This window comes from Salmo trutta, chromosome 38 (assembly GCF_901001165.1).
Source record: "Salmo trutta chromosome 38, fSalTru1.1, whole genome shotgun sequence".
NCBI lineage: Eukaryota > Metazoa > Chordata > Actinopteri > Salmoniformes > Salmonidae > Salmo > Salmo trutta.
In genome coordinates, this window is record NC_042994.1 from 31,578,769 (window position 1) to 31,683,784 (window position 105,016).

The following is a 105,016-nucleotide window of genomic DNA, read 5'->3' on the forward strand; positions in this document are numbered from 1 at the left end:
TAGAAAAACAACACCATTGGATGTTCTAAGTCCACAACAATACTTAAACCACATCAGGAGACCACTTTTAAAGTCTGAGAAAAATCTAAGACATTTTCATTTTTGTATCGCCTTACTGCTGGGTATGAAGAGGGTGTCTGTACTGCTGGTGGACTGCAGGAAAACAACGGGGCTGAGTGGAACTGTGAGAGGAGGAGAAGAGAAGAAAGGATCAGATTTGACTCATCAAAGTGAGTGTTGTAGTTTAGTTTGAACAAATACAATAGATCTGCCCACTGGTATCTGTTACCAGGACAACCAGCAGAGTTCTGTTAGTTGACATGAAGATAGACTGGTGGATATGGATGTTATGAATATCATAACACTGAAAAAGGATTCTGCCAATGAAAAGAGAGAAGCCAATAGACCATATAAAACCTTGAAAGTTAGCTTTAGAGAGACATTTTCAGGATGATCTGATGCTAGGTGCATATTTTACAAAAACGTTCCCTAAAAACATTATGGATGTTACATTGCCTGTCCTAGTCAACCCCCTATCTTTACAAGACTCTTGAACAGGCAGACAAAACTCCAGACACTTCAATGTGGTCTGTATTGCTTCATTAACGTCTGATCTACAGAACTTGTTAAACATGCAAATGTACAGTTCTAGTCGGAAGTTTACATACACCTTAGACAAATATATTTAAACTCCGTTTTTCACACTTCCTGACATTTAATCCTTGTTAGAATTCCTTGTCTTAGGTCAGTTAGGATCACCACTTTATTTTAAGAATGTGAAATGTCAGAATAATAGTAGATAGGATGATTTATTTCAGCTTTTATTTCTTTCATCACATTCCCAGTGGGTCAGAAGTTTACATACACTCAGTTAGTATTTGGTAGCATTACCTTTAAATTGTTTAACTTGGCTTAAACGTTTTTGGTAGCCTTCCACAAGCTTCCCACAATAAGTTGGGTGAATGTTGGCCCTTTCCTCCTGACAGAGCTGGTGTAACTGAGTCAGGTTTGTAGGCCTCCTTGCTCGCACACGCTTTTTCAGTTCTACCCACAAATTTTCTATAGGATTGAGGTCAGGGCTTTGTGACGGCCACTCCAATACCTTGACTTTGTTGTCCTTAAGCGATTTTGCCAAAACTTTGGAAGTTTGCTTGGGGTTAAAGCTTTGACTTCCTGACTGATGTCTTGAGATGTTGTGTCAATATATCAACATAATTTTCCTACCTCATGATGCCATCTATTTTGTGAAGTGCACCAGTCCCTCTTGCAGCAAAGTACCCCCACAACATGATGCTGCCACCCCGTGCTTCATGGTTGGGATGGTGTTCTTCAGCTTGCAAGCATCCTCCTTTTTCCTCCAAACATACTGATGGTCATTATGGCCAAACAGTTCTATTTTTGTTTCATCAGACCACAGGACATTTCTCCAAAAAGTACGATCTTTGTCCCCATGTGCAGTTGCAAACCGTAGTCTGGCTTTTTTATGCCGTTTTTGGAGCAATGGCTTCTTCCTTGCTGAGCGGCCTTTCAGGTTATGTCGATATAGGACTTCTGGACTTTCTGTGGATATAGATACTTTTGTACCTGTTTCCTCCAGCATCTTCACAAGGTCCTTTGCTGTTGATCTGGGATTGATTTGCACTTTTCGCACCAAATTACGTTCATCTCTAGGAGACAGAACGTGTCTCCTTCCTGAGCAGTGTGACGGCTGCGTGGTGCCATGGTGTTTATACTTGCGTACTATTGTTTGTACAGATAAATGTGGTATCTTCAGGCGTTTGGAAATTGCTCCCAAGGATGAACCAGACTTGTGGAGGTCTACAATTCTTTTCTGAGGTCTTGGCTGATTTCTTTTGATTTTCCCATGATGTCAAGCAAAGAGGCACATAGTTTGAAGGTAGGCCTTGAAATACATCCACAGGTACACCTCCAAATGACTCAAATTATGTCAATTAGCCTATCAGAAGCTTCTAAAGCCATGACATCATTTTCTGGAATTTTCCAAGCTGTTTAAAGGAACAGTCAACTTAGTGTATGTAAACTTCTGACCCACTGGAATTGTGATACAGTGAATTATATGTGAAATAATCTGTCTGTAATCAATTGTTGGAAAAATGACTTGTGTCATGCACAAAGTAGATGTCCTAACCAACTTGCCAAAACTATAGTTTGTTAACAAGAAATTTGTGGAGTGGTTGAAAAATGAGTTTTAATGACTCCAACCAAAGTGTCTGTAAACTTCCGACTTCAACTGTACACTATTCGAAATGCTAATCCTTTGCACATGAACGCTCACTCATTCAGGAATAATTGCAATCAATATATATTTACGCCCATGTGTCATTGTGATCTGTTGGAATCCGGTCCGTCTGCTGGAGAGTTCATCTGAGTCTCTCTCTCTCTTTCTGTTTCCCTGAAGTTCAAATTCTTTCTTAGTTACCATTCAGAAATACTGTTTCGGCGGTTGTCGGTATTCGCATCCCAGGTTTACATCATTTCTAGCTGCAGACTAGTAATTATCTTATGCCCCCACAGACCCACTAATGCTCTTATTCTGTAGGGATCAATAGTCTCAGAGTTGAACCATTTCCAGCCATGTAGCCAATGCTCCACGTGGGATGGTTTTCTAGTTTTGGTACTCAAACCTGTGCCACCTCAGCTTACACGAGGTATGCGTTGTCTAAACTATTCGCAATCACAGCTCACGCTGTGGGTTTGCTCAGTCTGAAGAGGATTTATTTTAGGAGGGGCTTTTATTCGTAACAATAGGAAAGGCGGTTCCAGATCATGTCTGTGCTGGGGACAGGCCAATGACTTAGTTAAACTATAAAGGGAATACAATTCTCTCACATTAAAGGTTTAACATCACATTACATCATTTCACAAATAGTTTCATCTTTACACTGAACATAACTGTCCCTTAAGTGTCCACGGACCCTTCCCACACTCTCAAAGGTGGACATATAGTTTAATTTTCCCATTTTGGGGATTTAGGAGTTCGGCCACGTGAAATCCTTTGTTCACTCTGTGGTCTCTCTCTGCATGAAAAGGGGGAGAGAGTCTCCGCCAGGAATTTACGACCTGAGATAACAGAACCTGGGTGTAGGAGAGGGGGAAGCCACGATCTATACCCAGAAAGGGCCATGTCATGACAATATGGAGTATGTCAGTTTGAATAGAGTAGATCAGATTCCATGTGTTTAAATGGTCCTTTTTTAAACTCTGACTATGTGTGTGTTTATATGGGTGTCATTCCTCCAGCACTACAGATAATCAAGTGATATTTGGATGTGATGCATTTGTTCCATTGTTTGCATTTGCATTGTTGGCCCACTGATGATTTAATGACATGAAAATATTCAGACTCTGTAATGGAAAATGTTAGTTGTATGTGTGTCCACATAACTGAGTATGTGACTAACCTTGTGAAACTGACCTATTATAATCTCCTGTTCTTGGGAGTATCATCCTGTGTTGCAAACCAGCTGCACCTGTGTCCTTGTATGAATAAAGTCCCTCCCAGGAACAGGAAACTATAAAGATACGTGCTCATCACCCAATGCTTCAGGAATTCAGACTGTCTCCTCTGCGCTGTGTAACTCTGTTATTCTCTCTGAGCTCAGAAATAAAGAATCTTGGTTTGACTTGGACTCCAGTAGATCCTTATTTTATAATATCCACCACAACTCTCCCACGGATTGCTGTTTATCATTGTCTCAATGAAGAGTTCCTCGTTCCACTTTCCTGGGGGAATTTACAAGCCTCCCACTGATTGAATAAACGTTGTTTCCATCATTTCAACAAAACAAATCAATGTGATGATGATGATAGATCAATGTTGAAAACTGACTGGATTTGTAAAAATCCATCAACATCAGGTATTTGTATTTATTTTTCACCCAACTGGCAACCTAAATCCAATGACAGGTGATATTTTGTATTGATTTCATGTTGAATTCACTTTAGTTGAGGACTCAAAGAAATGTAAATAGAAACTAGATGTTGAACTGACGTCTGTGCCCAGTGGGCTGGTTTGAATAAACGGCAGGTGTTGGATCAATATCCACCTTAGTACATAAGTTTCTGTGCAATTTGCCACAGATTTTCATGTGAATATTCAAACATCTGCATAAAACAATACATGCATTTTCCCACCAGAAATGTTTCTATCAAACATACTTATTGCGGATAAAAGGCTTTGCGTGACAAATAAATTACTTTTGCTGTTAAATTCACATTTTCCGAATGGAAAAATACAAGTTAAATGGGTTTCCATCGCATTTCCAACTGTACTGAATGTCTCTTGTCCCGTGCACTGTTGCCAACATCTCACAGATACAGTGCGGGTAGTCTACCTACATGATGAGATTATTATGGATAAGAGAGATATTATTTTATTTGTCCATTGGCAACCAAGCATCATTCATCATGTCACCAGAATAAGACCCTCAAAATGTATTGGAAAGGAGCATCAAGCTCATCACCTCCACTTTCACCACCCTGTGAAGTTCCTAACTTATTTCATCTGTAGCCTAATAAACTGCATGGTTTCCCAAGTCGTAGTGGGAGGACCACACAACATATCGCGTGACTCCAAGTTAACTAAGATTTGATGGTTATTATATTAATATATGCGGATAAAGGAGTTTCCATATCCATTTCTCGCTCATGCATTTTTACTGACACAAAAGGATCCCACCATGTCAAACGAACTAACATAGTCTGTCGGCATTTCTAAAAGTGTTCAGACATATCCTGTTTCCATCAGCCTGGTCATTACTTTTGAAATGGTTGGATCAATATCCACCTTCATGATATGGATGAAGCCTGATTTGGAATGTCTGAGTCGTTCTATCTGATGTCATAATAACCCCTCTGATAATCAAGTGATATTTGGAATGTCTGAGTAGTTCTGATGTCATAATAACCCCTCTGATAATCAAGTGATATTTGGAATGTCTGAGTAGTTCTATCTGATGTCATAATAACCCCTCTGATAATCAAGTGATATTTGGAATGTCTGAGTAGTTCTATCTGATGTCATAATAACCCCTCTGATAATCAAGTGATATTTGGAATGTCTGAGTAGTTCTATATGATGTCATAATACATCCCTCTGATAATCAAGTGATATTTGGAATGTCTGAGTAGTTCTATCTGATGTCATAATAACCTCTCTGATAATCAAGTGATATTTGGAATGTCTGAGTAGTTCTATCTGATGTCATAATACACCTCTCTGATAATCAAGTGATATTTGGAATGTCTGAGTGGTTCTATCTGATGTCATAATACACCCCTCTGATAGTGATCCATTTGCTCCATTGTTTCCATTTCAGTTGGTTTCCCACTCTGATGATTTATATCTGACAGAGGGGCTTTAAAGGAATAGTATGATGACATATTAGTGGGGCTTGAAATAAATAGGATTATTAATTATAAACTCCTATAGTAACAATACACTGCAGCTTTGAAGTCAAGAAGAGAATGGGCTGATGGGTGGTGGTGCAACTCTATAGGTAAGGCTGTCCAATATGAATGTTCAATACACAGAATAGGTTGATCAGTAGCCAGTTAGCTAGCTGTTACAGTCCAATATGAATGTTCAATACACACAATAGGTTGATCAGTAGCCAGTTAGCTAGCTGCTACAGTCCAATATGAATGTTCAATACAGACAATAGGTTGACTGGGGAGATGATTTCCCAATAAGAGTCCTGCAATAAGAGCTAACATGCTAATATTTGTGTAAACTATATATATTTGTGTTCTGTGGTTGTCACTGAGGTGGCTGATATCCCACTCCATAGTTAAGGCTGAACAATGACTATAGGAAATCTACACCTCCTTGACATTTATTTCACATTTTGATCCATTTTGATCCCATGTTCAGCAATTTGTTTTGTTTTATTTCATAATTGGATAAGTCCCCCCCCCCACCCCAAGTTAATACTTGGTGGAAGCCATTAAAGTTGTGAATCATTTTCATAAAGATTCTACCAACTTTGCGCAAAATACATCCATAGTTTCTGTCAAAATTGTTCATTGATGGACAGCGATATTTAAACCTGATTTTCTCTGTTTCTTTCAGCAGATTTAAGTCAGGACTGAGAACAGACCACCTAGGAACACGCAACAAGTCGTGGAAAGCCATTCTGGTATGTCTTTTGCATAAACATTTGTGTAATTGTCCCTCAGAAAAATAAAACCCTATCCAAGGGTTCGGTTTTCAGAAGACTGAAATGGGTTTTAAGTTTTTTCCTGGGCTTTGCTCCTTTCATATTTCTTTTGATCCTGACAAACTCTGAGTCCTTTCCGGTGACAAGCATACCCATAACATGATCCTGCCACCACAATACTTATTGTGTGGTTAATGTGTGGTCTATCTCCAGGTCATCAGACTGTTAAATAGTCTTCACTAGCCAGCCTCCGCCCAGTACCCTGTCCTGAACTTTAGTCACTGTTACTAGCCGTCTACCACCCAGTACTCCACACTGTATTCTAGTCCAGGCTCATCCTATATAACTACTGCTGTACATACCTTTTCTATTCTCATAAGGTCCATAACGTCTGTACACACCATCATATACATTGTAAACAAACTGTATATATTTATATTCCAGACTCTGACATTGCTCGTTCTACTATTTCTATATTTCTAAATCCTTAAAAGAAATTGTGGAGATTTGCGTGTATTGTTTTGTATTGTTAGATATTACTGTACTGTTTCGCTACACCCGCGATAACATCAGAGAAATATGTGTATGAGACCAATTTGATTTGATCTGGTCAGAGGTTGTAACGGCCGTCGTCAGAAAGAGACCAAGGTGCAGCGGAGGATGTGTTCATCTTTAGGAATTTTAATAAATGAAAGAACACTACAAACAAAACACGAAAAAAAACAACAGCCAAACAGTCCTGTCAGGATTAACTCTACACAGAAAACAATCACCCACAAACTTAAAGGAAAAACAGTCTGCCTATGTATGACTCTCAATCAGCAACAACGATTTACGGCTGTTCCTGATTGAGAGCCACAGACGGCCAAATCAAAGAAACAAACCAACATAGAAAAATAAACATAGAATGCCCACCCATGTAACATCCTGGCCTAACCAAAATAGAGAACAAAACCCCCTCTCTATGGCCAGGGCGTTACAGAGGTGTGCAGACAACAGACGGTGGTAGAGGTGTTTGTGGTGGAGAGGACTGTGGACTCAGTGGAGGACATCCCAGCCACTTGGCAGTGTTGACACTGCTACTTCCTATCTGACTGGTAATAGGACTTCACTGCTACTGCCTACCTGACTGGTAATAGGACTTCACTGCTACTTCCTATCTGACTGGTAATAGGACTTCACTGCTACTTCCTATCTGACTGGTAATAGGACTTCACTGCTATTTCCTATCTGACTGGTAATAGGACTCACTGCTACTTCCTATCTGACTGGTAATAGGACTTCACTGCTACTTCCTATCTGACTGGTAATAGGACTTCACTGCTACTTCCTATCTGACTGGTAATAGGACTTCACTGCTATTTCCTATCTGACTGGTAATAGGACTCACTGCTACTTCCTACCTGACTGGTAATAGGACTTCACTGCTACTTCCTACCTGACTGGTAATAGGACTCACTGCTACTTCCTATCTGACTGGTAATAGGACTCACTGCTACTTCCTACCTGACCAGTAATATGACTTCACTGCTACTTCCTACCTGACCAGTAATATGACTTCACTGCCACTATCATGTATCCTACCATGACTATATTTATATATTTTTTTCTTTATTTAACTAGGCAAGTCAGTCAAGAACAAATTCTTATTTACAGTGATATCCTACCAAAAGGCAAAATGCCTTCTGCGGGGACGGGGCCTGGGATTAAAATAAATAAATACAATATAAAGGAAAAAACACACATTACAACAATAGAGACCTAAGACAACATAACTAGGTGGCAAAACATGACAACACAGCATGGTAGCAACACAACATGGTTGCAACACTATAAAGGTAGCAGCACAAAAACATGATATAAACATTATTGGGCACAACAGTCACAGCACAAAGATCAAGAAGGTAGAGACAGCTATATCCAACCCTACTCCATGTGTTACCACTATCATGTATCCTACCATGGCTATATCCAACCCAACTCCATGTGTTGCCACTATCATGTATCCTACCATGACTATATCAAACCCTACTCCATGTGTTGCCACTATCATGTATCCTACCATGGCTATATCCAACCCTACTCCATGTGTTACCACTATCATGTATCCTACCATGGCTATATCCAACCCTACTCCATGTGTTGCCACTATCATGTATCCTACCATGGCTATATCCAACCCTACTCCATGTGTTACCACTATCATTTATCCTACCATGGCTATATCCAACCCTACTCCATGTGTTGCCACTATCATGTATCCTACCATGGCTATATCCAACCCTACTCCATGTGTTGCCACTATCATGTATCCTACCATGGCTATATCCAACCCTACTCCATGTGTTACCACTATCATGTATCCTACCATGGCTATATCCAACCCTACTCCATGTGTTGCCACTATCATGTATCCTACCATGGCTATATCCAACCCTACTCCATGTGTTACCACTATCATGTATCCTACCATGGCTAAATCCAACCCTACTCCATGTGTTGCCACTATCATGTATCCTACCATGGCTATATCCAACCCTACTCCATGTGTTGCCACTATCATGTATCCTACCATGGCTATATCCAACCCTACTCCATGTGTTGCCACTATCATGTATCCTACCATTGCTATATCCAACCCTACTCCATGTGTTTCCACTATCATGTATCTTACCATGGCTATATCCAACCCTACTCCATGTGTTGCCACTATCATGTATCCTACCATGGCTATATCCAACCCTACTCCATGTGTTTCCACTATCATGTATCCTACCAGGACTATATCCAACCCTACTCCATGTGTTTCCACTATCATGTATCCTACCATGACTATATCCAACCCTACTCCATGTGTTGCCACTATCATGTATCCTACCATTACTATATCCAACCCTACTCCATGTGTTGCCACTATCATGTATCCTACCATTACTATATCCAACCCTACTCCATGTGTTGCCACTATCATGTATCCTACCATGGCTATATCCAACCCTACTCCATGTGTTGCCACTATCATGTATCCTACCATGGCTATATCCAACCCTACTCCATGTGTTGCCACTATCATGTATCCTACCATGGCTATATCCAACACTACTCCATGTGTTGCCACTATCATGTATCCTACCATGGCTATATCCAACCCTACTCCATGTGTTGACACTATCATGTATCCTACCATGACTATATCCAACCCTACTCCATGTGTTTCCACTATCATGTATCCTACCATGGCTATATCCAACCCTACTCCATGTGTTGCCACTATCATGTATCCTACCATGGCTATATCCAACCCTACTCCATGTGTTGCCACAATCATGTATCCTACCATGACTATATCCAACCCTACTCCATGTGTTGCCACTATCATGTATCCTACCATGGCTATATCCAACCCTACTCCATGTGTTTCCACTATCATGTATCTTACCATGGCTATATCCAACCCTACTCCATGTGTTGCCACTATCATGTATCCTACCATGGCTATATCCAACCCTACTCCATGTGTTGCCACTATCATGTATCCTACCATGACTATATCCAACCCTACTCCATGTGTTTCCACTATCATGTATCCCACCATGACTATATCCAACCCTACTCCATGTGTTGCCACTATCATGTATCCTACCATGGCTATATCCAACCCTACTCCATGTGTTGCCACTATCATGTATCCTACCATGGCTATATCCAACCCTACTCCATGTGTTGCAACTATCATGTATCCTACCATGACTATATCCAACCCTACTCCATGTGTTGCCACTATCATGTATCCTACCATGGCTATATCCAACCCTACTCCATGTGTTGCCACTATCATGTATCCTACCATGGCTATATCCAACCCTACTCCATGTGTTTCCACTATCATGTATCCTACCATGGCTATATCCAACCCTACTCCATGTGTTGCCACTATCATGTATCCCACCATGACTATATCCAACCCTACTCCATGTGTTTCCACTATCATGTATCCTACCATGGCTATATCCAACCCTACTCCATGTGTTTCCACTATCATGTATCCCACCATGGCTATATCCAACCCTACTCCATGTGTTGCCACTATCATGTATCCTACCATGGCTATATCCAACCCTACTCCATGTGTTGCCACTATCATGAATCCTACCATGGCTATATCCAACCCTACTCCATGTGTTACCACTATCATGTATCCTACCATGGCTATATCCAACCCAACTCCATGTGTTGCCACTATCATGTATCCTACCATGGCTATATCCAACCCTACTCCATGTGTTGCCACTATCATGTATCCTACCATGGCTATATCCAACCCTACTCCATGTGTTGCCACTATCATGTATCCTACCATGGCTATATCCAACCCTACTCCATGTGTTTCCACTATCATGTATCCTACCATGGCTATATCCAACCCTACTCCATGTGTTTCCACTATCATGTATCCCACCATGGCTATATCCAACCCTACTCCATGTGTTTCCACTATCATGTATCCCACCATGACTATATCCAACCCAACTCCATGTGTTGCCACTATCATGTATCCTACCATGACTATATCCAACCCTACTCCATGTGTTGCCACTATCATGTATCCCACCATGACTATATCCAACCCTACTCCATGTGTTGCCACTATCATGTATCCTACCATGGCTATATCCAACCCTACTCCATGTGTTTCCACTATCATGTATCCTACCATGGCTATATCCAACCCTACTCCATGTGTTGCCACTATCATGTATCCTACCATGGCTATATCCAACCCTACTCCATGTGTTGCCACTATCATGTATCCCACCACGACTATATCCAACCCTACTCCATGTGTTTCCACTATCATGTATCCTACCATGGCTATATCCAACCCTACTCCATGTGTTGCCACTATCATGTATCCCACCATGACTATATCCAACCCTACTCCATGTGTTGCCACTATCATGTATCCTACCATGACTATATCCAACCCTACTCCATGTGTTTCCACTATCATGTATCCTACCAGGACTATATCCAACCCTACTCCATGTGTTTCCACTATCATGTATCCTACCATGACTATATCCAACCCTACTCCATGTGTTGCCACTATCATGTATCCTACCATTACTATATCCAACCCTACTCCTTGTGATTCCACTGTCATGTATCCTACCATGGCTATATCCAACCCTACTCCATGTGTTGCCACTATCATGTATCCTACCATTACTATATCCAACCCTACTCCATGTGTTGCCACTATCATGTATCCTACCATTACTATATCCAACCCTACTCCATGTGTTGCCACTATCATGTATCCTACCATGGCTATATCCAACCCTACTCCATGTGTTGCCATTATCATGTATCCTACCATGGCTATATCCAACCCTACTCCATGTGTTTCCACTATCATGTATCCTACCATGGCTATATCCAACCCTACTCCATGTGTTGCCACTATCATGTATCCTACCATGGCTATATCCAACCCTACTCCATGTGTTGCCACTATCATGTATCCCACCATGACTATATCCAACCCTACTCCATGTGTTGCCACTATCATGTATCCTACCATGGCTATATCCAACCCTACTCCATGTGTTGCCACTATCATGTATCCTACCATGGCTATATCCAACCCTACTCCATGTGTTGCCACTATCATGTATCCTACCATGGCTATATCCAACCCTACTCCATGTGTTGCCACTATCATGTATCCTACCATGGCTATATCCAACCCTACTCCATGTGTTTCCACTATCATGTATCCTACCATGGCTATATCCAACCCTACTCCATGTGTTGCCACTATCATGTATCCCACCATGACTATATCCAACCCTACTCCATGTGTTGCCACTATCATGTATCCTACCATGACTATATCCAACCCTACTCCATGTGTTGCCACTATCATGTATCCTACCATTACTATATCCAACCCTACTCCTTGTGATTCCACTGTCATGTATCCTACCATGGCTATATCCAACCCTACTCCATGTGTTGCCACTATCATGTATCCTACCATTACTATATCCAACCCTACTCCATGTGTTGCCACTATCATGTATCCTACCATTACTATATCCAACCCTACTCCATGTGTTGCCACTATCATGTATCCTACCATGGCTATATCCAACCCTACTCCATGTGTTGCCATTATCATGTATCCTACCATGGCTATATCCAACCCTACTCCATGTGTTTCCACTATCATGTATCCTACCATGGCTATATCCAACCCTACTCCATGTGTTGCCACTATCATGTATCCTACCATGGCTATATCCAACCCTACTCCATGTGTTGCCACTATCATGTATCCCACCATGACTATATCCAACCCTACTCCATGTGTTGCCACTATCATGTATCCTACCATGGCTATATCCAACCCTACTCCATGTGTTGCCACTATCATGTATCCTACCATGGCTATATCCAACCCTACTCCATGTGTTGCCACTATCATGTATCCTACCATGGCTATATCCAACCCTACTCCATGTGTTGCCACTATCATGTATCCTACCATTACTATATCCAACCCTACTCCATGTGATTCCACTATCATGTATCCTACCATGGCTATATCCAACCCTACTCCATGTGTTGCCACTATCATGTATCCTACCATTACTATATCCAACCCTACTCCATGTGTTGCCACTATCATGTATCCTACCATTACTATATCCAACCCTACTCCATGTGTTGCCACTATCATGTATCCTACCATGGCTATATCCAACCCTACTCCATGTGTTGCCATTATCATGTATCCTACCATGGCTATATCCAACCCTACTCCATGTGTTGCCACTATCATGTATCCTACCATGGCTATATCCAACCCTACTCCATGTGTTGCCACTATGATGTATCCTACCATTGCTATATCCAACCCTACTCCATGTGTTTCCACTATCATGTATCTTACCATGGCTATATCCAACCCTACTCCATGTGTTGCCACTATCATGTATCCTACCATGGCTATATCCAACCCTACTCCATGTGTTTCCACTATCATGTATCCTACCAGGACTATATCCAACCCTACTCCATGTGTTTCCACTATCATGTATCCTACCATGACTATATCCAACCCTACTCCATGTGTTGCCACTATCATGTATCCTACCATTACTATATCCAACCCTACTCCATGTGTTTCCACTATCATGTATCCTACCATGGCTATATCCAACCCTACTCCATGTGTTGCCACTATCATGTATCCTACCATTACTATATCCAACCCTACTCCATGTGTTGCCACTATCATGTATCCTACCATTACTATATCCAACCCTACTCCATGTGTTGCCACTATCATGTATCCTACCATGGCTATATCCAACCCTACTCCATGTGTTGCCACTATCATGTATCCTACCATGGCTATATCCAACCCTACTCCATGTGTTGCCACTATCATGTATCCTACCATGGCTATATCCAACCCTACTCCATGTGTTGCCACTATCATGTATCCTACCATGGCTATATCCAACACTACTCCATGTGTTGCCACTATCATGTATCCTACCATGGCTATATCCAACCCTACTCCATGTGTTGACACTATCATGTATCCTACCATGACTATATCCAACCCTACTCCATGTGTTTCCACTATCATGTATCCTACCATGGCTATATCCAACCCTACTCCATGTGTTGCCACTATCATGTATCCTACCATGGCTATATCCAACCCTACTCCATGTGTTGCCACAATCATGTATCCTACCATGGCTATATCCAACCCTACTCCATGTGTTGCCACTATCATGTATCCTACCATGGCTATATCCAACCCTACTCCATGTGTTTCCACTATCATGTATCTTACCATGGCTATATCCAACCCTACTCCATGTGTTGCCACTATCATGTATCCTACCATGGCTATATCCAACCCTACTCCATGTGTTGCCACTATCATGTATCCTACCATGACTATATCCAACCCTACTCCATGTGTTTCCACTATCATGTATCCCACCATGACTATATCCAACCCTACTCCATGTGTTGCCACTATCATGTATCCTACCATGGCTATATCCAACCCTACTCCATGTGTTGCCACTATCATGTATCCTACCATGGCTATATCCAACCCTACTCCATGTGTTGCAACTATCATGTATCCTACCATGACTATATCCAACCCTACTCCATGTGTTGCCACTATCATGTATCCTACCATGGCTATATCCAACCCTACTCCATGTGTTGCCATTTTCATGTATCCTACCATGGCTATATCCAACCCTACTCCATGTGTTTCCACTATCATGTATCCTACCATGGCTATATCCAACCCTACTCCATGTGTTGCCACTATCATGTATCCCACCATGACTATATCCAACCCTACTCCATGTGTTTCCACTATCATGTATCCTACCATGGCTATATCCAACCCTACTCCATGTGTTTCCACTATCATGTATCCCACCATGGCTATATCCAACCCTACTCCATGTGTTGCCACTATCATGTATCCTACCATGGCTATATCCAACCCTACTCCATGTGTTGCCACTATCATGAATCCTACCATGGCTATATCCAACCCTACTCCATGTGTTACCACTATCATGTATCCTACCATGGCTATATCCAACCCAACTCCATGTGTTGCCACTATCATGTATCCTACCATGGCTATATCCAACCCTACTCCATGTGTTGCCACTATCATGTATCCTACCATGGCTATATCCAACCCTACTCCATGTGTTGCCACTTTCATGTATCCTACCATGGCTATATCCAACCCTACTCCATGTGTTTCCACTATCATGTATCCTACCATGGCTATATCCAACCCTACTCCATGTGTTTCCACTATCATGTATCCCACCATGGCTATATCCAACCCTACTCCATGTGTTTCCACTATCATGTATCCCACCATGACTATATCCAACCCAACTCCATGTGTTGCCACTATCATGTATCCTACCATGACTATATCCAACCCTACTCCATGTGTTGCCACTATCATGTATCCCACCATGACTATATCCAACCCTACTCCATGTGTTGCCACTATCATGTATCCTACCATGGCTATATCCAACCCTACTCCATGTGTTTCCACTATCATGTATCCTACCATGGCTATATCCAACCCTACTCCATGTGTTGCCACTATCATGTATCCTACCATGACTATATCCAACCCTACTCCATGTGTTTCCACTATCATGTATCCTACCAGGACTATATCCAACCCTACTCCATGTGTTTCCACTATCATGTATCCTACCAGGACTATATCCAACCCTACTCCATGTGTTTCCACTATCATGTATCCTACCATGACTATATCCAACCCTACTCCATGTGTTGCCACTATCATGTATCCTACCATTACTATATCCAACCCTACTCCTTGTGATTCCACTGTCATGTATCCTACCATGGCTATATCCAACCCTACTCCATGTGTTGCCACTATCATGTATCCTACCATTACTATATCCAACCCTACTCCATGTGTTGCCACTATCATGTATCCTACCATTACTATATCCAACCCTACTCCATGTGTTGCCACTATCATGTATCCTACCATGGCTATATCCAACCCTACTCCATGTGTTGCCATTATCATGTATCCTACCATGGCTATATCCAACCCTACTCCATGTGTTTCCACTATCATGTATCCTACCATGGCTATATCCAACCCTACTCCATGTGTTGCCACTATCATGTATCCTACCATGGCTATATCCAACCCTACTCCATGTGTTGCCACTATCATGTATCCCACCATGACTATATCCAACCCTACTCCATGTGTTGCCACTATCATGTATCCTACCATGGCTATATCCAACCCTACTCCATGTGTTGCCACTATCATGTATCCTACCATGGCTATATCCAACCCTACTCCATGTGTTGCCACTATCATGTATCCTACCATTACTATATCCAACCCTACTCCATGTGATTCCACTATCATGTATCCTACTTGGCTGAAGCTTTGATCCAGTGGAATAAGTATTGAGGAGCAGGGAGGTTAAAGGTCACTTCAGGATACAGCTGTTACTATAAACTATCCCTAAATAATACAGTAATGAGAGAAAATGTAAAGAATATTTAGGGCCCTATAACATCTCTATCTATATACAACATCTCTATCAAATCTTTTTGAATTTTCTGATTTCTCCCTGTTTTTCCCTCTCAAAATCACACTGTTAATAGGAAAAACAACAACATTAGATGTTCTGAGTCCACAACAATACTTAAACCACATCAGGAGACCACTTTTGAAGTCTGAGAAAAATCTAAGACATTTAGATTTTTTGGGTGTAGATAACGACGACTTGCAGGCTGTGGGTTCAGAATAACTATGACAAAAGTTAATCCAAATTATACCACCACCCAAAAGGACACTTTAGAGACAGGAAGGGTAAAGGGACATGTGTTCTACACAGGTAGAGCCCTATCTGTCCATGTAGCCTTTAACAAAGTGGGCACTGCTTCATGTGGCAACAGCAACACTCACCTAAATAGTCCATATGCCACTGGGTGAGAGAATATTCCATTATTTTTGGCCATCATTATGTGAGGTGTTATGTGTTGTTAGCGATGAGCCTTGGTCAATTTATCTCTGAATATGCCACCCTCTTCAATCTGTCACCTAATCCTGCCCAATGGGCAGGTCAGCCCTGGAGTATTGGCCAAGTATTGGCTGTAAGAAGGAAGAGAAAATATAACATCTGATTGTTTTTAAATGACTTCTTATGACATCGCTTTATTTTTGTTCCAATCTGTGTTGCCCACTCCAGTCAGCAGATGGCGATATGAGTATTTCAGGTGATGCTTCTTGCGTGACGTATAATCTAGTGGACGGAACTGGAGGCTTCTTCAACAGCGACAAAAGTCAACTGATTCAACCAACGCGGTGGTTTGCTAGTGAGCATAACACCGAAACATTGAAGCTCTTTAGTCCAATCTTGTGTTTATTAGTATTAAGTACATAACTCTGTTTACGTATCTACGAGTTCGTTTAAACGTAATTTGCTTCTTAAATGAGAAAATATGTTAAATTGATACTGTGCTAGGCTAATCGCCCAGGGGGCATGAGCTCACTAAACTAGACGGAGAAAGAAGCTCTGGTGAAAGGGGAGGAAGAAGCTTTCAGAATGAAAAAGGAGGAAGAGGAGGCTATCACATTGAAAGAAGAAGAAGAGGAGGATAGGAAAGAGGTTGTCAGGGTGGAAAAGGAGGAGGTAGAAGCTTTCAGAATCAAAAAGGAGGAAGATGACGTGACATTGAAAGAAGAGGAAGAACCTTTTGGAGTAAAAGAGGAAGAGGAGGCTATCTCAATAAAAGAGGAGGAAGACGTTTTGGGAGTGAAAAAGGAGGAGGAGACTGAAGTACCGATTACCATCAGTGAGTACTGTCTTAAAAACAGGGGCACAAACTATGTTGTTGTTGAACTAATGTGTGGTTTTAAAGGTGCATTCTACTGAAGTTCTACACTTGAATATGTTGTTCAGTACTGAAGGAATTAAGGGACAATCTGCCATTGGTACATGTTTTTGTGGGACTTCTCAATTAGATGTATTGAATTCTCCACGTGGTCTATATTAAAGTGCACTAAATCTAATATAACAGGCTTTTAAAATATAATATTGGAGCATAATTTATACTTAAAATATCAAAGGGACACAAAAGGCACCCATTCGGGAAGGACCCTTTTACGTTTGCATCATAAACAATATATATATATATATATATATATATATATATAAAGCATAATTAAGAGGCCAATTTAGGTCATTTTTAGACATATTAATGCCTCTTGTAAGACCCTATGATTGCAATAGGTCATAAGTTTATCATTTGTTTGATGTTCTCATTAACACAGGAGAGAGACATGACTATTGTGGATCCTCTGGGGAGCCTCAACAACATCCTGATGCTGACGAGTCAGAGAAGAGTCTCTCTAGATCAGAACACCAGATGGTACAGCTTGGTCTGGTCTAGCATACAGCTTGCTCCGTCTGGGTCTGGGCTGGGTTTCTGTAAAGCACTTTATGGCAACAGTGACATCAGCATCCATAATGATATGTGTCTGTGTCCCCTCTTTATGGTTACCAGGACAACGCTAGCCCTTCCTCCCTCCCGGAGTCCCTGTGTCGTGCCTCTCCCGGTAGTGCCTTACTGCTGGGTATGAAGAGGTTGTCTGTGCTGCTGGTGGACTGCAGGAAAACAACGGGGCTGAGTGGAACTGTGAGAGGAGGAGAAGAGAAGAAAGGATCAGATTTGACTCATCAAAGTAAGTGCTGTAGTTTAGTTTGAACAAATACAACAGATCTGCCCACTGGTATCTGTTACCAGGACAACCAGCAGAGTCCTGTTAGTTGACATGAAGATAGACTGGTGGATATGGATGTTATGAATATCTTAACACTGAAAAAGGATTCTGCCAATGAAAAGAGAGAAACCAATAGACCATATAAAACCTTGATGAAAGGTAGATTTAGAGAGAAAGTTTCAAGATGATCCAATGTAAGGTGAATGTTTTCCTGAAAACATTATGGATGTTACATTGCCTGTCCCAGTCAACCCCCCCCCCCCCCCCCCCCCCCCTTATCTTTACAAGACTAGAACAGGCAAGCAAAACTCCAGACACTTCAATGTGGTCTGTGTTGCTCCATTAACATCTGATCTACATAACTTGTTTAAAATGGAAAATATATATTTTTAAATCAAGCACCATAAGCCTTTTCTAAAAGCCATGAAAATTGATTGAATGAAAAACTTTTTTTTTTGGGGGGGACTCACAGAACATGTCTTAATTTTGAAATAACAAACTTTATTGATTTCATGTGTAACTGAAATCAATAAAGGGCTCAAACCAGTGATCCTCTGCTTCTCAACACACGTGACCGCCCTCCTTGATAAGTAACTCTATTCAGAGTTCTAGAGCCACACACTCACTATAGCACAATAAGTGGTGTGTATTTAACAGATGGTGAGATCAGAAACATCAGTCCCTTTGTTTGCTCTGTTTCAGAGCTACTCTGCCATTTAGGCTGCAACAACAATACAGTGGGGGAACACCCCCTGATCTGTTGTTTTATGAAGGGTCACCTACGCCCAGTACCCAAACAGCTAGTCCCATCTTGGGATTTTTCTCTTGTGCTTGAGGCTATTGCTGCTGTTGGAGCCACTGGAAAGAGTAGGAATTAGATTTATATTGTTTAAAACTGCTTTACTTTATCCATTACATCCGTATAATGAGTTCCACCCCCATACCTTCATGAGGCTCTATAGTAGCAAGGATCTGACACCTCCGGAGGGCTTGATGGCTCAATCCAACAGAGTTATGGCTACATCATAGGCATTGTTCAAAGGCATCTCTGTTCAAGAGATCTGTAATGCAGCATGTTGTGGTGATGTACCTTCATGAGGTTCTACTAACTGGACATCACTACACCTACGGTGAGTAGAGTGGGGACCTCTGAGGGATGATCCTGTCTAGACTTGGCATCAGAGAGTGTATATGAGCTCTATGGTAGTTGACTATATCCCCAAAGTGAGAGACTAATGAGCGGGATCGATTTGAAGGTGGAGGGTCCGTCATGGCTTGTTGTCATTGTAGGCATTCTCAACGCTGTGCGTTACAGGAAAGACATCCTCCTCCCTCATGTGGCACCCTGCCTGCAGGCTCATCTTGACATGACCCTCCAGCATGGCAATGCCACCAGCTATACTGCTCGTTCTGTGCGTGATTTCCTGCAAGACAGGAATGTTAGTGTTCTGCCATGGCCAACGAAGATCCCGCATCTCAATCCCATTGAGCAGGTCTGGGACCTGTTGGATTGGAGGGTGAGGGCTAGGGCCATTCCCCCCAGAAATGTCCGGGAACTTGCAGGTGCTTTGGTGGAAGAGTGGGGTAACATCTCACAGCAAGAACTGGCAAATCTGGTGCAGTCCATGAGGAGGAGATGCTCTGCAGTACTTAATGCAGCTGGTGGCCACACCAGATACTGACTTACTTTTGATTTTGACCCCCCCTTTGTTCAGGTACACATTATTCAATTTCTGTTAGTCACATGTCTGTGGAACTTGTTCAGTTTATGTATGTTGTTGAATCTTGTTATGTTCATACAAATATTTACACATGTTAAGTTTGCTGAAAATAAACGCAGTTGACAGAGAGAGGACATTTCTTTTTTTGCTGAGTTTAGATTGACGAGGGGGAAAAAACTATTTAATCAATTTTAGAATAATGCTGAAACGTAACAAAATTGGCAAAAGGTGAAGGGGTCTGAATACATAACGAATGCACTGTGTATGTGTGTGTGTACGGAACCAAAATATAAGCAACAATTTCAACGATTTACAGTTCATATAAGTCAGTCATTGTAAATAAATAAATTAGGCCCTAATCTTTGGACTTCACATGACTGTGCAGGGGCGCAGCCATTGGTGAGCCCTGGAGGGCATACGCCCACCCATTGCGGAGCCAGGCCCAGCCAATCAGAATTAGTTTTTCCCCACAAAAGGGCTTCATTACAAAGAGAAATACAACTCGGGTGTCTGGTCTCAGACGATGTGGAGGTCCTGGGCTGGCGTCGTTATATGTGGTCTGTGGTTGTAAGGCCAGTTGGATGTACTGCCAAATTCTCTAAAACGACGTTGGAGGCGGCTTCTGGTAGAGAATTGAACATTCAATTATCTGGTAACAGCTCTAGTGGATATTCCTGCAGTCAGCATGCCAATTGCACACTCCCTCAAAACTTGAGACATCTGTGGCATTGTGTTGTGTGACAAAATTGCACATTTTAGAGTGGCCTTTTATTCTCCCCAGCACAAGGTACACCTATGTAATGATCATGCTGTTTATCAGCTTGATATGCCACACCTGTCAGGTGGATGAATTATCTTGGCAAAGGAGAAATGTTCACTAACAGGGATGTAAACAAATTTGTGTACAACATTTTTGAGAAATAAGCTTTTGTGCTTATGGAATAATTCTTTTTTTTTTTTATTTCAGCTCATGAAACATGGGACCAACACTTTACATGTTGTGTTTTATATTGTTTAGCAACATCTACCCCAAAATTATTTTTACTAAACAATCATGACATTTGTGAACGTCTAAATAAAATAAATAGTCACAACGGGCGTTGTCGTGGAAACTGAGAGAGACTTTGTAATTTCTTCAAACAATCATCTTTATTTAATATTGATAAATTATTGCAATAATGAAGCTGTTGATACCACACTCTTGAGTGTGTTTCCGAGAGCTTAACCTTGAATGAAAAATAGAGCTCTTATAATGCTTAGTCAGGGCAAAGAATAAATGTTCACTAACAGGGATGTAACAAATTCTGCAATCTTTTTTTTCAGCTCATGAAACATCCAACACTTTACATGTTGCGTTTATATTTTTGTTTATTGTAGTAACTATCAGTTTTAGGAACATCAACCCAAAATATTTCACCTTATTTTGTACTTTACCCAAAATATGACATCAGCAAAAGTCAAAATGTTGAAAACCTGTGAACGTCTAAATAAGAAATTGGTCCATTTAAACAGCATGTGTGGAACCCTTTCAACAACGGGGAGATGTTACTGATGTGCTTTGTGTCTTAGACGTAAACATAAGTTTTGGATTTCCACTTGAAATTACTTCTTTACTTATTTTATGTTTAAGGAAGTGTGTATGTCGCATTCTGTATCATACAGCTATGAAAGTTATATATTTAGAACCACCTGCTGATAGGAATCCAGCGAAGTCTGTGTCTTCAGTGTCCTAGAACTGTTTAGTTTTTTGTGTTCTGACTTGTAAAACAGGATGAATAAGATAAGTCATGTAAACATATCAGTAATTACCAGGAAGCTCTACATTTGTTTTAAAATCTCACTAAGATTGTTAAAACTGGTCTCAGGTTATTGAGAGATCTGATTAGGATTTACCCTCGTAGCATGGTTGTTTTATCATGTGGAGGTTTCATTCGGGTCTCTATTTAAAAAAAAAAACACTTTCTTTGGCAGGAGAAAGACCAGACTCAGAGGAACCAGAGCCAGGGACGTCCAAACCAGCAAGACGACACAAGTGCTCCCACTGTGGAAAGGGTTTTAACCGGTTATGGAACATGAAACAACATGAGAAAATACATACAAGGGAGAAGCCTTACCACTGCTCCCAGTGTGGAAATAGTTTTACGATTTTAGGAAACCTGAAAGCTCATGAGAGAATACACACAGGGGAGAAGCCTTACCACTGCTCACAGTGTGGAAAGTGTTTCAACCAGACAGGGGAGCTGAAACAGCATGAGAGAATACACACAGGGGAGAAGCCTTACCACTGCTCCCAGTGTGGAAAGAGTTTTGCGATTTTAGGAAACCTGAACGCTCATGAGAGAATACACACAGGGGAGAAGCCTTACCACTGCTCCCAGTGTGGAAAGAGTTTCAACCAGACAAGGGACCTGAAACAGCACGAGAGAATACACACAGGGGAGAAGCCTTACCACTGCTCCCAGTGTGGAAAGAGTTTTGCGGTTTTAGGAACCCTGAAAGCTCATGAGAGAATACACACAGGGGAGAAGCCTTACCACTGCTCCCAGTGTGGAAAGAGTTTTACGGTTTTAGGAACCCTGAAAGCTCATGAGAGAATACACACAGGGGAGAAGCCTTACCACTGCTCCCAGTGTACAAAGTGTTTTAAACATTTAGGGGAACTGAAAAAACATGAGCGAATACACACAGGGGAGAAGCCTTACCACTGCTCCCAGTGTGGAAAGAGTTTTACGGTTTTAGGAACCCTGAAAGCTCATGAGAGAATACACACAGGGGAGAAGCCTTACCACTGCTCCCAGTGTACAAAGTGTTTTAACCATTTAGGGGAACTGAAAAAACATGAGCGAATACACACAGGGGAGAAGCCTTACCACTCCTCCCAGTGTGGAAAGAGTTTTAACCAGGAAAGCCAACTGAACCATCACGAGAAAATACACAGAGGTGAGAAGCCTTACCACTCCTCCCAGGGTGCAAAGCTTTTGCCCATTTAGGAAGCCTGAAAGAACACATGAGACTGCACACAGAGGAGAAGGTTTACAAAAGCTCAGACTGTGGGAAAACATATTACTCATAAGTCACTTCAACATCATTAGAGAATCCACACAGGAGAGAGGAATTACTTCTCTTAGCGTATGTATTGATATTTCACATCTCGTTGACTTAAAATTCATCAGAGAACATACACCGTGCTCCCGTTGTCTTATTGTTGACTGATAATGTGTTTACCTGTTTTTACCATATGAAATTGCTTCTTCCAATTATTGATAAACATGTACCTGTTAAGAAACTGACTGTTAGAACTGTTAAGGCTCCATGGATTGATGAGGAATTTAAAAACTGTATGTTTGAAAGAGATGGGGCAAAAGGAGTGGCTAATATGTCTGGCTGGCTTACGTACTGCAAATTGAGAAATGATGTCACCAAACTCAACAAAAATAATAAACTTTATTATGAATCCAAGATCAATGATATAAAGAATGATGGAGAAAAAACTTGTAAAAATACATAATGAAAGAAAAGCAGTGCAAGTATTGAATTTTGTAAAGTTAGTGTGGGAGAGGTGGAAGAATTGTTATCGATCAATAATGACAAACCTCCTGGCATTGACAACAGATGGAAAGCTACTGAGGACGGTAGCTGACTCTATAGCCACTCCTATCTGTCATATTTTTAATCTGAGCGTAGAGGAAAGTCTTTGTCTTCAGGCCTGGAGGGAAGCCGAAGTAATTCCGCTACCCAAGAGTGGTAAAGCGGCCTTTATTGGTTCTAACAGCAGACCTATAAGCTTGCTGCCAGCTCTTAGCCAACTGTTGGAAAAAAATTGTGTTTGACCAAATACAATGCTATTTCTCTGTAAACAAATTAACAACAGACTTTCAGCATGCTTATAGAGAAGGGCACTCAACATGTACTGCACTGACACAAATGACTGATGATTGGTTGAGAGAAATTGATAATAAGAAGATTGTGGGAGCTGTACTGTTAGATTTCAGTGCAGCCTTTGATATTATTGACCATAACCTGAGAAAACGTATGTGCTATGGCTTTTTAACCTCTGCCATATCGTGGATTCAGAGATATCTATCTACTAGAACTCAGAGGATTTTTAATGGAAGCTTCTCTGTCAAACATGTAAAGTACCGCAGGGCAGCTCTCTAGGCCCTCTACTCTTTTCTATTTTTACCAATGACCTGCCACTGGCATTAAACAAAGCATGTGTGTCCATGTATGCTGATGATTCAACCATATACGCATCAGCAACCACACCTAATGAAGTCACTGAAACCCTTAACAAAGAGTTGCAGTCTGTTTTGTAATGGGTGGCCAGTAATATACTGGTCCTGAACATCTCTAAAACTAAGAGCATTGTATTTGGTACAAATCATTCCTTAAGTTATAGACCTCCGCTGAATCTGGTAATGAATTGTGTGGCTGTTGAACAAGTTGAGGAGACTAAATTACTTGGCATTACCTTAGATTGTAAACTGTCATGGTCTAAACATATAGATTCAATGGTTGTAAAGATGGGGAGAGGTCTAGCCGCAATAAAGAGATGCTCTACTCTTTTGACACCACACTCCAATAGGAAAGTTCTGTAGGCTCTAGTTTTGTCTAATCTTGTTGTTGTCCAGTCGTGTGGTCCAGTGCTGCAAGGAAAGACCTAGTTAAGCTGCAGCTGGCCCAGAACAGAGCAGCACGTTTTGCTCTTAATTGTAATCAAAGGGCTTATATAAATACTATGCAAGCCAGTCTCTCTTGGCTAAGAGTTGACTGCATCACTTCTTTTTATAAGAAACATGAATGTGTTGAAAATCCCAAATTGTTTGTATAGTCTATAAGGGAATTCTGCCCTATGTGCACAGAAGAGACCAAAGGAAAACTTATTTGATCAGAGGCTAGTTTGTTTAATAAGGATTGCAATCCGGAGTATACACAAAAAACAGATAAAGCAACGCCTCACGGCACAGCCCCTCTCCCCTATTTGACCTAGGTAGTTTGTGTGTATGCATTGATATGTAGGCTACGTGTGCCTTTTACAAAATGTATGTAGTTCTATCCTTGAGCTGTTCTGGTCTATTAAATGTTCTGTATTATGTGTCATGTTTTGTGTGGACCCCAGGAAGAGTAGCTGCTGCTTTTGCAACAGCTAATGGGGATCCTAATAAAATACCAAACTGTTATTCTCTCTGAGCTCAGAAATAAAGAATCTTGGTTTTACTTGGACTCCAGCAGATCCTTATTTTATAATATCCACTACAACTCGCCCACGGATTGCTGTTCCATCATTGTCTCAATGAAGACTTCCTCATTCCACTTTCCTGGGGGCATTTACAAGCTTCCCACTGGTTGAATAAACGTTGTTTCAACGTCAAATTAAAAAACATCTATAACATCGATGAACCTTCACTATCTTCATCCCTAAACTAGCAACAATAACTATTGTAATTCTCAATAATCTTCCTGGCCATATGAAAGCCTAGCTAAATACAATGTTGGTGCCAGTTTTCATGTCTTTGGTTATGCAAACATTTGTTTATTTGATTATATTTCTCATTAAGATTAATGTTATTTTATTTCTATATGGGTCACGCCTTGCTTTGGTCATGTGTTCTCCTATGAGTCAATGATTTTAATTAGAATATAGCAATTATGCTCTCTCCTCAATCACTTACAGTGCCTTTGGAAAGTATTCAGACCCCTTGACTTTTTTCACATTTTGTTACGTTACAGCCTTATTCAAAAATTGATTAAATAAAACAATTTCCTCAGCAATCTACACATAATACCCCATAATGACAAAGCGGAAACAAGTTTTTTATAAATTTTTGCTCAGGTGCATCCTGTTTCCATTGATCATCCTTGAGATGTTTCTACAACTAGATTGGAGTCCACCTGTGGTAAATTCAATTGATTGGACATGATTTTGAAAGGCACAGACCTGTCTATATAAGGTCCCACAGTTGACAGTGCATGTCAGAGCAAAAACCTAGCCATGAGGTTGAAGGAATTGTCCGTAGAGCTCCGAGACAGGATTGTGTTGAGGCACAGATCTGGGGAAGGGTATCAAAACATTTCTGCAGCATTGAAGGCCCCCGATTTAGCCCCCTGCAGTAAAAGGTTGTTCATGGGGTAAAATTATCTGTTTAGGTCATTAGTAAAGGGCACATTGTTAAAGACTACAATTATCTTTTATTTTTTTGTGGTCTATATCCTCTCAATCATTTATTCCTTCATAAACAGAAAACGTATGTGTACCTAAACACAACATGTCTGCAAGGGCCCCTCTAGGTTCACAACCTCTTGACCATTAAATCTGGATAGCTGACAACTATTTTTAAAAGGGTAAAAGTGATCTGTTTAGGTCGTCAGTAAAGGAAGCATAGTTAAAGAGTACAATGGACCTTTCAAAGAGGAAGGTGTGAGACCTATGGGGCTTTTTTGGGTGGGGGGGTTGACTGAGACATCCCTCAGACACTCTTTTATGTAGGGTAAAATGTATCTGTTTAGGCCGTTAGTAAAACATGTGTTGAAAGACACCTGGGGGTCCAGGTTGTTAATTATTTTGTGGACATATAGTTCCCCTGTGTGCAAAGGTCCCCCTAGATTCACAACTTCTTCACCCTTAACATTCCCAGCCAAGGGGAGAGACAGAGGGAGAGAGATAGAGGGAGAGAAAGAGAGAGAGAGAGAAAGATATAATTCATTGAAAGTAAATTACATTTTCTTTCAAACCTTTTATTTTATTCAAAAACTTTAGTACAGACATTTAAACATACATATTACAATTATTAAAGTTGACTATGTAATATTAAATACTAAATTATGTCTCTAATGTGTTTTTTACTAAAGACCTTTATATAGATCATACACGTTATTATTACACGTAGCAACACCACATAACAACAACATGGTAGGGTCACAACATGGTAGGAACACGGTAGCAACACAACATGGTAGCAACAAAACATGGTAGAAACACAACATGGTAGAAACATAACATAACAACAACATGGCAGCAACACAACATGGTTGCAACACAACATGGTTGCAACACCACGTAGCAACACAACATGGTAGAAACACAACATAACAACAACATGGTAGCAACACAACATGGTAGCAACACAATATAACAACAACATGGTAGTAACATGACAACAACATGGTAGCAACACAACATAACAACAACATGGTAGCAACACTACATGACAACAACATGGTAGCAACACAACATGGCAGCAACACAACATGGTAGAAAAACCACATGACAACAACATGGCAGCAACACAACATGGCAGCAATACAACATGGCAGCAACACAACATGGTAGCAGCACAACATGGTACAAACATTATTGGGCACAGACAAGAGCACAAAGGCAAGAAGGTAGAGACAACAATACATCACACGAAGCAGCCACAACTGTCAGTAAGAGTGTCCATGATTGAGTCCTTGAATGAAGAGATGGAGATAACACTGTCCAGTTTGAGTGTTTTTTGCAGCTTGTTCCCGTCGCTAGCTGCAGAGAACTGAAAAGAGGAGCGACCCAGGGATGTGTGTGCTTTGGGGACCTTTAACAGAATGTGACTGGCAGAACGGGTGTTGCATGTGGAGGATGAGGGCTGCAGTAGATATCTTAGAAAGGGGGGAGTGAGGCCTAAGAGGGTTTTATAAATAAGCATTGAACCAGTGGGTCTTGCAACGGGTATACAGAGGAGTATAGAGTGCAGGGAGGAGCATTGGTGGCAAATCTGATGGCCGAATCGTAAAGAACATCTTGCCGCTCAATGTATCCTAGTATGACTATATCCAACCCTACTCCATGTGCTGCCACTATCATGTATCCTACTTGGCTGAAGCTTTGATCCAGTGGAAGAAGTATTGAGGAGCAGGGAGGTTAAAGGTCACTTCAGGATACAGCTGTTACTCTACACTATCCCTAGATAATCCAGTAATGAGAGAAAATGTAGAATATTTAGGGCTCTATAACATCTCTATCTAATCCGGGTTTTTTTCTTTTCTTTTACCTAATTCCATTTTCTCCGTTTAGTTTTTCCAGGTTTCTGATTTGTCCCTGTTTTTCTGGTTTTCGCTCTCTAAATCACACTGTTAATAGAAAAACAACACCATTGGATGTTCTAAGTCCACAACAATACTTAAACCACATCAGGAGACCACTTTTGAAGTCTGAGAAAAATCTAAGACATTTTCATTTTTGTAGCGCCTTACTGCTGGGTATGAAGAGGGTGTCTGTACTGCTGGTGGACTGCAGGAAAACAACGGGGCTGAGTGGAACTGTGAGAGGAGGAGAAGAGAAGAAAGGATCAGATTTGACACATCAAAGTAAGTGTTGTAGTTTGAACAAATAAAATAGATCTGCCCACTGGTATCTGTTACCAGGACAACCAGCAGAGTTCTGTTAGTTAACATGAAGATAGACTGGTGGACATGGATGTTATGAATATCATAACACTGAAAAAGGATTCTGCCAATGAAAAGAGAGAAGCCAATAGACCATATAAAACCTTGAAAGTTAGCTTTAGAGAGACATTTTCAGGATGATCTGATGCTAGGTGCATATTTTACAAAAACGTTACCTAAAAACATTATGGATGTTACATTGCCTGTCCCAGTCAACCCCCTATCTTTACAAGACTCTAGAAGAGGCAGACAAAACTCCAGACACTTCAATGTGGTCTGTATTGCTTCATTAACGTCTCATCTACAGAACTTGTTAAACATGCAAATGTACAGTTGTAGTTGGAAGTTACACCTTAGCCAAATACATTTAAACTCAGTTTTTCACAATTCCTGACATTTAATCCTAGTAAAAATTCCCTGTCTTAGTTAGGATCGCCACTTTATTGTCACGTTCGTCGTACTGATGAGACCAAAACGCAGCGGGAAAGTGTATACTCATCTTCTACTTTATTAGAAGGAAACTCAACACATAACAAAAATAACAAACATCGACCGAAACAGTCCTGCAAGGTGCAACAAACACCAAACAGTAAACAACTACCCACAAATCCCATGGACAAAACACACCTATTAAATAGGACCTTCAATTAGAGGCAAGGAGAAACAGCTGCCTCCAATTGAAGGTCAAACCAATAAACTAGACATAGAAATAGAAAACCTAGAACGAACATAGAAATACACTAACATAGAACATTAAACAAAAAAAAACGAAACACCCTAAACAAACGCCCCCTGCCACGCCCTGACCAAACTACAATAACAAACAACCCCTTTACTGGTCAGGACGTGACCTTTATTTTAAGAATGTGAAATGTCAGAACAATAGTAGAGTTATTTAGGCTTTTATTTCTTCCATCACATTCCCAGTGGGTCAGAAGTTTACATATACTCAATTAGTATTTGGTAGCATTGCCTTTAAATTGTTTAACTTGAGTCAAACATTTCGGGTAGCCTTCCACAAGCTTCCCACAATAAGTTGGGTGAATTTTGGCTCATTCCACCTGACAGAGCTGGTGTAACTGAGTCAGGTTTGTAGGCCTCCTTGCTCGCACACGCTTTTTCAGTTCTGCCCACAAATTTTCTAAAGGATTGAGGTCGGGGCTTTGTGATGGCTACTCCAATACCTTGACTTTGTTGTCCTTAAGCCATGTTTCCACAACTGTGGAAGTATGCTTGGCGTCATTGTCTATTTGGAAGATCCATTTGCGACCAAGCTTTAACTTCCTGACTGATGTCTTGAGATGTTGCTTTAATATATCCACATAATTTGCCTTCCTCATGATGCCATCTATTTTGTGAAGTGCACCAGTCCCTCCTGCAGCAAAACACCCCCAGAACATGATGCTGCCAGGATCTTTGTCCTCATGTGCAGTTGCAAACCAGAGTCTGGCTTTTTAATGGCGGTTTTGGAGCAGTGGTTTCTTCCTTGCTGAGTGGCCTTTCAGGTTATGTCGATATAGGACTCGTTTTACTGTGGATATAAATACTTTTGTACCGGTTTCCTCCAGCATCTTCACAAGGTCCTTTGCTGTTGTTATGGGATTGATTTCCACTTTTCGCACCAAAGTATGCTCATCTCTAGGTGACAGAACGCGTCTTCTTCCTGAGGGGAATGACGGCTGCGTGGTCCCATGGTGTTTATACTTGCGTACTATTATTTGTACAGATAAACGTGGTACCTTCAGGCATTTGGAAATTGCTCCCAAGGATGAACCAGATTTGTGATATACAAATTATTTTCTGATATCTTGGCTGATTTCTTCTGATTTTCCCATGATGTCAAGCAAAGAGGCACTGAGTTTGAAGGTAGGCCTTTGAAATACATCCATAGGTACACCTCCAATTGACTCAAATGATGTCAATTGGCCTATCAGAAGCTTATAAAGCCATAACATCATTTTCTGGAATTTTCCAAGCTGTTTAAAGCCACACTAAGTTGACTGTATGTAAACTCCTGACCCACTGGAATTGTGATACAGTGAATTATAAGTGAAATAAGACATTTGTGGAGTGGTTGAAAAACGAGTTTTAATGACTCCAACATAAGTGTATGTAAACTTCAGACTTCAACTGTATGTATATATTTTTTAACAAGCTGTGTAAGTCTTTTCTAAAAGCTGTGAAATTGATTAAATGAAGAAAAACATTTCTGAGACTTGGGCTCCGTCGACAAAATGTAGTCAATTTTCTACTTTAACAGGTCAAATAAACTCCAACATATAGATTTTAAAGAACATTGTTTCATTTGGAAATGACTAACCTTTTTTTGTTCATGTAACTGACGCCAGTGTGCTGCTTACAGTTTAGCTTCCTCCACTGTCCCCATACTTGGCTCAAACTAATGATCCTCTGCTTCTCAACATGCGTGACCGCTCTCCTTGACAATGAACCGATTGAGCTATACAAAAGGTACCAGTTGGATAGCTCCATCTGTGACATTTCAAGCTAGCTGTGGAGTGAGTTTACAGCATGTTCTTACCTCCGTTACACATGTTCAGGTTGACTTTCCCACGGAATCAACCATATACAGTACCAGTCAAAAGTTAGGACACAACTACTCATTCAAGGGTTTTTCTTTATTTTTACTATTTTCTACATTGTAGAATAATAATGAAGACATCAAAACTATGAAATAACACTTATGGAATCATAGAGTAACCAAAAAAGTGTTAAACAATATGCCACACCTGTCAGGTAAATGGATTATCTTGGCAAAGGAGAAATTTTAACTAACAGGGATATAAACAAATGTGTGCACCGAATTTGAGAGAAATAAGCTTTCATGCGTATGGAAAAAGAACTGGGATATTTCAGCTCATTAAACATTTGACCAACACTTTACATATTTATATTTTTAATAACATCTACCCAAAATATTTCACCTTCTTTTTTACTTTACCCAAAATATCATGACATTATTGATAGTCAAAATGTGTGAACATCTAAATAAAGAAATGCCATTGTGTCGACCCTATCGACAATGGGGAGATGTTACTGATGTGCTTTGTGTCTTTCTCCAATGTAATTTATTCATTTTTTAATTAGGTTTTAACCTCTCTAGGGGGTGTGGCACGGTGAAAATGCAGAGCGCCAAATTCAAATTAAATTACTATAAATATTTAACTTTCATGAAATCACAAGTGTAATACATCAAAATAAAGCTTAACTTGTTGTTAATCCAGCCGCCGTGTCAGATTTCAAAAAGGCTTTACGGCGAAAGCAAATCATGCGATTATCTGAGGACAGCACTCAGCACACAAAACATTATATACAGTTACCAGCCAAGTAGATTAGTCACAAAAGTCAGAAATAGCAATAAAATTAATCACTTACCTTTGATGATCTTCGTATGGTTGCACTCACAAGACTCCCAGTTACACAATAAATGTTTGTTTTGTTCGATAAAGTCCCTGTTTATATCCAAAAACCTCCATTTTGTTGGCGCGTTTTGTTCAGTAATCCAATGGCTCAAATGCGGTCACAACAGGCAGACGAAAATTTTAAATAGTATCCGTTAAGTTTGTAGAAACATGTCAAACGATGTTTATAATCAATCCTCAAGTTGTTCTTAGCCTAAATAATCGATAATATTTCAACCGGACAATAGCGTTGTCAATATAAAAGAAAAACAAGAAAAGCGCGCTCTCGGTCACGGGCAGAAAACAGCTCTGGGTTCATCCCACTATCCACTCACTCAAAGTTGTCATTCTCCCTCATTTTTCAGAAAAGCCTGAAACAATGTCTTAACTTCTCTGGGGTATGTGGGACGCTAGCGGAACACACTCCCAACAGCCAGTGAAATAGCAGGGCGGCAAATTCATATTCATATTTATATCCACAAACCCCATTTTACATTGGCGCGTGATGTTCAGAAAATGTTTTCCTCCCAAAACCTTCGGTGAATGAGCACATCAATTTACAGAAATACTCATCATAAATGTGGATAAAATAAAAATAAACAACTGTTATTTAAAGAATTACAGATAAACTTCTCCTTAATGCAACCGCTGTGTCAGATTTCAAAAAAACTTTACACCGAAAACACACTTTGCAGTAATCTGAGTACAGCGTTCAGAAACGAAACCAAACGCGCCATTTTGTGGAGTCAACAAATCTCAGAAATACTATTATAAATATTCCATTACCTTTGATGATCTTCATCAGAAGGCACTCCCAGGCATCCCAGGTCCACAATAAATGTTGTTTTGTTCGATAAAGTCCATAATTTGTGTCCAAAAACCTCCTTTTTGTTGGCGCGTTCGGTCGAGTACTCCAAATGCGCTGTGCTCGCGCATTAATTTCAGATGAAAAGTTTAAAAAAGTTATATTTACGTTCGTAGAAATATGTCAAATGATGTATAGCGTCAATCTTTAGGGTGTTTTTAACATAAATCTTCCATAATATTTCAACCGGACGATAACAATGACTTCATAAATGAAAAGGAACTCAGGTCCCTCTCTCGACCGTGCGCGTGACTGAACTCGTGCCTGATTTTGGGATAGTATACTCCAGGACCTGTTATTCTCTCTCTATAAACAGTAGACGCCTGAAACAACGTTCTAAAGACTGTTGACATCTAGTGGAAGCCGTAGGAAGTGCAACATGAACCCTAAGTCACTGTATGTTAGGTAGGGAACCACTTGAAAAACTACAAGCCTCAGATTTCCCAATTCTTGGTTGGATCTTTCTCAGGTTTTTGCCTGCCATATGAGTTCAGTTATACTCACAGACATCATTCAAACAGTTTTAGAAACTTTCTAGTGTTGTCTATCCAAATCTACTAATAATATGCATATCCTACCTTCTGGGCCTGAATAGTAGGAAGTTTACTACGGGCACGCTTTTCATCCGGATGTGAAAATACTGCCCCCTACCCTAGAGAGGTTAAGACTGATCACAACTAGTGGAAGCCATAGGGAATGGAATCTGGGTCCTATCCCTTTAAATGGTGGATAGGCTTTCATTGGAAAAACAGCCATTTCAAAATAATGGCACTTCCTGGATGGATTTTCCTCAGGTTTTCGCCTGCCATTTCAGTTCTGTTATACTCACAGACATTGTTTTAACGGTTTTAGAAACGTTGGAGTGTTTTCTATCCAAATATACGAATCTATTATATGCATATCCTTGCTTCTGGGCCTGAGTAGCAGGCAGTTTATTTTGGGCACGCTTTTCATCCGGAGGTGAAAATAGTGCCCCCTACCCTAGTGAGGTTAATAAGGAAGTGTGTAGTTCACATTCTGTATCATACAGCTATGAAGGTTATATATTTACAACCACCTGCTTGATAGGAATCCAGCGATATCTGTGTCTTGAGTGTCATAGGACTGTCTAGTGTTTTGTGTTCTGACTTATAAAAAAGAAGTAATGTAAACATATCAGTAATTACCAGGATGCTCTACAACATTTGTTTTAAAATCACACAAAGATTGTTTTAAATTATTAAACACTGTCTTTGGCAGGAGGAAAACCAAACTTGGAGGAACCAAAGACGTCCAAACCGGCAAGTCGACACCTCTGCTCCCAGATTGGAAAGAGTTTTACCAAGTTAGGAAGCCCGAAAAGACATGAGCGAATACACACAGGGGAGAAATCTTACTGCTGCTCCCAATGTGGAAAGAGTTTTAGTCACTTTGGAAACATGAAAGCTCATGAGCGAATACACACAGGGGAGAAGCCTTTTCATTGCTCCCAGTGTGGGAAGAGTTTTAAGTGGTTAGGGGCCCTGAAACGACATGAGAGAATACACACAGGGGAGAAGCCTTACCACTGCTCCCAGTGTGAAAAAGTTTTCGATGGAAAAGCTACTTGAAAACACACGCGAGAATACACACAGGGGAGAAGCCTTACCACTGCTCCCAGTGTGAAAAACGTTTTCAGCGGAAAAGCTACTTGAAAACACATGAGAGAAATACACAGGGGAGAAGCCTTACCACTGCTCCAAGTGTGGAAAGTGTTTTACCCATTTTGGAAGCCTGAAATAACACATGAGACTGCACACAGGAGAGAAGCCTTACAAATGCTCAGATTGTGGGAAGACATATTACTCATCACAGTCACTTAAAAGTCACGTGAGAATCCACACAGGAGAGAGTAATTACTTCTCCTTGTGTGAATATTGATATTTTACATCAAATTGACTTAAAATTCATCATAGAACATACACAGTGCTCCAATTGTCTTATATTGTTGACTGAGAATGTGTTTACCTGTTTGTACCATATGAAATTAAATGGTACAAAGTATACTCAAACATATATTTATGTTTTTATTAGAAAACATGAATTGAAGTTTGTCAGTTTGAATATAAAGTAAATCAGGTTCCATGTGTTTAAATGGTCCTTTTTTAAACTCTGACACTGTGTTTGTGTTTATCTGGGTGTCTCTCCTCCAGCACTACAGATAATCAAGTGATATTTGGATGTGATGCATTTGTTCCATTGTTTACATTTGCATTGTTGGCCCACTGATGATTTAATGAAATGAAAATGTTCACAGACTCTGTAATGGAAAATGTTAATTGTATGTGTCCACATAACTGATTATGTGACTAACCTTGTGAAACTATCCTATTATAATCTCCTGTTCTTGGGAGTATCATCCTGCGTTGCAAACCAGCTGCACCTGCGTCCTTGTATGAATAAAGCCCCTTCCAGGAACAGGAAACTATAAAGATATGTGCTCATCACTCAATGCTTCAGGAATTCAGACTGTCTACACTGCGCTGTTGTAGCGGCTGTCTTTGGAGAGCGTGGACCAAGGCGCAGCGTGGTTAGTGCTCATCATGAATTTATTAAAAGATCGAACACTTTAAACACAAAACGCAAGAAACCGACAGCCAAACAGTTCTGTCAGGTGCAAAACACTAAACAGAAAATATCTACCCACAAACCCCAAAGGAAAAACAGGCTGCCTATGTATGACTCCCAATCAGCAACAACGATCTACAGCTGTTCCTGATTGAGAGCCACACACGGCCAAACCAAAGAAACAAACCAACATAGAAAAATAAACATAGAACGCCCACCCATGTAACACCCTGGCCTAACCAAAATAGAGAACCAAAAACCCCTCTATGGCCAGGGCGTTGCAGCTGTTTAACTCTGTTATTCTCTCTGAGCTCAGAAATAAAGAATCTTGGTTTGACTTGGACTCCAGTAGATCCTTATTTTATAATATCCACCACAACTCTCCCACGGATTGCTGTTTATCATTGTCTCAATGAAGAGTTCCTCGTTCCACTTTCCTGGGGGAATTTACAAGCCTCCCACTGGTTGAATAATATCGTTGTTTCCACGTCATTTCAACAAAACAAATCCATGTGATGATGTTAGATCAATGTGAAAAATGGATTGGATTTGTAAAAAGCCATCAACTTAAGGTATTTTTATTTATTTATTACCGAACTTGCAACCGAAATCCAATGACAGGTGACATTTTGTGTTGAATTCACTTTAGTTGAGGACTCAAAGAAATGTAAATAGAATCTAGATGTTGAACTGACGTCTGTGCCCAGTGGGCTGGTTTGAATAAGCGGCAGGTGTTGGATCAATATCCACCTTAGTAGCTAAGTTTCCATGCAATTTGCGACCGATTTTCATGTGAATATTCTCAAATCTGCATAAAACAATACATGCATTTTCTCACCAGAAATGTTTCCATCAAACATACTTATTGTGGATAGAAGGCTTTGCGTGACAAATAAATAACTTTTGCTGTTAACATTCCCATGTATTTAATGAAAATTACAAGTTAAACGGGTTTCTATCGCATTTTCAACTCTACTGATGTTTTTTAAAACTTGTGTGAAATATAAAACGTCCTCTTGTCCCATGTACTGTAGCCAACAGCTCACAGATACAGTGCTGGTAGGCTACCTACATGATGAGATTATTATGGATAAGAGAGATATTATTTTATTTGTCAAATGGCAGCCAAACATCGATCATCATGTCACCAGAATAAGACCATCACAATGTATTGGAAAGGAGCATCAAGCTCATCACCACGTGCAGTTTCACCCCCCTGTGAAGTTCATAACTAATTTAACCTGTAGCCTAATACACAATAGGAAAAACACCAAGGGGGTGAATACTTTGGCAAGGCGCTGTATATGATGTCATAATACACCCCTCTGATAATCAAGTGATATTTGGAATGTCTGAGTAGTTCTATATGATGTCATAATACACCCCTCTGATAATCAAGTGATGTTTGGAATGTCTGAGTAGTTCTATATGATGTCATAATACACCCCTCTGATAATCAAGTGATATTTGGAATGTCTGAGTAGTTCTATATGATGTCATAATTCACACTTCTGATAATCAAGTGATATTTGGAATGTCTGAGTAGTTCTATATGATGTCATAATACACCCCTCTGATAATCAAGTGATGTTTTGAATGTCTGAGTAGTTCTATATGATGTCATAATACACCCCTCTGATAATCAAGTGATATTTGGAATGTCTGAGTAGTTCTATATGATGTCATAATTCACACTTCTGATAATCAAGTGATATTTGGAATGTCTGAGTAGTTCTATATGATGTCATAATACACCCCTCTGATAATCAAGTGATATTTGGAATGTCTGAGTAGTTCTATATGATGTCATAATACACCCCTCTGATAATCAAGTGATGTTTGGAATGTCTGAGTAGTTCTATGTGATGTCATAATACACCCCTCTGATAATCAAGTGATGTTTGGAATGTCTGAGTAGTTCTATATGATGTCATAATACACCCCTCTGATAATCAAGTGATATTTGGAATGTCTGAGTAGTTCTATATGATGTCATAATTCACACTTCTGATAATCAAGTGATATTTGGAATGTCTGAGTAGTTCTATATGATGTCATAATTCACACTTCTGATAATCAAGTGATATTTGGAATGTCTGAGTAGTTCTATATGATGTCATAATTCACACTTCTGATAATCAAGTGATATTTGGAATGTCTGAGTAGTTCTATATGATGTCATAGTACACTCCTCTGATAATCAAGTGATATTTGGAATGTCTGAGTAGTTCTATCTGATGTCATAATACACCCCTCTGATAATCAAGTGATATTTGGAATGTCTGAGTAGTTCTATCTGATGTCATAATACACCCCCTGATAGTGATCCATTTGTACCATTGTTTCCATTTCAGTTGGTTTCCCACTCTGATGATTTATATCTGACAGAGGGGCTTTAAAGGAATAGTATGATGACATATTAGTGGGGCTTGAAATAAATAGGATTATTAATCATAAACTCCTGTAGCAACAATACACTGCAGCTTTGACATCAAGAAGAGAATGGGCTGATGGGTGGTGGTGCTACTCTATAGGTAATGCTGTCCAATATGAATGTTCAATACACACAATAGGTTGATCAGTAGCCAGTCAGCTAGCTGCTACAGTCCAATATGAATGTTCAATACACACAATAGGTTGATCGGTTGTCTGTTAGCTAGCTGCTACAGTCCAATATAAATGTTCAATACACACAATAGGTTCACTGGCGAGGGGATTTCCCAATAAGAGTCCTGCAATAAAAGCTAAGATGCTAATATTTGTGTAAACTATATATATATTTGTGTTATGTGGTTGTCACTGAGGTGGCTGATATCCCACTCCATAGTTAAGGCTGAACAGTGACTATAGGAAGTCTACACCCCCTTGACGTTTTTTTCACATTTTGATCCCTTAACATTACATCTAAAAAGGGAATAAATTACATTTACATTTACATTTAAGTCATTTAGCAGACGCTCTTATCCAGAGCGACTTACAAATTGGTGCATTCACCTTATGATATCCAGTGGAACAACCACTTTACAATAGTGCATCTAAATCTTTTAGGGGGGGGGGGGGGGGTTAGAAGGATTACTTTATCCTATCCTAGGTATTCCTTAAAGAGGTGGGGTTTCAGGTGTCTCCGGAAGGTGGTGATTGACTCCGCTGTCCTGGCGTCGTGAGGGAGTTTGTTCCACCATTGGGGTGCCAGAGCAGCGAACCTTTTTGACTGGGCTGAGCGGGAACTGTACTTCCTCAGAGGTAGGGAGGCGAGCAGGCCAGAGGTGGATGAACGCAGTGCCCTTGTTTGGGTGTAGGGCCTGATCAGAGCCTGAAGGTACGGAGGTGCCGTTCCCCTCACAGCTCCGTAGGCAAGCACCATGGTCTTGTAGCAGATGCGAGCTTCAACTGGAAGCCAGTGGAGAGAGTGGAGGAGCGGGGTGACGTGAGAGAACTTGGGAAGGTTGAACACCAGACGGGCTGCGGCGTTCTGGATGAGTTGTAGGGGTTTAATGGCACAGGCAGGGAGCCCAGACAACAGCGAGTTGCAGTAATCCAGACGGGAGATGACAAGTGCCTGGATTAGGACCTGCGCCGCTTCCTGTGTGAGGCAGGGTCGTACTCTGCGAATGTTGTAGAGCATGAACCTACAGGATCGGGTCACCGCCTTGATGTTAGTGGAGAACGACAGGGTGTTGTCCAGGATCACGCCAAGGTTCTTAGCACTCTGGGAGGAGGACACAATGGAGTTGTCAACCGTGATGGCGAGATCATGGAACGGGCAGTCCTTCCCCGGGAGGAAGAGCAGCTCCGTCTTGCCGAGGTTCAGCTTGAGGTGGTGATCCGTCATCCACACTGATATGTCTGCCAGACATGCAGAGATGCGATTCGCCACCTGGTTATCAGAAGGGGGAAAGGAGAAGATTAATTGTGTGTCGTCTGCATAGCAATGATAGGAGAGACCATGTGAGGATATGACAGAGCCAAGTGACTTGGTGTATAGCGAGAATAGGAGAGGGCCTAGAACAGAGCCCTGGGGGACACCAATGGTGAGAGCACGTGGTGCGGAGACAGATTCTCGCCATGCCACCTGGTAGGAGCGACCTGTCAGGTAGGACGCAATCCAAGCGTGGGCCTCGCCGGAGATGCCCAACTCGGAGAGGGTGGAGAGGAGGATCTGATGGTTCACAGTATCAAAGGCAGCCGATAGGTCTAGAAGGATGAGAGCAGAGGAGAGAGAGTTAGCTTTAGCAGTGCGGAGCGGAGCGCCTCCGTGACACAGAGAAGAGCAGTCTCAGTTGAATGACTAGTCTTGAAACCTGACTGATTTGGATCAAGAAGGTCATTCTGAGAGAGATAGCAGGAGAGCTGGCCAAGGACGGCACGTTCAAGAGTTTTGGAGAGAAAAGAAAGAAGGGATACTGGTCTGTAGTTGTTGACATCGGAGGGATCGAGTGTAGGTTTTTTCAGAAGGGGTGCAACTCTCGCTCTCTTGAAGATGGAAGGGATGTAGCCAGCGGTCAAGGATGAGTTGATGAGCGAGGTGAGGTAAGGGAGAAGGTCTCCGGAAATGGTCTGGAGAAGAGAGGAGGGGATAGGGTCAAGCGGGCAGGTTGTTGGGCGGCCGGCCGTCACAAGACGCGAGATTTCATCTGGAGAGAGAGGGGAGAAAGAGGTCAAAGCACAGGGTAGGGCAGTGTGAGCAGGACCAGCGGTGTCGTTTGACTTAGCAAACGAGGATCGGATGTCGTCGACCTTCTTTTCAAAATGGTTGACGAAGTCATCTACAAAGAGGGAGGAGGGGGGGAGGGGGAGGAGGATTCAGGAGGGAGGAGAAGGTGGCAAAGAGCTTCCTAGGGTTAGAGGCAGATGCTTGGAATTTAGAGTGGTAGAAAGTGGCTTTAGCAGCAGAGACAGAAGAGGAAAATGTAGAGAGGAGGGAGTGAAAGGATGCCAGGTCCGCAGGGAGGCGAGTTTTCCTCCATTTCCGCTCGGCTGCCCGGAGCCCAGTTCTGTGAGCTCGCAATGAGTCGTCGAGCCACGGAGCAGGAGGGGAGGACCGAGCCGGCCTGGAGGATAGGGGACATAGAGAGTCAAAGGATGCAGAAAGGGAGGAGAGGAGGGTTAAGGAGGCAGAATCAGGAGATAGGTTGGAGAAGGTTTGAGCAGAGGGAAGAGATGATAGGATGGAAGAGGAGAGAGTAGCGGGGGAGAGAGAGCGAAGGTTGGGACGGCGCGATACCATCCGAGTAGATTTTATAGAACATGTTCAACAATTTGTTTTGTTTTATATTATAATTGGATAAGCCCCCCCCCCCCCCACTGAGCTGGGTTTTAACCTTTTACCTGGGCTTTGCTCGTTTCATATTTCTTTTGATCCTGACAAACTCCCCAGTCCCTACCGGTGACAAGCATACCCATAACATGATGCTGCCACCACAATACTTATTGTGTGGTTAATGTGTGGTCTATCTCCAGGTCATCAGACTGTTAAATAGTCACCAGTGGCCAGCCTCCTCCTAATACCCTGCCCTAAACTTTAGTCACTGTTATTAGCCGTCTACCACCCAGTACTCCACCCTGCATTCTTGTCCAGGCTCATCCTATATAACTACTGCTGTACACAGCTTTTCTATTCATATACGGTCCTTAACCTCAATACACACCATCAAATACATTGTAAACAAACTGTATATATTTATATTCCAGACTCTGACATTGCTCGTTCTACTATTTCTATTTTTCTAAATCCTTAAAATAAATTGTGGGGATTTGCATGTATTGTTTTGTATTGTTAGATATTACTGCACTGTTTCGCTACACCCGCGATAACATCAGAGAAATATGTGTATGCAGCCATCATCCAGTCTCTCAGAAGCCCATGTTGAGCCAGCAGTGTTCTCACTATGGAAGAAGGAGCAGGCAGCCATCATCCAGTCTCTCAGAAGCCCATGTTGAGCCAGCAGTGTTCTCACTATGGAAGAGGGAGCAGGCAGCCATCATCCAGTCTCTCAGAAACCCATGTTGAGCCAGCAGTGTTCTCACTATGGAAGAGGGAGCAAGCAGCCGTCATCCAGTCTCTCAGAAACCCATGTTGAGCCAGCAGTGTTCTCACTATGGAAGAGGGAGCAAGCAGCCGTCATGGCAGCTGATGACAGTTGTGACAGCCTTGGACACACAGCAAAGTTTGACACAGTCAGTGTTGTTGAGCAGAGAATCAACCAGATTGATTCACAGTCAGTGTTGTTGAGCAGAGAATCAACCAGAGAATCAACCAGATTGTCCGTGTCGAAGTTATTCAGGTGCATAATACATTTTATTTTTTATTTTCTGTTATTCAATTAGAAAATGTACTCTGAATGAGAACAAGCACATCTGTGAGCGTTATGCATTATAACATCGATTGACTTACTCATTACTCATCTCATATGTATATACTGCGTACTGTATCCTATATTATCTCTTCTACACTATCTATTGCATCAGCCGCTCTAACACTGCTCAACCATATATTTATATGTATATATTCTCATCCCATTCCTTTACTAGATTGTGTATATTAGGTTTTGTTGTGGAATTGTTAGATATTACCTGTTAGATACTGCTGCACTGTCGGATCTAGAAGCACAAGCATTTCGCTACACTCAAAATGACATCTGCTAACCATGTGTATGTGACCAATAACATTTGATTTGATTTGACTAATTGATGACGCTGACAGCTTTATAGTAAAAACAGGGCTGGAGTCAATTCCATTTCAATTCCAGTCAATTCAGGAAGTAAACCAAATTACAATTCCACATTTTCCTCATTGAAAACCATAGAAGAGAATTGGAATTTTCAGTTTACTTCCTGAATTTACTGGAATTTAAATGGAATTGACCCCAGCCCTGACTAAAACTGAATATTCCTTTTTGCCTGTCTCCAAACCACAGCATTTTTTACATCACAAACAGCCTGTTCCTGATATTCTGGTCTACATACACCAATGCTGAATGGCAGTGAGATGCCACCCTCCTTCTCACATCCAGCCTGTTCCTGATATTCTGGTCTACATACACCACCACAATCACTTACAGTGCATTCGGGAAGTATTCAGACCCCTTGACTTTTTCCACATGTTGTTACGTTACAGCCTTATTATAAAATGTATTAAATTGGGGGATTTCCTCATCAATCTACAGACAACACCCCATTATGACAAAGCAAAAACTGGATTTTAGACATTTTTGCTAATGTATAAAATGTATTCAGACCCTTTACTCAGTACTTTGTTGACGCACCTTTGGCAGCGATTACACCCTGGTCTTCTTGGGTATGACACTACAATCTTGGCACACCTGTATTTGGGGAGTTTCTCCCATTCTTCTCTACAGATCCTCTCAAGCTCTGTCAGGTTGGATGGGGAGCGTTGCTGCACAGCTATTTTCAGGTCTATTCAGAGTTGGTCGATCGGGGTCAAATACAGGCTCTGGCTGGGCCACTCAAGGACATTCAGAGACATGTCTCGAAGCCACTTCCACATTGTCTTGGCTGTGTGCTTAGTGTCGTTGTCCTGTTGGAAGGTGAACCTTTGCCCCAGTCTGAGGTCCAGAGTGCTCTTGAGCAGGTTTTCATCAATGATCTCTCTGTACTTTGCTCCGTTCATCTTTCCCTCGATCATGTCTCGAATGTCCCTGCCACTGAAAAACAACCCCACAGCATGATGCTGCCACCCATGCTCCACCACAGGGATGGTGCCAGGTTTCCTCCAGACCTGACGCTTGGCATTCAGGCCAAAGAGTTCAATCTTGGTTCCATCAGACCAGAGAATTTTGTTCCTCATGGTCTGAGAGTCCTTTAGGTGCCTTTTGGCAAACTTCAAGTTGGCTGTCATGTGCGTTTTACTGAGGAGTGGCTTCCGGCTGGCCACTCTACCATAAAGGCCTGATTGGTGGAGTGCTGCAGAGATGATTGTCCTGGAAGGTTATCCCATCTCCACAGAGGAACTCTGGAGCTCTGTCAGAGTGACCATCAGGTGCTTGTTCACCTCCCTGACCAAGGCCCTTCTCCCATGATTGTTCAGTTTGGCTGAGCGGCCAGCTCTAGGAAGAGTCTTGGTGGTTACAAACTTCTTCCTTTTAAGAATGAAGGAGGCCACTGTGTTCTTTGGGACCTTCAATGCTGCAGAAATGTTTTGGTACACTTCCCCAGATCTGTGCCGTGACACAATCCTCTCTCGAAAGGAATATATCACATCAAATATAAGCTACTTAAAGTTCACGAGAGAACACACATACTGCTCGTACACTTGTCTCATGTTTTTTTACTAAAATATAATTGTGCTTTAGGTCATTAAGCCTCATTAAATTAAACTGTATGAAGCTGTATGCTTTTTATTTCAACACCTGCTCCTAAGCTGTACCTCAGTACATTGACACTGTACCTCAGAACATTGACTCGATACCCCTTACCTCCTGTATATAGCCTCCACATTGACTCTGTACCGGTACCTCCTGTATATAGCCTCCACATTGACTCTGTACCTGTACCTTCTGTATATAGTCTCCACATTCACTCTGTACCAGTACCCCCTGTATATAGCCTCCACATTGACTCTGTACCGGTACCCCCTGTATATATCCTCCACATTGACTCTGTACTGGTACCCCCTGTATATAGCCTCCACATTGACTCTGTACTGGTACCTCCTGTATATAGCCTCCACATTGACTCTGTAGCCACGGTATAGTTTTTTTATTGTGTTATTGTGCTTTTTTTAACTCTTATTTTTCTTAACTACATTGTTGGTTAAGGGCTTGTCAGTAAGAATTTCACGGTAACACCTGTTGTAGCTTTGTAGCGTGGCTTCAAGGGAATAGTATAGTCACATCTAGATAAAAATGAACTGAGTAAATGTGTATTAACACACTACCTATTCATGGAAGTATTTATTCATAATCTACATATTAAGTTTATACGTCTGTGTACAGGAAAGTATTATTTGTAAGACGTAAGAGAAAATATATCAGCTTATTGTTAAATTATTATGACGTTCTTTCCAATACAAAAAGTGTAGTAACTATTGTTTCCAAACTACGTTACTCACTCCAGTCAGCAGATGACGATGTGAGTCTTTCAGGTGATGCTTCTTGCGTGACGTATAATTTACTGGACGGGACGATTCTTCAGGAACAACATCGCGGATACTCTTTCAACCACCTCGGTAGCTTGCTAGCCAACATAAAACTGAAAGATTTACGTTTTAGGCCATGTTAATGTACATTAGCTAACCGCAGTGTTTAAAACACATTTCAGTTGACGTTAACTTGAACCTGATTTGCTTGTTCAATTTGCAAATTTGTTAAAGACTGATACTGAGCCAAGCACTAGGCTAGTCGCTAATGCTAACTAGCTAGCTAGCTAACATACCTGACTATGAGCTCACTAAACTACTCATCCCCTGCTAAAGAAGAGGATGTCTGTTGGACGGAGAAAGAAGCTCTGGCCCTGAACATTGTCGTGAAAGACGAAGAGGAGGATATTACAGTGAAAGGAGAGAAAGAAGCTCTGGCGCTGAACATGGAAGAAGAAGAGGAGGATATTACAGTGAAAGGAGAGAAAGAACCTTTCAGAATGAAAAAGGAGGAAGAGGAGGTTGTTATAGGAAAAGAAGCGAAAGCATCCTCTTCCTCTCTAAACGGTTCTTTCTCAGTAAAGGTGAAGAAGGAAGACGTTTTGGGAGTGAAAGAGGAGGAGACAGAATATCAGATTACCACCAGTGAGTCTGTCTTAAACAGGGGTACAAACTATGCAGTTGTTGAACTAATGTGTGGTTTTAAAGGGGCATTCTACTGGAGTTATACACTTGAATATGTTGTTCAGTACTGTAGGAATTGTTAAAGGGTCAATCTGTCATTGGTACATATATTTTTGGGGTCTTTTAAATTACATTTAATTATATAATATAACAGGCTTTTAAAATTCAATATTGGAACATCATTTATACTTAAAATATCAAAGGGACACAAAAGGCACCCAATTCATTTAGACATATGAATGCCTCTTGGAAGACCCTATGACTGTAATAGACAGTAATAAGTTTACCATCTGTTTGATGTTCTCGTTCACACAGGAGAGAGACATGACTATTGTGGATCCTCTGGGGAGCCTCAACAACATCCTGATGCTGACGAGTCAGAGAAGAGTCTCTCCAGATCAGAACACCAGATGGTACAGCTTGGTCTGGTCTAGCATACAGCTTGCTCTATCGGGGTCTGGGCTGGGTTTCTGTAAAGCACTTTATGACAACAGTGACATCAGCATCCATAATGATATGTGTCTGTGTCCCCTCTTTATGGTTACCAGGACAACGCTAGCCCTTCCTCCCTCCTGGAGTCCCTGTGTCGTGCCTCTCCCGGTAGCACCTTACTGCTGGGTATGAAGAGGTTGTCTGTGCTGCTGGTGGACTGCAGGAAAACAACGGGGCTGAGTGGAACTGTGAGAGGAGGAGAAGAGAAGAAAGGATCAGATTTGACACATCAAAGTAAGTGTTGTAGTTTAGTTTGAACAAATAAAATAAATCTGCCCATTCTGTTCCCAATAAGGCAATCCCCGACTAATACAAATACAACTTTGCACACTCTTGGCATTCTCTCAACCAGCTTCACCTGGAATGCTTTTCCAACAGTCTTGAAGGAGTTCCCACATATGCTGAGCACGTTGGCTGCTTTACCGTCACTCTGTGGTCCAACTCATCCCAAACCATCTCAGTTGGGTCAACTGATGCAGCACTCCATCACTCTCCTTCTTGGTCAAATAGCACTTACACGGCCTGGTTGTGGTTGGGTCATTGTCCTGTTGAAAAACAAACAATAGTCCCACTAAGCGCAAACCAGATGGGATGGCGTATTGCTGCAGCATGCTGTGGTAGCGACGCTGGTTAAGTGTGCCTTGAATTCTAAATAAATCACAAACAGTGTCACCACCAAAGCACCATCACTCAATGCTTCACGGTGGGAACCACACATGCGGAGATCATCCGTTCACCTACTCTGCGTCTCACAGACATGTCGGTTGGATCCGAAAATCTCAAATTTGGACTCATCAGACCAAAGGACAAATTTCCAACGGTCCATTGCTCGTGTTTCTTGGCCCAAGCAAGTCTGTTCTTCTTATTGGTGTCCTTAACTTCTTTGGGCTATTTGGGACGCTAGCGTGCCACCCGTGGCGCACCCTATCAACAGCAGGTGCATTTCAAGAGCGGCAAATTTGAAACCAAATAAATGTCAAAATTCAAATTTCTCAAACATACAACTATCTTACACCCTTTGAAAGATAAACATCTCCTTAATCTAACCACGTTGTCCGATTTCAAAAAGGTTTTACGGCGAAAGCATAAAGTTAGGTTATGTTAGGAGAGTACATTGACAATAGCTGTGTGTAATGTATTGTCAATTCAAAGACAGGCGTCACCAAAACCATAAATTCAGCTAAAATTATGCACTAACCTTTTACAATCTCCATCAGATGACACTCCTAGGACATTATGTTAGACAATGCATGCATTTTTAGTTCTATCAAGTTCATATTTATATCCAAAAACAGCGTTTTACTATGGCGTTGATGTTCAGGAAATCGTTTCCCTCCAATAACCGGCAGTCAAGTCATCACAACAAAATAATTAATTAATATTAGAAAACATTGGTAAAATATTATATTGTCATTCAAAGAATTATAGATTTACATCTCTTGAATGCAATCGACTTGCCAGATTTAAAAATAACCTTACTGGGAAATCACACTTTGCAATAATCTGAGCACTGCGCCCAGAAAAATACGCTTTGCGATACAGACTAACCGCCATGTTGGAGAGATCTAAAATCGAAAATACTATGTAAATAATCCATTACCTTTTGATTCTCTTCATCAGATGTCACTTCCAGGAATCCCAGGTCCATAACGAATGTAGTTTTGTTCAAAAAAGCTCATCATTTATGTCCAAAAAGCTCCGTGTTGTTAGCACATGATCTAAGCCAGCCGCACTTCACTTCACGAACGGAAAAAATATATTTATGTTCGTTCAAACGTTGTATCGCATAAATCATTAGTGCCTTTTTTAACCAGAACATGAATAAAATTCAAGGCGGACGATTGGGTTCTCTTTTAAAACGTATTGGAACGAGAGTACCCAACATGAACTCGCACGCCAGGTGTCTAATCGGCCATCACCGTTCCAAGGCTCTTGTTCGGTCAGATCTCAGAGTAGAAGACTCAAAACACTTTGTAAAGGCTGGTGACATCTTGTGGAAGCAATAGGAAGTGCCAAAACATTCATCAGCCCCTTTGTTTTTCAATGGCATAGGCTTAAAGTCAATTCAACACATCAGGTATCCACTTCCTGTCAGAATCTGTCTCAGGGTTTTGCCTGCCAAATGAGTTCTGTTATACTCACAGAAACCATTCAAACAGTTTTAGAAACTTTAGGGTGTTTTCTATCCAAACCTGAACAATAATATGCATATTCTAGCTTCTGAGTTGGTGTAGGAGGCAGTTAAAAATGGGCACATATTTTTTCCAAAATTCTCAATGCTGCCCCCTAGCCCGTAGAGGTTAACTAGTGGTTTCTTTGCAGCAATTCGACCATGATGGCCTGATTCATGCAGTCTCCTCTGAACAGTTGATGGTGAGATGTGTCTCTTAATTGAAATCTGTGACGCAGTTATTTGGGCTGCAATTTCTGAGGCTGGTAACTCTAATGAACTTATCCTCTGCAGCAGAGGTAACTCTGGGTCTTCCTTTCCTGTGGCGGTCCTCATGAGAGCCAGTTTCATCATAGCTATTGATGTTTTTTGCGACTGTACTTAAAGAAACTTTCAAAGTTCTTGAAATGTTCTGGATTGACTGTCTTAAAGTAATGATGGACAGTTGTTTCTCTTTGCTTATTTGAGCTGTTCTTGCCATAATATGGACTTGGTCTTTTACCAAATAGGGCTATCTTCTGTATACTCCCCCTACCATGTCACAACACAACTGATTGTCTCAAACGCACTAAGAAGGAAAAACACAAATTAGTTTTTAACAAGGCACACCTGTTAATTGAAATGCTTTCCAGGTGACTACCTCATGAAGCTGGTTGAGAGATTTCCAAGAGTGTGCAAAGCTGTCATCAGGGCAAAGGGTGGCTACTTTGGAGAATCTCAAATATAAAATATTTTGATTTGTTAAACTTTTTTTTGTTTACTTCATGATTCCATATGTGTTATTTCGTAGTTTTGATGTCTTCACTATTATTCTACAATGTAGAAAATAGTAAAAATAAAGAAAAACCCTTGATTGAGAAGATGTGTCCAAACTTTTGACTGGTTCTGTATATTTATATATACTGAACAGATATAATCGCAACAATTTCAATGATTTACAGTTCATATTAGGAAATGAGTCAATGTAAATACATTTTAGGCCCTAATCTATGGACTTCACATGACTGGGCAGGGGCGCAGCCATTGGTGTGTCTGTGGGGTCGTAAGCCCACCCACTTGGGAGCCAGGCCCAACGAATCAGAATTAGTTTTCCCCACAAAAGGGCTTTGTTACAGAGATACATACTCCTCAGTTTCATCAGATGTCCGAGTGGCTGATCTCAGACGATGTGGAGGTCCTTGATCTGCGGTTGTGAGGCCCGTTGGACAGACTTCCAAATTCTCTAAAAAGATGTTGGAGGCAGCTGATGGTAGAGAAAGCAACATTCAGTTCTCTGGTAACAGCTCCAGTGGATATTCCTGCAGTCCCCAATCCATTTGCACACTCCCTCAAAACTTGAGACATCTGTGGCATTGCGTTGTGTGACAACTTTACATTTTAGAGTGGCTTTTTATTTTCCCCAGCACAAGCACCACCTGTGTAATGCTGTTTAATCAGCTTCTTGATATGCTACACCTGTCACGTGGATGGATTATCTTGGCAAAGCAATGTAAACAAATTTTCACATAATTGGAGAGTGGAGGTTTCATTCTGGTCTCTTTTTATATAAACACTGTCTTTGGCAGGAGGAAAATCAAACTTGGAGGAACCAAAGACCACACCAGCAAGACGACACCTCTGCTCCCAGATCAAGTTAGGGAGCCTGAAAAGACCTGAGGGGGGACACACAGGAGAGAAGCCGTACCATTGCGCCCAGTGTGGAAATAGTTTTAGCCGGTTAGGAAGCCTGAAAGCTCATGAGCGAATACACACAGGAGAGAAGCCATACCATTGCGGCCAGTGTGGAAAGAGTTTTAGCCTGTTGGGAAGCCTGAAAGCTCATGAGCGAATACACTCAGGAGAGAAGCCATACCATTGCAGCCAGTGTGGAAATAGTTTTAACCAGTTAGGAAACATGAAAAGACATGGGAGGATACACACAGGGGAGAAGCCATACCACTGCTCCCAGTGTGGAAAGAGTTTTACGGCATTAGTTAAGCTGGAAGCTCATGAGCGAATTCACACAGGGGAGAAGCCTTACTACTGCTCCCATTGTGGAAAGAGTTTTAACCATTTAGTTAACATGAAAAGACATGAGAGGATACACACAGGAGCGAAGCCTCACCATTGCTCCCAGTGTGGAAAGAGTTTTAAGCGGTTAGACACCCTCAAAGATCATTTGCGAATACACACAGGGGAGAAGCCTTTCCGTTGCGCCCAGTGTGGAAAGAGTTTTAGCCGGTCAGGAAGCCTGAAAGAGCATGAGCGAATTCACACAGGGGAGAAACCTTACCACTGATCCCAGCGTGCAATGCGTTTTACCCAATTAGGACGCCTGGAAGAAGACATGAGACCGCACACGGGGGAGAAGCCTTACAAATGTTCAGACTGGGGGGAAGTCATTTCACTCATCAGTCACTTAAAAAACATGTGAGAATCCACACAGGAGAGAATAATGACTTATCCTAGTGTGTAAACTTGTATTTCACATCACATTGACTTAATTACTTCTCCTTGTGGATAAATTGGTATTTCACATCACATTGACTTAAAATTAATCAGAGAACATACACAGTGCTCCCATTGTCTTGTATTGTTGACTGAGAATGTGTTTACTTGTTTATACCATATGACATTTAATTGTACCAAGTATACTCCAAAATATATTTGTATATTTGTATGTTTTTATTAGAAAATATGAATTGAATATTGTCATGTCTTTGGCATCATTAAAAGTGAAGACTTATTTTATCAAATCAATTCTCTGTAATTATTATTACATGATTAAACTAACCATGTGCATTTAATTGACTAGGATGTCGGGGCACCACGGAAAGTCTTCAGATTACAAAGTTATACTTTTCTGAATATAACTCTTCAGATATTTTAATATCTGATCAATTAGTCATATATTAATGAATTATTCTTTACCTCGCGTCAGTCTCATTCCAAACGTCGTAAATTGTTGGTTGTCTGCACGAACCCAGCCTTTTTTTATAAATCATCCGTACACCAATTGGCTTAATCATTTATTTACTAACTACATAATCACAGAAATGCGCAAACAAACAGTAGATACTGGTTACTAATGAATGATTGGGAAGATTCCCCACTGGGCTAAGCCGATATGATTGGTGGACAAAGGGAAGTGGGTGTGGTCTGAGAAAGAAACGGGAAAGACAAACGGGTTACACACAGTTGAAGTCGGAAGTTTACATACACATTAGCCAAATACATTTAAACTCAGTTTTTCACAATTCCTGACATTTAATCCTTGTAAAAATTCCCTGTCTTAGGTCAGTTAGGATCACCACTTTATTTTAAGAATGTGAAATGTCAGAATAATAGTAGAGAGAATTATTTATTTCAGCTTTTATTTCTTTCATCACATTCCCAGTGGGTCAGAAGTTTACATACACTCAATTAGTATTTGGTAGCATTGCCTTTAAATTGTTTAACTTGGGCCAAAGGTTTTGGGTAGCCTTCCACAAGCTTCCCACAATAAGTTGGGTGAATTTTGGCCCTTTCCTCCTGACAGAGCTGGTGTAACTGAGTCAGGTTTGTAGGCCTCCTTGCTCGCATACGCTTTTTCAGTTCAGCCCACACATTTTCTATAGGATTGAGGTCAGGGCTTTGTGACGGCCACTCCAATACCTTGACTTTGTTGTCCTTAAGCGATTTTGCCACAACTTTGGAAGTTTGCTTGGGGTCAATGTCCATTTGAAAGACCCACTTGTGATCAAGCTTTGACTTCCTGACTGATGTCTTGAGATGTTGCTTCAATATATCCACAGAATTTTCCTACCTCATGATGCCATCTATTTTGTGAAGTGCACCAGTCCCTCCTGCAGCAAAGCACCCCACAACATGATGCTGCCACCCCATGCTTCATGGTTGGGATGGTGTTCTTCAGCTTGCAAGCCTCCTCCTTTTTCCTCCAAACATACTGATGGTCATTATGGCCAAACCGTTCTATTTTAGTTTCATCAGACCACAGGACATTTCTCCAAAAAGTACGATCTTTGTCCCCCATGTGCAGTTGCAAACCGTAGTCTGGCTTTTTTATGGCGTTTTTGGAGCAATGGCTTCTTCCTTGCTGAGCGGCCTTTCAGGTTATGTTGATATAGGACTTGTTTTTCTGTGGATATAGATACTTTTGTACCTGTTTCCTCCAGCATCTTCACAAGGTCCTTTGCTGTTGTTCTGGGATTGATTTGCACTTTTCGCACCAAATGACGTTAATCTCTAGGAGACAGAACGTGTCTCCTTCCTGAGTAGTGTGATGGCTGCGTGGTGCCATAGTGTTTATACTTGCGTACTATTGTTTGTACAGATGAACGTGGTACCTTCAGGCGTTTGGAAATTGCTCCCAAGGATGAACCAGACTTGTGGAGGTCTACAATTTTTTTTCTAAGGTCTTGGCTGATTTCTTTTGATTTTCCCATGATGTCAAGCAAAGAGGCACATAGTTTGAAGGTAGGCCTTGAAATACATCCACAGGTACACCTCCAATTGACTCAAATTATGTCAGTTGGCCTATCAGAAGCTTCTAAAGCCATGACATCATTTTCTGGAATTTTCCAAGCTGTTTAAAGGAACAGTCAACTTAGTGTATGTAAACTTCTGACCCACTGGAATTGTGATACAGTGAATTATAAGTGAAATAATCAATTGTTGGAAAAATTACTTGTGTCATGCACAAAGTAGATGTCCTAACCATCTTGCCAAAACTATAGTTTGTTAACAAGAAATTTGTGGAGTGGTTGAAAAATGAGTTTTAATGACTCCAACCTAAGTGTCTGTAAACTTCCGACTTCAACTGTGTACTATTCGAAATGCTAATCCTTTGAGCATGAACGCTCACTCATTCAGGAATAATTGCAATCAATATATATTTACGCCCATGTGTCGTTGTGATCTGTTGGAATCCGGTCCGTCTGCTGGAGAGTTCATCCGAGTCTCTCTTTCTGTTTCCCTGAAGTTCAAATTCTTTCTTGGTTAGAATGGATACTTCAGATTACCATTCAGAAATTCTCTCATAGAATAGATGTTTCAGCGGTTGTCGGTATTCGCATCCCAGGTTTACATCATTTCTAGCTGCAGACTAGTAATTATCTTATGCCCCCACAGACCCACTAATGCTCTTATTCTGTAGGGATCAATAGTCTCAGAGTTTAACCATTTCCAGCCATGTAGCCAATGCTCCACGTGGGATGGTTTTCTAGTCTTGGTACTCAAACCTGTGCCACCTCAGCTTACACGAGGTATGCGTTGTCTAAACTATTCGCAATCACAGCTCACGCTGTGGGTTTGCTCAGTCTGAAGAGGATTTATTTTAGGAGGGGCTTTTATTCGTAACAATAGGAAAGGCGGTTCCAGATCATGTCTGTGCTGGGGACAGGCCAATGACTTAGTTAATCTATAAAGGGAATACAATTCTCTCACATTAAAGGTTTAACATCACATTACATCATTTCACAAATAGTTTCATCTTTACTCATTCATTTTATGCAAGAATTAGATGCAAACCCCATAATTGAGCAATGCACACATTCAGAGACATAGTTATGCGTGTTTCCTGTCCTCTCTGAGGTCACCAAATGAAACACACTGTCCCTTAAGTGTCCACGGACCCTTCCCACACTCTCAAAGGTGGACATATAGTTTAATTTTTCCATTTGGGGGATTTAGGAGTTCGGCCACGTGAAACCCTTTGTTCACTCTGTGGTCTCTCTCTGCATGAAAAGGGGGAGAGAGTCTCCGCCAGGAATTTACGACCTGAGATAACAGAACCTGGGTGTAGGAGAGGGGGAAGCCACGATCTATACCCAGAAAGGGCCACGTCATGACAATATGGAGTATGTCAGTTTGAATAGAGTAGATCAGATTCCATGTGTTTAAATGGTCATTTTTTAAACTCTGACTGTGTGTGTTTATATGGTTGTCATTCCTCCAGCACTAGAGATAATCAAGTGATATTTGGATGTGATGCATTTGTTCTATTGTTTACATTTGCATTGTTGGCCCACTGATGATTTAATGAAATGAAAATGTTCACAGACTCTGTAATGGAAAATGTTAGTTGTATGTGTCCACATAACTGATTATGTGACTAACCTTGTGAAACTATCCTATTATAATCTCCTGTTCCTGGGAGTATCATCCTGCGTTGCAAACCAATTTGCACATGTGTCCTTGTATGAATAAAGTCCCTCCCAGGAACAGGAAACTATAAAGATATGTGCTCATCACCCAATGCTACAGGAATTCAGACTGTCTACACTACGCTCTGTAACTCTGTTATTCTCTCTGAGCTCAGAAATAAAGAATCTTGGTTTGACTTGGACTCCAGCAGATCCTTATTTTATAATATCCACCACAACTCGCCCACGGATTGCTGTTTCATCATTGTCTCAATGAAGAGTTCCTCGTTCAACTTTCCTGGGGGCATTTACAAGCCTCCCACTGGTTGAATAAACATTATTTCCACATTTCAACAAAACAAATCCATACGATGATGTTAGATCAATTTTGAAAACTGATTGGATTTGTAAAAATCCATCAACATCAGGAATTTTTATTTATTTTTCACCCAACTGGCAACCTAAATCCAATGACAGGGGACATTTTGTGTTGATTTCATGTTGAATTGACTTTAGTTGACGACGACAAAGAAATGTAAATCGAAACTAGATGTTGAACTGACGTCTGTGCCCAGTGGGCTGGTTTGAATAAGCGGCAGGTGTTGGATCAATATCCACCTTAGTAGCTACGTTTCCCATGCAATTTGCGACAGATTTTCATGTGAATATTCAAACATCTGCATAAAACAATACATGCATTTTCCCACCAGAAATGTTTCTATCAAACATACTTATTGTGGATAAAAGGCTTTGCGTGACAAATAAATTACTTTTGCTGTTAAATTCACATTTTCCAAATCGAAAAATACAAGTTAAATGGGTTTCCATCACATTTTCAACTGTACTGAATGTCTCTTGGCACGTGCACTGTAGCCAGCAGCTCACATTACAGTGCGGGTAGTCTACCTACATGATGAGATTATTATGGATAAGAGAGATATTATTTTATTTGTCCATTGGCAACCAAGCATCATTCATCATGTCACCAGAATAAGACCCTCAAAATGTATTGGAAAGGAGCATCAAGCTCATCACCTCCACTTTCACCACCCTGTGAAGTTCCTAACTTATTTCATCTGTAGCCTAATAAACTGCATGGGTTCCCAAGTCGTAGTGGGAGGACCACACAACATATCATCGTGTCTCCAAGTTAACTAAGATGTGATGGTTATTATATAAATATATGCGGATAAAGGAGTTTCCATATCCATTTCTCGCTCATGCATTTTTACTGACACAAAAGGATCCCACCATGTCAAACGAACTAACATATAGTCTGTCGGCATTTATAGAAGTGTTCAGACATATCCTGTTTCCATCAGCCTGGTCATTACTTTTGAAATGGTTGGATCAATATTCACCTTCATGATATGGATGAAGCCTGATTTGGAATGTCTGAGTAGTTCTATATGATGTCATAATACACCCCTCTGATAATCAAGTGATATTTGGAATGTCTGAGTAGTTCTATATGATGTCATAACACACCCCTCTGATAATCAAGTGATATTTGGAATGTCTGAGTAGTTCTATATGATGTCATAATACACCCCTCTGATAATCAAGTGATATTTGGAATGTCTGAGTAGTTCTATCTGATGTCATAATACACCCCTCTGATAATCAATTGATATTTGGAATGTCTGAGTAGTTCTATCTGATGTCATAATAACCCCTCTGATAATCAAGTGATATTTGGAATGTCTGAGTAGTTCTATATGATGTCATAATAACCCCTCTGATAGTGATACATTTGCTACATTGTTTCCATGTCAGTTGGTTTCCCACTCTGATGATTTATATCTGACAGAGGGGCTTTAAAGGAATAGTATGGTGACATCTTAGTGGGGCTTGAAATAAATAGGATTGTTAATCATAAACTCCTATAGCAACAATACACTGCAGCTTTGACATCAAGAAGAGAATGGGCTGATGGGTGGTGGTGCTACTCTATAGGTAAGGCTGTCCAATATGAATGTTCAATACACACAATAGGTTGATCAGTAGCCAGTTAGCTAGCTGCTACAGTCCAATATGAATGTTCAATACACACAATAGGTTGATCAGTAGCCAGTTAGCTAGCTGCTACAGTTCAATATAAATGTTCAATACAGACAATAGGTTGACTGGGGAGATGATTTCCCAATAAGAGTCCTGCAATAAGAGCTAACATGCTAATATTTGTGTAAACTATATATATTTGTGTTCTGTTGTTGTCACTGAGGTGGCTGATATCCCACTCCATAGTTAAGGCTGAACAATGACTATAGGAATTCTACACCTCCTTGACATTTTTTTCACATTTTGATCCATTTTGATCCCATGTTCAGCAATTTGTTTTGTTTTATATCATAATTGGATAGCAACAATAACTATTGTCTATTGTTATTCTCAATGACCTTCCTGGCCATATGAAAGCCTAGCTAAATACAATGTTTTCATGTCTTTGATTATGCAAACATTTGTTTATTAGATTATATTTCTCATTAAGATGAATGTTGTTTTAATTCTATATGGGTCACGCCTTGCTTTGGTCATGTGTTCTCTTATGGGTCAATGATTTTAATTAGAATATAGCAATGATGGTTTCTCCACAATCACTTACAGTGCCTTTGGAAAGTATTCAGACCCCTTGACTTTTTCCACATTTTGTTACGTTACATCTTATTCTAAAATGGATTAAATTAAACAATTTCCTCAGCAATCTACACACAATAGCCCATAATGACAAAGCAATATGAAATCCATGATGGCGTAGCATTTCAGACGTCCATTACCCTCCTCTTGTCGTGTCCCGTGTATATATATATTTACATATTTTTTCTTCACTTATCTTTTTACATGTTTTATTCTAAAAAACTCAACCTCAAAGCCTCTCCTGCAACCCGCCTCACCAAGTTAAAAAAGAAAGAATTATTTACCTCATCTGAATTCCACAACAGAAGCTAGCCAGAGGTTAGCCATTCTCACTGGCTAACATTGAAGTTCAGCTAGCCACGGTTAGCTGTCCTCAGCTATCCATTAGCTCGAAAAGCTATCGCCAGTTTTTGTACAGCGCGACTCAGACCAGAGCATACCGGACCTATTCTCTCTTCTTTCCCCGATTTCTACCGCAGGCTCTGGACATTTACACCTGGATCTTGCAGCTAACTAGCTGCTACCTGAGTGACTATTGGCAACGTCGGTCACGGAATTAACACACATTATTACGGAGCTGGCCAGCTGAAGAGTTCCGTCAGCCACTCCTGGGCTATTCCTGAGCTAGCCAGCTGAAGTGTCTCCTGGGCTACAACTCACCTATCCTGACCCGTTTTACTGCCGATGCGGAGCCCCATCGGGTCTTCACAAACTGGACCACCGACGTTATCTGCCCGAGGGAGTTATCCAACTGGCCCCTCCGTCGCGACGTAACCTGATCGCCCATCTGCGGCCGGATAATCGTTAGCTGTCTTATCGGCTGCGATCTGAATAGGTCTATCGGACACCTTTCTTGGGCCACTATAACTAACTATTTTGCCAACTTGGACAGGTCCCCCCTTCCACACGGAACCCCACTAACCCACAGACGGAAACGCACGAGGTGGCTAAAAACAGACCTCCCTCCCATCTTCCACCAGCTTGCTACCTATGGCCCGGCTAGCTGTCTGAATCTCACTGGACCCTTTGATCACTCGGCTAAGCATGCCTCTACTTAATGTCAATATGCATTGTCCATTGCTGTTCTGGTTAGTGTTTATTGGCTTATTTCACTGTAGAGCCCCTAGCCCTGCTCATTATACCTTATCCAACCTCTCAGTTCCTCCACCCACACATGCTATGACATCTTCTGGTTTCAATGATGTTTCTAGAGACAATATCTCTCTCATAATCACTAAATGCCAAGGTTTACCTCCTCTGTACTCACATCCCACCATACCTTTGTCTGTACATTATACCTTGAAGCTATTTTTATCACCCCCAGAAACCTGCTCCTTTTTCTCTCTATTCTGGACGTCACAGACGACCAATTCTTATAGCTTTTAGCCGTACCCTCATACTTATTCTTCTCTGCTCCTCTGGGGATGTAGAGGTGAATCCAGGCCCTGCAGTGCCTGGCTCCACTCCTACTCCCCAGGCGCTCTCTTTTGATGACTTCTGTAACCGTAATAACCTTGGTTTCATGCATGTTAACATTAGAAGCCTCCTCCCTAAGTTTGTTTTATTCACTGCTTTAGCACACTCTGCCAACCCGGATGTCCTAGCTGTGTCTGAATCTTGGCTTAGGAAGTCCACCAAAAACTCTGAAATCTTCATCCCTAACTACAACGTTTTCAGACAAGATAGAACGACCAAAGGGGGCGGTGTTGCAATCTACTGCAGAGATAGCCTGCAGAGTTCTGTCCTGCTATCCAGGTCTGTACCCAAACAATTTGAACTTCTACTTTTAAAAATCCACCTCTCCAAAAACAAGTCTCTCACCGTTGCCGCCTGCTATAGACCCCCCCTCGGCCCCTAGCTGTGCTCTGGACACCATATGTAAACTGATTGCCCCCCATCTATCTTCAGAGCTCGTGCTACTAGGTGACCTAAACTGGGACATGCTTAACACCCCAGCCATCCTACAATCCAAGCTTGATGCCCTCAATCTCACACAAATTATTAATGAACCCACCAGGTACAACCCCAAAGCCGCAAACACTGGCACCCTCATAGATATCATCCTAACCAACGTGCCCTCTAAATACACCTCTGCTGTTTTCAACCAAGATCTCAGCGATCACTGCCTCATTGCCTGCACCCGTAATGGGTCAGCGGTCAAACGACCTCCACTCATCACTGTCAAACGCTCCCTGAAACATTTCAACGAGCAAGCCTTTCTAATCGACCTGGCCCTGGTATCCTGGAAGGATATTGACCTCATCCCGTCAGTAGAGGATGCCTGGTTATTTTTTTTAAATGCCTTCCTCTCCATCTTAAATAAGCATGCCCCTTTCAAGAAATTTAGAACCAGGAACAGATATAGCCCTTGGTTCTCCCCAGACCTGACTGCCCTTAACCAACACAAAAATATCCTGTGGCGTTCTGCATTAGCATCGAACTGCCCCCGCGATATGCAACTTTTTAGGGAAGTTAGAAACCAATACACACAGGCAGTTAGAAACGCCAAGGCTAGCTTTTTCAAACAGAAATTTGCTTCGTGCAACTCCAACTCTAAAAAGTTCTGGGACATTGTAAAGTCCATGGAGAATAAGAACACCTCCTCCCAACTGCCCACTGCACTGAGGATAGGAAACTCTGTCACCACCGATATTGAGAATTTCAATAAGCATTTTTCTACGGCTGGCCATGCTTTCCACCTAACTACCCCTACTGCATTCAACAGCACTGCACCCCCCACAGCTACTCGCCCAAGCCTCCCCCATTTCTCCTTCTCCCAAATCCATTCAGCTGATGTTCTGAAAGAGCTGCAAAATCTGGACCCCTACAAATCAGCTGGGCTTGACAATCTGGACCCTTTCTTTCTAAAATTATCTGCCGAAATTATTGCAACCCCTATTACTAGCCTGTTCAACCTCTCTTTCGTGTCGTCTGAGATTCCCATAGATTGGAAAGCAGCTGCTGTCATCCCCCTCTTCAAAGGAGGTGACACTCTTGACCCAAATTGCTACAGACCTATATCCATCCTACCCTGCCTTTCTAAGGTCTTCGAAAGCCAAGTCAACAAACAGATTACCGACCATTTCGAATCCCACCGCACCCTCTCCGCTATGCAATCTGGTTTCAGAGCTGGTCATGGGTGCACCTCAGCCATGCTCAAGGTCCTAAACGACATCGTAACCGCCATCGATAAGAAACAATACTGTGCTGCCGTATTCATTGACCTGGCCAAAGCTTTTGACTCTGTTAATCACTACATCCTCATCGGCAGACTCAGTAGCCTTGGTTTCTCAAACGATTGCGTCGCCTGGTTCACCAACTACTTCTCTGACAGAGTTCAGTGTGTCAAATCGGAGGGCCTACTGTCTGAACCTCTGGCAGTCTCTATGGGGGTACCACAGGGTTCAATTCTTGGGCCAACTCTTTTCTCTGTATACATAAATGATGTCGCTCTTGCTGCTGGTGAATCTCTGATCCACCTCTACGCAGACGACACCATTCTGTATACTTCTGGCCCTTCTTTGGACACTGTGTTAACAACCCTCCAGACGAGCTTCAATGCCATTCAACTCTCCTTCCGTGGTCTCCAACTGCTCCTAAACACAAGTAAAACTAAATGCATGCTCTTCAACCGATCGCTGCCTGCACCTGCCCGCCTGTCCAGCATCACTTCTCTGGACGGTTCTAACTTAGAATTTGTGGACAACTACAAATACCTAGGTGTCTGGTTAGACTGTAAACTCTCCTTCCAGACTCACATCAATCATCTCCAATCCAAAGTGAAATCTAGAATTGGCTTCCTATTTCGCAACAAAGCATCCTTCACTCATGCTGCCAAACATACCCTCGTAAAACTGACCATCCTACCAATCCTCGACTTCGACGATGTCATTTACAAAATAGCCTCCAATACCCTACTCAACAAGCTGGATGCAGTCTATCACAGTGCCATCCGTTTTGTCACCAAAGCCCAATATACTACCCACCACTGCGACCTGTACGCTCTCGTTGGCTGGCCTTCGCTTCATAATCGTCGCCAAACACATTGGCTCCAGGTCATCTACAAGACCCTGCTAGGTAAAGTCCCCCCTTATCTCCGCTCACTGGTCACCATAGCAGCACCCACCTGTAGCACGCGCTCCAGCAGGTATATCTCTCTGGTCACCCCTAAAGCCAACTCCTCCTTTGGTCGTCTCTCCTTCCAGTTCTCAGCTGCCAATGACTGGAACGAACTACAAAAATCTCTGAAACTGGAAACACTTATCTCCCTCACTAGCTTTAAGCACCAGCTGTCAGAGCAGCTCACAGATCTCTGCACCTGTACATAGCCCATCTTTAATTTAGCCCAAACTACTACCTCTTCCCCTACTGTATTTATTTATTTTATTTATTTTGCTCCTTTGCACCATATTATTTATATTTTAACTTTGAACTTTCTTCAAACTACAAATCTACCATTCCAGTGTTTTTCTTGCCATACTTTATTTACTTTGCCACCATGGCATTTTTTGCCTTTACCTCCCTTATCTCACATCATTTGCTCACATTGTATATAGTCTTATTTTTTTCTACTGCATCATTGATTGTATGTTGTTTTACTCCATGTGTAACTCTGTGTTTTTGTATGTTGTCGAACTGCTTTGCTTTATCTTGGCCAGGTCGCAATTGTAAATGAGAACTTGTTCTCAACTTGCCTACCTGGTTAAATAAAGGTGAAATAAATAAATAAATAAAAAATAAAAGGCTTTTAGAATTTTTTGCTAATTTATTAACAACAGAAATCTTATTTAGATAAGTATTCAGACCCTTTGCTCCGATACTCGAAATTGAGCTCAGGTGCATCCTGTTTCCATTTATCATCCTTGAGATGATTCTACAACTTGATTGGAGTCCACTTGTGATAAATTCAATTATTATTGGGTTATTGTGTGTCGAATGATGAGGAAAAATGTAATTCAATACATTTTAGAGTAATGTAACAAAATGTGGAAAGAGTCAAGTAGTCTAAATACTTTCCGAAGGCACTGTACAAACATCACATTGAATATTGAACTCACTTTCAAAAAGCTCCATGAGGAAGAAAGGATTCCCAGATGATCTTTTAGATGTTCTGTCTTCAGGATGTTCTGGATTGATGGCTGTTGGAGAGGGGAGGAGCAGTTGAGTGAGCTGGGGCCTTTTATTGCCCTTCCCCTGGGAGCCTGTCAGCTTGTGGCATGATGTGAGAGAGGGCCTACCTGTAAGATATATTGTGCTATAAACGTACTTTTATTTGAAGAGGTTTTTGACCATTCAGGGAACTAATCTCAAACACATGAAAACATGAACAAAAATATTGTCTACACTAAAGAATGTGAATTTGGTCATAAAAATGCTTTTTGACAAGTTATATGCATGAAAATAAAGATGTTTAAAACATGTAACATTTTGGAGAGGTTTTTGGACACTATAGGGGACACCTAAGCCTTGTTATGGATAAATGTCTATAAAGAATGACTGGTATTAGATATCTGATCCATCTTTGGGGAACATGTTGACAAGATGTTGGGGAATCACTAGAGGGGAACGTTGACCAACTGAGCATCTCAGTGTACAGTTCAATAAACACAATAGGAGTTTTGGTACATTTCAGTCTTCTGTGATGTATTTAAAGTGTCATATTGGGATGTAAACTCAAATATGAATACATCTAAACTATATCTGACATGGTACTGGTGTCTTCTTTTTTAAAGCCCATAACCATGTGTGTGATGTGTCAACAATAAAGGGCACCCCGCAACAGAAAGCTGCACAATATGTTGTGGAAAGTATTTTGCTTACCATGACTATATCCAACCCAACTCCATGTGTTGCCACTGTCATGTATCCTACCATGACTATATCCAACCCAGCTCCATGTGTTGCCACTATCATGTATCCTACCATGACTATATCCAACCCAACTCCATGTGTTGCCACTATCATGGATCCTACCATGACTATATCCAACCCTACTCCATGTGTTGCCACTATCATGTATCCTACCATTACTATATCCAACCCAACTCCATGTGTTGCCACTATCATGGATCCTACCATGACTATATCATACCCAACTCCATGTGTTTCCACTATCATGTATCCCACCATGACTATATCCAACCCAACTCCATGTGTTTCCACTATCATGTATCCTACCATGACTATATCCAACCCTACTCCATGTGTTGCCACTATCATGTATCCTACCATGGCTATATCCAACCCTACTCCATGTGTTGCCACTATCATGTATCCTACCATGGCTATATCCAACCCTACTCCATGTGTTGCCACTATCATGTATCCTACCATGACTATATTCAACCCAACCCCATGTGTTTCCACTATCAATCATCCTACCATGACTATATCCAACCCAACTCCATGTGTTGCCACCATCATGTTTATATTTATTTTATTTTTATTTAACCTTTATTTTAGCTAACTCACCTGCTCCATTTTAGTAGCAACTAGCAAGTCTCTCTGTCCGACTTTTCAACTAGTCAAACAACTCCCGGGTGTACGATTTTGATTTATTTAACTTTTTTTTTTAACTATGCAAGTCAGTTAAGAACAAATTGTTATTTACAATGACTGCCTTCCAGAAGGCAAAAGGTCTCCTGCAGGGACAGGCGCTGGGATCAAAAATAAATACAAATATAGGACAAAACACATAACAAGAGAGACACCACAACACTACATAAAGAGAGACCTAAGACAACAACATGATAGCAGCATAAAACATGGTACAAACATTATTGGGTACAGACAACAGTATCCTACTTGGCTGAAGCTTTTATCTAGTGGAGGAAGTATTGAGGAGCAGGGAGGTTAAAGGTCACTTCATTATACAGCTGTTACTCTACACTATCCCTAGATAATACAGTAATCTACACCAGTAAAAATGTGTACTGTTGAGGGTACTGAAGTTCCAGGATTGGGAAACACTGCTCTACACTATCCTAGATAATGTGTTACTGGTGTAGAGAGGAGTAGGCAGGATGCAGTCACAGGTTTGGAACTACTGAATTTATTTCAGCACTAAAATCAAAGCGGGACAAAACCCCAAAAAGGCACAGGGCAAACCCAAAGTACAAAATATAATGTACTTATGAAATAGTAGGAGAAATTCCTCTTAGGAGAACAAGTAACATTTACAATGGCAGAGAGAGTATATATACAGTGATAGAGTGGGGATTGGAACCAGGTGTGTGAAATGATGACGAGACAAGTCCGGGGTTGATGAGTGGAGGGCGTTTGACAGCAGTAGGTTCGGCAGCAGCTAGAAGGCCGGCAACGCTGAATGCCTGAACTGGACAGGAGGGGGAGCCAAAGCGAAGTCTGGTGTGACATAATGAGAGAAAATCAATAGTATATTTAATATATTTTCTCAAATTCCGTTTTCTCCGTTTAGTAATTCCAAGTTTCTGATTTGTCCCTGTTTTTCAGTTTTCGCTGTCAAAATCACATTGTTAATAGAAAAACATCAAAAGGAGACCACTTTTGTAGTCTGAGAAAAATCTAACACATTTTAATTTTTGTGTGTAGATACCCTTTAATTCAAGTGGCACCAGCAAGAGCCTTGCTTGGTTAGTGGTGTCTCTGTAGCACACATGTGATTGCAGAGTTTGCTGAACAAATCACAACTGGATTGATGCAAATAATCATGATATCGTTCTGCCAGGTTTTTGGGAAAGCTTTTCCATCAACCAGAAGATGGTTGTCATTAGCATCATCGCTAACAGCTACACATAGTGGTAGACAAATGCACTCAGACAGGGGCATTTCTGGGCATTTCCTCTTCAGAAAGTTGAAGGAAAACACAGATCACTTAGGTGAATTTAAAAACGACTTGCAGGCAGCAGGTTCAGAATAACTATGAGAAAAAATGAATACAAATTATACCACCACCCAAAAGGGCACTTTAGAGACAGGAAGTACAAAACAGCCCTGGAGAAAAGTATTGACTGTAAGAAGGAAGAGAAAACATAACATCTGGTTGTTTTTAAATGACTTCTTTTGACATTGCTTTATTTTTGTTCCAATCTGTGTTGCCCACTCCAGTCAGCAGACGGCGATGTGAGGATTTCAGGTGATGCTTCTTGCGTGACGTATAATCTAGTGGACGGAACTGGAGGCTTCTTCAACAGCGACAACAGGCTTCTTGATTCAGCCAACGCGGTGGTTAGCTAGCCAACATAAAACCGAAACATTGATGCTCTTTAGACTAATATTGTGTATATTAATCTCAATGTTTAGAACACAGTTTACGTATCTACTAGTTCATTTAAACGCAATTTGATTCTTAAATTAGCGAATGTGTTAACTTGATACGCTAGGCTAATCTCCCGGAGCATGAGCTCACTAAACTAGGCGGAGGAAGAAGCTCTGGTGAAAGGACAGGAAGAAGCTTGAAGAATGAAAAAGGAGGAAGAGGAGGCTATCACATTGAAAGAAGAAGAGGATGATATTACAGTGAAAGAGGAAGATGGGAAAGAGATTGTCAGAGTGGAAAAGGAGGAGGTAGAAGCTTTCAGAATCAAAAAGGAGGAATATGCCATAACATTGAAGGAGGAGAATGTAGTGAAAGAAGAAGAAGAGGAGGCTATCTCAATAAAAGAGGAGGAGGAAGAAGACGTTTTAGGAGTGAAAAAGGAGGAGGAGTCAGAATATCCGATTACCACCAGTGAGTACTGTCTTAAAAACAGGGACACAAACTATGCAGTTGTTGAACTAATGTGGGGTTTTAAAGGGGCATTCTACTGAAGTTCTACACTTGAATATGTTGTTCAGTACTGCCATTGGTACATATATTTTTAAAATTTGATTTATTTTATTCTCCATGTGGTCTATATTAAAGTGCACTTCATCTAGTATAACAGGATTTTACAATCCAGTTCTGGTGCATAATTTCTACATAAAATATCAAAGAAATTCCAAAAGAACCCATTTTGTGGAATGACCTTTTACATTTGCATCACAAACAGTATTTTAAAAAAGCATAATGAAAGTTGCCAATTTAGGCCCTTTTTAGACATATTAATGACTCTGGTAAGACCCTATGATTGCAATAGAAGATCATAAGTTGACTGTCTGTTTGATGTTGTCATTCACACAGGAGAGAGACATGACTATTGTGGTGACGAGTCAGAGAAGAGTCTCTCCAGATCAGAACACCAGATGGTACAGCTTGGTCTGGTCTAGCATACAGCTTGCTCTATCGGGGTCTGGGCTGGGTTTCTGTAAAGCACTTTATGACAGCAGTGACATCAGCATCCATAATGATATGTGTCTGTGTCCCCTCTTTATGGTTACCAGGACAACGCTAGCTCTTCCTCCCTCCTGGAGTTCCTGTGTCGTGCCTCTCCCGGTAGCACCTTACTGCTGGGTATGAAGAGGTTGTCTGTGCTGCTGGTGGACTGCAGGAAAACAACGGGGCTGAGTGGAACTGTGAGAGGAGGAGAAGAGAAGAAAGGATCAGATTTTACACCTCAAAGTAAGTGTTGTAGTTTGAACAAATAAAATAAATCTGCCCACTGGTATCTGTTACCAGGACAGCCAGCAGAGTTCTGTTAGTTGGCATGAAGATAGACTGGTATATTTCCACCACATCAGACAGTTCTGTTAGTTGACATATAAAACCTTGATGAAAGTTAGCTTTAGGGAGAAAATGTCAAGATGATCTGATGTAAGATGCATGTTTTACAAAAACCTTTCCTAAAAACATTATGGATGTTACATTGCCTGTCCTAGTCAACCCCCCCCCCCCCCCCCCCCCCCCATCTTTACAAGACTCTAGAACAGGAACTTGTCGGCCCTGCATTAAAGACCAAAATTGGTTAACCTCTCTGGGGTATGTGGGACGGTAGCGTCCCACCTCGCCAACAGCCAGTGAAATAGCAGAGCGCCAAATTCAAAACAACAAAAATCTCAGAATTCAAATTTCTCACACAGAAAAGTATTATACACCATTTTAAAGATAATCTTCTCGTTAATCCAACCACAGTGTCCGATTTCAAAAAGGCTTTACAAGTGTTATGCACAGAATTATAGATAATTATAATAGATAAACTTCTCTTTAGTGCAACCGCTGTGTCAGATTTCAAAAAAGCTTTACGGCAAAAGCAAACTTTGCAACAATCTGAGTATAGCGCTCAGACATCAAAACAAACCATACAGATAATCGCCATTTTGGAGTCAACAGAAGTCACAAATAGCATTATAAATATTCACTTACCTTTGATGATCTTCATCGGAATGCACTCCCAGGAATCCCAGTTCCACAATAAATGTTTGTTTTGTTTCGATAAAGTCCATATTTATGTCCAAATACCTCCTTTTTGTTTGCGCGTTCAGTCGAGTAATCCAAATGCACTGTGCTCACGCAGTAAGTTCAGACGAAATGTCAAAAAAGTTCTATTACAGTTCGTAGAAACATGTCAAACGATGTATAGAATAAATCTTTAGGATGTTTTTATCATAAATCTTCCATAATATTCCAACCGGAGGATTCCTTTGTCTTCAGAAATGAAAAGGAACACACCTAACTCTCACGGGAGTGCGCGTGATTGAGCTCATGTCATTTTCTCAGTCATCTGATTCCAAGAGCTCTCTTTCTCTCCCCATTCACAGTCGAAGCATGAAACAAGGTTCTAAAGACTGTTGACATCTAGTGGAAGCCTTAGGAAGTGCAAAATGACCCCACGGGCACTGTATATTAGATAGGCAATCACTTGAAAAACTACAAACCTCAGATTTCCACACTTCCTGGTTGGATTTTTTCTCAGGTTTTTGCCTGCCATATGAGTTCTGTTATACTCACAGACATCATTCAAACAGTTTTAGAAACGTCAGAGTGTTTTCTATCCAAATCTACTAATAATATGTGTATCTTAGCTTCTGTGCCTGAATAGTAGGCAGTTTACTACGGGCACGCTTTTCATCCGGACGTCAAAATACTGCCCCCTACCCCAAAGAAGTTAAAGAAAATTGAGCTAAATAGAAATGTATAGCAGGTCCATTTAAGGACCAAAAAATTTACATCTGTGCCATATACATTTCAAAATAGTTGGGAAGAGATTTTCTATCTGCAGATTCCATGGCACTTTCTGAATTGACACGCAAAATGACGCCGGATTCAAATCTTAAATTATCATACAGAATTCTTGCAACCAATATAATGTTATATATACAGTTGAAGTCGGAAGTTTACATACACCTTAGCCAAATACATTTAAACTCAGTTTTTCACAATTCTTGACATTTAATCCTAGTGAAAATTCCCTTTCTTACATCAGTTAGGATCACCACTTTATTTTAAAGAAATGTCATAATAATAGTAGAGAGAATGATTTATTTCAGCTTTTATTTCTTTCATCACATTCCCAGTGGGTCAGAAGTTTACATGCACTCAATTAGTATTTAGTAGCATTGCCTTTAAATTGTTTAACTTGGGTCAAACGTTTCAGGTAGCCTTCCACAAGCTTCCCACAAAAAGTTGGGTGAATGTTGGCCCATTCCTCCTGACAGAGTTGGTGTAACTGAGTCAGGTTTGTAGGCCTCCTTGCTCGCACACGCTTTTTCAGTTCTGCGCACAAATTGTCTATAGGATTGAGGTCAGGGCTTTGTGATGGCCACTCCAATTCCTTAACTTTGTTGTCCTTGAGCCATTTTGCCACAACTTTGGAATCAATTAATCAAATTTGTTTATAAAGCCCTTCTTACATCAGCTGATGTCACAAAGTGCTGTACAGAAACCCAGTCTAAAACCCCAAACAGCAAGCAATGCAGGTGTAGAAGCATGGTGGCTAGGAAAAACTCCCTAGAAAGGCCAGAACCTAGGAAGAAACCAGGAGAGGAACCAGGCTGAGGGGTGGCCAGTCCTCTTCTGGCTGTGCCGGGTGGAGATTATAACAGAACATGGCCAAGATGTTCAAATGTTCATGGAAGACCAGCAGGGTCAAATAATAATAATCACAGTGGTTGTCGAGGGTGCAACAGGTCAGCACATCAGGAGTGAATGTCAGTTGGCTTTTCATAGCCAATCAGTCAGAGTATCTCTTCCGCTCCTGCTGTCTCTAGAGAGTTGAAAACAGAAGTATGCTTGGGGTCATTGTCCATTTGGAAAACCCATTTGCGACCAAGCTTTTACTTCCTGACGGATGTCTTGAGATGTTGCTTCAATATACCCAACATGATGCTGCCACGCCCATGCTTCACGGTTGGGATGGTGTTCTTCGGCTTGCAATCCTCCCCCTTTTTCCTCCAAACATAACAATGGTCATTATGGCCAAACAGTTCTATTTTTGTTTCATCAGACCAGAGGACATTTCTCCAAAAAGTACGATCTTTGTCCCCATGTGCAGTTGCAAACCGTAGTCTGGTTTTTATTGGCGGTTTTGGAGCAGTGGCTTCTTCCTTGCTGAGCGGCCTTTCAGGTTATGTCGATTATAGGACTTGTTTTACTGTGGCTTACTGTTTTACTGGGATTCATTTCCACATTTCATACCAAATTACGTTCATCTCTAGGAGACAGAACGTGTCTCCTTCCTGAGCGGTATGACTGCTGCGTGGTCCCATGGTGTTTATACTTGCGTACTATTGTTTGTACAGATGAACATGGTACCTTCAGGCATTTGGAAATTGCTCCCAAGGATGAACCAGACTGGTGGTGGTCTGCAATTGTTCCTCTGAGGTCTTGGCTGATTTCTTTAGATTTTTCCATGATGTCAAGCAAAGAGTCACAGTTTCGAACCATAGACCTATTGGTTACTGGCGGAACACTCTTAACTGTTAGTCTACAAATGTCCCAACTTTAATTATTTCTCAATGATGCTTTAAAGGAGAAGTTTACCCAAAATCCAAACTCCATAAGTGATTCCATACTATGAAACTAGTCCGGTGGAGTTTGCCCTCTTACTTGTGTCATGCACAAAGTAGATGTCCTAACCGACTTGCCAAAACCATAGTCTGTTAACAAGACATTTGTGGAGTGGTTGAAAAACGATTTTTAATGACTTCAACCTAAGTGTATGTAAACTTCCAACTTCAACTGTATATTCTTCGTAGCTGTCTATTTACCAAGAGAGTTTTCATCTATATTCTTCGTAGCCGTCTATACATAAACCTATGCTGGCACTAAGACCGCACTCAATGAGCCTTATGCGGCCATAAGCAAACAGGAAAATGCTCATCCAGAGGCGGCTCTCCTAGTGGCCGGGGACTTTAATGAGGAGAGTACCCTGTCAAAAATAATCACAGCCATTTTCAAAGCAAGCATATATGTCACAAAAACCAAAACCACAGCTAAATGCAGCACTAACCTTTGATCTTCATCAGATGACACTCCTAGGACATTATGTTAGACAATACATGCATGTTTTGTTCAATCAAGTTCATATTTATAACAAAAAACAGCTTTTTACATTAGCATGTGATGTTCAGAACTAGCATACCCACCGCAAACTTCCGGTGAATTTACTAAATTACTCACGATTAATGTTCACAAAATACATAACAATTATTTTAACCTCTCTAGGACCGGCGGGACGAATTCGTCCCACCTAAGTAACAGCCAGTTGAATCCTGTGGCGCGATTTTCAAAACCTTTGAAATGCTATTACTTCAATTTCTCAAACATATGACTATTTTACAGCTATTTAAAGACAAGACTCTCGTTAATCTAACCACACTGTCCGATTTCAAAAAGGCTTTACAACGAAAGCAAAACATTACATTATGTCAGCAGAGTACCCAGCCAGAAATAATCAGACACCCATTTTTCAAGCTAGCATATAATGTCACAAAAACCCAGAAGACAGCTAAATGCAGCACTAAACTTTGATGATCTTCATCAGATGACACACCTAGGACATTATGTTATACAATACATGCATGTTTTGTTCAATTAAGTTCATATTTATATCAAAAAACAGCTTTTTACATTAGCATGTGACGTTCAGAACTAGCATACCCCCCAATTTACTAACAATTTACTAAATTACTCACGATAAACGTTCACAAAAAGCATAACAATTATTTTAAGAATTATAGATACATTACTCCTCTATGCACTCGATATGTCCGATTTTAAAATAGCATTTCGGATGAAGCACATTTTGCAATATTCTGAGTAGATAGCCCGGCATCACAGGGCTAGCTATTTAGACACCCAACAAGTTTAGCCTTCACCAAAATCACATTTACTATAAGAAAATAAGAGAATGCACTCCCAGGACTTCTACTTCAATAACAAATGTAGGTTTGGTCCAAAATAATCCATAGTTATGTTCCAACAGCGACGTTTTGTTCGTGCGTTCTAGACACTATCCCAATGGTAAATAACGGTCACGCGCACGGCGCATTTCGTGACAAAAGATTTCTAAATATTTCATTACCGTACTTCGAAGCATGTCAACCGCTGTTTAAAATAAATTTTTATGCCATTATTCTCGTAAAAAAGCGATAATATTCCGACCGGGAATCTGCAATTAGCTAAACAGCCGAAGGAAAATACTGCACAGGGTCGAATCGGGCACGCGCCTAATTCCATTGTCCTCTGATAGACCACTTGGCAAAGGCGATTATGTGTTTCAGCCTGAGGCTGCCTCGTCATCGTTCAGATTTTTCCCGGGCTCTGAGAGCCTATTGGAGCCGTAGGAAGTGTCACGTTACAGCTAAGATCCTGACTCGTCAATAAACAGAAGCAAGAACAACACCTTGTCAGACAGGCCACTTCCTGCATGAAATCTTCTCAGGTTTTTGCCTGCCATAGGAGTTCTGTTATACTCACAGACACCATTCAAACAGTTTTAGAAACTTTAGGGTGTTTTCTATCCAAAGCCAATAATTATATACATATTCTAGTTACTGGGCAGGAGTCGTAACCAGATTAAATCGGGTACGTGTTTTTTATCCGGATGTGAAAATACTGCCCCCTAGCCCAAAGAAGTTAAGAATTAGAGATACAGAACTCCTTTTTGCAATCGCGGTGTCAGATTTTAAAATAGCTTTTCGGCGAAAGCACATTTTGCAATATTCTGAGTAGATAGCCCGGCCATCACGGCTAGCTAATTTGACACCCACCAAGTTTGGCCCTCACTAAACTCAGATTTACTATAAGAAAAATTGGATTACCTTTGCTGTTCTTCGTCAGAATACACTCCCAGGACTTCTACTTCAACAACAAATGTTGTTTTGGTTCCAAATGATCCATAGTTATATTGAAATAGCTCCGTTTTGTTTGTGCGTTGAGGTCCCTATCCGAAGGTTGACGCGCGGGCACATTTCGTGACAAAAAAATTCAAAATATTCCATTACCGTACTTCGAAGCATGTCAAACACTGTTTAAAATCAATTTTTATGCCGTTTTTCTCGTAAAATAGCGATAATATTCCAACTGGGAGACGTTGTATTCATTCAAAGACTGAAAGAAAAACATGGAGTTGTCTCGTGGACGAGCATCTCCAGTGTCATTGTTCCCTGCCTGACCACTCACAAAAACTCCTGCTGTTTTTCGCCCAGAGACAGCAGACACCCTATTCCACTTTCTGGCGCCTTCTGAGAGCCAATGGAAGCCTTAGAAAATGTCACGTTACAGCAGAGATGCTGTATTTTTGATAGAGATGCCACAGAAGGAGAACAAATTGTCAGACAGGGCACTTCCTGTATGGAATCTTCAGGTTTTGGCCTGCCATATGAGTTCTGTTATACTCAGACACCATTCAACAGTTTTAGTAACTTTAGAGTGTTTTCTATCCAAATCTACTAACTATATGCATATTCTCGTTTCTGGGCAAGAGTAGTAACCAGTTTAAATCGGGTACGTTTTTTTATCTGGCCGTGCAAATACTGCCCCCTAGCCCCAACAGGTTAAATGTACAACCAGAGGGGAAGAAAAACTCGAAACCACCTTTACTCCACACACAGAGACGCGTACAAAGCTCTCCCTCGCCTTCCATTTTGCAAATCTGATCATAATTCTGTCCTACTGATTCCTGCTTACAAGCCAAAAATAAAACAGGAAGCTCCAGTGACTCGGTCAATAAAAAAGTGGTCAGATGAAGCAGATGCTAAGCTACAGGACTGTTTTACTAGTACAGACTGGAATATGTTCCTGGATTCTTCCGATGGCATTGAGGAGTTCACCACACCAGTCACTGGCTTCATCAATAAGTGCATCGATGACATCGTCCCCACAATGACGGTATGTACATACTCCAACCAGAAGCCATGGATTTCAAGCAAAATCCACACTGGGCAAAAGGTTAGAGCTGCCGCTTTCAAGGAGCAGGACTTGAACCCGGAAGCTTATAAGAAATCCCGCTGTGCCCTCCGACGAACCATCAAACAGGCAAAGCGTCAATACAGGACTAAGATTGAATCGTACTACACCGGCTCCGATGCTCGTCGGATGTGGCAGGGCTTGCAAACTATTACAGCCAACAAAGGGAAGCACAGCCGCGAGCTGCCGAGTGACACGAGCCTACCAGACGAGCTAAATTACTTCTTTGCTCGCTTTGAGGCAAGTAACGCTGAAACATGCATGAGACCATCAGCCGTTCCGGACGACTATGTTATCTCGCTCTCCGTAGTCGACGTGAGTGAGACCTTTAAACAGTTCATCACTCACAAGGCCGCTGGGCCAGACGGATTACTGGAACGTGTACTCCGAGCATGCGCTCACCAACTGGCAAGTGTCTTCACTGACATTTTAAACCTATCCCTGACTGAGTCTGTAATACCAACATGTTTCAAGCAGACCACCATAGTCCCTGTGCCCAAGAACACTAAGGCAACCTGCCTAAATGACTACCGTCCCGTAGCACTCACGTCTGTAGCCATCAATTGCTTTGAAAGGCTGGTAATGGCTCACATTAACACCATTATCCCAGAAACTCTAACTTGCATACCGCCCCAACAGATCCACAAATGATGCAATCTCTATTCCACTCAACAATGCACTTTCACACCTGGACAAAAGGAACACCTATGTAGAGGCAGCAGGTAGCCTAGTGGTTAGAACATTGGGCCAGTAACCGAAAAGTTGCTAGATCGAATCCCCGAGCTGACAAGGTAAAAATCTGTCATTCTGCCCCTGAACAAGGCAGTTAACCCACTGTTCCTAGGCTGTCAATGTAAATTAGAATTTGTTCTTAACTGACTTGCCTAGTTAAATAAAAAATGTGAGAATGCTATTCTTTGACTACAGCTCAGCGTTCAACACCAGCCTAAAGACAGCCTATAGGGAGGAGGTCAGAGACCTGGTTGTGTGGTGCCAGGACAGCAACCTTTCCCTCAATGTGATCAAGACAAAGGAGATGATGGTGGACTACAGGAAAAGGAGGACTGAGAACATCCCCATTCTCATCGACGGGGCTGTAGTGGAGCAGGTTGAGAGCTTCAAGTTCCTTGGTGTTCACATCACCAACAAACTATCATGGTCCAAGCACACCAAGACAGTCGTGAAGAGGGCACGACAAAACCTATTCCCCCTCAGGAAACAGAAAAGATTTGGCATGGGTCCTCAGATCTTCAAAAGGTTCAACAGCTGCACCATCGAGAGCATCCTGACTGGTTGCATCACTGCCTGGTTTGGCAACTGCTTGGCCTCTGACCGCAAGGCACTACAGAGTGTAGTGCGTGCGGCCCAGTACATCACTGGGGCCAAGCTTCCTGCCACCCAGGACCTCTATACCAGGCGGTGTCAGAGGGACTGCCCCCCCATCACCCCTCTTTACGCTGCTGCTATTCTCTGTTTATTATCTATGCTTAGTCACTTTAACTCTACCTACATGTGCATAATACCTTAATTACCTCGACTAACCGGTGCCCCGGCACATTGACTCTGTACCGGTACCCCCTGTATATAGCCTCGCTATTGTTATTTTACTGCTGCTCTTTAAATATCTGTTACTTTTATTTCTTACATTTTTTTAAACATCTATTTTTTTTACTTAACAGGTATTTTTCTTAACTGCATTGTTGGCACATGTGACAAATAATATTTAATTTGATTTTCATACTTTTCTAATAAAACACTTTTCAACCCATATGATCTATTACATAATAAAAGTCTAATAAAACATATACAAATATGATGTCATAGTGAATTCATGACATGTGAATGAACAAACCTTTTCATACTTTGTAATATGGCTATATTTAGACTGAAGAAAATATAAATGCAACAATTTCAATGATTTTACAGATCATATAAGTTAATCAGTCAATGTAAGTAAATTCATTAGGCCCTGATCTATGGACTTCACATGACTGGGCAGGGGTGTGGCCATGGGGGGGGGGGGGGGGGGCATAGACCCACCCACTGGGGAGCCAGGCCCAGCCAATCAGAATTCGTTTTTCCCGTCAAAATAGCGTTATTACAGAGAGAAGTACTACTCCGTTTCATCAGCTGTCTGGGTGGCTGGTCTCAGTCTCCCATAGGTGAAGACGCTGGATGTGGAGGTCCTGGGCGGGTGTGGTCACACGTGGTCTGCGTTTGTGACAGCTTTGCACACTATTGGCATTCTCTCAACCAGCTTCATGAGGTAGTCACCTGGAATGCATTTCAATTAACAGGTGTGTCTTGTTAGAAGTTAATTTGTCAAATTTCTTAATGTGTTTGAGCCAATCAGTTGTGTTCTGACAAGGTAGGGGGGTATAAAGAAGATAGCCCTATTTGGTAAAAGACCAAGTCCATTTTATGGCAAGAACAGCTCAAATAAGCAAAGATAAGCGACAGTCCATCATTACTTTAAGACAATCCAGAACTTTGAAAGTTTCTTCAAGTGCAGTCGCAAAACCATCAAGTGCTATAGTGAAACTGGCTTTCATGAGGACCGCCACAGGAAAGGAAGACCCGGAGTTACTTCTGCTGCAGAGGATAAGTTCATTAGAGTTACCTAGTTAGATTGTAGGCAATCTCAACGCTGTGTGTTACAGGAAAGACATCCTTCTCCCTCATGTGGTACCCTTCCTGCAGGCTCATCCTGACATGACCCTCCAGCATGACAATGCCACCAGCTATACTGCTCGTTCTGTGCATGATCTCCTGCAAGACAGGAATGTCAGTGTTCTGCCATGGCCGGCAAAGAGCCTGGATCTCAATCCCATTGAGCACATCTGGGTCCTGTTTGATTGGAGGGTGAGGGCTAAAGCCATTCCCCCCAGAAATGTCCGGGAACTTGCAGGTGCCTTGGTGGAAGAGTGGGGTAACATCTCACAGCAAGAACTGGCAAATCTGGTGCAGTCCATGAGGAGGAGATGCACTGCAGTACTTAATGCAGCTGGTGGCCACACCAAATACTGACTGTTACTTTTGATTTTGAACCCCCCTTTGTTCAGGGACACATTATTCAATTTCTGTTAGTCACATGTCTGTGGAACTTATTCAGTTTATGTCTCACTTGTTGAATCTTGTTGTGTAAATATTTGTATGAATATATGTTAACTTCTCTGGGGTATGTGGGGGACACTATTCAACAGCCAGTGAAATAGCAGGGCGGCAAATTCAAAACAACAGAAATCTCATAATTCAAATTTCTCAAACATACTATTATATCCCATTTTAAAGATACACTTCTCGTTAATCCAACCACATTGTCCGATTTCAAAAAGGCTTTACAGTGAAAGCATAACATTAGATTATGTTAGGACAGCATCTATACAAGAAAAACCACACAGCCATTTTCCAAGCAAGGAGAGGTGTCACAAAAAAGCAGAAATAAAGCTAAAATTAATCACTAACCTTTGATGGTCTTCATCAGATGGCACTCATAGGACTTCATGTTACACAATACATGAATGTTTTGCTCGATAAAGTTCATATTTATATCCAAAAACCCCATTTTACATTGGCATGTAATCTTCAGAAATGTTTTGCCTCCCAAAACTTCCGGTGAATGAGCACATCAATTTACAGAAATACTCATCATAAACGTTGATAAAATATTAAACTGTTATGCAAAGAATTATAGATACACTTCTCCTTAATGCAACCGCTGTGTCAGATTAAAAAAAACTTTACAGCGAAAGCACACTTTGCAATAATCTGAGTACAGCGTTCAGACACAAAACCAAACCCGCCATTTTGTGGAGTCAACAAAACTCAGAAATAATATTATAAATATTCACATACCTTTGATGATCTTCATCAGAATGCACTCTCAGGTATCCCAGGTCCACAATAAATGTTTTTTGTTCGATAAAGTCCATCATTTATGTCCAAATACCTCCTTTTTGTTCGCGCATTCAGTCCACTACTCCAAATGCAGGAAGCGCGCGCAAAATGTCACAACGAAAAGTCAAATAAAGTTCTATTTACGTTTGTAGAAATATGTCAAACGATGTATAGCATCAATCTTTAGGACGTTTTTAACATAAATCTTCAGTAATATTCCAACCGGACAATTCCAATGTCTTCAGAAAAGAAAAGAAACACAGCTAACTCTCACGGGAACGCATGCCACTGAGCTCATGTCATTTTCTCACTCATCAACTTCCAGGCCCTCTTCTTCGCTCCATATTCACAGTAGAAGCATGAAACAACGTTCTACAGACGTTCTACAGACGTTCTGTTGACATCTAGTGGAAGCCTTAGGAAGTGCAAAATGAACCCTAAGTCACTGTATACTGTATAGGCAATCACTTGAAAAACGACAAACCGCAGATTTCCACACTTCCTGGTTGGATTCTTCTCAGGTTTTTGCCTGCCATATGAGTTCTGTTATACTCACAGACATCATTCAAACAGTTTTAGAATCTAGAATCAGAGTGTTTTCTATCCAAATCTACTAATAATATGCATATCCTACCTTCTGAGCCTGAGTAGCAGGCAGTTTAATTTGGGCACGCCTTTCATCCGGACGTCAAAATACTGCCCCCTACCCTAGAGAAGTTAAGTTTGCTGAAAATAAATGCAGTTGACAGTGAGAGGACGTTTCTTTTTTTGCTGAGTTTATATATAGTTACTATCAGTTTTAGGAACATCTCGCCAAAATATTTCACCTTATTTTTTTACTTTACCTAAAATATGACATCAGCGATAGTCAAAATGTTGAAAACCTGTGAATGTCTAAATAAGAAATTGTGCCATTTATTCATTCTGTTTTACAAGTCAGAACACAAAACACTAAACAGTTCTAGGACACTCAAGACACAGACATCGCTGGATTCCAATCGAGCAGGTGGTTCTAAACATATAACTTCCATAGCTGTATGATACAGAATGTGACCTACACACATCTTTACCCAAAATGTCATGACATTAGTGATAGTCAAAATGTTGCAAATCTGTGAACGTCTAAATAATAAATTGGGCCATTTAAACAGCATGTGTCGAACCCTTTCAACAACGGGGAGATTTTACTGATGTGCTTTGTGTCTTAGACACAAAAACAAGTTTTGGATTTCCACTTAAAATTACTTCTTTACTTATTTTATGTTTAAGGAAGTGTGTAGGTCGCATTCTGAACCATACAGCTATGAAGGTTATATATTTAGAACCACCTGCTGATAGGAATCCAGTGACGTCTTTGTCTCCATGTCCTAGAACTGTTTAGTTTTTTGTGTTCTGACTAGTAAAACAGAATGAATAAAATAAGTAATGTTAACATATCAGTAATTACCAGGAAGCTCTACAACATTTGTTTTAAAATCACACCAAGATTGTTAAAACTGGCCTCAGGTTATTGAGAGATCTGATTAGGATTTACCCTTATAGCAAGGCTGTTTTATCACGTGGAGGTTTCATTCAGGTCTTTATTTAAATAAACACTCTGTCTTTGACAGGAGAAAGACCAGACTCAGAGGAACCAGTGCCAGAGACGTCCAAACCAGCAAGACGACACCACTGCTCCCACTGTGGAAAGGGTTTTAAACAGTTACGGGACCTGAAACAACATGAGAGAATACATACAGGAGAAAAGCCGTACCACTGCGCCCAGTGTGGAAAGAATTTTAACCACAAAGGATACCTGAAACAACACGAGAGAATACACACAGGGGAGAAGCCTTACCACTGCTCCCAGTGTGGAAAGAGCTATAACCAGAGAGGATACCTGAAAAAACATGAGAGAATACACACAGGGAGGAGTTTTAACCAGAAAGGACACCTGATCCAACACGAGAGAATACACACAGTGGAGAAGCCATACCACTGCTCACAGTGTGCAAAGAGTTTTACAAGGTTAGGGGGCCTGAAAATACATGAGACAATACATACAGGAGAAAAGCCGTACCACTGCTCCCAGTGTGGAAAGGGTTGTAACCACTTAAGTGGACTGAAAAGACATGAGCGAATACACACAGGGGAGAAGCCGTACCACTGCTCCCAGTGTGGAAAAGGTTTTGCCCAGTTATGTAACCTGAAAACACATGAGAGAATACACACAGGGGAGAAGCCTTACCACTGCTCCCAGTGTGAAAAGAGTTTTAAGGAGTTAGGTAACCTGAGAAGACATGAGGTAAACCACACAGGAGGTAAGAATGTAGGTTGTTGAACAGTAGGACATAGGACAGATGTAGGCCTCTGAACAGTAGGACATAGGAAAGATGTAGGCCTCTGAACAGTAGGACATAGGACAGATGTAGGCCTCTGAACAGTGGGACATAGGACAGGAGAATGCTCAATACATGGTGAGACAGTAGTCCTTCTTTCGTTCATAATGCGTTTGAGCCAATCGGTTGTGATGTGACAAGGTAGGGGGGTATACAGAAGATAGCCCTATTTGGTAAAAGATTGAGTCAACATTAGGGCAAGAACAGCTCAATTAAGCGAAGAGAAACGACAGTCCATCATTACTTTAAGACATGAAGTCAATCAATCCGTTTCTTCAAGCGCTATGTTGAAACTGGCTCTCATGAGGACCGCCACAGGAAAGGAAGACCCAGAGTTACTTCTGCTGCAGAGGATAAGTTCATTAGAGTTACCAGCCTCAGAAATTGCTGCCCAAATAAATCCTTCACAGAGTTCAAGTAAGACACATCTCAAAATCAACTGTTCAGAGGAGACTGCGTGAATCAGGCCTTCATGGTCCTATTGCTGCAAAGAAACCACTACTAAAGGGTCACCACTAAGAAGAAGAGACTTGCTTGGGCAAAGAAACACTAGCAATGGACATTAGACCGGTGGAAATCTGTCCTTTGGTCTGATGAGTACACATTTTTGATTCCAACCGCCATGTCTTTGTGAGATGCGGAGTAGGTGAACGGATGATCTCCGCATGTGTGGTTCCCACTGTGAAGCATGGAGGAGGTGGTGTGCGGATGCTTTGCTGTTGACACTGTCAAGGATTTTATTTTGAGTTAATGGCACACTTAACCAGCATGGCTATCACAGCATTCTGCAGCGATATCCCATCTGTTTTGGGCTTAGTGGGACTATCACTTGTTTTTCAACAGGACAATGACCCAACACAACTTCAGGCTGTGTAAGGGCTATTTGACCAAGAAGGAGAGTGATGGAGTGCTGCATCAGATGAACTGGCCTCCACAATCACCTGACCTCAATCCAATTGAGATGGTTTGGGATGAATTGGACCGCAGAGGTTAGGAAAAGTGCCCAACAAGTTATCAGCATGTGTTGGAACTCCTACAAGACTGTTGGAAAAGCATTCCAGGTGAAGCTGGTTGAGAGAATGCCAAGAGTGTGCAAAGCTGTCGTCAAGGCAAAGGGTGGCGATCTTGAAGAATCTAAAATATATTTTGATTTGTTTAACACTTTTTTTGGTTACTACATGATTCCATGTGTTATTTCATAGTTTTGATGTCTTCACTATTATTCTACAATGTAGAAAATAGTCAAAATAAAGAAAAACCCTTGAATGAGTAGGTGTGTCCAAACTTTTGACTGGTGCACATGGTGGTGTACATAAAATCCCCTGGCACCCGCTCCAGTGGACATTCCTGCAGTCAGCATGCCAATTGCCTGCTCCATCTGAGACGTCTGTGGCATTGTTGTGTGACAAAACTACACATTTTAGAGTGGCCTTTCATTGTCTCCAGGACAAGGTGCACCTGTGTGTAATGATCATGCTGTTTAATCAGCTTCTTGATATGCCACACCTGTCAGGTGGATGGATTATCTTGGCAAAGGATAAATGTTTACTAACAGGGATGTACCACTGCTCCCATTGGAAAGAGTTTTAACATGTTAGGAAGTCTAATAGCTCATGAGAGAATACACACAGGAGAGAAAAATAACTTATAGTGTGTAAATTGACATTTCACATCACATTGACTTAATTACTTCTCCCAGTGTGTAAATTTATATTTCACATCACATTGACTTAATTACTTCTCCTAGTGTGTAAATTTATATTTCACATCACATTGACTTAATTACTTCTCCTAGTGTGTAAATTTATATTTCACATCACATTGACTTTAAATTCATCAGATAACATACACAGTGCTCCCATTGTCTTATAATGTTGACTGAGAATGTGTTTATACCATATGGAATTGAATTGTATAAAGTATTATACTCACAAATATATTTTCATGTTTTTATTATGAAACATTAATTGAATATGGAGTATGTCCGTTTGAATATAGAGTAGATCAGATTCCATGTGTTTAAATGGTCATTTTTTAAACTCTGACTGTGTGTGTGTATCTGGGTGTCATTCCTCCAGCGCTACAGATAATCAAGTGATATTTGGATGTGATGCATTTGCTCCATTGTTGACATTTGCATTGTTGGCCCACTGATGATTTAATGACATGAAAATGTTCACTGACTCGCCCACAGATTGCTGTTTCATCATTGTCTCAATGAAGAGTTCCTCGTTCGACTTTATTGGGGGAATTTACAAGCCTCCCACTGGTTGAATAAACGTTGTTTCCACGTAATTTCAATAAAACAAATCCATGTGATGATGATGTTAGATCAATGTAGGAAATGTATTGGATTTGTAAAAAGCAATCAACATCAGGTATTTTTTTTTTTTCACCCAACTGGCAACCTAAATCCAATGACAGGTGACATTTTGTGTTGATTTCATGTTGAATTCACTTTAGTTGACGACTCAAAGAAATGTAAATAGAAACTAGATGTTGAACTGACGTCTGTGCCCAGTGGGCTGGTTTGAATAAGCGGCAGGTGTTGGATCAATATCCACCTTAGTAGCTAAGTTTCCCATGCAATTTGCCACAGATTTTCATGTGAATATTCTCAAATCTGCATAAAACTATATAGGAATTTTCCATCAAACAGACTTATTGCAGATAAAATACTTTGCATGATAACGTAGTGCAAGAAAATATTACTTTCGCTATTAAATTCCCATGTACTGTATGAAAAATACAAGTTAAATGGGTTTCCATCACATTTTCAACTCTACTGATGGTTTTAAAAACTGTTGTGTGAAATAGAAAACGTGCTCTTGTCCAATGCACTGTAGCCATCAGCTCACAGACACAGTGCTGGTAGGCTACCTACATGATGAGATTATTATGGATAAGATAAATATTTTATTTGTCAAATGGCAGCCAAGCATCGACCATCATGTCACCAGAATAAGACCATCACAATGTATTGGAACGGAGCATCAATCTCATCACCTCCACTTTCACCACCCTGTGAAGTTTATAACTAATTTAATCTATAGCCTAATAAACTGCATGGGTTCCCAAGTCGTAGTGGGAGGACCACTCAACATGTCATTGCGTGACTCCAAGTTAACTAAGATATGATGGTTATTATATAAATATTTGCGCATGGAAAAGCCATTTCTCGCTTTTCCATTTTTACTGACACAAAAAGACAATTAACAACTTCTCAAACAAACTAACAAATTGTCTGTCGGCATTTATAGAAGTGTTCAGGCATATCCTGTTTCCATCAGCCTGGTCATTACTTTTGAAATGGTTGGATCAATATCCACCTTCATGACATGGATGAAACCTGATTTGGAATGTCTGAGTAGTTCTATATGATGTCATAATACACCCCTCTGATAATCAAGTGATATTTGGAATGTCTGAGTAGTTCTATATGATGTCATAATACACCCCTCTGATAATCAAGTGATATTTGGAATGTCTGAGTAGTTCTATATGATGTCATAGTACACCCCTCTGATAATCAAGTGATATTTGGAATGTCTGAGTAGTTCTATATGATGTCATAATACATCCCTCTGATAATCAAGTGATATTTGGAATGTCTGAGTAGTTCTATCTGATGTCATAATACACCCCTCTGATAATCAAGTGATATTTGGAATGTCTGAGTAGTTCTATCTGATGTCATAATACACCCCTCTGATAATCAAGTGATATTGTTTACATTTAGGTCACTCTGATAATTTATATCTTACAGCACGTGTCAAACTCATTCCACAGAGGGCCGAGTGTCTGCAGGGTTTTGCTCCACCCTTGTACTTGATTGATTAATTAAGGTCACTAATTAGTAAGGAACTCCCCTCACCTGGTTGTCTAGGTCTTAATTTAATGGAAAAAACAAAAACCTGAAGACACTCGGCCCTCCGTGGAATGAGTTTGACACCCATGTCTTACAGTGTGGCTTTAAAGAGCAGTGATACTATCAAGAGCAGTGTGCGGGTTTCTTCTTTCTTCTCATTTCATTAAACTGTTACCATGCACCTGCAGAAAAGATAGCTCAGATGTGCCTTTTGAATTTTGAAATACATTTGCTGCCTTAAAATTACATCTAAAAAGGGATTAAATTACATTTTATAGAACGTGTTCAACAATTTGTTGTTTGTTCTACCAACTTAGCACAACATATATCCATCGTTTTTGTAAAACAAAAATGGTCATTGATGGACAGTGATATTTAAACCTGATTTTCTCAAAAACTTTTTGCAGATTTAAGTCAGGACTGGGAACAGACCACTTATGAACAACAACTCTTGGAAAGCCATTCTGGTGTCTTTTGCATAAAAATGTGTATAATTGTCCCTCAGAAAAATAAAACCCTGTCCCAGCTTTCGGTTTTCAGAAGACTGAGGGGGGTTTTCCTCTAACTTTTTACCTGGGCTTTGCTCCTTTCATATTTCTTTTGATCCTGACAAATTCCCCAGTCTCTCCCGGGGACAAGCATACCCATAACATGATGCTGCCACCACAATACTTATTGTGTGCTTAATGTGTGGTCTATCTGCAGGTCATCAGACTGTTAAATAGTCTTCACTAGCCGGCCTCCGCCCAGTACCCTGCCCTGAACTTTAGTCACTGTTACTAGCCGTCTACAACCCAGTACTCCACCCTGTATTCTATTCAAGGCTCATCCTATATAATTACTGCTGTGCGCACCTTTTCTATTCATATACGGTCCATAATGTCTATACACACCATCATATACATTGTAAACAAACTGTATATTTATATTCCAGACTCTAACATGGCTTGTTCTACCATTTCTATATTTCTAAATCCTTAAAATAAATTGTGGGGATTTGCATGTATTGTTTTGTATTGTTAGATATTACTGTACTGTTTCGCTACACCCGCGATAACATCAGAGAAATATGTGTATGAGACCAATAACATTAAATTTGATTTGATCTGTGGTTAGAGGTCTGCAGACAACAGATGGTGTTTATGGTGGAGAGGACTGTGGACTCAGTGGAGGACATCCCAGCTACTTGGCAGTGTTGACACGGCTACTTCCTATCTGACTGTTAATAGGACTTCACTGTTACTGCCTACCTGACTGGTAATAGGACTTCACTGCTACTTCCTATCTGACTGGTAATATGACTTCACTGCTACTTCCTACCTGACTGGTAATAGGACTTCACTGCTACTTCCTATCTGACTGGTAATAGGACTTCACTGCTACTTCCTATCTGACTGGTAATATGACTTCACTGCTACTTCCTATCTGACTGGTAATAGGACTTCACTGCTACTTCCTATCTGACTGGTAATAGGACTTCACTGCTACTTCCTATCTGACTGGTAATAGGACTTCACTGCTACTTCCTATCTGACTGGTAATAGGACTTCACTGCTACTTCCTATCTGACTGGTAATAGGACTTCACTGCTACTTCCTATCTGACTGGTAATAGGACTCACTGCTACTTCCTATCTGACTGGTAATAGGACTTCACTGCTACTTCCTACCTGACTGGTAATAGGACTTCACTGCTACTTCCTACCTGACCAGTAAATGACTTCACTGTATCCTACCATGATTATATTTATTTGTTTAATCTGTATTTAACTAGGCAAGTCAGTCAAGAACTTATTATTATTTACAATGACATCCTACCAAAAGGCAAAATGCCTCCTGCGGGGACGGGAGCCTGGGATTAAAATAAATAAATACAATATAAAGGACAAAACACACATTACAACAAGAGAGACCTAAGACAACATAACTAGGTGGCAAAACATGACAACACAGCATGGTAGCAACACAACATGGTTGCAACACTATAAAGGTAGCAGCACAAAAACATGATACAAACATTATTGGAGCAGGGAGGTTAAAGGTCACTTCAGGATACAGCTGTTACTCTAAACTATCCCTAGATAATCCAGTAATGAGAGAAAATGTAAAGAATATTTAGGGCCCTATAACATCTCTATCTATATATAACATCTCTATCAAATTTGAATTTTTCTTACCTAATTCCGTTTATTTATTTATTATTCTGTTTTCTACGTTTAGTGATTCCAGGTTTCTGATTTGTCCCTGTTTTTCCCTTTCAAAATCACACTGTTAATAGAAAAACAACAACATTGGATGTTCTAAGTCCACAACAATACTTAAACCACATCAAGAGACCACTTTTGAAGTCTGAGAATATTTGAAAAAAAATCTAACACATTTTCATTTTTTGGGTGTAGATAATGACGACTTGCAGGCTGTGGGTTCAGAATAACTATGACAAAAATGAATACAAATTATACCACCACCCAAACGGGCACTTTAGAGACTGGAAGGGTAAAGGGTCATGTGCTCTACACAGGTAGAGCCGTAACTGTCCATGTTGCCTTATGCAAAGTGGGCACTGCTTCATGTGGCAACACCAACACTCACATAAATAGCCCATATGCCACTGGGTGGGAGAAGTTTTAATTGTTTTTGGGCAGCATTATGTGAGGTGTTATTATGTGTTGTTAGCGATGAGCCTTGGTCAATTTATCTCTGAATATGCCTCTTCAATCTGTCACCTAATCCTGCCTAATGGGCAGGTCAGCCCTGGAGTAAAGTATTGGCTGTAAGAAGGAAGAGAAACATAACATCTGGTTGTTTTTAAATGACTTCTTATGACATTGCTTTATTTTTGTTCCAATCTGTGTTGCCCACTCCAGTCAGCAGACGGCGATGTGAGTCTTTCAGGTAATGCTTCTTGCGTGACGTATAATCTAGTGGACGGAACTGGTGGCTTCTTCAACAGCGACAAAAGTCAACTGATTCAACCAACGCGGTGGTTTACTAGTGAGCATAACACCGAAACATTGAAGCTCTTTAGACCAATCTTGTGTTTATTAATATTAAGTACATAACTCTGTTTACGTATCTACGAGTTCGTTTAAACGTAATTTGATTCTTAAATTAGAAAATATGTTAAATTTATACAGCACTAGGCTAATCGCCCAGGGGGCATGAGCTCACTAAACTAGACGGAGAAAGAAGCTCTGGTGAAAGGAGAGGAAGAAGCTTTCAGAATGAAAAAGGAGGAAGAGGAGGCTATCACATTGAAAGAAGAAGAGGAGGATGGGAAAGAGGTTGTCAGGGTAGTAAAGGAGGTAGAAGCTTTCAGAATCAAAAAGGAGGAAGATGCCGTAACATTGAAAGAAGAGGAAGAACCTTTTGGAGTAAAAGAGGAAGAGGAGGCTATCTCAATAAAAGAGGAAGAAGACGTTTTGGGAGTGAAAAAGGAGGAGGAGACTGAAGTTCCGATTACCACCAGTTAGTATTGTCTTAAAAACATGTACACAAACTATGCAGTTGTTGAACTAATGTGTGGTTTTAAAGGGGCATTACTTAAGAGTTCTACACTTGAATATGTCGTTCAGTACTGTAGGAATTGTTTAAGGGGCAATCTGCCATTGGTACATATTTTTGGGGGACTTTTAAATGAGATTTATTGAATTCTCCATGTGGTCTATATTAAAGTTCACCTCATCTAATATAACAGGCTTTTAAAATTCAGTATTGGAGCATAATTTATACTTAAAATATCAAATGGACGCAAAATATCAAATGGACGCAAAAGGCACCCATTCGGTGAAGGACCGTTTTACATTTGCATCATAAACACATAATTAAGAGGCCAATTTAGGTCCTTTTTAGACATTAATGCCTCTTGTAAGACCCTATGATTGCAATAGTAGATCATACGTTTACTATCTGTTTGATGTTCTCATTCACACAGGAGAGAGACATGACTATTGTGGATCCTCTGGGGAGCCTCAACAACATCCTGATGCTGACGAGGAAGAGAAGAGTCTCTCCAGATCAGAACACCAGATGGTACAGCTTGGTCTGGTCTAGCATACAGCTTGCTCTATCAGGGTCTGGGCTGGGTTTCTGTAAAGCACTTTATGACAACAGTGGCATCAGCATCCATAATGATATGTGTCTGTGTCCCCTCTTTATGGTTACCAGGACAACGCTAGCCCTTCCTCCCTCCCGAAGTCCCCGTGTCATGCCTCTCCCGGTAGCACCTTACTGCTGGGTATGAAGAGGTTGTCTGTGCTGCTGGTGGACTGCAGGAAAACAACGTGGCTGAGTGGAACTGTGAGAGGAGGAGAAGAGAAGAAAGGATCAGATTTGACACATCAAAGTAAGTGCTGTAGTTTAGTTTGAACAAATACAATAGATCTGCACACTGGTTTCTGTTACCAGGACAACCAGCAGAGTTCTGTTAGTTGACATGAAGATAGACTGGTGGATATGGATGTTATGAATATCATAACACTGAAAAATGATTCTGCCAATGAAAAGAGAGAAACCAATAGACCGTATTAAAACCTTGATGAAAGTTAGATTTAGAGAGAAAGTTTCAAGATGATCTGATGTAAGGTGAATGTTTTACAAAAACCTTTCCTTAAAACGTTATGGATATTACATTGCCTGTCCCACTCAACCCCCCTATCTTTACCAGACTCTAGAACAGGCAAACAAAACTCCAGACAGTTCAATTTGGCCTGTGTTTATTAATTAACTAATACTGGAGGAAAGCTGTGATCAGGCTCCCCACTCAAGTGAAAGCTTCATGCTGTAACCAGTGCCGGCAACCTGGTTCAGGTCATCAATCAACCTACCAGGGTAGTTACAAACAGTACAGGAATGAAATCATCATTGTTTTGATCATATCTTTACTAATGCTGCAGAAATATGTTTTAAAGCGTTATCCAAATCGATCAGATGTAGGGATCACAATATAGTAGCCATATCTAGGAAAACCAAAGTTCCAAAGGCTGGGCCTAATATTGTGTAAAAGAGGTCATACAATAAGTTGTAGTGATTCCTATGTTATTGATGTAAATAATATTTGTTGGTCTGTGGTGTGTAATGACGGACAACCAGACGCTGCCTTTGACACATTTATGAAATTGCTTGTCCCAGTTATTAAATATGCATGCACCCGTTAAGAAAATGACTGTAATAACTGTTAAATCCACGTTGATTGATGAGGATTTGAAAAATGTTATGGTGTAGAGGGAGGAGGCAAAAGAGATGGCAAATGGGTTTGGCTGTACAACTGATTGGCAAACGTATTGCAAATTGAGAAATCATGTGACTAAACTGAATAAAAAGAACGAACTACACTTTGAAACCAAGATAAATGACAAAGAATGATTGTAAAAAGCTGTGAAGCATCTTCAATTACATTTTGGGCAAAAAGGCAAACTCTGCTCCATCATTCATTGAATCAGATGGCTCATTCATCACAAAACCCACTGATATTGCCAACTACTTGAATTATTTTTTCATTGGCAAGATTAGCAAACTTAGGTATGACATGCCAGCAACAAACACTGACACTACACATCCAAGTATATCTAACAAAATTATGAAAGACAAGCATTGTAATTTTGAATCTGTGAAGTAAGTGTGGAAAAGGTGAAACAATTATTGTTGTCTTTCAACAATGACAAGTCACCGGGGTCTGACAACATGGATGGAAAATGATTGAGGATAATAGTGCCACTCCTATTTGCCTTATCTTCTATTTAAGCCTACTAGAAAGTGTGTGCCCTCAGGCCTGGAAGGAGGCAAAAGTCATTCCGCTACCTAAGAATAGTAAAGCCCCCTTTACTGGCTGAACTAGCAGACCAATCAGCCTGTTACCAATCCTTTTGATCAGATAGTTTTTTTAACTTGTTTTACAAGTAAACAAATAGAGATTTTCAGCACTTACACAAATAACTGATTGGCTGAGAGAAATTGATGATAAAAAGATTGGGGGGGGCTGTTTTGTTAGACTTCAGTGTGGCTTTTGACATTATTGATCATCGTCTGCTGCTGGAAAAACTTGTGTTGTGGATAAAGAGTTACCTGTCTAACAGAACACAGATGGTGATCTTTAATGCAAGTCTGTCCAACAAAATCTAGGTAGAATCAGGAATTCCCCAGGGCAGCTGCCTAGGCACCTTTTACTTTTTTAAATCTTTACTAATGACATGCCACTGGCTTTGAGTAAAGCCAGTGTGTCTATGTATGCGGATAACTCCACACTATACACATAAGCTACCACAGTGACTGAAATGACAGCAAGTTAATTTCAGAATGGGTGGCAAGGAATAAGTTAGTTAGTCCTAAATGGCTGTATTATTAGAGGGGGGTAAAGATAGAGATTTTGTTGGGGCGCCAGGCAGGTATTAACCTGCTGAAAGGAAAAGAGTAGAATAGATAGAGTAGCACTACCAGACACACACATGAAAACATTATGGAGTCTTAAAGGAGGACTGTAGCATCTAATGATGAAACATTATGGAGTTTTAAAGGAGGACTGTAGCGTCTAATGATGAAAACATTTTGGAGTCTTAAAGGAGGACTGAAGCATCTAATGATGAAACATTATGGAGTTTTAAAGGAGGACTGTAGCGTCTAATGATGAAAACATTTTGGAGTCTTAAAGGAGGACTGTAGCATCTAATGATGAAACATTATGGAGTTTTAAAGGAGGCCTGTAGCGTCTAATGATGAAACATTATGGAGTCTTAACCTTTCTGGCGCAGGCGTTCCGCTAGCGACCCACCTCGACAACATCCGGTGAAATTGCAGAGCGCCAAATTCAAAATACAGAAATAGTCATAATAAACATTCATAAAAAATACAAGTGTTATACATCGGCTTAAAGATTAACTTCTTGACAATCCAGCCGCTTTGTCAGATTTCAAAAAGGCTTTACGGCGAAAGCATACCATCTGATTATCTGAGGACAGCTCCCCACTTACAAAAGCATACAAACATTTTACAACCAAGTAAAGGAATTACGAAAGTCAGAAATAGCGATACAATTAATCTCTTACCTTTGAAGATCTTCATATGGTCACAAGAGTCCCAGCTACACAATAAATGTTTGTTTTGTTCGATAAAGTCCCTCTTTATATTCCAAAAACTCTGTTTTGTTGGCTCGTTTTGTACAGTAATCCACTGGCTCAAAGGCGGTCAAAACATGCAGACGAATACATCCTAATAGTACTGGTAAAGTTCGTCGACACGTCAGACAATGTTTATAATTAATCCTCAGGTTGTCAATTGTCTAAATAATCAATAATATTTCAACCGGACAATAGCGTCTTCAATAGAAAGGAAAAACAACGAAGGGCGTGCACTCGGTCACGTGCGCAAACCAGCACTGAATGATTCCACACTCCACTGACAGAAAGGTCTCATTCTTCTTCCTTTTTCTGAAATCAAGCCTGAAACAATGTCTAAAGACTGTTGACATCTAGTGGAAGGCATAGGAACTGCAATCTGGGTCCTAACCCATTAGATACTCTATAGGCATTCAATTGAAAATACCCACATCAAAAAAATCCCACTTCCTGGAAGGATTTTCCTCAGGTTTTTGCCCGACATACCAGTTCTGTTATACTCACAGACATTATTTTAACAGTTTTGGAGTGTTTTCTATCCAATCTACCAATTATATTCATATCCTAGCTTCTGGGCCTGAGTAACAGGCAGTTTACTTTGGGCACGCTTCTCATCCAGAGGTCGAAATACTGCCCCCAAGCCATAAGAAGGAGACCTGTAGCATCTAATGATGAAACATTATGGAGTCTTAAAGGAGGACTGTAGCATCTAATGATGAAACATTATGGAGTCTTAGAGGAGGACTGTAGCATCTAATGATGAAACATTATGGAGTCTTAAAGGAGGACAGTATCATCTTATGATGAAACATTATGGAGTCTTAAAGGACTGTAGCATCTAATGAGGAAACATTATGGAGTATTAAAGGAGGACTGTAGCATCTAATGATGAAACATTATGGAGTCTTAAAGGAGGACAGTATCATCTTCCGGCGCCGACAAAGATGGCCGCCTCGCTTCGTGTTCCTAGGAAACTATGCAGTATTTTGCTTTTTTATGTGTTATTTCTTACATTGTTACCCCAGGTAATCTTAGGTTTTACTACATACAGCTGGGAGGAACTATTGGATATAAGAGCAACGTCAACTCACCAACATTACGACCAGGAATAAGACTTTCCCGAAGCGGATCCTCTGTTTGGATCCCAGCCGGCGAACCAAAACAACGACACCGTAGAAGGGGCAGACGGAGCGGTTTTCTGGTCAGGCTCCGTAGACGGGCACCGCTCCCGAGCATACTACTCACCAATGTCCAGTCTCTTAACAACAAGGTAGACGAAATCCGAGCAAGGGTAGCATTCCAGAGAGACATCCGAGACTGTAACGTTCTTTGTTTCACTGAAACATGGCTCACTCGAGACACGTTATCTGAGTCGGTACAGCCACCTGGTTTCTTCACACATCGCGCCGACAGAAACAAGCATCTCTCTGGTAAGAAGAAGGGTGGGGGTGTATGCCTTATGATTAACGAGACGTGGTGTGATCATAACAACATACAGGAACTCAAGTAATTTGGTTCACCTGACTTAGAATTCCTCACTATCAAATGCCGACCACATTATCTACCAAGAGAATTCTCTTTGATTATAATCACAGCCGTGTATATCCCCCCAAGCAGACACATCGACGGCCCTGAAAGAACTTCATTGGACTCTATGTAAACTGGAAACCACATATTCTGAGGCTGCATTTATTGTAGCCAGGGATTTTAACAAGGCTAATCTGAAAACAAGGCTCCCTAACTTTTACCAGCATATCGATTGCGCGACCCGGGCTGGCAAAACCCTGGATCATTGTTATTCTAACTTCCGCGACACATATAAGGCCCTCCCCCACCCTCCTTTTGGAGGCTGCATTTATTGTAGCCAGGGATTTTAACAAGGCTAATCTGAAAACAAGGCTCCCCAAATTCTATCACCATATCAGTTGTGCTACCAGGGCAGGTAAAACCCTGGATCATTGTTATTCTAACTTCCGCGACGCATATAAGGCCCTCCCCCATCCTCCCTTTGGAAAAGCTGACCACGACTCCATTTTGTTGCTCCCGGCCTATAGACAGAAACTAAAACAGGAAGCTCCCGCCCTCAGGTCTGTTCAACGCTGGTCCGACCAATCGGATTCCACGCTTCAAGATTTCTTCGATCACGTGGACTGGGATATGTTCCACATTGCTGCGAACAACAACATTGACGAACACGCTGACTCGGTGTTCGAGTTCATTAATAAGTGCATCGGTGATGTCGTACCAACAGCGTCTATTACAACATTCCCCAACCAGAAACCGTGGATTGATGGCAGCATTCGCGCAAAACTGAACTGCTTTTAATCAGGGCAAAGTTACCGGAAACATGACCGAATACAAACCGTGTAGCTATTCCCTCCGCAAGGCAATCAAACAAGCTAAGCGTCAGTACAGAGACAAAGTGGAGTCGCAATTCAACGGCTCAGACACGAGAGGTATGTGGCAGGGTCTACAGTCAATCAAGGACTACAGAAGAAAAATCAGCCCCGTCGCGGATCACGATGTCTTGCTCCCAGACAGACTGAACAACTTTTTTGCTCGCTTTGAGGACAATACAGTGCCACTAACACGGCCCGCTACCAAAACCTGCGGGCTCTCCTTCACTGCAGCCAACGTGAGTAAAACATTTAAACGTGTTAACCCTCGCAAGGCTGCAGACCCAGACGGCACCCCCGGCCGCGTCCTCAGAGCATGCGCAGACCAGCTGGCTGGTGTGTTTACAGACATACTCAATCAATCCTTATCCCAGTCTGCTGTCCCCACATGCTTCAAGAGGACCACCATTGTTCCTGTTCCCAAGAAAGCTAAGGTAACTGAGCTAAATGACTACCGCCCTGTAGCACTCACTTCCGTCATCATGAAGTGATTTGAGAGACTAGTCAAGGACCATATCACCTCCACCCTACCTGACACCCTAGACCCACTCCAATTTGCTTACCACCGCAATAGGTCCACAGACGACGCAATCGCCATCACACTGCACACTGCCCTAACCCATCTGGACAAGAGGAATACCTATGTAAGAATGCTGTTCATCGATTACAGCTCAGCATTTAACACCATAGTACCCTCCAAACTCGTCATTAAGCTCGAGACCCTGGGTGTCAACCCCGCCCTGTGCAACTGGGTCCTGGACTTCCTGACGGGCCGCCCCCAGGTGGTGAGGGTAGGTAACAACATCTCCACCCGCTGATCCTCAACACTTGGTCCCCACAAGGGTGCGTTCTCAGCCCTCTTCTGTACTCCCTGTTCACCCACGCCTGCGTGGCCATGCACGCATCCAACTCAATCATCAAGTTTGCAGACAACACTACAGTAGTAGGCTTGATTACCAACAACGACGAGACGACCTACAGGGAGGAGGTGAGGGCCCTCGGAGTGTGGTGTCAGGAAAATAACCTCGCACTCAATGTCAACAAAGCAAAAGAGATGATTGTGGACGTCAGGAAACAGCAGAGGGAGCAGCCCCCTATCTACATTGACGGGACAGTAGTGGAGAGGGTGGAGAGTTTTAAGTTCCTCGGCGTACACATCACGGACAAACTGAAATGGTCCACCCACACAGACAGTGTGGTGAAGAAGGCGCAGCAGCGCCTCTTCAACCTCAGGAGGCTGAAGAAATTCGGCTTGTCACCAAAAACACTCAAAACTTTTACAGATGCACAATCGAGAGCATCCTGTCAGGCTGTATCACCGCCTGGTACGGCAGCTGCTCCGCCCATAACCGGAAGGCTCTCCAGAGGGTAGTGAGGTCTGCACAACGCATCACCGGGTGCAAACTACCTGCCCTCCAGGACACCTACACCACCCGATGTCACAGGAAGGCCAAAAAGATCATCAAGGACAGCAACCACCCGAGCCACTGCCTGTTCACCCCGCTAACATCCAGAAGGCGAGGTCAGTACAGGTGCATCAAAGCTGGAACCGAGAGACTGAAAAACAGCTTCTATCTCAAGGCCATCAGACAGTTAAACAGCCATCACTAACATTGAGTGGCTGCTGCCAACATACTGACTCAACTCAAGCCACTTTAATAATGGGAAAATTGATGTAATCAATTTATCACTTGCCACTTTATATTATTTATATTAGATCATGTTTACATAACCTACATTATTCATCTCATATGTATATGCTGTACGCCATACCATCTACTGCATCTTGCAATTTTGATGTAATTAGATGTATCACTAGCCACTTTAAACAATGCCACTTTATATAATGTTTTCATAATCTACATTACTCGTATGTATATACCGTAAATTCCGGACTATAAGCCGCAACTTTTTTCCCAGGCTTTGAACCTCGCGGCTTAAACAATGACGCGGCTAATATATGGATTTTACCCGCTTTCAAAAAAAAATCTTCCAAAAAAACATTCTGTGACGTGCTCAGTTTTTTGACGGCATGAAGCTTTCATTAGACCAATGAAATTGCCGAACGGGTTAAGGTCAAACAACTTTTTTGTTTACTGTTTAGATTAAATGGAGCGCTAGTCATTTTGTCACCCTCATCATGGCAAAGACACGGAGAAATGCATATGATGCAGCTTTCAAGTTGAAGGCGATTGATCTGGCTGTTGGAAAAGGAAATAGAGCTGCTGCACGGGAGCTTGGTCTTAATGAGTCGATGATAAGACGTTGGAAACAGCAGCGTGAGGAATTGACTCAGTGCAAAAAGACAACTAAAGCTTACTGCTATTTTTTTATTTTTTGTTACAAGCCATGTTTCGTTAAAGCCTATTTATTTTTGTTACAAGCCGTGTTTTGTTAAAGCCTGTGTAAAGTTAATTTGTTTCAATGTACCGGTAGGCACCTGCGGCTTATAGACATGAGCGGCTTATTTATGTTCAAAATAATATTATTTTTTTTATTCAGTGGGTCCGGTTTATATTCAGGTGCGCTTAATAGTCCAAAAATTACGTTACTGTACTCTATACCATCTACTGCATCTTGCCATCCTGATGTAATGTATCACTAGCCACCTTAAACAATGCTGCTTTATGTTTACATACCCTACATTACCCATCTCATATGTATATACTGTACTCTACACCATCTACTGCATCTTGCCTATGTCGTTCGGCCATCACTCATTCATATATTTTTATGTACATATTCGTATTCATTCCTTTACACTTGTGTGTATAAGGTAGTTGTTGTGGAATTGGTAGATTACTTGTTAGATATTACTGCACTGTCAGAACTAGAAGCACAAGCATTTCGCTACACTTGCATTAACACCTGCTAACCATGTGTATGTGACAAATAGATTTGATTTGATCTAATGATGAAACATTATGGAGTCTTTTTATTTTTATTTTACCAGGTAAGTTGACTGAGAACAAATTCTCATTTACAGCAACGACCTGGGGAATAGTTACAAGGGGATGAATGAGCTGGGGATGATTAGGTGACCGTGATGGTATGAGGGTCAGCTTGGGAATTTAGCCAGGACACCGGGGTTATGATAAGTGCCATGGGATCTTTAATGACCTCATAAAGTCAGGACACCCATTTTACAGGAGGACTGTAGCATCTAATGATGAAACATTATGGGAGTCTTAAAGGAGGACTGTAGCATCTAATGATGAAACATTATGGGAGTCTTAAAGGACTGTAGCATCTAATGATGAAACATTATGGAGTCTTAAAGGAGGACTGTAGCATCTAATGATGAAACATTATGGGAGTCTTAAAGGAGGACTGTAGCATCTAATGATGAAACATTATGGGAGTCTTAAAGGAGGACTGTAGCATCTAATGATTAAACATTATGGAGTCTTAAAGGATGATTTTTCCTACTTGCCGTCGTGGGGATTCGAACCGTAGACATTTCAGTTACTGGCCCAACGCTCTTAACCGCTAGTCTACAAATGTTCCAACTTCAATTCATTATTTCTCAATGATGCTTTAAAGAAGAAGTTTACCCAAAATCCAGAAACTCCTAAGTGATTCCATACTATGAAACTAGTCCAGTGGAGTTTGGCCTCTCCCCCTCTCTCTCCCTGTAGTGTTATATTGAAACGGCTGCAAAACGTGACTTGTGACGTTGCTGGATGCGGACCTCGCTCTGCTACTTTCCCAGTTAATAAATGATTCAGAAATCCACAGTGTGTGGTCAAATTTGTTGTTTTATTAAAGCTATAGGCCTTTGGCTTCAAATTGTTTATTTATGTCTGAGAAAGAAAAAAAACATTTTTCAACCCATATGATCTATTACATAATAAAAGTCTAATAAAACATTTTTCAACCCATATGATCTATTACATAATAAAAGTCTAATAAAACACTTTTCAACCCATATGGTCTATTACATAATAAAACACTTTTCAACCCATATGGTCTATTACATAATAAAAGTCTAGTAAAACACTACTCAACCCATACGATCTATTACATAATAAAACACTACTCAACCCATATGATCTATTACATAATAAAAGTCTAATAAAACGTATAGAAATATGATGATGTCATAGTGAATTAATGACATGTGAATGAACAGGCCTTTTCATACTTTATAATATGGCTATATATATATATATATTTATATATAACAAAATATAAACGCAACAATTTCAATGATTTACAGATCAAATAAGGAAATCAGTCACTGTAAATAAATTCATTAGGCCCTAATGGTGGACCTGGGAGGGCGTAGGCTGGGGAGCCAGGCCCAGCCAATCCGAAGGAGTTTTTCCCCACAAAAGAGCTTTATTACAGAGAGTCATACTACTCGGTTTCATCCAGTGTTTGGGTGGCTGTGGAGGTCCTGGGCGGGCTTGGTTACACGTGGTCTGTATTTGTGAGGCCGGTTGGACATACTGCCAAATTCTCTAAAACAACGTTGGAGGCAGCTTATGGTAGAGGAATTTACAGTACCAGTCAAAAGTTTGCGGACACCTGCTCATCCCAGGGTTTTGCTTTATTTTTTACTATGTTCTACTTTGTTGAATAATAGTGAAGACATAAACTATGAAATAACACACATGGAGTCATGTAGTAACCAAAAAGTGTTAAACAAATCAAAATATATTTTATATTTGAGATTCTTCAAAGTAGCCACCCTTTGCCTTGACTGCTTTGCACACTCTAGGCATTCTGTCAACCAGCTTCATGTGGTAGTCACCTGGAATGCATTTCAATTAACAGGTGTGCCTTGTTAAGTTAATTTGTGGAATTCCTTTCCTTCTTAATGCGTTTGAGCCAATCAGTTGTGTTGTGACAAGGTAGTGGTGGAATACAGAAGATAGACCTATTTGGTAATAGACCAAGTCCATATTATGGCAAGAACAGCTCAAAGAAGCAAAGAGAAACGACAGTCCATCATTACTTTAAGGTCAGTCAATCAGGAAAATGTCAAGAACTTTGAAAGTTTCTTCAAGTGTAGTCGCAAAAACCATCAAGCGCTATGATGAAACTGGCTCTCATGAGGACCTCCACAGGAAAGAAAGACCCAGAGTTACTTCTACTACAGAGGATAAGTTCATTTGAGTTACCAGCCTCAGAAATTGCAGCCCAAATAAATGCTTCACAGAGTTCAATTAAGAGACACATCTCAACATCAACTGTTCAGAGGAGAATCAGGCCTTCACGGTTGAATTGCTGCAAAGAAACCACTACTTAAGGACACCAATAAGAAGAAGAGACTTGCTTGGGCCAAGAAACATGAGCAATGTACATTTGACTAGTGGAAATCTGTCCTTCGGTCTGATGAGTCCAAATTTGAGATTTTTGGTTCCAAGTGCCATGTCTTTGTGAGACGCAAAGTAGGTGAACGGATGATCTCTGCATGTGTGGTTCCCACCGTGAAGCATGGAGGTGTGATGGTGTGTAGGTGCTTTGCTGTTGACACTGTCAGTGATTTTATTTTGAATTCAAGGCACACTTAACCAGGTTGGTTACCACAGCATTCTGCAGCGATATGCCATCCCATCTGGTTTGGGCTTAGTTGGACTATCATTTGTTTTTCAACAGGACAATGACCCAACACACCTCCAGGCTGTGTAAGGGCTATTTTACCAAGGAGAGTGCTGCATTAGATGACCTGGCCTCCACAATCCCCCGACCTCAACCAAATTGAGATGGTTTGGGATGGAGTTGGACCGCAGAGTGAAGGAAAAGCAGCCAACAAGTTCTCAGCATATGTGGGAACTCCTACAAGACTGGTGGAAAAGCATTCCAGGTGAAGCTGGTTGAGAGAATGCCAAGCGTGTGCAAAGCTGTCATCAAAGGGTGGCTACTTTGAAGAATCTAAAATATATTTTGATTTGTTTAACACTTTTTTGGTTATTACACGATTCCATATGTGTGTTTTCATAATTTTGATGTCTTCACTATTATTCTGCAATGTAAAAAATGAAGAAAAACCCTTCAATGAGTAGGTGAGTCCAAACTTTTGACTGGTACTGTACATTACATTCCCTGGCATCAGCTCCAGTGGACATTCCTGCAGTCAGCATGCCAGTTGCACGCTCCCTCTGAGACATCTGTGGCATTGTCTTGTGTGACAAAACTGCACATTTTAGAGTGGCCTTTTATTGTCCCCAGCACAAAGTGCACCTGTGTAATGATCACGCTGTTTAATCAGCTTCTTGATTTGCCACATCTGTCAGGTGGATGGATTATCTTGGCAAAGGATAAATGTTCACTAACAGGGACGTAAACAACTTTGTGCACAAAATTCTGCAATCTTTTATTTCAGCTCATGAAACATGGGACCAACACTTTACATGTTACGTTTATATTTTTGTTCAGTATAGTTGCTATCAGTTTTAGGAACATATGATGTCATAGTGAATTCATGACATGTGAATGAACAAGCCTTTTCATATTTTGTAACATGGCTATATAGTTTTAGGAACATCTCCCCAAAATATTTCACCAGAATTTCACCAGAATCTACCCGAAATTTCATAACATCAACGATTAGTCAAAATGTTGCAAATCTGTGAAAGTCTAAATAAGAAGTTGGACCATTTAAACAGCATGTGTTGAACCCTTTCAACAACGGGGAGATTTTACTGATGTGCTTTGTGTCTTCCACGTAAAAACAAGTTTTAGACCTCCACTTAAAATTACTTCTTTACTTATTTTATGTTTAAGGAAGTGTGTAGGTCGCATTCTGTATCATACAGCTATGAGGGTAATATATTTAGAACCACCTGCTTGATAGGAATCCAGTGACGTCTGTGTCTCCATGTCCTAGAACTGTTTAGTTTTTTGTGTTCTGACTTGTAAAACAGAATGAATAAAATATGTAATGTAAACATATTATCAGTAATTACCAGGAAGCTCTACAACATAATTTGTTTTAAAATCACACCAAGATTTAAACTGGCCTCAGGTTATTGAGGGATCTGATTAGGATTTACCCTCATAGCTAGGCTGTTTTATCATGTGGAGGTTTCATTCAGGTCTCTATTTAAATAAACACTATCTTTGGCAGGAGAAAGACCAGACTCCGAGGAACCAGAGCCAGAGACGTCCAAACCAGCAAGACGACACCAGTGCTCCCAGTGTGGAAAGAATTTTAAACACTTACGTAACCTGAAAACACATGAGAGAATACACACACAGGAGAAGCCTTACCACTGCTCCCAGTGTGGAACGGGTTGTAACCGGTTAAGGGACCTGAAACAGCATGAGAGAATACACACAGGGGAGAAGCCTTACCACTGCTCCCAGTGTGGGAAGCGTTTTACCCAGTTATGTAACCTGAAAACACATGAGCGTATACACACAGGGGAGAAGTGTTACCACTGCTCTCAGTGTGGAAAGAGTTATACAACATTTGGGAGCCTGAAAATACATGAGAGAATACATACAGGAGAAAAGTTGTTCCACTGCTCTCAGTGTGGTAAGAGTTTTAACCAGAAAGGATACCTGAAACAACACGCGAGAATACACACAGGTGAGAAGCCTTACCACTGCTCCCAGTGTGGAAAGAGTTTTAACCAAAAAGCCCACCTGAACCAACATGAGAGAATACACACAGGAGAGAAGCCTTACCACTGCTCCCAGTTTGGAACGGGTTTTAACCAGTTAAGGGACCATGAGAGAATACACACAGGGGAGAAGCCTCACCACTGCTCTCAGTGTGGAAAGAGTTTTACAATGATGGGGAGCTTGAAAATACATGAGAGGATGCATACAGGAGAAAAACCGTACCACTGCTCCCAGTGTGGAAAGAGTTTTACAGCGTTAGGGAGCCTGAAAATACATGCGAGAATGCATACAGGAGAAAAGCCGTACCACTGCTCCCATTGTGGAAAGAGTTTTACCCACTTAAGTAACCTGAAAACACACGAGAGAATACACACAGGGGAGAAGCCTTACCACTGCTCCCAGTGTAGAAAGAGTTTTACTCACTTGTGTAACTTGAAAACTCATGAGCGAATACACACAGGGGAGAAGCCTTACCACTGCTCCCAGTGTGAAAAGAGTTTTACAGAGTTAGGTAACATGAAAAGACATGAGATAAAGCACAGAGGAGATAAAGATGTAGGCTGCTGAACATTAGGACATAGGACAAAAATAGGCCTCTGAACAGTGAGAAATAGGACAGGTCCAGGCCCAATACATGGTGGGACAGTAGTTCCCAGAGACTCTGAATGTGTCTTGACTTCCCAGTGTTTTCCTTACTGCGTGTATTATAGTGGATTGTGTTTGTGGATTTGTTTGCTGACTTCACAAAATGAATTTCCATTTAAATGGTCTAAGTATATCGTACTTTGCTCTCAATTTGAGAAGAAAAAATATCCAGTTAGAGGAGGGTTTCCCCAACTCGGTCCTTGGGGGAAGATCAGCTTTAATATTGAACATAGACTGTAGATCATCCAAATATTTTTGGGAAATATACAAATATACTGTTATCTCAGAATGATGTTGGGGATAATTAAGTAGTGGTCCTATAATGTAAACTCCAACAGAAATAAATTAACATGTATATCTTCAAGTTAAACAATAATTTTCACTCATGACTACTGGTTTCAATTACATTTTCATCAAACTAACAAGCAAATATTTTAGAAATGTATTGTTACAAATCAACTTGCAAGGTTTCTAGTCTGCTAACATTGGCCTTACCAGCCTATAAATAATGTACACTACCGTTCAAAAATTTTAGAATACCTCAATTTTCATTTTTTTAAATTGAAATTCATACAGTTGAATGTCTTAATGTACTCTGAAATTAAAGCATTTTGCAGACATAACAGCCGAACACACTCGTGGCATTCTTTCTACAATGGAAATCAAATTATTCTTTGGAATGTTCTTCCCAACACTGTTACAGAAATTCCCACATGTGTTGCACAGGTTTCTTTGCTTTCACCCTTCTGCCCAGTTCATCCCAAACCAGCACCATGGGGTTTAAGGCTGGAGACTGTGCTGGCCATTCCATGATTTGAAGACTACTGTCTTGTTCTTTTCTTCTAAGGTAGTTCTGACATAGCCTGGATGTATGTTTTGGGTCATTATCTTGCTGTAGTATATATATATACATATACACACACACACAGTTGAGGTCGGAAGTTTACATACACTTAGGTTGGAGTCATTAAAACTTGTTTTTCAACCACTCCACAAATTTCTTGTTAACAAACTATAGTTTTGGCAAGTCGGTTAGGACATCTACTTTGTGCATGACACAAGTCATTTTTCCAGCAATTGTTTACAGACAGATTATTTCACTGTATCACAATTCCTGTGGGTCAGAAGTTTACATACACTAAGTGCCTTTAAACAGCTTGGAAAATTACAGAAAATGATGTCATGCTTTAGAAGCTTCTGATAGGCTAATTGACATAATTTGAGTCAATTGGAGGTGTACCTGTGAATGTATTTCAAGGCCTACCTTCAAACTCAGTGCCTCTTTGCTTGCCATCATGGGAAAATCTAAAGAAATCAGCTAAAACCTGAAAGACCTCCAAGTGTGGTTCATCCTTGGGAGCAATTTCCAAACGCCTGAAGGTACCACGTTCATCTGTACAAACAATAGTACGCAAGTATAAACACCATGGGACCAAGAAGCCGTCATACCGCTCAGGAAGGAGACGCGTTCTATCTTCTAGAGATGAATGTACTTTGGTGCGAAAAGTGCAAATCAATCCAAGAACAACAGCAAAGGACCTTGTGAAGATGCTGGAGGAAACAGGTACAAAAGTATCTATATCCACAGTAAAACGAGTCCTATATCGACATAACCTGAAAAGGCTGCTCAGCAAGGAAGAAACCACCATAAAAAGGTCAGACTACGGTTTGCAACTGCACATGGGGACAAAAATTTTACTTTTTGGAGAAATGTCCTCTGGTCTGATGAAATGTCCTCTGGCCAACTGTTTGGCCATAATGACCATTGTTATGTTTGGAGGTAAAGGGGGAGGCTTGCAAGTCGAAGAACACCATCCCAACCGTGAAGCACGGGCGTGGCAGCATCATGTTGTGGGGGAGCTTTGCTGCAGGAGGGACTGGTGCACTTCACAAAATAGATGGCATCATGAGGTAGGAAAATTATGTGGATATACTGAAGCAACATCTCAAGACATCAGTCAGGAAGTTAAAGCTTGGTCACAAATGGGTCTTCCAAATGGACAATGACCCCAAGGATACTTCCAAAGTTGTGGCAAAATGGCTTAAGGACAACAAAGTCAAGGTATTGGAGTGGCCATCACAAAGCCCTGACCTCAATCCCATAGAAATGTTGTGGGCAGAAAACGGAAAAAGCGTGTGCGAGCAAGGAGGCCTACAAACCTGACTCAGTTACACCAGCTCTGTCAGGAGGAATGGGCCAAAATTCACCCAACTTATTGTGGGAAGCTTGTGGAAGGCTACCCGAAACATTTGACCCAAGTTAAACAATTTAAAGGCAATGCTACCAAACACTAATTGAGTGTATGTAAACTTCTGACCCACTGGGAATGTGACGAAATAAATAAAAGCTGAAATAAATAATTCTCTCTACCATTTATTCTGACATTTCACATTCTTAAAATAAAGTGGTGATCCTAACTGACCTAAAACAGGGAATTTTTACTAGGATTAAATGTCAGGAATTGTTAACTGAGATTAAATGTATTTGGCTAACGTGTATGTAAACTTCTGACTTCAACTGTGTTATATATATTATAGATATTTATACTTAACAAAAATATAAAACAAAATGCAACAATTGCAAAGATTTTACTGAGTTACAATTCATATAAGGAAAAAAGTCAATGTAAATAAATTCATTAGTCCCTAATATATGGATTAACCATGACTGGGAATACAGCTATGCATCTGTTGGTCAACGATACCATGAAAAGGGATCTGTATCTGATGTGACCACCATTTGCCTAGAGTTGATCAGGCCGTTGATTGTGGTTTGTGGAATGTTGTCCCACTCCTCTTCAATGGCTGTGCAGAATTGCTGCATATTAGCGGGAACTGGAACACGCTGTCGTACTTGTCAATGCAGAGCATCCCAAACATGCTCAATGGGTGACATGTCTGGTGAGTATGCAGGCCATGGAAGAACTGAGACATTTTTCAGCTTCCAGGAATTGTGTACAGATCGTTGCGACATGGGGCTGTGCATTATCATGCTGAAACATGAGGTGATAGCGGCAGATGAATGGCACGACAACGGGCCTCAGGATCTTGTCACGGTATCTCTGTGCATTCAAATTGCCAACGATAAAATCCAATTGTGTTCGTTGTCCGTAGTTCATGCCTGCCTATACCTTAACCCCACCACCATGGGGCACTCTGTTCACAACGTTGACATCAGCAAACCGCTTGCCCACAGAACTCCATACATGTGAGGCCAGTTGGATGTACTGCCAAATTCTCTAAAACAACGTAGGAGGTGGTTTATGGTAGAGAAATTAACATTTAATTCTCTGGCAACAATTCTCTGGTGGACATTCCTGTAGCCAGCATGCCAATTGCACGCTCCCTCAACTTGAGACATCTGTATCATTGTGTGACAAAACAGCGCATTGTAGAGTGGCCTTTTATTGTCCCCAGCACAAGGTGCACCTGTGTAATGATCATGCTGTTTAATCAGCATCTTGACATGCCACATCTGTCAGGTGGATGGATTATCTTGGCAAAAGAGAAATGCTCACTAACAGGGACGTAAACAACTTGGTGCACAACATTTGAGCAAAATCTTATTTTTGGGCATTTGGAACATTTCTGGGATCTTTTATTTCAGCTCATGAAACATGGGACCAACACTTTACATCATGCGTTTTATATTTTTGTTGAGTGTATATATACAGTGCATTTGGAAAGTATTCAGACCCCTAGACTTTTTCCACATTACAGCCTTGTTCTAAAATTGAAAAATAAATAAAATGTATGATCAATCTACACACAATACTCCATGATGACAAAGCAAAGAAATGTTTGCAAATGTATATATATATATAAAAAAAACTCCTTAAATTTCACGTTTACATGCAGTACCAGTCAAAAGTTTGGACACACCTACTCATTCAAGGATTTTTCTTTGTTTTTACTATTTTCTACATTGTAGAATAATAGTGAGGACATCAGAACTATGAAATGAAAAATATGGAATCATGTAGTAACCAAAAAAGTGTTAAACAAATCAAAATATGTTTTAGATTCTTCAAAGTAGCCACCCTTTGCTTTGATGACAGCTTTGCACACTCTTGGCATTCT

The 105,016-nt window shown here is 41.0% G+C and overlaps 2 protein-coding genes across 4 annotated transcripts; both read left to right on the top strand.

Annotated features, from left to right (window-relative positions):
* The first annotated feature begins 17,007 nt into the window (after nt 1–17,007).
* On the top strand, nt 17,008–101,554 carry LOC115177650 (zinc finger protein OZF-like). 3 transcript variants are annotated; one of them, XM_029738586.1, is made up of 4 exons: nt 17,008–17,624; nt 18,103–18,200; nt 18,336–18,513; nt 99,792–101,554. In XM_029738586.1, the coding sequence occupies exons 1-4, from the start codon at nt 17,375–17,377 to the stop codon at nt 100,856–100,858; spliced, it is 1,593 nt and encodes a 530-aa protein (XP_029594446.1). In that variant the 5' UTR covers nt 17,008–17,374; the 3' UTR covers nt 100,859–101,554. The 3 variants fall into 3 exon arrangements, with proteins under 3 accessions (XP_029594446.1, XP_029594447.1, XP_029594448.1); XM_029738587.1 differs by lacking the exon at nt 99,792–101,554 and adding an exon at nt 22,245–23,560; XM_029738588.1 differs by lacking the exons at nt 17,008–17,624; nt 18,103–18,200; nt 18,336–18,513 and adding exons at nt 87,186–87,243; nt 87,379–87,556.
* LOC115177690 (zinc finger protein 879-like) lies at nt 45,731–50,742 on the top strand. The gene is made up of 3 exons (XM_029738638.1): nt 45,731–45,758; nt 45,894–46,071; nt 49,573–50,742. The coding sequence occupies exons 1-3, from the start codon at nt 45,756–45,758 to the stop codon at nt 50,283–50,285; spliced, it is 894 nt and encodes a 297-aa protein (XP_029594498.1). The 5' UTR covers nt 45,731–45,755; the 3' UTR covers nt 50,286–50,742.
* Nucleotides 101,555–105,016: the final 3,462 nt, after the last annotated feature.

Excerpts from the sequence above, each read along its gene's own strand:
- LOC115177650 (XM_029738586.1), top strand. The coding sequence starts at position 17,375 with ATGAAAAAGGAGGAAGAGGAGGCTATCACATTGAAAGAAGAAGAAGAG. Across the intron at positions 18,201-18,335 it reads CTAGATCAGAACACCAGATG|GACAACGCTAGCCCTTCCTC; the intron begins GTACAGCTTGGT and ends TATGGTTACCAG. Across the intron at positions 18,514-99,791 it reads ATCAGATTTGACTCATCAAA|GAGAAAGACCAGACTCCGAG; the intron begins GTAAGTGCTGTA and ends TATCTTTGGCAG.
- LOC115177690 (XM_029738638.1), top strand. Across the intron at positions 46,072-49,572 it reads ATCAGATTTGACACATCAAA|GAGGAAAATCAAACTTGGAG; the intron begins GTAAGTGTTGTA and ends TGTCTTTGGCAG.